Raw genomic sequence first — 104,673 nt, 5'->3', positions numbered from 1 at the left:
GTGACCTGTCCCTTTTGTGCTCATGGTGCCTTTAACTTATGCTACGTATAGGTGCACCCACCTCGCTGGCACCAACATTGGAGACAGCCTGCTGACCCTGCTGTCTTGGTGGCTTTGGTGACCTTGATGGTCATCCTCTGGCCAGGATGCCACGGTCACTGGTGGAGAGGTTAAGGAGCTGCTGCCATCATCCAGAGCGCCCAGAGAGGAGACCGCAGAGACGAGAGGCAGCTCATGCGCCAATGTGTGATCACTCTGGACCTCCCTGCAGTCCCTTCCTCCTCATCCATCTCCCACACTGACACTGACCGCCTGAGGCCATTGCCTGTGTGAGGGCTTGCAGGTCCAAGCGCAACTCCAGGAACCCCTGAATCTGTCCCTGGAGCTGCGTCTCCATGAGAGTCGGCACTCTCTCAATGGAGGAGGCAGTGCACTCACCCGTGATGGTCAACGCAGTGCTCACGCTCGGCATGGACTCCTCCATCACGGAGACCATGGCACGTATACCCTCATAGATCTCCACCAGATCCTCCCGCGCATCTCGCTGGGCATCCAGCATCTACCACCTAATGGATGACTACCGAGGCCCATCACCAGCCTTCGATTGAGCATCATCCTGGTCCCCAGCAGTCCTCCAACTTCCGGTGCCTGGGCACTCTCTGCCTCCATCTGCACCCCAACCGAGTGTGAAGTGCCCTCACCAACATGCACTGAGATACTAGCCAACATACTAATGCCCACTGCGGTGTTAGTATCTGCGCTGGTGCCTGCTTCAGAAAGCGGGTGTGACAAAGGTGACAGTGATGCCCAGTGGTCTTCTGGTGTCAGGGGCCTGCAAATGGAACACCTGCTGGTGAACCTAAAAGGGGGAAGAAGTATATGTCATTAGCTAAAATCATCACTGTCACTGCGCATGCCAGGTACCCTGGTGAGACAATGGAGATCTGCATCATGGTGCCATCATCTTCCAATAATCAATTTGGACTCTAGGTTCGAGGCTCACATCAATTAGGAGACTGCACTAGAATGGTTGCACAATCCAAAAGTCTGTATGCACTGCGCTCTTACCTTCTTCTGGCACCCCCGCCTCTCCAAGCCCGATTCCACGGGGCGCGTGCCAGCTCTCCAACTCCAGGGTATCTTGCTCGAACCGGGAGACCATCAGCAGGTTGGGCAGACCGCTCTGCTTGGTTATGGCTCATCTTCTCCTGAAAGGACGGAGGAGCATTGATTAGTCTCTACCTGTAGCGCCATTGCAACCTGGCCAACCCCACCTGAGGAACACTTTGCAGGGCACATCCAAGTTGTGGGCCTTGAGCTGCAAGGCATTCAGTCCAAGCAGCCAGGGGTCACCTCCTTGGCCAGCTCTGGCGTCATTGACGGTTGGCAGGGACGGCCACACCGTAACACTTCTGCACACTGGCCCATGCATACACGGTGCTCACCCTTCCTGAGCGCAACAGGTCATTGAACTGCTTCCAGCACTGCACCCATCTGCGTTGCACCACGTCATGGCTGCTCATCTGCGCTGCCACACCCTCCCATGCCCTCTTGGTGAGGTGCGGTGGCCTCCTCCTCCCATCTCTGGGGACAAGGGTGTCCCTCCTGGCAGCCACCTCCTCCAGCAGGACTGCGAGGAACTCATCCGAAAAGCGGGGGGACTAAGTACCCACCGAACTGCCCTCCCACCCGACATCTCCAGCCGCACTCAAATGCATTGTCAGAACGGCGCCAGAAGTCCTTCCCTGGCAGCCTTTCTGGGGCTGCCTGGGCCTTGATAATATCGGCTGCTGATTGCGATTGGACCCGGTGGTAAACAGGTCCCCCATCCCCGCTCGTCCCCTCCCAGCCAGTAACGGCTGCGTTTTAAATTGGCCTGCCAGCGTGAAATCGCAACTGGGGCCTAATTGCAGGCTGTGGTCGGTTTTGCGGTCGCTCGTGGGCCCACTGCCATACCCACCCAACGAGGGGAAAATCCAACCATTGGACACTTTCCTGTCCTCCTATACAAAACTGCTATTGATTGAACCATGAAATCTATATCAGGAATATCCTTGATGATTCTCCTGACTGGGCACCATAACTCCAGCAAATGGAAACCACGTTTACACATTTTTCTTGGATTTCTACTGACCTTCCACCAAAAATCCAACGGGTGATCAGGAAAATCCCCAAGGAAGTTTCTCGGGCCTCCATTATTTCTTTCTCTTTTTACCTTGGGACATTGGATGCATTCTATCAGATCACACAACTTTGTCTACTTTTACCTGTTACTTCTCTAATACATTTTATTGCGAACATCTAGTTCATAATTCATATGTTTTAGAATATTACTTCTAGTTTTAGGACTTAAAGTTTTAATTGTAGATAAATGGGGGAATCTGACTGAGAAACTGATAAACAACACTGAAGTAAATGCAATTCAAACAAGCTTGGAGTTAATTACATTTAAACATTCACCTATGTTTATCTCACAAGGTCATGGGTAGAGTTGTGAAAGAAATAAACACAAGGGGATCTTCTGCCTTAGCATAATAGATCCAGAAGGTTTGCCCTTACTTCAATAAAATATTTAAATTATGTATGTGGTTCCCAGATCAAAAGAAGGTAACATTAGGTTGTAAACAAAGGAGTTCCCTTACATGACCAACAATTCTGGGAGAGGGAGTTGTAAAACTCCATGAGCAATATAAATTATTCATATGGGTTGCAGAATCAATGAGTAGCATGTAAGATAAAATGATTTGCTTGCATTTCTGTTTGAGAGCACCCTAGAGCATGCCACATCATCATTGGGACATGATATGGAGGTGAAAGCTACCTTGACAGAAGCATACAGTTTAGTTCAGCTGGGGTTTTATGGGGCCAAAGCAGCTGGAAGACCAGCTCCAGCTTGCAGCTAGTGGAAGAAATCTACAGTGGTCCTTTGTTATTATGTGGTATGTGCCAGGGGAACCAAATCCACAAGGGAAACTTGGCCACGCTATCACAATGGTTTTGCAATTTGTATTTTTCATGAGAAGATTTGTGCACTGAATTCAGAAGTAGTGAGTCCACCAACACCTTTAGAGATTTTAAAAATGACATTAAAATATTTATTAACAAAAGAAAAGAATTTAAACACATACATAAGATTACAGTAACTTAATATTGTAACAAATCCCAAAAATTCCTAATTAACTTGACTCCCAACTACACATCCCTTTTAAGGCAACAGTCCAAAATAGATTTAAAATTTAAATAAGCAATCCCACAAGGTTACCACAGCATCCACTCGGCAGTAGAATTCCAAAGGCTTTTAATACAACTTTAGTTGCTGGAGCAGCACTTCTTCAGAGTGGCTAGAGGTTTTTCCCAGGTCTGTTTCACACCGGGAATTTTTTAAATTTTACATGGCCACACCCCACATAGCCTTCCATCCTTCCTTATACATGTTTCTCTCTCTTTAATGTGTAAAATCCCATTGTTCTACATGTCTTTGGAAATTTACTTTTCCCATAATATAAAAATCTTTTATGTTGTCAGTATGGTCTTTTCCTTTTGGGAAAAATAAATGTATTGCTTTGCCTCATTATCTTGCCAGTTATAAACATTATGCAATCCCTTTGAAAATCAAACACTTATCTAAAAATGCAAATTTCATTCACTTCCTAGCTTATCCATCTCCATTTAAAAAATCTGCTTTACACCTAACTCTTTTAATAATTTCAATCTTGTAGTCTAAGCATTTCTAGCCTAATTAAATCAGTCACACAGACAGAACCATCCACGCTCAAACCCATACACTTATAGCAATGTTATGAAAAATATGATGGTTGTGTGACACCTCCATCCTTATGGAAAAATGAATCGTCGTAATTTTAAAATACAGCTTCATTTTCTCAACCCATCTTACATTACTTACTATACTTATCTATATATACAAACTACGACATTACCGGGTGCATGCATGAACATAACAACATATACAAATCCTTTGCAACAAAAGAGGTCATTTCAGTTCAGTATTCAGATTTTAAATGTCCAATTTCCTTTGAGCCTTAAACTCTTGACAATGCATCCATTAGGTTTTCTCGTCCAGCCACATGTATAATCTGTAAATTAAATGGTTGCAGAAATAAATTCCACCTGAGCAGTCTTGCACTTTGGTCTCGAAATTTGTCCAGAAATTTTAAAGAATTGTGGTCTGTATAAACAGTTGTTTCTGATGAATAGCTTGCTTCATAAACCTCAAAATGCTGCAATGCTAACACCAGACCTAGAATCTCCTTTTCGATGGTTGAATATCTTCTTTGATGTACATTCAGCTTCCGTGAAAAATATCCCACCAGTTTCTCAATCCCAATCTCATCTTCTTGTAACAATACATCACCAATACCTACATCACTTGCATCAATCACCAACTTAAACTTCTTGGCATAATTAGGTACTACCAAAACTGGCGTAGTAGTCAACACAGGTTTTAAACTGTCAAATGCATTCTGACACTCCTGTGTCCATTGAAACATTTTGTTCTTTTTTGGTAGTTCAGTCAATGGAGCAACCGCACTGCTAAAATGTGTTACAAACTTCCAGTAAAATCAACTCATGCCCAGAAATCTCAAAAATCATCATTTTTTGTAGGCACTGGGAAATTCATGTTGGCTTTTACTTTCACATCTCCTGTAGTCACCTTACCACGTCCAATGGTATGGCCTAGCTATGTAACTTGCACTTTTGCAAATTCACTCTTAGCCAAGTTCACCACCAAATTAGTTTCTTGCAGCCGATCAAACAGGTTTTTCAGATGTTATAAGTGCTCCTCCCATGTTTTACTGAAAACTACCGAGTCATCAATATAGACAGCACAATTGCTCATCCCTGCAATTACTTTGTTTGTTAGTCTTTGAAATGTTGCTGGTGCATTCCTTATACCAAATGACATAACCTTAAACTGATATAGTCCATCTGGCATCACAAAAGCCGATATCTCTTTTGCTCTCTCCATTAATGGTACTTGCCAATATCCTTGCAGCAAGCCAATCTTTGTGATAAACTATGATTGTCCCACTTTCTCAATGCAATCTTCCAACTACGGAATAGGATATGACCTTTGTCACTACATTTACTTTTCGATAATCCACACACAGTCTTTGTGTCCCATCCAGTTTTGGTACCAGCACAATAGGCGAACTCCAGTTACTGCAACTAGGCTCAATGATGTCATTTTGAAGCATGAATTTGATTTATTTCTGTACTTGCGATAGCTTTACTGGATTTAATCCAGAAGGATGTTGCCTCATTGAAACTGAATCACCTATATTTACATCATGGGCAGGATTTTACATCCTGCAAGCAAGCGCGTGCCCGACCTGATTGGGTGTAAAATTGTGCACGATGATGTTGGGCAAGTGTCCCAATGTCGTCATGCACTCATGCAATATTTCAGTTGATGGGCATGCGCAAGAATCAGCAGTACACCCGCCAACAATTAAGAGGCCTATTAAGGTCCTTAATCAATTAATTAAAAGCTCTTTTTCACTCCCTGCCCAACCTTATGGTTGGCAGGCGGGCGAATCGGCCAGGCGACCTTTGGATTTTTTAAGAAGCCTCATCCAAGGACGGGGTGAGGTTTCCAACATTAATTTAAAAAAAATAAAAATGTTTTGACATAATTTTTATTACGTTCATATTCATGTGATTGAGTCCTATGTGGGGACATTTTTTTCACATTTTCAAAAATCTTTATTTTGTTTTTACAACTCTTCAGCTTCCTAAGGCAGCTCTCTGCCTTCAGACAGCTTTCAGTGTGCGCTCCCCCACGCATGCACAGGCTTCTGCGCTCGCACACCTCCTGCCCCCATCCCGGCAGCGCTGAGCTTCTCAGCGTGCCTTTCATGCTGGCTGGCCTTTAATTGGCCAGCCAGTGCGAAGTTGTGGTTGAAGGCTGATTGTGGGCAGCGTACCGTTTCCCGGCCGTTCCTGGACCCGTCTGCCATGCTCACCCGAAAATGTTGCCTCATGTGTAGCTAAATTTGTCCTCCCCAGCTTATTCCCACAAATGGCTTTGTGTGACTGCAATAGCTTCTCCAAATCACTTTGACACATGTCTGGAAGGTAACTGAATATTACATTTAAATTTTTAAGTACCCCCTCATTGTTCAATTTGATTAGAGGAATATCAATTTTGGAATCTTTAATTTCTACCTCTTTCTCTTTATCTACCACCGCTAATACCTCCTTTCAGTTATCTTGCTTGTCAAAGTGCCTGTTAAGCACATTTACATGACACACCATCTGTTTCTTTCTTCTGTCTGGAGTATTTATTAAATAATTTACTTCACTCAGTTTCTTCTCAATCCTGTAAGGTCCACTGAACCTGGCCTTTAATGGTTCACCCAGTCCTGGTAACAAAACTAACACTTTTTCCCCAGCAACAAAATTACAAGCTCTGGCCCTCTTATCTGCCTTGGCCTTCATCACCTGTTGGGATCTTTACCAATTTAACTGAACTAAACACTTCCACTTCATTCTCTTCAACCTTCTCTTCCTGTATCCCTTAAAAATTTAATATCTTTGTCTGCTCCACCATGTACACATAGAAAGACTTCCCCTTCACATGTAATATCTTAAACATTTCTGCAATGTGCCCTTCAGCACTCCCTTGGGTAAATTGTGAACATATTCCCACTTCTTTACCTATCACTGATGCTTCCTGCACACAAACCACTGGTTTTCCTGATTCTGGATCTCAGAACCCACAGTACTCTCACTTCCAGAACTTTTCTGCATTCCAATTACTGCAATGGGTTTTCCCTGTAGCCCCCAATACATTGACTTTGTGTGCCCCACTTTATTACAATGAAAACACCTCAGTTTCTGAGTGTCACTTCTATCCCCAGCACCTTTCTTTTTGGTCTGAATAGAAACTTCCTGAAAGCTTCCAACTGCTCCTTCTCTTAGACTAATTACCTTCCTTTCACCTTCCCACTTCTGACCCTCCTCTGATTTAAAAGGGTGATGAAGATGTTTAGATCTACCAACTAACTCATAATCATCAGCTATCTCTGCTGCTTGCTTTGTCATCTTAACCTTCTGTTCCTCCACGAGTTCTCACTACTGAGGAATTGAATCTTTAAATTATCCCAAAAGAATTACTCCTCTAAGAGCTGCATATGTTGTCTCTACCTTTAATGCCCATATCCACTGGTCAAAATTACATTGTTTTACTCCCTCAAACTTAATATAAGTCTGATCGGACTGTTTCCTCATATTCCTAAATTTCTGCCTGTGTGCCTTAGTAACCAATTCATAGGCACTCAAAATAGCATTTTTTACTGCCTCATAATCGACCAATATCTCTTCTGACAGCAATGCATATACTTCATGAGCTCTAACTACCAACCTAGACTGTAAAAGCAATGTCCAGATTTCTAGTGGCCATTTCATCTGCTTAGATATCTTCTGAAATGAAATAAAGCGTGCCTTTACATCCCTTTCCTCAAACTTCGGAAGAGCCTGCACAAAGTTAAACATTTCCCCATTGGGTTGTAAATTGAAAGTGGTCATTTCCACACCAGAACCTTCCTCGACATCTGAGATCTCATATAAATTCCAACTTTTTGAGCTGATATTCCCTTTCCCTTTCCTTTTCTCTTCCCTCCATTACTATTTTCTCCCTCCAAAGATCAAGTTTTCTCATTTCCATTTCCCTTTGAAATGCTCTATCTTTTTTCTGTTCCTTTTCTTTCACCTCCAACTCAAGATTTTCCCATTTGCAACTGAATCTTAGCCAATTCAACTGACTCACTAGCTTCAGGTATCCATTCAATTTCAAATGTTGTGCTATTACTTCAATTATGTCTGCTTTCTTTGCCCCTATGGTTAAACCTAACTGCAACTGATCCACCAATTCTGTTAACCTAAGTTACTTTTTGAAAGCCAACCGGAGTTATATCATCCATTACCAGAGAAGCCTTAGCTATGGATAAAACCATATTTGCAGCCTCACCATTTTACAATCCCTCCCACCAACTCCTGAGTCCAATGTTCTTCTCGTTAAGCCTTAAGATTCACCAACTTCATGCCAATCAAGGAATTCTAAAAATCTCGCAAAGAGCCCCCAATTTTGCTATGATGTGGCAGGTGTTATGTGCCAGGTGGACTAAATCCACAAGGGAAACTTAGCCATGCTATCAAAATGGTTTTGCAATTTGTCTTTATTATGAGAAGATTTCTGCAATGAATTCAGAAGCAATGAGTCCATTAGGGATTTTAAAAATGACATTAAACCATTTATTAACAAAAGAAAAAAAATTAAACACATACATAAGATTACGATTACTTAATGTTATAACAAATCCCAAAATTCCTAATTAACCTGACTCCCAAACGCACATCCCCTTTAAGGCAACAGTCCAAAATAGATTTTAAATTTAAATAAGCAATCCAGCAAGGTTAGCACAGCACCCACTCGACAGTGGAATTCCAAAGGCTTTTAGCACAACTTTAGTTACAGGAGCAGCACTTCTTTAGAGTGGCTAGAAGCTTTTCCCAGGTCTGTTTCACACCGGGAATTTTAAAAATTTTACATGGCCACACTCCACATAGCCTTCCATCCTTCCTTATATATGTTTCTCTTTCTTTGATGTGTAAAATCCCATTGTTCTGCATGTCTTTGGAAATTTGCTTTTCCCATAATATAAAAATCTTTCATGTTATCAATGTGGCCTTTTCCTATTGAGAAAAATAAACGTATTGCTTTGCCTCACTTATCTTACCAGTTGTAAACATTACGCAATCCCTTCGAAAATCAAATAACCTCTTCACTAACCTAAAAATGCAAATTTCATTCACACCCTCTCTGTGGGACACTCAGACTTGCTTATCCATCTCTTTTTCAAAAGTCTGCTTTACACCTAACTCTTTTAATAATTTCAATCTTGTAGTCCAAGTGTCTCTAGTCAAATTAAATCAGTCACACAGGCCAAGCCATCCACACTCACACCCATAAGACTACAGTAATATTATGAAAAATATGATAGTTTCATGGCACCTCACAGAGCCTTGTGGCAGAAAGCAGTCAGCTTAAATATTTAACCTAGAAAAAGTTATACAAAAGCTGTGGGAGAAGATTGGGAAAAATAGTCTATGTATGCCCAAAGCCAGGACAAGGAGCTGAAGAGTCCATAGCTGTGAGGTCTTTATAGAAGACTGGAGGATCACTTAGCCAAAAACTAATGGAAGGATCTCCACATCATTGGTACCTTGAGGAATAGCTGGAACACTAAGAAGAATTGAAGTAAATTTTGGAGGGCTGTGCCATACCTTTTGCGTTGGTCCCAGGGGGAGTGAATGAACCTTCAAGATTTCTTAAGATAAGTAAATCATTGGGAGAGGGAGTAAAAAGTAGAACTGAGTTTCTAGCATAAGTCTGTAAAAGCTTTAGAATTAAGTTAATAGTGCTTGCTTTGTTTAATTTCTCTTTATATATACAATAAGTTTATTTTTGTTAAAAACATGAAATCTTGTGTTGTAGTTCAGTTAATTGCTGGTTGTTCGGATTTCTTCTTTAAAGGTTAATAGTCTCTAACATAATTGTAACAGTTCATTTATTATATCTCTCATCTTGCTTTTAACCAATTCTTAACCAATTCTCTTCAATATCCTTCTCTTTCGTGAACAGTCTTTTTAAATACTTGTTAAGGTTCTCTGCCAATTTCTGATCCTTTACTAACTCGCAATCATCACCTTTCAGAATTCGCACCTCTCTTTTCTTTGTACTGAGATATTTGTAGAATACTGCAATGCACTGGTGCTTCTGGTGTTGGTACTGTTGCTCCTCCTGTTCCTCATCAGAGTCAAAGATAGAGCTACATAGGGCAGGATTTTGAGGTCATCAGGTGGGTTCAGTGGGCAGATCCGAGAGCAGCTGGGAAAGCGTCCGCCGCCCGCAATTGGCCCCTGACCGCGATTTCATGCTGGCAGGCCAATTGAGGCCCACCCAGCATGAAATGTGGTTCGTTACTGGTCGAGAAGGGCCGAGCGAGGGAGGGTGCCTGTCGTCCTCCGGGTCCAATGGTGACCCAGCAGCCGGTTTAAAAATGGCCCAGGCAGCCCCTGAAAGGCTGCCACGGAAGAATATCTGTTGTGCGTTAGCAAACTCAAATGATGGAGTCAAGTACCCCTGATGCTGGAGGACCACCGGCTTCACTTGCACCTGCGTCACACTTGCTCTCTAACGCAGGCACCAGCGCAGATACCGGCACCTCGGTGGGCATTAGATCGGCAACTAGAATGTTGATGTACATTGGTGAAGGGCACTTCACACTCGTTTGAGGTGCCAGCAGAGGCAGGGAGTGCCCAGGGTGCCGGCAGTTGGAGGACTGATGGGGACCAGGACGATGCTCAGTTGAAGGCAGATGATGAGCCTCTGGAGGTATCCATTAGGTGGCAGATGCTGGATGTCCAGCAAGATCTGCAGGACAATCTGGTGGAGATCCATGAGGGTATGCGTGCCATGTTCTCCACTGTGGAGAAGTCCATGCGGAGCGTGAGGACTGCGTTGACCCTCATGGCCGAGCGCACTGCCTCCTCCATGGAGAGAGTGGCAACTCTCATGGAGAGGCAGCTCCAGGAACAGAATTAGGGGTTCCTGGGATTGCGCTCAGATCTGCAAGCCCTCACACAAGCACTGCCCTCAGGTGCTCTGTGTCAGTGTGGGAGATGGATGAGGCATCCAGTAGCCCAGCTAGGTCCCTGTTGATCGATGGTGAGCAAGGAGGTCCAGAGCAACCTCATGTTGGCGCTTGAACTGCTTGTCATCTCTGTGGGCTCCTCTCAAGGCACTCTGGGTGATGGCAGCTGCTCCTCTGCCAGTGATTGTGGCATCTGACGAAGCTGCGATGACTGGGGAGATGCCAGCTGTGGCACTGGCCACTCTCTCCCAGGCAGGGTCAGCACAGGCTCCACTGGCCAGAGGACGACCACCAAGATCACCAAGGCCAACAAGATAGCAGGGTCAGCAGGCTGTCTCCAATGCCTGTGCCAGCGAGGGGGGGGGCACCAAGAGGTAGCACTCGGAAACGTAAGCTAAAGGCACCATGAGCACAAGAGGGACAATTCACGGGTAACTTTCTGTTCATTTATGTTTGGTTTATCTTTACTGGTCTGTGAATGAAACCAGAGAAGGTTATGTAAATTTTTTTGGATTGTCAAAAGGAGATAAATTTTGTTTTCGTCGCCATGGCCTGAATATGCTTCACCTTTTTATTTTATTGGTGCAGGGCACACCAGTATGTAATGCTGGACGTGAGTGGCTCTAAACTTTATTGCACAGGCACTGAGTGGACTTTGGATTCAAATGAAAGGGTCATTTCAAACATTCGGGATGGAGGCTGCAGCCCTGGCATGTGGCTGAAGCAGATCTTTGGTAACCTAGCTGAAGGTGAGTTGGATCAAGGTGTCCCTGCTGTCCCTGCAAATTACTGAGGTCTGCCTCTACACCCTCAGCGTTCTCCTCACTGTGCTCCCCTTCTGGCTCACTACTGGACTCATCATCTGCGGCCTGTGCAGCTGCATCAACGTGCTCTTCCTTCAGTGGGTCCCCCCTTGACAGTGCCAGATTGTGGAGAGCGCAGCATGCAACCACTATCTGTGACACCCGCTCTGGGGGATTACTGTAGTGCACCCCCTGAATGGTCCAATCAACAGAAGTGTATCTTGAGAAGACCTATAGTCCTCTCTACCACTGCCCTTGTGGAGACGTGATTCATAACGCTTCTCTCCCTCTATTCTTGGGTGGCAGAGAGGCGTCATGAACCACCTCTTCAACGGATAGCCCTTGTCACCCAGCAGCCATCCATCCATCGGGCTGGAGCACTGAAGAGCCTCGGCACCTGGGACTGTCTCAGGATATAAGCATCATGGGAGCTGCCAGCATATCTTGCACAGACTTGCAGAGCCTGCATCCTGTGATCACACACTATCTGCACATTCATGGAGTGGAAGCCCTTCCTGTTGACGAAGGCACCGGGCTCATCTGCTGGCGCCTTGATAGCCACATGTGTGCAGTCTATTGCTCCCTGGACGTGGGGGAACCCAGCAAATGCTGCTAAGCCTCTGGCTCAATCAGCCTGGCTGGCCTCACCCATATGGTAAAGAATAATGGTCAGTACCCACCTGAACAGAGCTTCTGTCGCCAGCTTGACAAAACTATAGACAGCTGATTGGGGGACTGCACACAGTTCCCCCACTGATCCCTGGAAAGAGCCGGAGGCATAGAAGCTGAGGGCCACTGTGACCAGAATGAGTAATAATGGTAAAAAGTCAAAGCTTTAGGCTCTTTATCTGAATGCACACAACATTTGTAACAATATAGATGAGTTGACGGCACAAATAGAAATAAATGGATAGACTTGATAGCTATTACAGAGACGTGGTTGCAGGGTGACCAAGATTGGGAACTCAATATTCAAGGGTACTTGACGTTCCGGAAAAATAGGCAAAAAGGAAAAGGAAGTGGGGTAGCTTTGTTAATAAAGGAAGGTATCAGTGCGGTGATGAGTAGTGATATAGGTGCAATAGATCGTGATGTGGAATCAGTTTAGGTGAAAGTAAGGAATAGCAAGTGGAAGAAATCACGGGTAGGAGTCGCCTATAGGCCCCCAAAAAGTTGCCTCACTGTAGGACAAAGTATAAATCGGGAAATAATGGAGGTGTGTAAGAAGGGTGCTACAATTGTCATGGGTGATTTTAATCTGCATATTGACTGGACAAATCAGATTGGCAGGGGTAACATGGAAGACGAATTTGTAGAGTGCATCAGGGATTGTTTCTTAGAGCAATACATTTCAGAACCTACCTGGGAACAGGCTATTTTGGATCTAGTAATGTGTAATGAGGTAGTATTAATAAGAGATCTCGTAGTTAAGAATCATCTAGGAGCCAGCGATCACAACATGGTAGAATTTCAAAATCAGTTTGAGGGCGAGTAACTCAGATCTCAAACCAATGTTCTCAGCTTAAATAAGGGCAATTACAGAAGTATGAAGAAAGAGTTGTCTAAAGTGGGCTGGGAAAATAGACAAAGGGGAAGGTCAGTGGATGAGCAGTGGCAGACATTTAAGCAGATATTTAATGACGTTCAGCAAAAATTTATCCCGGTCAAGAAGAAGGACTCAATGAGAAGGATGAACCAGCCATGGTTAACAAACATGGTCAAAGAGAGTATCCAATCAAAAACTAAGGCATACAAAATGGCGAAAACTAGTGGTAGGCCAGAGGATTGGGATTTTTTTTTAGGAACCAGCAGTGGATAACTAAAAAGCTAATTAAGTGGGAGAAAATTGATTATGAAAGTAAATTGGCAAGAAATATAAAAACAAACAGCAAGAGCTTCTACGGGTATATAAAAAGGAGAGTAGCTAAAGTGAGCATGGGACCCTTGGAGGATGCGACTGGAGAATTGTTAATGGGGAACAGGGAAATGGCAGATAATTTAAATCAATATTTTGTATCGGTCTTCACAGTGGAGGACACTATAAACATTCCAAAGATATCAGATAAGTAAGGAGCTAATGGGAGGAAATATCTTGTAATAGTCTCTATCACAAGAAACAAAGTATTTGAGAAACTAATGGGACTAAAGGCAGACAAGTTGCCAGGACCTAATGGCCTGCATCCAAGGAGTTTAAAGGAAGTGGCTGCAGAGAAAGTGGAGGCATTGGTTGAAATATTCCAGAACTCACTGGATTCTGGGAGGGTCCCAGCAGATTGGAAAACTGCTAAGGTGACACCACAGTTCAAGAAGCGAGGAAGAAAAAAAAAGCAGGAAACTATAGGCCAGTCAGCCTAACATCTGTCATTGGGGAAATGCTTGAGTCCATTATTAAGGAAGAAATAGCAGGACATTTAGAAAAGCTTAATGGAATCAGAGTCCACATGGTTTTGTGAAAGGGAAATCATGTTTGACAAATTTGCTAGAGCTCTTTGAGGATGTAACAAGCAGAGTTGATAAAGGGGAACCAGTAGATGTAATGTATTTAGATTTCCAGAAGGCATTCTATAAGATGCCACATAAAAGGTTATTGCACAAGATAAGAGCTCATGGTATTGGGGGTAATGTATTTGCACTGGATTGAGGATTGGTTCACACACAGAAGACAGAGAGTCAGGATTAATGGGTCTTTTTCAGGTTGGAAAGATGTAACTAGTGGAGGACCACAAGAATCAGTCCTAGGACCTCAATTATTTAATAACTATATTAATGACTTGGAGGAGGGGGCAGAGTGTAATGTATCCAAATTTGCTGACAATACAAAAATAGATGGGAGGGCATGTTGTGATGGGGACATAAGGAATCTGCAGGGGATAAAGACAGGTTGAGTGAGTGGGCAAAAACTTGGCAGATGGAGTTAAATGTAGGAAAGTGTGAGGTCACACACTTTGGTAGGAGGAATCAAGAGGCAGACTATTATTTAAATGGAGAGACTACAAAAAAGTGCAGCACAGAAGGATCTGAGTATTCTTGTGCATGAATGCAAATGGAATTTTGGCCTGTATTGCTGGGGGGTTGGAGTTTAAAAATAGGGAAGTCTTATTACAACTGTACAGGCCGCACCTGGAGTACTGTGTATAGCTTTGGCTAGATCACTGAAAGTATTTAAAGGGGAGGTAGATAGATTCAGGGAGTTGAGGGCTATGAGGAGCTAGAATGAAAGAGGAGTTGAGGCCTGGGGCAGATCAACCGTAATCTTATTGAATGGCGGGGCAGGCTTGAGGGGCCAAATGGCCTACTCCTGCTCCTATTTCTTATATTCTTATGTTCAGAGCCACTGGCATGGGGTGTCCGTCCACACAGTCGGAACTGATCTCAGGCCCAATCATCTGACAAATGGAGATCACGTTCTCCCTTGAGAGGCGGCGCCTCCTTCGGCATTGCACCTCAGACATATTGATGTAGCTGCATCGCCATCTGTAAACCCTGGCAGCAAGATAATGGCATCTTCTGTGGCTCCTACCGACTTGGACTTCCTGCTGGCCCTGTGCCCCGAGTGCCTGCACCTCTCCTTCCACAGCTGATAAAGGGGAACCCCTGGAAGCTGCATTGGGACTCCTGGCGTCCTCTCCCTTCTGCCCCTCTCTTCCACCTTAGAGGAGGTGCCTCCAGCGGAGACCACAACCCCCATTACCAAGGTAAGGGAGGGCTGTCTGATACCTGGAAGGGTCCACACGGTCTGAATCCACTGGGGGCCTTTGAGACACTAATGAGTTCTAAAATGAAGCCTGGAAATGCTAAGAATGAAGCCCCAAACAGAAATGAAGCTGCAAAATACCAATAATTCACCAGCAGCAAACTATGTACCAAACATCCCACTACTGACACTGGCAATGCTGCTCACCCCTTTTACCTCACCCGTGGATGAGACTTTTGAAAATGTCGGCTGTCCGTTTTGCCTGTGCGGCGAGTGTGAAATCACACAGGCAACGAAAAATCAGCAACAATTGGCTTTTAAATGGACCTAAGTGGCCTCCTAATTAATTGCGCGTGCAGCTCTGGCACCCGCTCGCGCCCGCTGTCTGAAATATCTCACGAGTGCACGATGACTTCAGGACACTCACCCAACGTCACTGCGCGCTATTTTATGCCCGATTGGGTCAGGCATGCGCCAGCCTGCGGGACGTAAAATTCTGCCCATAAGCTTCTCCCAGGCTGCAGTAATGGCTGTTGGCAGAAAGGTTTGGATCAAGGTGAGTAAATTCCAAGGTGAAGTGAAATGACTTTCAAAAGATTGGAAATTGCCAATAAAACAGTGAAAGCACACTCTCAGAAGTCCCATGAGCACATTGGCAGGGAAGCAGCAGTGCGGCTTCATTCTTGAAAGGCTTTTCAGCATGTCAATTGCACTGAGCAATTTCACCTCACTGTGCTCTTCCCTGGTTAGCCCCAACAAGTTTCAGACGGCTTGGGGGAACCTGTATGCTGGCTGTTAAAGCCAGAATGCTGGGTTAAAGTCAGAATTAATTGATTCTTTACTTAGTTAAATTACAGACCCGCCACCTCCATGGAGGTTTCCTGCATCCTGGATTGTACCCAGTAAAAGCTCAAAGTGTGTGGGATCATGTTGAGTTAAGTGGCATTTTTTGGGGATTTAACATCCCCGCCCTGGCATCTGAACATGCACAGCACCTGACCACTGCCCTGCACCTCCTCCTGCCCCACCAGCCCCCTTGCCAGTTAACAACATTCTACCCAATTAGGTCAGAACAAGTTGCATGGCTGAGTGAAAAGCCCATAGTGCAGGGTTACCACTGCAAAATTGCCCATCACAAAAAAAGAGTGCTCCTTGATATTCTTCCACTTAAATTTAGTTCTCTATTAAATAGAATTTTTAAAAATATGATTCTGAGTTACAACATCAGACAAATGTAATTTATATCCCTTTTAAATCAGCATGATTGGCAAAGGCAAATATGCCTTAGTACACTTATTATCAGATACACAAAGCTGCACCATCATCATGGAACAAAACACAGGGATATATAAATGTGAACTCTGTATCACATATCATGATGTAAATAGAATTTAATCCCATATGGCTTCCATAAAAGACTCTGTTCAATTGGAGCTAACCAGAGCCAAATTCTGGACAGTTTCCTGCTCTGAATTCATACCTACTAAGAACTAGCTTGATATTTCCCAGACTGTTTTTATCATCAAATGTTGGTCTCTGACATTCAACAATGGGATGCTACATTTAAGTTACACATCCACCATAAAAGAATGTTACGCATTCATTGGTCTTACTATTAAAACTTATAAGTAAATCTACACCTATTTCTTCATAACAAATATCTCACTGTGAATTTAGATACAGGGAGTAATTGTACAGGTTCATGCTGCTGATAGGGAGCCTTACCCAATAAAAGCACAATTTTTGATATACACTGACCATAATTATTTCACCATTCATTTTAATAATCAAGGTGTAGGCTGGGCCAAAATTTCCAACTTGCAAGGCTCCAATCAGTGTGCACATACAATTATTTCCATTATTTTTATGCTAATGCAGTGCCAACAACTATAGTAGAATTAATTTTATAAGAGGAAAGTGATGAAGCATGCTGTATATCTACTGCTTGACACACTGTAGAAGTACTGCCATCAGTTGAAATACAATTTCAGTCACTAAGAAAGCCTTCAGAGAAACAAACACTGAACCACACCTTTCTGCTCAGAACAAATAGCTCTGGGATTATTTTTCCGTTTGTATCAAATACACTAACAGAAACTCCATTACAATTACCATATTGTAATCTGTAAACTAAAAAAGATTGTACCCAGTTAGGGAGACTTTCTCAGTGTATAAATTGCTCTGCAAAATCCTTGGACATGGAAGGGCATGGAAAGAGTGATTCACAATAATGCCACCACATCACTGTTTGGCACAGTTTTTATAATTGTGCAATAGTGTAAAATGGGCTAGAGTGAGTCACAGCTTTTTTTATATCTCTCATTCAATGGAAATAAAAATTGGAACAGATGTAAAACAGACTGCAACTCATTATCACCTGTTTTGGACCATTGCACAAAATCGAGATTTATCCCTTTATGCCTTCCTCAGATTTTAAAGAACTTTACAACAATATTGCATCCGCTACAGTGTAAATTTGCCATATTTGCTTTTGGTTTAATAACTGAATTGAAGTATTTGAATTGGTTGTTATAAGAAATAAAGCAATTTGGAAATGTCCCAATTCAGCTACTAGATCTATGTAAAACAGATTTTATAAAAGCCAATGTACTATTCTCAAGCAGATCCACAAATTGTTTTCTTCTAAAATAATAAAAGTACTTCCCGGTCAATGAATTACTTTTGAAGCATAGTAACTGTTGTTATGTAGAAAAGTATGCCAGCCAATTTGCACAGCAAGGTCCCACACACAGAAAATTAGATATATGACCTGACAATCTGTTTTGGTAGTGTTGGTTGACTCATTCATCTGGAGTAGACTGGTTCTCACTTTAATGCTTTACCTGGTAGGTGACAATTCCGGCAATGCAGCATGCCCTTAGTGTTCTGGCAGCAGCTTACTTCTCATTCCCCGTTCATTCATTCTGCTACTTGCTGCCTTTCTTTCAGCCAATGTACTCTGCTCTCTTCTCAGCATCTACACCTTGATACTTTCCTCTTTGCCTTTGAAAGCCTCCTAAAGATATTCTGAGACTGACATCAGAAACTTCACATGGCTGTGATGTATCTTGAAGATCCTTCTTTTCAGCTGAATACCAATGAAATCTGTATTCTATAACTGTAAAGCCATTGGCAGCATTCTCCTCAGTCTCCAGTGGGAAAGCAGTACATTGTTAACTCACTTTTCCTTCTCTGGCTCCATCAAACTCTGCGAATCATCTGATGCCACATTCTCACTAAAACTATCTAAATTGCACCCCATGTACTCCCAGGTGACAGTATCTGAACTGTTGCTAGGGAGTGACAAAGCAAGTGACTTCAGAGTTGGGGTAGAGAAACAACAGGACAGAATCATTCTCCAGGAACTTCTCTGTTGTCTGATTCTAATTATCCTCTTCTTCTTCATCATCATTCTCACTATGATCATTATAGAGGAGAAATTTCTGCCGTCTGACTCATCAACATTATCATTATCTTCCTCCTCTTCATCACCCTTTAGCTCTTGTCGCTCTGATGCTTCTGTAGAAAAATACAGCATTGTATACTATTGAGTGTTACCCCATTGGGATTAGGGAGATAGAGAATGGTGTGGAAGTTTCTGGCTGCCTACCTAGTTAGAAGGATATCACAGCAACTGTCCAGGTCCCGCTAACCCACTGCCTGCCCTGTTCCATCTTCAACTGCTAGATAGAATGCCTCTTCAGTATCGCTATTTTCTGCCTCTACCTCCTAGTTGGTGAACTTTCTAATATAGGGGATTGTCCTTCCAATGTCTTGCCTTTCACAACCATTATACATCTAGATTTTCCTGTAATGGGTCTGAGTATATTAAAGTTTCAAGTGACCTCAGACAGCTAAGGTTATAGATCTGTTGATATCGCACTGCTAAAATGAAGGAAGGGGTTTTAGATTCTGCAAGAAATGGCTATTTGAGAAGATCTTAACGTATATTGCAATATTTGGAGCTAGTGGCTAACCACAGAGTAGTGTGAAGGGTGTTTGTAACAAATATTAACTTCAGAAGGTGAACAATGCTAATATGAATGGTGTCCATGCAAGAAAGGGAATGAAGGCCTTGTGTTACCTTGCCTATCCTCAACGGGTCATTATTGTTTTCAAACACTGGTCTGCAATCCCAAGGATGTGAGTCTGGCAAAACGTCCATTGCTTACCTACCTGGCCCCCAACCTAATGTTGCAATCTTTATCTTTCCAGCCTCTTTTAAGAGTTGCTATACTATTCACTTCCCATCCCACCCCTCCCCCTCACCACACAGGAGTCCCATATTATGTAGGAGCTGCTACTATCGAAATGCCAGAGATAATTAAATTTCCTGACACGTCATTCTTTAGCAACACTGGCAAAATTGGCCCTGTGGACTTTGACAGTTCTTCTTTCTTTTCTTTGCATTGCATAATTCAGATTGTAATGTAATTCAAATTTTTGGCTAAATACATAATTTCAAATTATCAGGAGTAGATATACCCTCCACTTTTGTACAATCTTTTGGTGAAAAATATAATAGTCAAAGATTTACCATATATTCGGAACACTGCACGATACTTGTATGCTGAAGGACTGAAAACTGTTTTGTTTGATATGGGTGGTCAGATTGGATTAATGTGCCTGTATCCAGGTGGGGTACAGTCAGTTACATCTAGAACTCTGCAAAGTTGACCATCGAGATGCACCTGTTTTTGTTTGTCTTACCATTTTGTTCTGCTCATTCTGGAAGGTGAATAGGCTGCTAACTCTCTAGGTTAGTGCATCAATCATCTCCTTTAGATGGGAACATGTTACTGTAATCCACAGGCAGGATGAGGTTTCCAAAAGCAAATACAAATAAAATAAAAACGTTATTTTTTAAATTAAAAACATGTCCCTGCTCATTTGACAGAATCACATGAGGGGACATGGTATCATGTGCTTGCTACCTCTGACAATAAGGAAGAAGGCTGCAGAGGGATGACCAGAATATTAACTGAGGCATCGTGGAGAAGGAAGCAGTACCAAGGTGGGGTGGGAGTGTGGGGGGAGGAGCAGAATAGAAAGGCTGAAGTTATTGGGGATTTGGTTATTAAGGGTACAGGGGATATCCTCTGCAGTTACGAAGGAAAATGCAGAAAGGCATGTTGCCTACCCAGTGACCAGGTATGGGATATTTTGAACCAGCTGGAAAGTTAGAAGGGGAGGGGGGCAAACCAGTTGTTGTGCTCCATGTCAGAACCAATGAAGTAGGAAAGAACAGGGGGAGATCTTCCCAGAGAGTATCAGGAGCTAAAACCTAAATTAGAAAGGATGAAGAGGTTGTTTACCTCCAAAATTACTACCCAAAGCACATGCTAATTAGCATAGCAAGAGACAGATCTGGAATGTCACTGCATGGCTGTAGGAGTGGTGTCAGAAAGGGGGAGGGTGGTGGTCCATTTCATGGTACACTGGCAGCATTACTAGGATAGAAAAAATCTGCAATGGACTGTTCCTGATTCAGCCTGGGATCAAAGTTTTAGCACAAAGCATTAATAGGGCTTTAGAAAGGACTTTAAGTAAAGGTGGGACAGGGTGCGGTGGCGGGATTGGAGTAATGGAATATCATCAAATTTGATATTAGGTTTGAGGGGGAGGGGGAAAGTCATAAACTAAGGTTTTAAACTTAAGTAGGATAAACTTTAAAGGTCTGAGAAATAAATTGACCAGAGTAAACAAGGCTGAACTGTTAATGGGCAAATCTACAGATTAACAGTGGGAAGTATTCTAAGAAATATTTGGCATCATTCAAACCTAGTATTTACCCTTAAAAGGAAAAAAAAGCCTTGTGTAATTGAACAATGTGGGAAACAAATGAGGTCAGAGAGAGTATCAAACTTTAAAAAAAGCTTACTAAAATTAAATAAAGTGGAAATCCATTGGACAAGGAGAGCTTAGAAAAATACAAAAAATAATAAGTGCAGAAAGGAAATATGAAAAAAAGCTTGCAAGGAATATCAATGCTGATGAACAGCTTTATAAATATAGTAAGAGAAAGGAAACAGAGTGCATCTGTCCATTAAAGACAGATGCAGGTGAGACTATAATGAACAATGGGGAATGATAGACTTGTTAACTGAATGCTTTCTATCCACCTTAACAGAACAATAAGAGGATAAAATATCTGCAGTACAAGGGAACCTAAAACTAAGTCAAAGGTAGGAGATTATTGCATTTAAAATATTTTTTGAAAATGCTAATGGAGAAAAAATGGGAGTTAAGATAGGCAAATTTCCAGATGGTTTTCACCCCAGGGAATAAAAGAAGTAGGTGAAGAAATTAAATATGTATTGGTCATAATTTTCCAAAGCACTCTAGATTTGTGGATTGGAAAATTATAAATGTCACTCCAATATTCCAAATAGAGAGGGAGGGGGAAAAAGAAGAAAGTAAAAAAGAACTTACATTGATGTAGACCCTCTCATGATGTCAGGATGTCCCAAAGTGTTTTACAACCAATAAAATAGCTTTTTAAGTGTTGTTACTGTTGTAATGTAGGAAACATGGCAGCTAATATGCACACAGTAAATTCCCACAAACAACAATGGTGGCTGAGGGATAAATTTGGGCCATTTACTGGGGTGGTGTTTAAAATATTAAAAATGTTTGATAGGGTAGATATTGAGTCCCTCAGTTGGGGAAATCAAGACAAGGGGCCGTGATCTTAAAATTAGAGCTAGGCCGTTTCTGCGAGAAATCAAGAAACATCTTCCTATGTAAAGGATCATAAACATTTGTAATTCTGTGCCCAAAGGCTGTGGTTGCAATTGAAAATTGGAGCTTTCAAGACTGAAATAGATTTTTATTAGTTGTAGATATCAAGGAATATGGAGCAAAAGCAGGTAAATGGAGTTGAGGTACAGATCAGCCATGATCTATTAGAATAAGAGGATGGAATGTCTGACCTATTCCTGGTCCTGTGTTCCTAAGCCTGTGGACTGCCTCAGCCTTAAAGGCAGCAGCCACATTGACAAGTAAAATAGAAGCCTCTTGGAAGAACCAGAATAATTTTACAGGGCAATTTTACAGGGCAACATGCTAACCTTGAATTATGGTATCCTGTAGTAATTATAATTTTGGGAAACATAGGACTGTAGCTTTAAGAATAATCCTGTGTTGTATGATCACATGATCTATGTGAACCAATGGGTTAGCAGCGCGGGGAACCTCTATAGGAGAGAATTCTTCTCTAGTTGTGGAGTTTGATGCACATGTGTAGTTGCTGCTGCTGTCTTGTAAATAAAGTTAAATGTTTCCACTAACAAAAGTTATCTGAAGATCAACTCTATAACACATTTAAATACATTTTTTGCCTACCATGAACTCTGATTTGTATGTTAGTGGTGTTCACATTTATTTAGTGTCTACAAAGCAAGGAAAATCGAGAGTCTTCAAGGTACAGTCAAAGAACACTTACTATATACTAATCATCATCACCTACATTTGAAACAGGCATTAGTACAAGGGTTGGGGGAGGAGGCAGGTTTCAACAGCAGTGGGGGTGAAGTATGGATGAAGGCAGGCAATATGATGCAGAAGTAAAACAGGTGACCTTGGTGGTGAATTAATTCTGATTTGAAGCTCGACTTAGGTTAGAAGAGCACAATAGGTTCGTACACCATTGGAATTAGCATTAGCATTAACAAGCAGATGGGAGGAAGATGGAATCAGAGACTAAGGTGCAGAGAGTCTGGCACGATCCAACCAGGGTGGCTTCCATCTTGTAAATGTTTAGCTAGGGGAAGATTTGGCTCATTCACAACTTCGGTGTAGTTAGGCAGCAGAGCAACAAGCATTGAGTCAAGGGCAGTAGTGGGTTTTGTCAGCATGTATACAGTTCACATCCTTTGTGAAATACTTGTATGCTTGTTGTCTCCATAAGGTATTTGGTTAGGGAGGTGGTGCTGTCCTACAGGAAGCTCCATACAGGAGATCAGAAGCACATGCATGTCTTCATGGACAAAAAGACTTTTCCAAACTTGATGCTTAGCCATTTTGTACACATTTTGTACCCTACACAGCTGGTTTATTAAATTTTTAGGCCTAATTCCATGGAGTTGCTCATGCTTTGTCATCATTAGTTCACCAAAACGCGGTATCCGCTGCACTTCTAGTGAAGTAATATTGACAAGGTAGGCGCAGCTTTGAGTAATTTCATGGCCATCATCATTATAACAATGATGTGGTTCATTAGCTATTTAAGAAGTGTTTAAGGATCATTATTATATGTATCATGTCTTTTTTTTGTTACAGTTGATGAGCTTGCATTCAACAAAATGATGTTTCAAGAATAACTTTTTCCTTTTTGCTGCCACACTCAAATTATGAATCAAATACCACAAACTATTTTCCTTCTGCTTATTATGCAACAGCACCACCCAGTGACCACAGTATCGGCTAAAGCTGGAACATGTTGCGGCCGATATCCAGGTCAACAGATGTTAGGCAGTAAATGAACAATATGCCGGGAATTTCCTCATAGGCTCCTGCTCTGCTGCTGTAACTTCACTGGTTTGCAGTGGAAACCACACTTACATACATGAATGGAGCTTCCACCTCACTCCCAGGTCGCTGAAATGATGAAGGAGTGGAAATATCTTGGGGGAAATTCATGATGAAATAAATGACTCTCTCATTTGCCATTTAAACAGTAAATTATTATCCCTTAGTAATTTACAACAGCTTTCATTTATATAGTATGAATAATATAGAAAATGTTTCAGGGACCCAGAAGCGGAAAAAAATGGACATCAAGCCAAGGAAGACGTTTGGAAGGGGTGACGAAAAGCTGGTCACTGAGTGGATTTTAAGAGAGGTAGAGGAATTTAGTGAGGGAATACCAGAACATGACGCCCAGAGGGCTGAAAGCATTGTCACTAGTAATTGGCAAGTGGTTGGGAGAAAACAAAAGGCTGGCATCATGAGGACAGATATTTAGTGGGGATTGTTATGCTGAAAACAGTTATATAGATATGGAGGGTAGAGCCATGGAAGGATTTACACACAAGGATGAAAATTTTGAATATGAGTCATTGGGAAACTGGGAAGCAGTGTAAGTCAGCAAGACCAGAGATGATGGGTGAACATGACTTGGTGCCAGTTAGGATACTGGCAACTGAGCTTTGGATGAGCTCAAGTTTATGGAGTGTGGAGGATAGAAAGCTGACCAAGTGAAGTTTGGTTTAGTGGAATCTGGAGGTGACAAAGACATGGGGCAGAATCCGACGTGTAAAATGATGCGGGATGACGTCGGGCGGAACCCCCGACATCATCCCGCCCCATTTAAATTTTCAGGAAGGCGGGGGCGCAACAAAATCAGCTGTGCGCCCGCCGACCTGTCAATGGCCAATTGAGGCCATTGACAGGATCATTGAAACAATTAAAGGACCTGCCCGTCCAACCCTAAGGTTGGCAGGCAGGCCAGGAGCCCCAGCGGCAAATAGAGAAAACATGAAACCTCATCCACCGGTGGGATGAGGTTTCATGCAGGGTGTTAAAAGTTTTAATAAAATTAATCTGTAAATTATGAACATGTCCCATCTCATGTGACATTGTCACATGAGGGGGACATGTTAAGGAATTTTTTTTTCTCTATTTTTAATATTGATCAAAGTGGAAGAGATCTCCCTGAGGCAGCACTTAGCCTCAGAGAGATGTGCGCTCTTTCGTGCGCATGCGCGAAAGAGCGCACTCTCGCTTTTAGGGAATCCCCCTGCCTGCACAGGAAGTGCATAGCACTTCCCACCAGACATCACGCTTGGCGGGCCTTAATTGGCCTGCCCACGTAAAATGGCAGTGGGGCCCACTTCGCTGGCGGGGATCAGCTCCCCGCCCGCCGGAGATTGGGTCAGGCCCGCCCGCCTGACAGGCAGAAAATTCTGCCCATGGATAAAGATTTTAACAGCAAATAGATAGATAATTGGCTTATTGAAGAATCATCTTGGCGGCAGGTGCCAAATTGTGATGACGATACAAATAAAACAAGTAATCACAATTCATAACATAGATATAGACAATCATTAAAAAAAAAATTAAGAAGTATGAAATAATAAAAGGATTGCACAATTATGATCATAACAACATACAAGTAATTACAATGCATTGCAAAATGCAGGTCACCTTAATTTACAGAATAGAAATGAAGGACGGAATCATGACAGGTGGGAGCGGAAAATCCAGAGTGAGGGCAAAAGTTGAATTTCTGCTGGCAGGAAAACAAGCAGAATCTTTTCCTCAGCAATTTCATGGCAGCCTAATGGCAGGTTGACTTTCCCGCTGTCCCATGTCAGGAACCCCATTTGCATGCATTAATATATCATGAAAGCTCATTAAAAATGCAACTCGCCCTAATCATGTTCTCCCTCCTAATTACGTGGCATGCCAGCAGGAAATTAGACTGGTCTGATTTACGACTGGATATAAAGTGGCATGCTCCTACCCCCCTTCACTTTACTCATGACTTCAAGATGCGTACACCATTCTAAGCCTACCTGCAATAGCGCTGCTGCCATCTCTCACTTCTTCCCCAACTCATCACCGCTGCCAGAGCTGCTCTCTCAGGTGAGGTTGGTGGGGGGTTGGCAGGGAGGGCTGCTGGCACTGAGTGCTGCACTCTACCAGCAGAGTCCAGCATGGGGATGGAGGGGGTTTGGGAAGCGAATGGGGTGGAACAGGCAGAGAGATGCGGGTGAAGGGAACAGGGGAGGGCATGGGGGTATGGAGGCAGAGGGATGACTGGAAATGGGTAGGGGTTAAGGAAACAAGGGAGGGATGGGGGATGAGGGATGACAGGCAGAGGGATGATGGGGGAGCTGGAGCCTGACATAGAAGGAGTGGCCGCAAATTTGGGAAAAGGATGGGTGGGGATTAGTAGGTCACGAGAGGGAGGGAATGTAGGCTCAAGACTCGGGGTAGAGGGGGTTAATGTTGCTCAAGAGGGAAGAGGTGCATGCAGACACATGACTAGGGTGGGGGGGGTGGTGGAGTGGGTTAGTCCTGAAGGAAGCCGGGGGATGAATGTCAGACATAGTCCTGGGGCTGAGACTAAATGGTTGGGGTGAGAGATTAAAGGCAGTCCTGGGGCTTTGTGGGCCATGCTACAAGGCTATGCATGGCATGCATCTCATGGTCCAGTCCAGGCAGGGGCAAGGCCTGTCTGCTCAATGGAGGTGAAGACCATGCTGTGCAGGGCGTGGTTAGTGCCTCACGCACGGGTCCGGAGGGAGTGGCTGGTTCAGTACTGGGCTGACGATGGAATAGTCATGGTCAGGGGAGACATCTGCAGCCTGTAAATGGGGAAAAAGTAATAAGGGGAGGGGTAAAATAGTGGCAGGGATGAGATGACACACTTATGTGGCCATTAATTGGGCCTCAATGGGCCCAAGGGCAGGCAGGCCATCCAACGCCTCTACCTCTCCCTGTAAAATGGGAGACAGGTCGGGGTGGGCTAGTAGGCGGTGGGCAAGCTACATGCTGCATTTTACGAGTACATCCCACCTCAAATCCACCAGCAGGGGACCATAAGATTCTGCCCATAAACTCCAGGAACAGCACCTCATCTTTTGATTCAGCAATTTACAGCTCTCTTGTCTCAACATTCAGTTCAACAATATAAATCAGAAGCACTGTTTCCATTTTATTGGGCATTGTTGGTATTGATTCTGTTATTACCATTTACACCTGTGTAGGCCCATATTTTGTTTCTTTACTTCAACACCCTCATTTATCTTGCACCATCATTTATTTTATGTTTAACATATCCTAGCTTTGACTCTATCATAGGCCTTCCCGTTTGTTCTTTCCTCCTTGTTGTGATATCACTTTAAGAGAATATGCAATGATGCACACGTATCATCGAAGAACCTGAATGTGAAGCAGCATGTGACTGACAGTCAGTCAGTGCAGTTGTTGCTGTGAGTAATGGTGGTTGCTGAATCCCTAGAGTAGACCAGTTTGTTGAGTTATCCTGTCGTCTTCAAATAAATCCAACCTACTTATAGATTATCAATCCTGTGTGTATGATTGGTGAGTGCATAAAGAAGCCAGAAATGCAACAATCTTCTCTCCCCACCCTTTGCTGCCCCTATACTTGCTTGAAACCTGTTACACCTCTAACTTATTCCAATTTCGATCAAAGGTCATCAACCTGAAATGGTAACTCTGTTTCTCCCTCCACAGATGCTGCCTGATCCAGCTGAATATTTCCAACATTTTGTGTTTTTATTTCATGTTTCTAGTATTTAGCTTTTGAATCATAAGAAGGAGTTTGGATTCCCCACTGGAGAACGATATTCATAAAATTAGCCCTTCAATCCACATAGAATTCAATAGAATATACAGAACAGAAACAGGCCATTCAGCCCAACCCTCCATACTGGCACTAATGCTCCACTTGATAATGCCTCTCATCTTTCCTCATCTAACTGTATCAACATAACCCTCAATTCTCTTTTCCCTCCTATGCTTATCTGACTTCCGTTACGCACATCTATACTGTTTGCCTCAACTACTCTGTTTGGTAGCAAGTTTTATGCTTTCTACACTCTCTTGGTAAAGAAATTACCTCTAGGGAAGAATTTTCGGGTTGGCGAGCAGGAGCCCGCCGACGCGTAAAATGATGCGTGGTGACGTCGGGCGGCGCCATGACGTCACCACGCGTCATTTAGATTTTCAGTTCGGCAGGTGTGCAGCTGTCAAAGGCCTATTAAGGCCATTTATATAGTCATTAAAACAATTAACAGGGCTGCCGTCCAACCTTAAGGTTGATGGGTAGGCAAAGAACCCAGGCAGCCTTTGCATTTTTCATGGAACCTCATCCATGGGCGGGATGAGGTTTCATGAAGGTTTCATTAATTAAATAGGAAGAAGTAGGTGAAATGGTAATTAGATAATGATGGGGAAGTTTAGAAACATAGATGTCAAGGGGGTCATTTGTATTTTTAAATAAAGCATTCAAAAGAATGGGTGAAGTCTTGCACCTAGCTAAAGGGCGCCAAGCAATATGTTTTTTTTCAGCTTACTAATAAAATTGGTGTAATCAAAAGATGTTATTGTTAGAAGAGGTTAAATAAAAAAACCTGGTAATACAATGGGAAATTTACATTCAAAGGAAAAGCTAAGTATAAACAGAAAGGAGATTTTGTGTGTAAGGCAGAGGCATTTAAGATCTAACCAGCCTGTATGCCTGCAACTGTGTCCGCAAAGAACCTCATTTTGAATTTATAAGGTCAAATGTGCTTTGCCTGGGGTCTTTTTAAATCTATGAGTTTTACTGTTACCTTAATGGGGGTGTAACTGAGAGTCAGATTAATTTGGGGATTTTTGTAGTTATTATAGTAGTAATTTTGTAGACATATGTATGTGCTTACAATTTTTCTTGTATTAATAAACGTTTTATAAAAAACCTCTTGAGACTCGGTGAGCTTATTACTACTGAATTTAAAACCTGCATCTCAAAACATACAAATTGCAAAAGTGGGTTATGACAATTGTTTCAAGTTTCCCTCTGGGATTTGAGCAACTCAGCCTTTACCACCGGCTGTGTCATAATACCCTGCCAAAAAAATCTCGGTAACACAAAGAGGCAATAGTGGGTTATGTCAGCTATTACATGAAGACCTGTAGTTAAAATTATCTGTCATGGGTAGCTTTACCTGCGACTGTGGAAATGTTGATTGCAACTTTTTTCTTCATGCAACCAGCTCATTTCAAGCACTTACAGAGGATATGTGCAATATAACCCAGGGTGTCATCTGGATATGAATTCATCAAGTCATTGAAACATTTTTTTGGGGAGCTGGGAAATTCATCCAGTTTGGCAGGCAGCGAGCACCAATGTAATAAGGCCTCGAGTTTTATTGTAAGACAGTTTAAATCTGACATAAAATATGGTTTTGCAATATATTACATTAATTGCATGTGAGCAAGGCCAGGCACATTATGTGTCTTTGAGTAGTAGACATACAGAGATACAAACAATGTTAGCCCCGGCTTCCCTGGATAGTAATGTAAACTTAGAGCCTGACTGTCACTACAAATTATTAAAGAAAGCTCAAGACCTTTATAGGTGACTTCTCACAAACGCTGTCCTTGTCGATTCATTATGGCATAACAAGTGTTACTGTGAACAAGACATCCAGAAATGAGATATTTCCATCAAAACACCAGATGCAACTTGTTTAACCTTTGGAATGTAACTAATCATCCTGGGCTCCACTGTCCCACTGCCTATAAGAAGACTACCTTGGTGATCTCATTTTACAATGTGATCAGAAAATGAAGGCAACAGGCACAAGACGCACATTCAGCACTTTCAGCAAAAACTAAACAGCAGTATGCCAAATTTTACCCTTATGTATTACACCCTAAAACATCCTGGGAATGAACAAATTTAACTTATTATTTATTGCTACAAACTATCTATGGGTGGATAATTACAGTCCCCCACCGGCAGGTCTGAAGGTTCGCAAAGTGCAGCACATGGTCTGCCTGCTGCCCAACTGTCCTCCTCCCACCTGGAGGCCCTTGGACCGACTGACTCAAATGTGGCCAATTAGTGGCTATCTTAAGTGCCTCATCCCTCCACCACTGCTATTTTATCCATGGCAGGAGGCCCTCACCAAGTGGGTAGCCCTGCAGATTTAGTGGTTTGGGCTGTTGTCAGGTAAGGGGCGGTACCTCCTTTGGGGGTCCCCTGTGTCCATCGGAGGCACAGCCTCACCCCTTTAACTCTCCCCCCGGCATCTCAATCCCGACCCCCAACCCTGTCACTCCCCTCAATGGGAACTTGGATCAAAATCCTGGAACTTCCTTCCTAACAGCACTATGGGTGTACCTACACCACATGGCCTGCAACACTTCAAGAAGGCAGCTCACCAGCACCTTCTTAATGGCAATTAGAAATGGGCAATAAATGCTGGCCTAGCCAGCGATGCCCACACCCCATGAAAGAAAGCCTACCAGCCAGGCCCCACCAATAACCAAGACTTACCTTAAGTCCAGCCTCCATTACCTCCTCTTCTTTGGTGACTGCCTGTAGTCCCAGCAGTGGCTGCTGCTTGAGCCTGGCACTGCTAGATGCTGGCTGCCAGAGCTGCCAACCATCCGACTAGCCAGCAGCTGTCTAAGACAGGACTTCCTCCCCAGATGGGAGTGGAAGTCTCATCCTTACCCAATTAACATCCCGTGAAATGATAAATGGCTGTGGGACAGCCTGTATCGGTGGGGATACCTTCCCTGCCAAATTTTCTGGTGGTGGGCAGGAAACCCAACCATCCGAAAAATCCTACCCTATAAAATAAAAGGAAACAAAATACTTAGGGCAGAATTTTCCCGTCGGCGATTTGGGGGCGGGGCCCACTCGCTGACGGGAAAATTACGCGAGATGATGTTGGGAGGAACCCCCGACATCATCCCAGTCTATTTAAATATTGAGAAAGGTGGGTGGGCAGCGAAATCAGCTGTCCGCCCGCTGACCTGTCAATGGCCAATTAAAACTTGTTAAATGCCCTGCCCGTCCAACCTTAAGGTTGGCGGGCAGGCCAGGAGCCCCAGCGGGCTTCTGATAATACATGAAACCTCAACCACTGGCAGGATGAGGTTTCATGTCCGTTTTTAAAAACTTTAATAAAGTTTATGTGCTTCTTATTAACATATCCCATCTCGTGTGACATTGTCACATGAGGGGGACATGTTAATAATTTTAATATTTTTCTATTTTTAAAGATTTTTATACTGTCAGTAATCTCCCTGAGACAGCACTTAGTCTCAGGGAGATGTGCGCTCTTTCGTGCGCATGCGCGAAAGAGTGCACTTTGATAGTTGGGGAATCCCTCCTCCCCAAGCATAGCGCTTCCTGTCGGGCAGGCCGCTGGGCAGGTCTTAATTGGCCTGCGCACTCAAAATGGCGGCGGGCCCCACTTCGGCGGCAGAGTTCGGCTGCCCGCCCGCCGCCAAGCCAGCGGGGCCCACAAGCCCATCAAGGTAAAAATTCTGGCCTTAGAGATTAAACCAAATCCAAATCCTACATATATAATATATATATATCTATATAACATATATAATAGGGTAATTTACATCAATGAGTGAAATTTATCTTGTGCACTAGCGTAAAAGGTTAGATAATGAATCAACCTTTGGTTTTGTGCCCCACTTGATCTTCTTTACTGGCAACTTAATTGGGTGGAGTGTAAACGGGCAGGGTGTCAATTTACTAGTGCCCATTTTGTACTACCGCCCAAGATGATTTTCACTCCCATTGTGTATCTGAGTTCCCAAATGCAGATTGGAAGAGGAGGCACTGTGAGTATTATGATTGCCTACAGTTACACTTTTTTTATTAGGAAGTTGCTGAATTTAATGATGGTGTGCATCATTCACACCGGATGTTCAGACAGTATGGAGGGAATTTTAATCCCCAAGGATTTAAATTTGACCTTAATCCACCAATTTTTCTAATGAGGCATGTTGGAGGTGGGTGACCAATCCACTTTCAGGGAGGTGGGGGTGGTGAGGTCACTCAATGATCTTTGTGTTCATTGTCTGATCTTGAAAGCCCTGAGAGACAATGGTCAGCATGTCAACCCAAAGTGCCTGAAAATCAATACAAATCTAACTCTCATTGCCACCTTATCTCAAAAAAGTATCTACAACTAATCTTTAAGGAATTAACAACAAAAATAAAAATACCTGGAAAAACTCAGCAGGTCTGGCAGCATCTGCGGAGAGGAACACAGTTAATGTTTCGAGTCCGTATGACTCTTCAACAGAACTGTTCGAAACGTTAACTGTGTTCCTCTCTGCAGATGCTGCCAGATCTGCTGAGTTTTTCCAGGTATTTTTATTTTTGTTTTGGATTTCCAACATCCGCAATTTTTTGCTTTTATCTTTAAGGAATTAAGCCTTCACATGGGATAAAAGCATGCTCGCAAAAGTTTATTTGATGAAAATAAGAAGTTCTTAGTTCTTAAAAGCTGCATTTAGCACCTTGCTATATATAATCTCTTCGAGGACAAACACCAAATAAACAAGCCTGCAACTGTGATTCACAGGAACAATCAATTCAGGTTATAGTTTTCCTGTCTTCAGTTTGTGCACAATCAACAGTGGGAGAAAGTAATGTCTGATTAACTGGTTCTGACAGGCTCGAGTTCCATTTTCCACCTGATTTGACTGCTTGTTGCTGGCAGTGGAAATTTGATTTTTCTTGTGGAATTCTGAAATATTGATTGAAATGATGAGTATCAATATGAACTACTGACAGCAAGGACTGAGAGAAAAGTTTCTTGACCTTGTAAGGAATTAACGAGATAACTCTGCAACCAACAATCCCATCAAGAAGCCCCATTTGCAGGTAGCACAATTTAAAGGGAATTTAGGCTCTTTATTACTAGATTTACCTTTCTGCGGTGAGTTTAATGGGCAATTAATGTGCAAATACAGCAACTTCATGAAGCTTGTGGGGAGGTTAAGGATTAGATGCTTTCACAAAGCCAACAGTGGAGCAGCAAAAATTGTCCAACAACTTGAGGAGATTTGCAATTTGCAGGGCATCTTTTCCTCACCACAAATTGCTGGAATTATTAATGGTGTGCATCATTCACACTTACTTTTTTCAGCAAATTCTGCCCCATTATGTAATGGCAATTGAGTATTGCCTACCATTATCCAGAGTGCACGATTTGGATCAAGGTTGTGAATGTTAAAACCCGAAAGGGAGCACAAAATGTTTTAATTTTAACCCATTCTTCTTCTGTGCTAAAGAATTCATTATATCAGGCTAATTAAAGTCTCAATATGTGGTCTCGTCAGGTTGCTCTGTCTTATCTCAACTCTCTGAGGCCATGCAACAGTGTCCATTATCATTTAAACTGAATACAAAAACAAATTTAAATGACTGGATGAAAGAAAATTAGGAAAATATGACTGCTACTGAATTTTGCAGAGAGTTTATACTATTGTAGAATAAGAGATCCTGACATTAGTAACTTACACTGTTACGGTTTGTTCAGTATTGTTATCTTCTGACTTGATGCCATTTGGAGCATGTGCAAAAAATGGGATTAGAGATTCGATAGCATAAAATTATGCAATGCATGTAATAAAATTCTGAAGGACCCTGATAGACTGGTTAGGAATGATGTATTTCTGTTAGCAAAGAGGTCAATAACCAGGGGCCATAGATTTAAAGCAATTGGTACAAGGATTAGAGAGGAGTGGAGGAGAATTTTTTTCACTCAGAGGAAGGCTTGGAACTCACTGCCTGAAAGGATGATCGAGGCAGAAACACTCATTGCACTTTAAAAAATTCTTGAATATGCATTTAAAATGCCATAGTTTACAAAGACTACGGACCAAGAACTGGAAAGCGGGATTGGACTGGATAGCTCTTTTGCTGCCAGCACAGAAATAGTGGGATGAATGGCCTCCTTCTGTGCTATAAAATTTCTACATTTCTATGTTTTTATAGCAGAGTCAATTTTCCATTGCAGATTTTCAGGTAGATTATGAAAAGATAATAAAACTGAACATACAAAAATATTAAAAATCAATAATAGCTGATCAAACAAAGAAATTCTTTTGCAACAGAAGGCAGTGGGTGAGAGGGAACTAAGGCAACCGTTGAGTGGGAACAGGACTTGAGTTGACAGAATGCATCAGAAAATATTGTAATTTGCCTGATTGGGATCAGCAATTTTCTGATCTTATCTGTTTTGGAATATGTGTAAAAAATGTTTAAAATAACCTTAATGCTTATTCTGCATATAGTTTCACTAATCACAATGGGGTCTTAAACTTCAGTTGTCAGTAATTTTAATGTCTAATTATTTCCAAGCAAAAAATTGCATTTAGGCTGTAGTAGTATTTCAGCTGTGAGTTTAATATGTACTGATAATGAATTGAAAACAGCAATTCAATGTTGTGATGCAAACCATATTGAGATATACATTTGTCTTGGGCAGTAGTATAAATTGGACAATAATGAATCAGCTCTTGTTTTGCACTCCATTCAATTTGCTTTTCTATTCTCTTCAACAGACAAAAATTGGACTGAATGCAAATTGAGCTCCTGATTTGCTATCGTCTGTATTACACTACCGCCCAAGGCAAATTTATGTCCCATTGTCATTAATCTGTTATTTTGAAACTCTATGAGCCTGAATTTGTTGGTGCTGGAAGTGGCAGCAATTTTTTTGTCAGCTTTAAATCAACTTCTCCCTGCATTCCTTATTCCATTGGCAGTGATTACTGTAGGGCAGGGTGCCAAACACACAGCTACTCTGATTGTCAGTTTCCCACAGGGGAAGTTAGGTTAAAATTATCCCCTAGTGTGCAAAGTAATCTGGGAGTTAAATTACAATTCAGTAATCTGACTTGATGTTCCCTCAACAAACAACAGACTGCATTCATTGTCTCCAGATTACATGTAGGACTTTCACTTAGTGCACATGTCACTTCAGAAGATGATTAATATCAGTAATGCCATGGCAGTTTTATAACACATTGGAGTACCCAATCACAGCTAAGTAATCTAGAGAAACAAGCAAAAATTACAAGTTGTTGATGTCAGTTCAAACACCACAGCAGCTTTGAGGCAATTTGTGAAAAACTTAAACAAGTCCAAATCTAGCCTTTAAAAAAAATTAATGCATCATCGCGATAGCCTTCATTAGAATTGCACAAGCACCTTTCCTCTCGAGCTGTGTCTTGTTTCTAATATTGTTGAAGCTATTGTTATTGACAGATTATATCAAAAGGTGAAGAATTCTTAGACCCATAAAACTCATCGAAGCGTCGGGTGTGTTTGGCAGCATGAGCAGACAATATAGCGAGAAGGCCAAAAATCAGTTTCACGTCATTCTGAAACCAGTTTGCAATCATCCGCTCTGCCCGTAATGACAGGCCTCAATTCCCACCATCGGGCGCCGGGAACCTCATTGTAATATATCTGCCTATCATTATAAGCCCAGCCCGCCGGATCATCCCCCCCACACTGAATCATCCGAGCATGTTGGTATAATTGCACGCTGAAATGTTTCACAACAGCATATGTAAGGCGAGGTGCACTTTGAGGGGAAGTCAGAGGTGAGTGCACAGTAATATTGTGCAGTGCTCACGAGAGTCACCTGCTGGACTTTAAGGTTGAGGCACCGCGCATTCAGGTGAGGGCACAGGCAAGTCGCATTTTCCCAGCTGGCTGACAGTGCGGTGCCGGGGCAAAGGCTGCACTGCGGTTGATGGGACTTGGGGTGGGGCAAGGGCTGCACTGCAGTCGATGGGACTTGGGGCAGGGCAAAGGCTGCATTGCAGTTGATGGGATTGGGGCGGGGCAAAGGCTGCACTGCGGTTGATGGGAATTGTTGGGGGCAAAGGCTGCACTGCGGTTGATGCGACTTGTGGGGAGGCAAAGGCTGCACTGCGGTTGATGGGAATTGTTGGGGGCAAAGGCTGCACTGCGGTTGATGCAACTTGTTGAGGGCAAAGGCTGCACTGCGGTTGATGGGAGTTGTTGGGGGCAAAGGCTGCACTGCGGTTGATGGGACTTGGGGCGGGGCAAAGGCTGCACTGTGGTTCATGGGACTTGGGGCGGGGCAAAGGCTGCACTGCGGTTGATGCGACTTGGGGCGGGGCAAAGGCTGCACTGTGGTTGATGGGACTTGGGGCGAGGCAAAGGCTGCACTGTGGTTGATGGGACTTGGGGCGGGGCAAAGGCTGCACTGCAGTTGATGCAACTTGTGGTGGGGCAAAGGCTGCACTGCGGTTGATGGGACTTGGGGCGGGGCAAAGGCTGCACTGCGGTTGATGGGACTTGGGGCGGGGCAAAGGCTGCACTGCAGTTGATGGGACTTGGGGCGGGGCAAAGGCTGCACTGTGGTTGATGGGACTTGGGGCGGGGCAAAGGCTGCACTACGGTTGATGGGACTTGGGGCGGGGCAAAGGCTGCACTGCAGTTGATGGGACTTGGGGCGGGGCAAAGGCTGCACTGCGGTTGATGCGACTTGTGGTGGGGCAAAGGCTGCACTGCGGTGGATGCGGCTTGGGAGGGCAGGGCAAGGGCTGCACTGTGGTGGACACGACTTGCAGGGGGCAAGGGCTGCACTGCAGTGGATGAGACTTGGGGGGGACAAAGGCTGCACTGTGGTTGAGGTGACTTGTGGGGGGACAAGGAGTGCACTAAGGTTGAAGGTAGTGCACAAGCATGTGCAGGGGTGCAGCCTTGCAGTGCGGGTTAGGAGAATGCCTGTGCCTGAGCTGAGAGCACAGCATGCAGTCCAGTGGGCAAAGCTGTCACCAATCGGTCAGGTGGAGTGGGGCGGAGGAAGGTGGGATTTCGGGCAGCCATGCAGCGCACTAAGCTCTGGCTATCCAAGTGGTGGCCAGCACTCTCCGGGATGCGTTAAGGGGCCTTCAGACTTAACCAAGAGAGGTTCTTAGAACACCCAAGCTAACCCACACGTCTCTCTTTCATCCTGCAGGAGGAGTACATCAAGAGCATGGAACCTGGTGACCTGACTGTATGCCCTGCAGCATACAGAGGGAAGAGATGAAGGATAAGAGAGCGACAGAGACGCCTGGCTGGGCAGAGGGGGGAGCAGCACCCTCAGGATGAAGGGGCAGCTGGGGCTCACACACACACCATAGAAGAGCCACAGCAAGCTGCTGCTGTTTGGCGCTTAGCTAGACTCAGGGTCCATAGACACTGCCTTTCATTCCTGCAGATGGCCGAGAACCAGTGTCACCGAAGACTGCACATGTCCAAGGGACTCGTTGGTCACATCTCTCAGCTGCTGCAGGATTTGGAACCACGGGGACATGGAGGGGGATCCACTGGCCGTGGCTGTGAACGTGACCACGGCGCTCAATTTATATGGCAGTAGCTTCTTTCAGGGCTCCACAGGTGACCTCTGCGGGATATCGCAAGCCTCCGCCCACAAATGCATCCATGAGGTCACAGACTCATGTTTGCGAAGGCACAGAAATTTGTGCATTTCGGCTGGGACCAGGAATGCCAGGATGTAAGAGCGCTGGGATTTGCCCCGATCTCAGATGCAGGGTGCCTTTGACTGCACTCACATGGTGCTAAGATCTCTGTTGCAACAAGTGGTCAACTATGTCAATTGCAAGGACTTCCACTCGCTGAATGTTCAGCTAGTGTGCGACCACCACAAACGCATCCTGCAGGTCTGCGCACGGTTCCCAGGCAGTGTCCACGACTCCTACATTCTCAGTCAGTGTCAGATCCTTGATTCTTTCCTGGGTCCTCAGAGGCTGCAGGGCTAGCTCCTCAAGCACAAGGGCTACCCACAGAGGATGTGGCTGATGACACCTGTACAGTGCCCATATAATGCAGCAGACCAAAGGTATAATGAGGCTCATGCAGCAACTCGCACCTAGGTGCAGCAAACCGTCAGGCTGAAGTTGAGGTTCCGGTGCCTGGACCGGTCTGGTGGAGCCCTGAAATATAGTCCAAGAGGGTGCCATGCATCGTTGTCGCCTGCTGCACCCCTGACAACCTGGCGCTGTAATGGAGAGAAGAGCTGGCTGAGGAGGAGATAGAGGAACTGGATATCTCCTCCAAAGAGGAAGACGTCGAAGGGGATGAGGGTGAGGAGGTTCTCAAAGGTAACGGTGCCGGCGATGACAGCCAGACGAGGCAGATGGGCTCAGGAGGCCCTCATAGCTGCTAGATTTGTGGAGGTTGATGATGACATGCAGTGAGGAGACACCATATATCCTTGCATTGCATGTGTGTATGTTTGACTCCAGTCTGACTGATGGCACCACACATACCCTCTGTGATAAGGCAAGGTCCACAAAAGGACATACAACGCAGAGAGTTCTGAGGAAGAGGATGAAGATAATGATGAACCTGAACTAATTATACTGGTCATAAGGAGTTTTAGTCCAGTGATGAATGTATCAGTCAGGGACTTCGTGAACTGTACAGTACTATTTAGTACCTGCACTTCCACAGTATGTGAGGCTGATTGGCTAACATGTTATCTTGATTCGCTAAGTAGTGACGATCGACACAAAGTTAAGGAATATAAAAGTACTACTTCCTTTACATTTGCTGATAACAACACATTGATGTTACTAAAGAGAGCTCTATTAGCATGTTGTTAAGGAGGGATTCAGCGATGGAAATGCCATTGAATATCAAAAGGGGATGATTAGATCAACATCAGCAAAGTGAAGGAAGGAGTTGTCAACAGTACTGTCAAGCGGCATTTACTCGACAATAACCTGCTCACTGAAACTCAGATTGGAAGCCAGGCCACTTAGCTTCTAACCTCAATACAGCCTTGGTCCAAACAGGATCAAAAGAGCTGAACTCATGAGGGAGGCAAGAGTGATTGCCCTTGATATCAAGGCAGCATTTGACCGAGTGTGGCATCAAGGAGCCCAAGTCAATGGGAATCAGGGGCAAATCTCTCCACTGATTGGAGTCATACCTAGCACAAAGGAAGATGGTTATGGTTGTTGGAGGTCAATCTTCTTAGTCCCAGTACATCTCTGCAGAAGTTCCTCAGGGTAGAGCCGTAGGCCCAACCAACTTCAGTGGTTTCATCAATAACCTGCCTCCCATCATAAGGTCAGAAGTGGGGATGTTCACTGATGATTGCACAATGTTCAGCCCCATTCTCAAATTCTGAAGCAGTCTGTGTCCACGTGCATCAAGACCTGGACAACATTCAGGCTTGGGCAGATAAGCGGCAAGTAACATTTGTGCCACACATGCGGCAGACAATAACCACCTCCAACAAGAGAGAATCCCCCTTGACATTCAGTGGCATTACTATCGCTGAATCCCCCATTATCAACATCCTGGGGTTACCATTGACAGAAACTATATTGGACCAGCCATATAAATACAGTGGCTACAAGAGCAGGTCAGAGGCTGGGAATTCTGCAGTGAGCAACCCACCTCCTGATTCCCTAAAGCCTGTCCACCAACTATAAGGCAAAAGTTAGAAATGTGTTGGAATACTCTCCGCTTGCCTGAATGAATGCAGCTCCAACAATACACAAGATGAGGACTCTTGGAGTGGGGGATAATAGAGAATTGCTTAATGGACAGGATGAAAAGATAGGGATAAATGGCAATTTTAAAGTTGGTAGACAATAGCTAGTGAAGTGCTACAAGGATTAGCCATGGGGCCTCACCCATTGACAATCTATTGATTTAGATGAAGAGACCAAGATGTGTCTAAGTTTGCAATGATACAAAGCTAAATGAGAATGTAAGCTTGAGAAGGAGACAAAGAGGCTTCAAAGAGATGTGGACAAGTTAAGTGAGTAGACAAGAAGATGTCAGATGGAGTATAATGTGGGTAAGTGTGAGGTTATCCACTTTGGTAGTAAGAACAGAAAAGCAAAATATTTTTAAAAGGCTTGAAACTGTTCAGAGAGACTTGGGTGTACTCGTACAATAAACACAGAAAGTTAGCATGCTGGGACAATAAGCAATTACTAAGGCAAATGGCATGTTGGCCATGACAGGTTATTAGAGTACAGGAATAAGGAAGTCTTATTCAAGGCTGAGTTGAATCGATTTTTAATCAGTAAGGGAATCAAGGGTTATGGAGAAAAGGCAGGAAAGTGGAGTTGAGGATTATCAAATCAGCCGTGATCTCATTGAATGGCGGAGCAGAGTCGATGGGCCAGATGGCCTACTTCTGCTCCTAGTTCTCATGGTCTTATAGTCTTGCTACAATTGTATGGGGCTTTGGTCAGACCACATCTGGAACACTGTGCGGCCAACCTTTGAGCTGGTGACCGGATTAATATAGGATTGTCAATCTTTCAGAATTGGCTTGGAATCTCCAGGAATTGAAAATCAATCTCCAGGGCACTGCTGTGTGCAGCCCTGGAGAAACATCACAGGGGCATTAATAAAGATTGTTTCTTTTGTCATTTACTTTCAACATTTCTCTTAACCAGATATAAAATGTTGAAAATGGAGGGGAAAAGGCTGTTTGGCTGACATTCAAGCATCATCCAATTGGATAATGAATCTTTTTGCTTTCTAGTTGGTGTAGGAAGATCGTATGTACAAGGATGGATGTGCTGACTGGACGAGTAGCTGGAGTGAGGGCAAGTCATGTGATGAACCTCCAGAAATACATTTAATCACAGCTGGCAACACTAAAGTCCTGCTCAGATTACGTGGTGCTTACCAATGATCAGCTGCAAAAATAAAACAAATAGAACTATATTGACTGCATTAAAGATGGAATAAACAGAACGTTACACATGCGTACAAGCCACTTGATACAGGCGGCCGCCATCTTTGATATGGTCACTGGAATAATTCGCAGCCCAGATCACGTGGTACTCACCAACGGTCGGCTATATGAAGGAAAACAAATAGAAGTTAACATTGCTCTCTTTGTCAAACAATATCTAGAACAAATAAGCAAATTAGATGGGGAAAAGTTTGGGGAGAAGTATACTGACCAACCCTTTTGATCTAACGATGTAACCTCCTAAAATTAATCACATCTCTTCCAGATTTTAAAATGACCCTCACCTCAAGCTCACTTCAAAATATAAGTTTTTAACACTAACAATTTCAAGTACATACGTTGGGTGAAGCACAGGGAAATATTAATACCTGTGGGTTTCAGTTAGAATCGGCTTCCCATTGGTACAGCGGCAGCCCAGCCTCATTTACATATGGGCGGAACCCACAATTCCACTGTAGAAATGTTCAGTTCATTATTTTAACAAGACTAAAAGTTAATGTACAAGAAGCAGGATCATAATATGTTGAAGGCGACAGTAACAAACAGATTGCTCAATAACTGGTATGTGGCAAAAATAAATAGTAAGCTACCACAAATGTAAAGGGTTACGTCTCATCGTGCTTTATATATTGTCTGAATTCTCATTTCAGTTGTGCTCGCTTCGGCAGCACATATACTAAAATTGGAACGATACAGAGAAGATTAGCATGGCCCCTGCGCAAGGATGACACGCAAATTCGTGAAGCGTTCCATATTTTGCAACACTGAAACTTCTTTTCTCTGCTAAGTCAGATCAACAATTACATTTTTCCAATTGCCTCAATCAATCCTGCCTATCCCTGGAGCACTTGTGGAAGATCCCCCACAGTGCCTTCTAACATTCCAGGCTTTCTGCCTCCTTTCTTGCCTAGATCAAAGAAAGACCAAGTCACATGACTGGCACTGGGCCTCCGCTGGGGCACATCAAGGCACGCCTCTAGGTCAAAGAAATGGACCCTTGAAAATGGATTTGTTTTCATTTTTCAATTGACAGTTTACAAACAGGGTATGGCTATTTGCATATTGTTCTGGTAGCCTTGCCAGGTACGTCCAACAGGTCGGTGTGATAACCCCAACTCTATTGGCAAAGAGAACGGGTGCTTCATGCTGTCTCCGACGGTGGGAGGAACCGTTGTGTCCCACTGGTCACTCACCTCAAGTCGGGCAGCTTGGAGCTTAGAGTTAGTACCCAACAAGTGGACAGAATCCATTGCACCAGGCAAACAAACAAAACAAATAAAAAGAAAGGAGATGCCAACTCTTCGATTGGCGAGCTGGAATGTCAGGACCACGTGGATGGGAATGACAGGTGACTTTCAGCTGGTCGATAACGCACACAAGAGAGCTGTGATTGTCATGGAACTTGATAGGCTGAACATCGACGGAGCATCCCTACAAGAGACCGGGTTCACTGAGAGTGGATCACTGAAAGAAAAACAGTACCCGTCCATCTGGCAGGGGTAGGGTTCAGAGGAAACGTGTGAGCAAGATGTAGGCTTCGCTGTAAGGAACTCGCTGCTCTCAATGATGGTTCAGAATGTGTTCTCTCCATCTGTCTCTCAACTCAAACAGGGACAGTTAACCTCATCAGTATCTATGCTCCATGAGCTTTGTGCAACTAACACCTTCTTTCAGAACAAAGATGCCATAAGTTGTCCTGGAGACATCCAAGATCAGGGCATTGGCACAAGCTGGATCTGATCATCACCAGGATGTGACTGTCTGAACGGCACTATCAACACACACAGCTACCACAGTGCTAACTCCGATACAGGTCACTCACTGGTGTGCACTAGGGTGAGGATGTAACCCATGAAGCTTTTTCAATCAAAGCAGAAATGCCGTCCTTGTATCAACGTCAGTCATACTGCTTACTGAGATAACAGCCTTCAGTTCCACGGCTCGATTGAACAGGCACTCTCGGCAATCCCACACAGAATGCAGAGGTGAAATAAAACATACTTTGAGACACCATCTATAATACCGCACTCTCAACACATGGGAAGCAAGAGTGAAAAAATGCTGACTGGTTCAAGGCTAACATCACTGTGATGGGACCTATTATTGAAGCCAAGTGGTCCAATCTCATTAAATACAAGAGAGATCCGATTGAGAATATTCTGAATGCACTAAGCTGCTTGAAATATAGTCCATCAAGCTGATAGAAAGTTACAACTCTGCCAGACTGGGTGTCCTTCAACACAGGGAATGTCAAGGCCAGGTATGAAGGATCAAAAAGGCAACAGGTCCATCAGCAAAGAAAACAGTTCCATTGAAAACAAAAGCAGGGAGTTCATCACTGACTGCACTAAACAGTTGGAGAGATGAGTGCTATGCTATCTTGAGTTGTAATCTAGAGAGAACACTATCACCGAGGAAACTTTAGCCTCCAAGAAAGCCTGCCTGTCATGGCAGCGCTGGATATCAAATCCACAGTGCAGGAGCTTAGCAAAGCTGTTGAATCACTTGCTACAAGCATTAGCTCCAGGTGCTGATGCTGTACTGCCTGAACTCATCAACCAGCACTCCTGCTGCATCTGCATGAACTTCTCTCTCTGCTGGTGGGAGGGGGCAGTGCCCCAGGATACATGTGATGCAAAGATTGTGAACCTATATAAGAACAAGGGCGACTGCAGTAATTGCAACAAATATCAAGGTATCTCCTTGCTAAGCATCATGGGAAAACATTTGCCCGTGTTGCCCTTGTCAGTCTGCAGATCCTGGCTGAACACATCTATCCTGAATCCCAGTGTTGTTTCAGAACTGGAAGCTCTACAACTGACACGATCTTCTACGTTTGGCAGCTGCAAGAGAAATGCTGTGAACAAAGGAGACCTTCATCGATCTCACCAAGGCATTCGACCACGTGAGCTGAGGCTCTTTATTTAAGTTGCTGGAGAAAATTGGCTGTCCACCGAAGCCGCTCAATGTGATCCCCTCTTTCCATGACAGATGGTGGGTAAGGTCACTTATGACAGGGCAACATCAGAACCCTTTGAAATCCACAGGGTGTCAAACATGGTTGTGTTCTGACACCGATGCTCTTTGGCATATTCTTCATCTACAGAGGGTATCTACTTGAAGGTGCACCAAATCCTCACGCCTTCTCCTCCCTCCCAGAAACATGATAGGGTCCCCCTTGACCTCACTTATCACCCCACCAGCCTTTGCATTCAAAGGATCATCCTCCGCCATTTCCGCCAACTCCAGCATGATGCCACCACCAAACACATCTTCCCTTCACCCTCCCTGGCAGCATTCCGTAGGGATCGTTCCCTCCGTGACACCCTGGTCCACTCTTCCATCACCCCCTACTCCTCAACCCCCTCCTACGGCACCCCCCCATGCGAACGCAAGATATGCAACACCGGCCCCTTCACTTCCTCTCTCCTCACCGTCCAAGGGCCCAAACACTCCTTTCAAGTGAAGCAGCATTTCACTTGCATTTCCTTCAACTTAGTCTACTGCATTCGTTGCTCCCAATGCGGTTTCCTCTACATTGGAGAGACCAAACGCAGACTGGGTGACCGCTTTGCGGAACACCTTCAGTCTGTCCGCAAGCATCACCCAGACCTCCCTGTCGCTTGCCATTTTAACACTCCACCCTGCTCTCTTGCCCACATGTCCGTCCTTGGCTTGCTGCATTGTTCCAGTGAAGCTCAACGCAAACTGGAGGAACAGCACCTCATCTTCCGACTAGGCACTTTACAGCCTTCCGGACTGAATATTGAGTTCAACAATTTTAGCTCTTAAACTCCCTCCTCCATCCCCACCCCCTTTCCGTTTCTTCCCTCTCCTTTTTGTTTTTTCCAATAATTTATATAGATTTTTCTTTTCCCACCTATTTCCATTATTTTTAATGTATTCCACTGATCATTTATCTATACCTTTTATGCCCTTTTAGTCTTATTTCACCCCACCCCCACTAGAGCTATCTGTACCCTGCTTGTCCTGCTATCCATTCTTAATTAGCACATTATTTTAGATAATATCACCACTTTTCAACACCTTTTTATTCTTTTGTCTGTGACATCTTTTGGTTATCTCCTCCTATCACTGCTTGCTTGTCCCAACAACCACCCACCCCCCTTCTCTCTGCCCACCACCCCCCCACCCCCCCCCCCCACCTTAAACCAGCTTATATTTCACCCCTCTCCTATTTTTACTTAGTTCTGTTGAAGGGTCATGAGGTCTCGAAACGTCAACTGTACTCTTCTCCGCCGATGCTGCCAGACCTGCTGAGTTTTTCCAGGTATTTTTTATTATTTTCTCATCAGAGAGTTGCTCCACGCTGATGATGCTGCACTAGAATTCCACACTGAGGAACACCTGCAGTGGCAAATGGACACACATTATCACACCTATAAAAAGTTTGGTTTGACCAACAGCATCAGAAAGACAAATGTCATTGCCCAGGATGTCGCCATACAATGTGACACTGGAGCTTGTTGATGGCCTTACCTATCTGGACTCCACAATCACCAGCAATCTGTCACTTGACCTGTCACAAAAGCTGCAGCTGTTGTGTCCAAGCTGAGTAAGAGAGTGTGGAACAACAGCAACCTGACCGAGAACACCAAACTGTGAGTCCACCAAGCCTGCATCCTCAGTGCACACCTCTACGGTGGTGAGACCTCGGCTATATATGCTAGGCAGGAAAAAAGGCTGACTGTCGCTGACAGCCATGACCTCTGAAGGCTGACTGTTTGGAAGGGCATTAGAAGAGGCAAGTAGAAACAAAAAGCTCAGCTGGCTGAGAAGAGGGTCCAGAGAAAGCAGAGACCAGCGAATCGTGCATTTTCTCAGCCCACTGTCTTCCTCTGCAGAAAATGTGGCAAAGACTGCCGTGCTAGAGTGGGGCTCCTGAAACACACTGGGTAATTCTTAACACCAAGTTGACCACCGTGGCGCATACCATTGTCTTATGTGACAGAAGGCTGTCATCATAAAGAGCAATGCCAACCTTCTCAGATTTCTACGGAGACTCCAGGAACTAAAGATTAATCTCACAGATACTGATGTGAGCAACCCAGGAACAAAATCAGAGCGGTGACGTGGGAAAGATGGAAGAAGAGGGGAGTAGTGAAATTCTTTGTGCATTTAGAGTTTTAGGCTATTTGTATAAAGGCATCTAAATTTTGTAGAGGTTGTGCACTTTGTTGTAAATACTCTGTCTTCCTGTTATTATGACGGGTCATCGTCGACCTGAAACATTAACTCTGTTTCTCTCCACAGATCTGCCTAACCTGCTGAGTTTTCTGTTTTTATTTCAGATTTCCAGAATCTGCAATATTTTGCTTTTGGATTAAGTGTTACTGTTTGATTTTCTGATGATGAACATTCATTGAAAACCTGAATAGCTAATGCCTGTCCATAAGACACAGAATCAGCTTGGGAAAAAAAAAGTGTAAGTGGGGTAACATTTAGGAGACAGTGAACATTGTATTGTACATATTAGGATGATGATAGAAAAGGACGATAGGCAATCCAGAGTAAGGATAATTAACTGGACGAGAGCTGACTTTGATGGGGCAAGAACAGAACTGGGCCAGATAGGCTGGAAAGAAAGACTGGCGAGAAAAACTGTAGCTGAACAATAGGCTACCTTCAAAAAAGATTTGGTTCAGGCACAGTCAAGGTATATTCCATCGAAAAGGAAAGGTAGGGCAAAAAAATCCAGAGATCCCTGGATGAAAAATGAGATAGAAATTAAGATAAAGAAGAAAAAGTGTGCTTATAACAGGTGCCAGGTCGAAAATACAATTGAGAACCAAGAGGAATACAGAAGGTTCAGAGGGGAGGAGAAAAAGCATATAGAGAAGCAAAGAGGGATTATGAGAAAAGACTGGCAGCCAACATAATGGTAAATCCCAAAGTCTTCTATAGGCATATAAATAGTAAAAGGATGGTAAAAGGAGGAGAAGGGCTGATTAGGGATCTAAAAGGGAATTTACACATGGATGAAGGGGCCATGGCTGAGGTAATAAATGAATAATTTGTATCTGTCTTTACCAAGGAGGTAGATGCTACCCAGGCCCTGGTGACAGACGAGAAAACTCTGTCACGAGAAGGGTTCAAAATTGATAAGGAGGAAGTGTTGAATAGACTGTCAGTACTTAAAGTTGACAAGGCACCGGGACTAGATGAGATGCATCCAAAGATATTGTAGGGCAATATTCCAGAAACAATTATTCGGGAAAGAATCAGTAGTCACATGGAAAAATATGAGTTGATAAGGAAGAGCCAGCATGGATCTCTAAAGGGGAAATCGTGTTTAACTAACACGCTGGAGTTTTTTTGAAGTGGTAACAGAAAAGGTTGATGAGAATAATGCTGTTGATGTGGTGTTCATGGACTTTGAAAAGGCATTTGACACAGTACCACACAACAGTCTTGTGAGAAAAGTTATTGCTCACGGAATAAAAGGAACAGTAGCAACGCGGATACAAAATTGGCTGAAAAATAGGAAACAGAGAGTAACGGCCAATGGATATTTTTCAGGCTGCAGGAAGGTTTGTAGTGGAGTGCTCCAGGGGTCAGTATTGCGACCCTTGCTTTTCCTAAAATATATTAATGATTTAGATCGTGGTGTGGAGGGGACAGTTTCAAAGTTTGCGAATGATATGAAGCTTGGAAGCATTGTTAACTGTGAGGATTACAGTGTGGACCTTCATAAGGATATAGACAAGTTGATGGAGTGAGCAGATAGGTGGCAGATGAAGTTCAATGCGGAGAAGTGTGAGATGATGCATTTGGCAGGAAGAACATGGACAGACAATATAAAATAAGGGGTGAAAATTTGAAGGGGGTGCAGAAGCAGGAAGATCTGGGTGTATATATGCATAGATCATTGAAGGTAATAAGACAGTGGGGAGAACAGTTAATAAAGCATATGGTATCCTGGGATTTATTAATAGGGGCATAGAGTACAACAGCAAGGAGGTTATGCTGAATTTATATAAGACACTCATTAAGCCGCAGCTGGAATATTGTATATAGTTCTGGGCACCACATTATAGGAAGGATATGAACACATTGGAGAGAGTGCAGAAGAAGTTTACAAGAATGGTTCCAAGGATGAGAAACATCAGTTACGAAGATAGATTGGAGAGGCTGGGGCTGTTCTCCTTGGAGAGAAGAAGGCTCAGAGGAGATTTGATAGAGATGTTCAAAATCATGAGGGGGCTGGACAGAGTAGATAGGGATAAGCTGTTCCCGCTTGTAAAAGGATCAAGAATGAGAGGGCACAGAGGTAAAATGATTTGCAAAAGGAGAAAGTGTGACGTGAAAAAAACTTTTTCAGACAACGAGTGGTTTGGGTCTGGAATGCACTGCCTGGAAGGGTGGTGGAGGCAGGTTCAATGGAGGCATTCAAGAGGGCATTAAATGATTATTTGAATAGAAACAATGTGCAGGGGTACAGGGAAAAGGCAGGGCAATGGCATTAGGTCTTAATGCTCATTTGGAGAGCCAGTGCAGACACAATGGGCCGAATGGCCTCCCTCTGCGCTGTTAAAATTCTTATTCTGTTGGATTTATATTTTGCAAACCTCAGGACAATCAGTAAATGCATTAGGTTCATTGACTTCTCATTCAATATCATATCTCACTTGACCAGTGTGGCATGTCCAGATATTCTCTCTCTTATAATTCCAATTACAACATCTCACCTTTTAAAAAATATTCTCATTTTAACAACATAATTTTTCCAAACATTTTGTGACTTCTCTTCCCAAATTATTTGTGCTGGTGACTTATATTGCAGGGATTACCTGTAATTCAAAGCAGCTCCTCTTTTATTAAGCTTTGGAGCCAGGTGGGAAAGAAGAAGGGTCATTCTCGATAAGATTTACCACAGACTAGACACATAGGCAATAACAGGGCAGGGAGTTAGGGGGTAGGTACTCATGCGGAAACCATGATTATGCAGAAACGTGAGTCCTGATCAACAGAAATTCAAATGCATAAACATTGTGAGGAGTTGTTTTCTGGGTAGGCAATATGGCTGACCTTGATACAAGGACGGCACTTCTGCTTTGATTGAAAAAGCTTCATGGGTTACATCCTCACCCTAGTGCACACCAGTGAGTGACCTGTATCGGAGTTAGCACTGTGGTAGCTGTGTGTGTTGATAGTGCTATTCAGAGTCACATTGTGGTGACGATCAAATTCAACTTGTGCCAATGTCCCGATCTTGGATGTCTCCAGGTCACCTTATGGCACGTTTGTTCTACACAGCTTGTGGTAGCGGAAAAGTTGAAATAGTCTCTGTCCTTTCTCATTTATCTTTCCCAGGCCACGATGTCCGAGGCAAGAGGACCATGCCCCATGGTCTGCACCCATTCGTGTGTTGAAATCCCAACAGTGCGTAAAGATGTTCTGAATTAGGGACTCTGCTGATAGCAGTGCCAAGCTCCTCATAGAACTGCCTCTGTAGTGGAGAACAATGTCGGAGCATAGATACTGATGAGGTTAACTGTCCCTGTTTGAGTTGAGAGACAGATGGAGAGAACACATTCTGAACCATCATTGAGAGCAGCGAGTTCCTTACAGCGAAGCCTACATCTTGCTCACACGTTTCCTCTGAACCCTACCCCTGCCAGATGGACGGGTACTGTTTTTCTTTCAGTGATCCACTCTCAGTGAACCCGGTCTCTTGTAGGGATGCTCCGTCGATGTTCAGCCTATCAAGTTCCATGACAATCACAGCTCTCTTGTGTGCGTTATCGACCAGCTGAAAGTCACCTGTCATTCCCATCCACGTGGTCCTGACATTCCAGCTCGCCAATCGAAGAGTTGGCATCTCCTTTCTTTTTATTTGTTTTGTTTGTTTGCCTGGTGCAATGGATTCTGTCCACTTGTTGGGTACTAACTCTAAGCTCCAAGCTGCCCGACTTGAGGTGAGTGACCAGTGGGACACAACGGTTCCTCCCACCGTCGGAGACAGCATGAAGCACCCGTTCTCTTTGCCAATAGAGTTGGGGTTATCACACCGACCTGTTGGACGTACCTGGCAAGGCTACCAGAACAATATGCAAATAGCCATACCCTGTTTGTAAACTGTCAATTGAAAAATGAAAACAAATCCATTTTCAAGGGTCCATTTCTTTGACCTAGAGGCGTGCCTTGATGTGCCCCAGCGGAGGCCCAGTGCCAGTCATGTGACTTGGTCTTTCTTTGATCTAGGCAAGAAAGGAGGCAGAAAGCCTGGAATGTTAGAAGGCACTGTGGGGGATCTTCCACAAGTGCTCCAGGGATAGGCAGGATTGATTGAGGCAATTGGAAAAATGTAATTGTTGATCTGACTTAGCAGAGAAAAGAAGTTTCAGTGTTGCAAAATATGGAACGCTTCACGAATTTGCGTGTCATCCTTGCGCAGGGGCCATGCTAATCTTCTCTGTATCGTTCCAATTTTAGTATATGTGCTGCCGAAGCGAGCACAACTGAAATGAGAATTCAGACAATATATAAAGCACGATGAGACGTAACCCTTTACATTTGTGGTAGCTTACTATTTATTTTTGCCACATACCAGTTATTGAGCAATCTGTTTGTTACTGTCGCCTTCAACATATTATGATCCTGCTTCTTGTACATTAACTTTTAGTCTTGTTAAAATAATGAACTGAACATTTCTACAGTGGAATTGTGGGTTCCGCCCATATGTAAATGAGGCTGGGCTGCCGCTGTACCAATGGGAAGCCGATTCTAACTGAAACCCACAGGTATTAATATTTCCCTGTGCTTCACCCAACGTATGTACTTGAAATTGTTAGTGTTAAAAACTTATATTTTGAAGTGAGCTTGAGGTGAGGGTCATTTTAAAATCTGGAAGAGATGTGATTAATTTTAGGAGGTTACATCGTTAGATCAAAAGGGTTGGTCAGTATACTTCTCCCCAAACTTTTCCCCATCTAATTTGCTTATTTGTTCTAGATATTGTTTGACAAAGAGAGCAATGTTAACTTCTATTTGTTTTCCTTCATATAGCCGACCGTTGGTGAGTACCACGTGATCTGGGCTGCGAATTATTCCAGTGACCATATCAAAGATGGCGGCCGCCTGTATCAAGTGGCTTGTACGCATGTGTAACGTTCTGTTTATTCCATCTTTAATGCAGTCAAGTGACGTCAGGCAGCAAGATGGCGACAGGGCAACAGTGGGTGTTAGTAGAGATGGTTCAGGCCTTTTATGAGGTAAGATAAAGGTGGAAATACTTTGAAAGTTACACAGTTTGTGAACGGCACATAGCTAATAGAGTCAAGTCACATTGTGAAATTAAAAAGTTGAGGTACGTTATGAACTGGCTCCGTACTGAACTGTTGAACTAGTCTTACCAGAAGCAAGTTCTGGAAATGGGCTGTATCTTGTTGATTGATAGTTGAACTGACCAATAGCAAATCAAATCTAACCAGTTACGTTGGTGCGTCAGGAATGATCGTTATGTCAGATTACCAATTGGGAAAGGTCTTGGGTGGGGCGGGTACATGTTTATAATGTCACAATCAGGTAAAATGAAACGAAAAATGTGTCCCACCAAAGCTGGAAATTGAAATTCAATTGATTAGCATTTTCAAATTCCAGATTTGATCTAGTCTCAGTAATGGTGACCTTGAAGCTACAGGTTTGTCCTCAAAACCCATCTGGTTCCCTGTCCTTTAGGGGAGGAAATCTGCCATCCTGACTTGGTCTAGCCCTTATGTAACTTTCAAACGAAAGAAACGTGGTTGACTCTCAACTTCTGTCTGATATGGCTTAACTGACCTTCTCGGGTCAGTTGGGAATGGACAACAGTGTTGGCCTTGCCAGCAGGAGAATGGGGGGGGGGGGGGGAGAGAAACGAGGATTCTTAAGTTGAAATATTTATTACATGTATATTAAACCAATGATCAAATTAGGGACTCAGTTGATTGGTGTTGAATAGCTTGACTATTCAGGGGGAATGTTAGAAAAGATGTTTTCATGCAAAGAGCAGTGGAAATCTTCTTCCCTGTGTCTTCCAAAAAAGAACTGTTAAGACTTCAAATTTTTTTTTACTTGTTCTTGGGGTGTGAATGCCTTTAGCCAGGCCTACATTTGTTGCCAATCTGTAATTACTCCAAAGAAGGTGATGGTGAGCCACCTTCTTGAACTGCTGCAGCTATTGTGATGTATGTACACCACAACATTTATTTTCTGTGGCAGCTTGATACAACTGAGTGGTTTGATAAGCCATTCCAGAGGGCAGTTAAGAATCACAACCACATTGCTATGGATCTAGAATCATGTGTATGCCAGACCAAGTAAGAATACCAGATTTCCTCCCTTGAAGGCCATCAGTAAAATAACCGAGATTAGCGGGTTTATTTTAGGCAAGGTTATTAAGGGTTATAGGACCAGGGTGGGTAACTGGAGTTAAGGTATAGATCAACTGTTGTCCAATTGAATGCAAGATCAGGTTTGAGAAGTTGTGAGGTGTAGTCCTGGTTCCGCAGGGCTTGGTGCTGGGGCCTTTGCTGTTTGTGGTGTACATAAATGACATGGACTTAAATGTAGGGGGTAAGATCAAGAAGTTCGCGGATGACACGAAAATTGGTAGGTTGGTAAATAGTGAGGAGGATAGCCGTAAACTGCAGTAATATATCAATAAACTGGTCAGCTGGGCAGAGCAGTGGCAAATAGAATTCAACCTGGAAAGAAAGAATTCAACCTGGTGTGAGGTAATGCTCTTGGGGAGGGCTAACAAAGCAAGGGATTACTCTATGAATGGTAGGACCCTGGAAAGTACTGAAGATCAGCGGGACCTTGGTGTGCATATCCACAGATCCCTGAAGGTAGCAGGGCAGGTAGATAAGGTGGTTAAGAAGGTATATGGGACACTTGCCTTTATTAGCCAAGGCATAGAATACAAGAGCAAGGAAGATATGCTGGAACTGTATAAAACGCTGGTTAGGCTACAACTGGAGTACTGCTTGTAGTTTTGGTCACCACATTTATAGGAAGGATGTGATTGCACTAAAGAAGGTGCAAAGGAGATTGACCAGGATGCTGCCTGGGCTGGAGGGTCAGAGCTATGAGGAAAGATTGCATAGGCTGGGGTTGTTTTCCTTGGAGCAGTGAAGATTAAGAGCCGACCTGAGACAGGTATTTAAGACTGAGGGGCATAGATAGGGTCGATAAGAAGGCACTTTTTCCATTAGTAGAAAGGTCAAAAACCAGGGACATAGATTTAAGGTAAGAAATAGGAGGCTAAGAGGAGAGTTGCGGAGAAATATTTTCACCCAGAGGATGGTGGGAGTCTGGAACTCACTGCCTCAAAGGGTGGTTGAGTCAGAAACACTCGTAACATTTAAGAAGTATTTAGATATTCACTTGTGTTGCCATAGCCTCCAGGGCTATGGGCCAAGTGCTGGAAAATGGGATTAGTGTAGTCAAATCTTTGTTTACTGGCATAGACACGATGAGTTGAATGGCCTCCTGTGCTGTACACATCCATGAGTCTAGCCCTGTTTCTGTGATCAACAGCAATTGAAACTCTCAGTGACTCATGGACAATCTTAAAGGTATGAAGTGTTGAGCAATTCATGTGCTGTAATTGGCCTTGGTGCTTTTTACTACTACTTAACCCAAATTTAGATCGCTCATCCACAAAATCTGTTCCAATATTAAAATCAACCTCAGCCATCAGTTCTTTTCTGGATACACCTGGATCGATAGACTCATGGTGTTTTCTATACGCATCAGCAAGACAATACTCCTTTTTCTCTCCTGTTCACCGCACCTATTTGCGTATTGACAATTTTTTTCCTTGACAAGAGGCTGCTCATGTTAATTCACTCTTGTGCAGACAATAGTTTTGTGATCTCTGATCATGTCCCCTTAGTCTTAGCAATACGATTCCATGACCAACCTGTTTCTCATCCACCACAACACCTTGATTCTCCTCTTTTTTTCATGGGATGTAGGTGTCACTGGCAAAGCCAGCATTTGTTGCCCATCTCTAATTGCCCCTGAACTGAACATTTCAGAGGGCAGTTAAGAGTCAACCGCATTGCTGTGGGACTGGAATCACGTGGATCAGACCGGGTAAGGACAGCAGATTTCCTTCCCTAAAGGACGAGTGAACCAGATGTGTCTTTACAACCATCAATGATAGTTTCATGGTCACCAGTATTGAGACTAGCTTTTATATTGCAGATTTTATTAACTGAATTTAAATTCCATCAGCTGCCATGGTGGGATTTGAACCTATGCAGCCAGTCCAGTGACATTACCATTATGCCACTGTCTTCCCCTGTAGGACAGCAGACACAACAGTTCTATCCCCATGAGGGTACAACTAAGCTTGTAACCACTGTACATCTATGCTGTCAGTGTTCATTCATCCAATTACTGTTTCATAAATAATTTCAGCAGTTTATAGTCTATGTAACAGGCTAGAGAAGTATTTATTCCACCGCTTTCTGAAACGCCATGGCTTCCCCCTTTTTTGGTTACGTGAAAAGTGCCTCGAGGGCAGTTAGAAGTAGTGATGCTGGCGGAAGGATTATAAAAGTGACAGCATTGTGGGCTTGAATGTGTCTGAACATCACTTGACCAATTCTGAAATAATAACAGTCCTTGGTCAGTGGTGCCCAACTAGAAGAAATTATATATTAAAGTCTAGAAGACAATTGATTTTTTTTGCAGAAGGCACATTGGCTCTGGTCTGAAGTGAGCCACATCAACTAAACCACATGATTGCTATCATACATCAGCAGGCAATCCTTCTCTAATTTAAGGCGTCTTTTCAATATTATTTATACACATTTGACTACTCCTCTCCCTGAGGTTCTTATAACTATGGATGCAGTAAAGGCTTTTGATAGAGTGGAATGGGACTACCGTTTCTTCACTCTTCAAAAATTTGGATTTGGACCCATTTTTATAAAATGGACAAAACTATTGTATTCTTCACTGGTCACTTCAGTACATACAAATAATACCCATCCTAAACTCATTAACCTCCATCGAGCTACCAGACAAGGATGCCCCCTTCCACCCCTACTTTTCGTTATTGCTATTGAGCTCCTGACAATTTCACTGCGGACCTGTGGAGATACACAGGGTGTTATATGGAGTGGAGTCGAGTAGAAACTCTCCCTGAATGCTGATGACCTGCTTCTTTACATCTTTGATCTGGCCTCCTCTCTCCCATGTATTTTCTCTATTCTTGAGCAATTTGGTCATATTTCAGATTTTAAAATTACTTTGCAAAAGAGTGAAATTTTTCCTATTAACTCTATTGCAATGAGTTACCTCCTTTCTTCCCTCCCCTTCAAGGTGTCAGTAAACAGTTTTAAATATTTAGAAATTTTAGTTCCTCGAGCCCTTGGAGACCTTTTAAAGCTCAACTTTGACCCTTTGTTGGAACATATGAAGCAGGATTTAGCACGTTGCTCTAGCTTACCTCTTTTTTCAGTTGGTCATATAAATTCTGTAAAGATGAATATTTTGCCAAAATTTCTATACTTATTTCAGTGCATTTCATTGTTTATTCTTAAGCATTTTTTTTGTTGTTGCAATAGACCAATTAATTTCTTCCTTTATTTGGAATAAGAAAACACCTGGAATTCGTAAAATTTTTCTTCAAAGTCCCAAGCATTTAGGTGCTTTGGCACTGCCAAATTTTCAGTTTTATTATTGGTCTGCTAATATTGGTAATATTTCTTTTTGGCTTCATTCAGACCCGGCTAGTTTAGCGTGGGTGCAATTGGAGGCAGCCTCCTGTCAAACCACGTCTCTGCTTGCCCTGTTGTGCTCCTCCATTTCTTTCTCACCCAGTCACTTTTCTTCAAACCCTATTGTTATACAGTCACTTAAGATTTGGACCCAGTTCAGAACACACTTTGGGCTGCAATCTCTCTCTTTATACAGCCCTATTAATGCAAGCCATTCATTTCCACCTTGATTAGGAGATTCTGCCTTTCAAGTCTGGCACATGAGAGGCATCAAAACCCTTGCTAACGTATACATTGATAATAGTTTTGCTTCTTTTGACTCTCTCTCTTGAAAATAGGATCTGCCCCACACACACTTCTTTCGCTATTTATAAATCAGAGATTTTGAGTGCAAAAAAAACACCCAGTTTCCTTTATTGCCCCTAAATCACTGATAGATATGGCAGAATTAAATCTTTTGTTAGGGGGTTCAGTTCCAAATTGTATTCTCTAATTGTTTTACTACATTGCCTTTGCTTTCTACCTTAAAAACTCTTTGGGAGCAAGATTTTGACTCAGACTTATCAGAAGATAACTGGAAGTCTATTCTCTCTTGTGTACATTCCTCACCTGTATGTGCAGGACATGGGTTGTGTTATGACGCAGCAGTTGGTAAAGGCTGTTATTTAAAATCCCAGAGGGAAACATTAAACAACTGTCATAACCTATTTTTTAAGTAGTCTTTAAGTTTGAGATGCAGCTCTCAATTCAGGAATCAGACCACCAGTTCTCGAGAGGTTTTTATATCAAATTACATGAGACACTTATTAATTTGCACAAGTTAAATATATACACATGGCTACAAATTGCCACGATCGTAACTTTTAACAAATCCCCAAACTAACCTCCACTAAGGCAACAGCAACCCATAGACAATTTAAGCAGACAACAGGCAAATTTTCACCTTACAAATTCAAAGTGAGGCTCCCTTTAATTTGGTTCCCTTGCAGACACAGTGGTAGACTTACAGGCTTTGATGTTACATGCTTCTACTCTGCACACACAAAACTGCTGTCTGTTATACCCAGCACATCTCTTTGAATGTAAATTCTCATTATCTCACCAGCCCCTTTGAACTCCATCTCTCCTAACATAAAACCCCTTTCATAGTACCAATTTTATTAGTAATATAATCATTGCTTGGTCTCTTCTAACTAGGTGCCAGATTTCACTCCCCCTTTTGAATGCTTTATTCAACAAAATGCAAATGAACTCTACCTTACTGTTCACATCTCAAAACTACCATACATCAAAGCACCCAGACTAGCTGGCTTTAATCCAATTAAGACATACCCACAGACTAAACCTCTATTTAAAGAAAAAATTCCAACAATATTAAATACATTGATAACTTCATGACAGGTTACTACAATTTAAAATCTTACATCACATCTATCTATCCAGGCAAAATTATCTAAGATTTATCCAAATTTTGATCTAACCTATGATAACTGTCATACTGCCCCAGCCCCTCTAATTCATATGTGCTGGTCGTAAATTGGCTTTGTTTTGGACAAAAAGTTTTAGATCACTGTCATATTTTCAATAGCAACATTAAATCTGCTTCTATTACAGCACTCTTTTTGGTGTGGAACCAAATGGCACCCCCCTTACAAAAATTCAGACTGATGCACTTGCCTTTTCAACGCTTTTGGCTAGATGTATTATTCTACTAAATTGGAAATAGTCTGCCCCACCTTCTTTTACTAATCGGATATGTCATCTTATGCACAATTTCAAACTTGAGAAAATAAAGTACACTATAAGAGGCTCCACTGATGGATTTTATGTAACTTGGCATACTTTCTTTGATTACTTTGAGGAACTACAGCTCTCTACTTACATACAACCTAATTAGGGTCAGTTATATGAATTATATCAGGTGAAACTATATCTGACCTATGATTGTTGTTCATTTTCTCCTTATTTATTGGGGATGGGGAGAGTTTTTTTTCTCTTTCCTTTTTTCTTCTTCCTCCTACTCCTCTCTTCCTTTCTTTCTCTTCCAAATGTACGTGTATTGAATTATTGCTGTACTGTAAGCTTTTTCTTGTACGGTTACTCATTAAAAGTAAATAAATAAACCACACACTCCAGGGGCTAAAATACACAAGCATCTTCCTCTCCAAAAAACCACACACATTATGGACAGTAAAGGAAAAGGGTACAAAGGTTTCAGTTCCCTCCTGGCCATGCCATAACACCACTAACAGATCAGAATCAAGTTCTGTCGCCATACCTTGTGTAGTTGAGAACGATGATAGATAATTAGGTAATTAACAGGCGGAAGAGACTTCATTACCATTACTATTACTATTTCCATCCTTAACGATTGAACCTAGTATGTTTTCAGCCACAAGTACCAAGCAGATGGTCTGTTTCACCTCATACCATATCGGTGCCAGTGTTCAGCCAATCAGTTTGCACCAATATGACATTAAGAAATGGATGACTGCATCAGACTCTCGGCACTGACACCATCCTGCCTGAAGTGTTGAAGATCACAGCATAATTTATTAGTCATTCATGGGATGTGAGCATTGATGATATTTTTGCCCATCCCTTATTCAGAGGACATTTAAGAGCCAACCACAGAGTCCCATGCAGGCCAGAACAGGTAAGGACAGCAGAATTCCCTAAACCAGGTGGGTTTTTACCACAGTCAGGAATGGTTTCGTGGTCATCATCTGACTTTTAATTCCAGATTTTTATTGAATTCAGATTTCACCATCTGCTATGGTGGGATTTAAACCCAGGTTCTCAGTATTACCCTGGGCCTCTGGAATACTAGTCCAGTGACAATACCACTACGCCACCGCCAGCTAAGCTGTTCTAATGCAGATGCAGTAACAACCCAACAATGTGACAAATAAGCCATGTATGTCCTATTATAAAAAAAAAATCTGTCCAACTGCTGGCTCTCCCCAATCATCAGTAAAGTGATGACGGGAATCATCAATCGTACACCATCAAGTTACATCTGCTCACCAATGACCTGCTCGCCAACACTTAATCTGGGTTGTATCAGAATCACTCAGCTGCAAACCTCATTACAGCCATGATCCAGAAATGGATGCAAGAGTTGAATATGAGGTAAGAGTAATTGCCCTTAACATTAAGGAAGCATTTTACCAATCATAGAAAAATGAAATATAATGGGGGTGTGAGGGCAGAGTCACAGGGAAGTCCTCCAGTGGCTGGGGTGATAAATGACATTTGGGAAGATGGTTATGTTTGGGGTGCCCTGGACCCAGCCATCTTTAGTTTCTTTATCATTGACCTTCCCTCCATTTTGAAGCTGAAGTGTGGATTTTATTGATGATTCTACAGTGTTTAACTACATTCGTAATCTCCAAGAATGAAGCCTGCAGCGGAACATGGATGCCAACTAAGCTTGGGCTGACAATGGCAGGTAGCATTTGCATTATTAAGTGCCAAGCAATGACCAACTCAAATAAAAGGCCCAATCATCTCTTCCTCCAACCTTCAGTACTACTAGCATTGCCCAAACACTCACCATTATAATTGTAGGGCTGACCAATGATTAGAAACTTAGCTAGGCCAACCTTTCCAATGCTGGCTAGAAGAGCAAGAATAGAGCTGGGTTCTCTCCTGACAAGTGCCTCACCTTCCTCTCTTAGCCTCTCCTTTATCTACAAGGCATGAGTCGAGCATATAATTAAATATAGGTATTCACCACTCACCTGAATGGCTGTATCTACAACAACATTCAAGAAGCTCAATAGAATTGAGGACAAAGCAGTTCACTTCAACTATTGTACCACAAGATTCCATATCTGTTTCACCAACCACCAGCGTACTATTATTCTTAATGATGCACTACACCAACTCGACAAACTTACTTCACCAGCTCCTCCCACTGCTGCTGTCTATACTGTCAAGAAAAACGAGAGAAGCAATGTCATGTGACACCATACCCTCCAAGTTGCATGTTACGCAGACTTGGAAATACAGCGCTGAATATACCCTTGTTCCTTCATCATGGGGTCAACATCCTAGAATTTGCTAGCTAACCGCTGTGGAGCAATATGAGCACTAGGGACACAACAGTTGAAGAAAAAGGTCCACCTCCATTTTCTCTGGGTAATTGGAGATGGATAATAAATTTAGCCTTTCTGGAATCCAGTGAACATTTTTTAAAATCCATTAATAAAACAGTATTCACGCTCTCAAACTCCAACACATTCCAGAAGCCAGCATGAATGGCAGCTCAGCTCTTCCACATGATTGTCTTTAAATGTCAGCCTGTTTCTCTTAAGCCATGAGGTTCACTTTGATTTTTTAAACAAGTCTTCCTTCTTTGGATAAAACAGAAATTCCCTAGAGCTCCATGCACATTTTTATTTCCCACCACCAAGTAAGGATCATTGCCCTACAGACATGTTGTAATCAGCAGAACCTCTTCAAAGTATACCAACGCACATTAGGTTCTTCCTTTCTTCTCCCTGTCCAATTCACATTGAGACTGCCAGCAAGGTCCCAACTGGGCTGATCTTCCTGGCCTTTGAACAGCCCATATAACAAGGGATGTACAGACTGGAGCTTAGAAAACTTAGTTTTCGTTTTTCAAAATGTTTGCTACGAGGAATCTTCTTGACTGATTTCTTTCCCCTCCCATCATAAAGGCTCTGACTCCGATTTTGGCAAGTTTACAGATAAAGTCAGAATGGAACAAAAGCTCCAAAACCTGCTTCTAAAGTACATCTTTCAATATATGACCTAGCCTTTCCTTCTGCTATGGCTTTTTATCCACCAGTTGTTTAATACCTTTCCCAACGCTAAACCCCTCGTTTCAGTAAGAAACATACTCAAACATAATTATTGCAATAGTAAATCACAATACATGACCTGTCCTTCTGATTTTATATCCAACTCTTTGATGGAGTTATGGAGTACCCATAGTTTCAGTAATGGCTTGTGTGAGATGTGAAATTCTACACTTTAAAAATAAAGTGGAAATGGAACTTATTTTAAAATTGTAATAATGCCCCAATAAATTTAAAATCCTTTTGTGAACATCATGCCGTACATAGTATATTAACAGTTTACATCATTCACTGAGCTTGAGTGATACTCCAGTAATAAACCATAAGATTTCTGACTATATGGTAAATATTAAACTGTGCACTGTGCATTTTGTTGTTAAATTGCTGGACTGGTCTCATGTTTGCAGTCTAAATCTTTGGCTGAGGTGTAATTTGTAACTTGTCTGTGTATGTTGTGATTTACTTTCATCAATCTCGCCCTCTCAAATCTAATAAAATTATAGTTTTGTAATTTACTCCCTGATGCTCTTTATTCCTTTCATACTGTACTTGTTTTGGTGGAAGTGTGTGATAAAATTGAAAATAAAAAGTGTGGGAAGAATATACTCATTCTACATAATCTCATTTTAGACTAACTACAATGTAAGACATCATTCAACTAATGCATTACTGAAACCAGTTCCTGCATTGCAGCTGAAATAGGCTTCCCTCTCTGCAGTCTTGAACAAACCCATTTATTGCAACTTTTACCCATTTTTATTGAAGTTGCAGGAAATGGCCCCAAGAAATATATATATATATTTCTGTCCAAGATTGCCCTGCATTGCTGAGCTCTTTGTCTTTTCCACGTTCTCCTGGTACAAGGCTGAGTGCACAAGAGTGAACGTTAAGAACTTTTCATTAAAAAGTTCACAAACTATTTACAATGATAAAATCTGTAGTTTGCAAGCTGTTGTCTGCACTGGTTGTCATTTCAAAGCTTGTGGGATTTTTTTTTTTGAGAAAGCCCCTAACTGAAACAAAAACCAAATCTCCAGGTTTCTGGGAGGGGAGTTGTAAATTGGAATTCCTGGCTGTGACATCAGACTTCTGAAAAATCAGCCTGCGGCAGAGGTTGCTAGGGAAATGGAAGATGAAAGGTTAAAATTCAGCCAGTGGTCAGGACAGACACACAACTCTTGAAAGGTTCTGTTTTTCAACAGGCGAAGAACAGTTCAGACAGGCTGTGAAATGGTGTGAATGTGTGAAAAAGCTAAAAAAAAACTGAAAACCAGAGACTGGGTTTCGCAGCAGGGATAGTGAAATAAAGTTACTCCCACCGCTTCAGATTTTACCAGAGCTGACCGTACCAGAGTGTAATTGAGTAGTCTGATGAAGGTGACTCTGGGTAAGTTATGCCATCAAGACTGTCGTGAACAGAGCTAAGGAGGTTCTGCAGAAGCATGGCTTTTGGTGTTAATCATATTCGTGTAATTGACAGAGTAAGATCAGAGGTTACTTAGTGCCTGACTCCTGTGAGTAAAGGGATGGAAATTCTGTGGTTGAGTTTATTGCTATACATGCTGAAGGGACTACTGAGAAATCTGAGAGACCTATCTGTGTTGTATTGGCTATCTAAAGTGTAATTTATAGTTTCTACTTAATACAATTTGCCTGTTAGTTCATGTTTAATTTATATTCATTTTGGTTTGATTGCTACAGTTAAAGTTTAAAAAAGTGAAATTTTATGCATTAGTTTCTTCCATTGGGGTTGTTTGGAAAGTTTGGTTCCTTCTTGTCATTGATCTCCAAGAGGCTCGTAACAACCGGCAGTCATTGTGTCCATTCTACCAGATCGAGGCTGTCACTGCTGTGAACAATGAGATTGAGGAAGCGAGAGGAAAAGCAGGGATTTGCCTTCAACATAAAAAATTACCATGGTTATGTCAGAACCATGCAGTACAATCTGAGCTAACTTTGAACTTTCTTCACACAGTTAAGAGTACAAATAACATTTTATTCAGCTGAACTCCATGTATTAAATGAGTAGTTTGAATGAGGATAAGTGAATTATTGTCTTACAATTCAGGGATCCATTTAGATGTACCTGATGGAAATCAATTGAAAAAGAAACATTACTTTCTTAGTTTGTAGTTCCCCTGAAAGTACCAGATTTAATCACTGGTTTTCCTGAATTTATATAGAGAAACAACAGGGATGCTTTATGTGGTTTTGGCGTCCTAGAGCTAGAGAAGAGGAAACATTTGCTGATACCTTCTCCTAAATGCTATCCAATGACTCATAGTTTGTACAGATGTGTAAATTTTCTCTTATGATTGGATAAGCCTCTCACACTCTTCTCAGTTTGCAAATTTAAAATGACCATCTGGTTGAGGCACAAGAGGCTGCTGGCATATGTGAAATAGCTGCCACCTTGAGAAGCAGTGAAAAGGAAAAAATATATTCCTGAATTTAAAATTTTCGTATCTCATTTTTGTATGTGTGAAATGAAGGGTTCCAGCGTAGTCCAAAATCATGAAAATCTGGGTAATTTTCTCAACATATTCCTAGCCATACTTTTAACGAAATAGAAAATAATTTTGAAAAACCAAAATGTGACACCAAGCCACATGTGATATTAGGTCAAATGACAAAGCTTAATCAAATAGGTTGATTTTAAGGAGGAAAACAAGGTAGAGTGGGAGAGAGGTATATAGAGGGAATTCCAGAGCTTTTTTGGGGCCCAAGGCTCAAGGCCAGAATTAGAGGAGTGCAGATATCTTGGAGGGTTGAGAGGCTGGAGGAGACAGCAAAGAGAGGTGAGGCCATGGGGGGATTTGAAAATGGATGTGAATTTTAAAATTAACATGTTGCTAAATCAGCTTGCTAGGCACTGGTGAAAGGGACTTGTGGCATGTTAAGAGATAGGCAGCAGAATTTTGGGAGACCTCAAGTTTACAGAGAACAGAATGTGGGAGACCAGCCAGGAGTGGATTGGAATTGTCAACTCTAGAGGTAATGAAGCCATGAATGATGGTTTCAGTAGCTGAACCATAAGAGAAACCAAAAATTTGTCTACCTTCACCTTAAATATATTCCATGATGGAGCATCACTCTGGGGTAGAGACTTTCAACCCTTTGAGTGAAGAAATTTCTCCTCATCTCCTAAATGATTGTCGCCTTATTCTGAGACTGTGCCCCTATTTCCTAGATTTCCCAGGCAGGGGCAACAACCTCTGTTTCTACCTTGTCAAGCCCCTTCAGAATTTTGAATGAGGCCATTTCTCATTCTTCTAAACTCCAGAGAAAATGGGTCTGATTTACGGCTAATAACGGAGCAATTAAAATTGGAAATTCTCAAGAGGCCAGAATTAGATAAGTGAAGATATCTTGAAGGGTTGTGGGGCTAGAGAAGATTACAGAGATGGTGTATGGCCAGTCCATGGAGGGACTTGTAGCATGGAGTTTTGGGAAAAACGGGCATCAATTTTTTTTTATTCATTCAGGGGATGTGAGCTTCGCTGACTGGGCCAGCATTTATTGCCCATCCCTAGTTGCCCTTGAGAAGGTGGTGGTGGGCTGCCTTCTTGAACTGCTGCAGTCCATGTGGTGTAGCTACACCCACAGTGCTGTTAGGAAGGGAGTTCTGGGATTTTGACCAGTGACAGTGAAGGAACAGCGATATATTTCCAAGTCAGGATGGTGAGTGACTTGGAGGGGAACTTCCAGGTGGTTGTGTTCCCATCTGTTTGCTGCCCTTGTCTTTCTAAATGGTAATGGTCATGGGTTTGGAAGGTGCTGTCTAAGGATCCTTGGTGAATTCCTGCAATGCATCTTGTGGATGGTACACACTGCTGCTACTGTGCTTCAGTGGTGGAGGGAGTGAATGATTGTGGATGTGATGCCAATCAAGCGGACTGCTTTGCCCTGGGCAGTGTCCACCTTCTTGAGTGTTATAGGAGCTGCACTCATCCGGGCAAGTGGGGAGTATTCCATCACATTTCAGACTTGTACCTTGCAGATGGTGGACAGGCTTTGGGGAGTCAGGAGGTGAGTCACCCATCGCTCTTGTAGCCACAGTATTTACATGGCTAGTCCAGTTCAGTTTCTGGTCAATGGTAAGCCCCAGGATGTTGATAGTGGGAGATTCAGTGATGGTGATGCCATTGACCATCAAGGGGCGACGGTTGGATTCTCTCTTGTTGGCGATGGTCATTGCCTGACACTATGTGGCCTGAATGTTACTTGCCACTTGTCAGCCCAAGCCTGGATATTGTCCAGGTGTTGCTGCATTTGGACATGGACTGCTTCAGTATCTGAGGAGTCATGAATGGTGCTGAACATTGTGCAATCATCAGCGAAAATCCCCACTTCTGAGTTATGGGAGGAAGATCATTGATGGAGCAGCTGAAGATGGACACTACCCTGAGGAACTCCTGCAGTGATGTCCTGGAACTGAGATAACTGACCTCCAACAACCACAACCATCTTCCTTTATGTTAGGTATGATTCCAACCAGCGGAGAGTTTTCCCCCTGATTCCCATTGACTCCAATTTTGCTAGGGCTCTTTGATGCCACACTTGGCCAAATGCTGCCTTGATGTCAAGAGCAGTCACTCTCATCTCACCTCGGGAGTTCATCTCTTTTGTCCATGTTTGAACCAATGCTTTAATGAGGTCAGGAGCTGAGTGGCCCTGGCGGAACCAAAACTGGGCATCTGAGCAGGTTATTGCTAAGGAAATGCCACTTGATAGCACTGTTGATGACCCCTTCCTTTACTGATGATGGAGAGTAGGCTGATGGGGTGGTAATTGGCTGCATTGAATTTGTCTTGCTTTTTGTGTACAGGACATACCTGGGCAATTTTCCACACAGCCGGGTAGTGTTGTAGCTGTACTGGAACAGCTTGGTTATGAGTGCGGCAAGTTCTGGAGCACAAGCCTTCAGTACTATTGCTGGAATATTGTCAGGGCCCAGAGCCTTTGCAGTATCCAGTGCCTTCAGCCATTTCTTGATATCATGTGGAGTGAATCGAATTGGTTGAAGACTGACATCTGTGATGCTGGGGAACACCAGAGGAGGCCGAAATGGATCATCCACTCGGCACTTCTGGCTGAAGATTGTTGCGAATGCTTCAGCCTTATCTTTTGTACTGCTGTGCTGGGCTCCTCCATCATTGAGGATGGGGATACTTGTGGAGCCTCCTCCTCCAGTGAGTTGTTTAATTGTCCACCACCATTCACGACTGGATGTGGTAGGACTGCAGAGCTTAGATTTGAGCCGTTGGCTGTGGGATCACTTAGCTCTGTCTATCATTTGCTGCTTATGCTGTTTGGCATGCAAGTAGCCCTATTTTATAGCTTCACCAGGTTGACACCTCATTTTTAGGTATACCTGGTGCTGCCCCTGGCATGCCCTTCTGCACTCTTCATTGAACCAGGGTTGATCCCCTGGCTTTATGGTAATGGCAGAGTGGGGGATGTGCCAGGCCACGAGGTTACAGGTTGTGCTCGAGTACAATCCTGCTGCTGCTGATGGCCCACAGTGCCTCATGCATGCCCAGTCTTGAGTTGCTAGATTTGTTCGAAATCTATCCTATTTAGCACGGTGGTGGTGCCAATTGAGGGTATCCTCGATTTGAAGGCGGGACTTCGTCTCCACAATGACTGTGCGGTAGTCACTCCTCCGATACTGTCATGGACAGATATATCTGCGGCAGGCAGGTTGGTGGGGATGAGGTCAAGGACATTTTTCTTTCTTGTTGGTTCCCTTGTTACCTGCCACTGACCCAGTCTAGCAGCTATGTCCTTTAGGACTCGATCAGCTCGGTCAGTAGTGGTGCTACCAAGCCACTCTCGGTGATGGACATTGAAGTCCCCCACCCAGAGTACATTCTGTGCCCTTGCCACCTTCAGTGCTTCCTCCAAGTGATGTTGAACGTGGAAGAGTACTGATTCCTCAGCTGAAGGAGGTTGGCACGTGGTAACCAGCAGGAGGTTTCCTTGCCCATGTTTAACCTGATGCCATGAGACTTCATGGGGTCCAGAGTCAATGTTGAGGACTCCCAGGGCAACTCCCTCCCAACTGTATACCACTGTGCCACCACCTCTGCTGGGTCTGTCCTGCCGGTGGGACAGGACCTACCCAGGGATGGTGATGGTGGTGTCTGGGACATTATCTGTAAGTTATGATTCCATGAGGATGACTATGTCAGGCTGTTGCTTGACTAGTCTGTGAGACAGCTCTCCCAATTTGGCACCAGACCCTAGATGTTAATAAGGAGGACTTTGCAGTGTCGACAAGGTTATGGTTGCCATTGTCGTTTCTGGTGCCTCGGTTGATGCCGGGTGGTCTGTCCTGTTTCATTCCTTTTTTGTCTTTGTAGCGGTTTGTTACAACTGAGTGGCTTGTTAGGTCATTTCAGAGGGCATTTAAGAGTCAACCACATTGCTGTGGGTTTGGAGTCACATGTAGGCCAGACCAGGTAAGGACGACACATTTCCTTCCCTAAAGGACATTAGTGAACCAGATGGGTTTTTTTTTCACAACAATCGACAATGGTTTCATGGTCACCATTAGACTTTTAATTCCAGATTTTTATTGAATTCAAATTCCACCATCTGCTGAATGTGGGCCCCTGGGGCTTTACCCTGGGTCTCTGGATTACTAGTCCAGCGACAATACCACTACACCATCGCCTCCTTTACCCTCTCCCAATTTGGGAGGAGCCAACATTTACAAGGCTTGGAGAGAAAAGGGATGTTACAGATGGGATAGTTATAAGAACAGCAGGGCCAAGGGGGTTTTCTTGGGGGGGGGGGGGGTGGTGATGCCATATTTAAAGGAGAGAGGGAAACAGGGTTGCCAGTTTGAGTGTAGCTATTCCAGATTTTTTTCTCTATATATGATGTCAACAATTGACCTTTGACCTACCATTTCCAAACTCGTGCACAATAAAGTCATTTTTTTAATAGTTTAGTGTGGGTGAGGGTTGGAAGGAGAGTACTTATTCCACCAATATCTTTTTTAATGTAAAGTAGAAGGAACAATACAGAAAAGGGGAAGCAGAAGCACACCTGACTTCATTCCATTCAAGTGGTTTTTTTCTCTGCAAATTATCCCTATGGTCCAAACAGTATGGAGCTTCAGTCACTACTCTGTTTGCATTGCATGTGTTAGGGAAGCAGTATCTGGCCAGCTTGGACTCTGTTACTTAAATTGAAAACCCTTTTCTCATTTTTCCTGTCGGGCTTCAGCTAGAGAGGCTAGTTCGTTAAATGTAAAAACCTTGTCACCATTCAGTGTAAAAATATCGAATTGCTTCTGATGTTTAGGTTCCCTCAATTCTCCCTGTTGCATCACAGTATTTTGAAAGATGCGGACAGAGATATGTTGTCTGGTGGGATCAATGAGTATGTTAGAACATTACCTAATTTCAAGATATCACATTCTAAAACTTTATTGCATCCAATGTCTGAAACTTGAAGCCATTCGGATCTAACCGAGGCCTAGGCCAAGTGAAAATCAGGCTTAGGTGTGTCTTGCCCCAATGATCATAACTGGCTGGTAAAATACTAGGAATCCTTATATTCAGTCGTATGGCCATTACTGCTTCTGACTAAAGCTTCCGAGCTTAAAGTTCTCTCCTTCCATAATGAGCAAGTGGTATTCTATGGAATCATACTTTTGATTGAGGAAATAAAAATCAGCCGAGGAAACACTTCTAGGCTGGGTGCACTGGTGGGATTGTGGTTTAGAATTTTCCATAAAATTCCAGGGCGTGGTCTGGTGGTTTCCAGCCAGGAGTAGTTGAAAGTTCAGACAGTTCAGTTGCCCAGCCTTCTCGCTTGCTCCTTTACCCCCTGGTTGGACGATTCCTTTGTTCGTTCTTCTCTCAGGCGGTGGGTCACATGGTCAAGATAAGCTCAGCAAGGGGAGATGCAAAATCAGGGCGAGCTTGAGAGAAAGTTTCATTAGATCACTAACTCCTCCCAGTTCTAGTTCTAGAAGGCCATCAATCTAAAATGTTAAGTTTGTTTCTCTTTGCACAGTTGCTGCCTGACCTGCTGAGTATTTCCAGCATTTTTAATTTTAATTTCGAATTTTTAGCTCCCATTACTTTTTGGTTTTTGTTGCTTTATTCCAATGCAGCCCTGGCTGACCATTCACCCTCCATAAATTTCATCTCATCCAAAACTCTGCTGTCCATATTCTATCCCACACCAAGTCTGACTCATCCATCATCTCTGATCTTGCTGATCTACCGTGACTCTCATTGCCTGAAACCTCAAATTTCAAATTGTCATCCTTATATTCTGTTTCCTTTATGGCCTTATTCTTCACTATCACTGACACCACTTCCAATCTTGCAACCCCTCCGGAACTCTAATTGTTTATGACTGTTGCTTTGTGTTCCCCTGTCCCCACCGACCCTACCTCATTTGTAGTTTTTTCTTACAATTTCCCTTCCTTGTGTTGACATGTTGCAGGTTTAAATAATAATAACTCTTAAATGCAAGTGTATGTGATTTCCTTAAATTTACCTTGACTCTTGGCAGAAACCTGTTCTGCTTTTTGACTTCAGAGCGAACAATGCTGACAGTGAAGTGGTGAGAAAGCAGCAGAAATCAAAAAGGGAAAAGAAGGGGGAACTGAGCAAAATAAATAATAATTGTTCTATAAATGATTCAGGTTCATGTACATCAGTTACAATGCTGTTAACAGTTATATCTGACAAAATAGTCTCAATGAATTTATCATTGACATTGATCATTGCATTCCCTCTTACAAAAGCATTTACTACATGACAGTTGTGAGATATTATTCAACCAAATGCTTTACCAGTGATAATTTTATTGAAGCATTTTAAAAGTGAACTTGGAAGTCACAATGTATACAGTTAAGCTATAATATTCCCAAATAATTTCTCCTGTCTACTTGACTTCTGACTAGCCTGTTCACTGATGGTCATGTGTCTCCTTTTCATAAAGAAATGTGCAGTAACGCACCGAATATCTGGGCTTTGGGACTTATGTATAACGTACACGACAGTGTTTTCATGCCAGATGGGTGAGTGAGCCTCAGCCAATTGATGGGGTTCTTTTACTGCAGAATTGATAGAAATAAATGCTCTCCAGGCTGGTTTTAATAATCTCTTCGTTACTTTTGGAATTCTGCACTTTATTCAGAAATACAACAATTAACCTCTGTGCTTGTTCTAACTCATGATGAAGCACTTACTTAGAGAGGGAGGTTTATCAGACCTCTGAGTTTGCAAATTGACACTTCAGATATTTTGGGTAGATTGCAATGATCAAACTTTGGTTATAATACACTTAAGAGTTATGTGCTGTTCTGGTCACCCTATTATAAAAAAGATAGAAGTATTGGAGAGGATGTAGAGAAGATTTGCAAGGATGATACCAGAAATATGTGGATATGCATACTGGGAAAGGCTTGACAGGCTGAGTTTCTTTTCTCTTCAAAAAAGATGAAGGGGTGATTTCATAAAGGTCTTTAAAATTATGAAAGGTTTTGCTGGAGTGAAGATAGCCTGTTTTCACTTGTGGGGATGAGCATAACTGGAGGTCATCAATATAAGATAGTCACCAAGAAACCCAACAGATAATTTAAAAGAAAGCCCTTTACCCAAAGAGTGGTGAGAACGTGGAACCTGCAACCATAGGAGTGGATAAAATGAATAGTTTTTTTATTCATTGATGGGATGTCGCTGTCTAGGCCAGCATTTATTGCTCAACCATAATTGCCCTTGAGAAGGTAGTGGTGAGCTGCCTCCTTGAACAGCTGCAGTCCATGCGATGTAGGTACACCCACTGTATAGATGTATTTAAGGGGGAAAATAGACAAGCATATGACGGAGAAGGGATTAGAGGGTTACGATGGTAGGTTTAGATGAGAACAGATGGGAGAAGGAGCTGGAGTGGAGCATAAACTCCAGCATGGACTGGTTGGGGCAAATGGCCTGTTTCTCTGCCATATATCCGATGTAATCCTAGGATGAAAATGGCACTGATTTTGTAATGTAAAGCATAAATACTGGATAATAAATTATATTCCATAACTTTTGCCACAGTAAAGATATTCTCTTTTGATATAACGTTGAGCAATATGGCATATAGTTAATTGAGTTTTTTTTGTGCACATTAGGCCCCAGCTTACCATCTAATTCTGGAAGGTATTCTCATTTTGTGGATAGTAAGGTTACTTTTCTCCAAAACTTACAAACTTCAGGAGCGTTCCGACCTGACAGAAAAGGTAATCAGTAGAATTTTTTTAAAAATCTATTGCACATCTTGGTATTGCAATTTCTCATATTTATTCTACATTGTGCCTTTTCTGCCAGGAAAAAGAAGAACTCATTGAGGAATGGCAGCCAGAACCACTTGTCCCGCCAATATCAAAAGACCACCCTGCCCTCAACAGTAACGTTGTCTCGGGGTATGTAATACACTTTGGGGCTATGTTACAATTTTACTATATTCGCTTCTAATTGTGCATATGTTATACAGTGCTCAAAAATTTAACCTGTTTGAAATGGTGTTGTCTTAATTTTTGTTTTTAACAAAATTATATGGATCAGTGGAAAAAGCATTTTTTTGTAATGTTATTTTAAAGCACATTTTTCTTAATGGCTCGCTGACTAAAGGTATTACATGGCATAAAAACAAATGCTGGAAAAATTCAGAACAAGGGTCAGTGCTTTGCGAAAGCAAACATATGCTTTACAAGCCCACTGACCCCCACAGCTGCATCGACCCCCACAGCTCCTCACACCCTGCTTCCTGTAAGCACTCCATCCTGTCCTCCCAGTTCCTCCGCCTCCGTTGCATCTGTTCTGATGATGCTACCTTCCAAAATGGTGCTTCTGACAAGTCTTGCTTTTTCCTTAACTGAGGGATCCCCTCCACTGTGATTGACAGAGCCCTCAACTGTGTCCGACCTATCTCTCGCGCCTTCGCCCTCACCCCTTCCCCTCCCTCCCAGAACCATGATAGGGTCCCCCTTGTCCTCACTTTTCACCCCACCAGCCCGTGTTCAAAAGATCATCCTCTGCCATTTCTGCCAACTCCAGCATGATGCCACCATCAAACACATCTTCCCCATACCACCTGCCCCCCCTCCCCCACCCTCCCCAAACCTCTGTCAGCATTCCGTAGGGACCGTTCCCTCTCTGATATCCTGTTCCGCTCTTCCATCACCCACAGCTCCTCATCCCCTTACCATGGCACCTTTCCATCCAACCGCAGAAGGTGCAACACCTGCCCCTTTACCTCCTCACCAGCCAAGACCCCAAACACTTCTTTCAGGTGAAACAGCGCTTCACTTGCACCTCCTTCAATTTGGTCTACTGCATTCGCTGCTCCCAATTGCCCTTTGGGCAGACTGGGTGACCGCTTTGCGGAACATCTTTGCTCAGTCCGTAAGCATGATCCAAACCTTCCTGTCGCTCTCCATTTCTACATGCCATCTTGCTCTCATGTCCACATGTCCACCCTTGGCCTGCTACAATGTTCCAATGAAGCCCAATGCAAACTCGAGGAACAGCACCCCATCTTTCGGTTAAGCATTTTATAGCCTTCCAACTTAACATTGAGTTCAGCAGTTTCAGACCATAAGCTCTCCCCTCCATCTTTTTTTAATCAATTTTTTTTCTATTTTTATTTGCATTCATTTTCATTTTTTATTTATTTATTTTTTTCCCCAGCCATGTGCCCCCTGCACCCCCACCACAACCCTGTGCCCCCACAGGGCCATCTGTCACTTGTTTCTTATGTTGTGCTTTCACAGTGCACTGACCCTTTCCCTCCAAGTATTATATGGCATTTTGCTGAGCCAAGGAGACTGAGAAAGTCTCAAAAGTAAACCCTGCCTGTGACACTAGCTGATCCCAGCCAGGATTGCGTTAAAAGCACGGCAGCTGGCTTTAACCTCATGGGCTGGGAGCCCTCTAAATCTCAATTAATCTACAGTGCCTTGTTGGTCCAGAATTCTCTCTGATCTCCTGCAGTTAAACTTCTGTAACTTAATTGGACTTTCAGCTGCACTTCCAGCAAAGGATGGCTGGGACACTTGAAGTCTTCTTATGCCTGTAGAACATGGACCCAGCTTGGACTGCTGCCTTCAGAAAAGATTGAGAAGCAAATTGCAATTCATATTAAAAATATTCCTTCCCAGTTTATGGTACTGGTTCACAGTGTTGTGATATGAGACTTTCTCTCCGTGTTTTACACTTGATCGCCTGAATTGCTTGTCATTAACTATTTTGCATTTTGAACCACTTCTCTTGGATTGGAATTTGGTTTCAAATAAACCTAAATTTCTTTTATAATTTTATATATGATGTAAAAGGTTTGTGCCTTTTTTGTCTGAGCTTTATCAATTTCAGTGAATTGTTTCTAACTTTATTTTTTATTATTTTCAGCCCTCCAACTCACAACATAGTGGTTAATGGTAAAGAGTGTATAAACTTTGCGTCCTTTAATTTCCTTGGCTTGCTAGATAATGAAAAAGTAAAGGTGAGTTTAAGTCTGTATTAATCTAAGGAAAATATGCTTTAGAATAAACTTGTGGATTATAAAAGGGCGAGGAAAATTGAAGTGGTAATTCTTAACAAAAACCAATGTCAAAATGAACTCCCATTGTAATGTAAATGGTGAATGGGACTTCAATGAGGGTCAACTAATCTTAATATGAGATTCGAGATTGGGTACGAAAGTGTCTACAGCAAGATGATTACATGCTATGTTTCTCATTACAGTTTTCTGATAATACAAAGTTTTAGTTTGAAAATGGAATCCTATAATTTAAATTTAGATGAGTAAACTTTAAATTATAATTTAAATCAACATTTTTAAAAAGTACATTTTTCTTTCTATAGAATGTAGCTTTGGCTTCACTGAAAAAATATGGTGTTGGTACATGTGGGCCGAGAGGGTTTTATGGAACATTTGGTAAGTTAAAGTTATTTGAAAGCCAATCCAAATTGTATTTTTAAGATACGGATCACATTTTATCTTCTTGCAAATCTGTGTAGTAGTACTTTTAGCAGCTGTCATTACATCATAAGTCTTATTCCAAATTTACTTCACAGATGGAGGTAGTCTGAATAAAATGGTAATACCAGTGCGAGCAGAAGCACAGACTGCTCCTTGTAAAGGGGCTTTCCTTAGTCCCTAGTGCAAGCAATGGCACAGGTTCATCTGACATTGAAAGTGTGGCTACAGATTAGGCCGACTCTCATCTTTCTTGCTTGTGTTGGCAATGCATTTGAGTTTAGCTCTGTTCTGATCTTTGCTTGGTATCAGAAAAGTTCCTGGCTATACTGACTAAAGCATTAAATTAACTTGTGCAATTATCCACTGTTCCCAAATCTATTCACTGTGTAAAGGCAAATTCACCAGCAAGAGTACTAGGATATTTTCTATTGAAAACAGTTCTACAATATAAATAGGCTGTTCATTTATTCTTCGATTATGAATCGTTATTGAATACAAACAGAAAATGCAGGAAGTACTCGGAAGGTCAGGCAGCATTTGTGGAGATAGAAATAGAGGTTGGTGACGTTTCATCAGAATTGGGAAAGGTTAAAAATGTAATAGGATTTAAGCAAGTGAAAGTGGGAGGGTGGGGAAAAAGAACAAAATGGACGGTCTGTGAGGGGTGGAAAACGGGAGAGATTAAATAACAAAAGAGTTGGTGGTGCACGACCAAAGGGACTGATTATGGGAAAATAAACAAAAAATGTCTAGAGAAGGTACAAATAGCAGAATGATGAACAACTATTGTCTGAAAACCAAAACAAGAAAAAAACAGAAACCTGCGAAGAAACAGGGAACAAAATGGGGGTGGAGATTATGGTCTGAAATTGTTGAATTTGGCTGCTGTATTTCCTGCATCACAACAATGGCTATGCTTCAAAAGTACATCTTTGGCTGTAAAACACTGATGTCCTGAGATCATGAAAGGTGCTATATAAATGCAAGTCATTGTTTTTCTTTCTGTGGTCCAACGAATCCTTTTTATCAATTGATATTGGCCCAATCTTCTCTACTCTGCTTTTCTTCAGTGTCACGACCCCCATAGAGACCATTAACTTTTAAAAAGATATTTGAATTCCCAGTGACCGATTTAAAGAACCGCACAAGATTCCACATTTTAAAACTTTTTCAGTAATAAACAAACTAAAATCAACATTGAATGAAGAAGGTATTAGTTGCCTACGAAGTAAACTACAGAACAGGTATTCCTTAGTGTCATGACCATAAAAAGCGTTTCCTCAAAGTGGTCTGTGAACTAAGAGTGTGTGTGTGTTGCTGAAAGATACTTGAGCAAAAGTGTTGAAGTTATTAACTAAAATATAGATAAAGATTAAAATGCAGATTAAGGAAAAAATATACTTAGAGACTGACCTGAAATCTCATCTTTGTGAGATATCATTGCAGGCCTATTACTTGAATTCCTTCTTTCTGAAGTGAAGGGGTTGAAGCTTGAAGGTTGGTTTTGCAGCTATGATATGTTGGGAATTCGAAGAGTTGCAGTTTTCTTTTGTACGTAGACTCAATAGGTGGAGCAGATGCTGGAAGAAAGTAATAGGCTATTGTCCTTTCTGGAAACTGCAGGTAGTGACGATTGCCTTTTTTTTTCTCAGCAGACTAGGGATGGCTTGCTGGATGCCCTACTCTATAACTCCCAGTGGCAGAGAGAAACACAGCTCTCACATGATGTTCATAGTTCAGCTGAGAGCTGTGGGCTGGAACTGACTTCCTGAGGTCTTCTGGATTCTCTGCACACTGTCACACAAAATGCCTTCTTACAGCCGCCTTTATAGAGTTCATAAACACAAAGCTGGCTTCTATGTTAATTTTTAATAAGTAATTGTTTCAAACAAGCAAGGGAGTTAATTATGTTGAGGTTCTTTGAAGTTCCTGTCTCATATTCCCTTAGAAGCCAAAGGGTTTTCTTACCTTTTAGAGTATTCAATGGACATTCCTGGAGGAGTCTTTGCATTTTAATGACTCATTGTAGCCAGCTCTAGAAATGAGTCTAACAATGTTTGAACAAACGCAGAAAGGTGCTAGGTTGCCTGTTTATACTTCCATTTTGGAAAAAAAGGCTTTTAAACTCAATTTAGGTTTGAAAACAGAAATGTACCTTTTAAAATAGTCATCCTTAAAATCTGTAGTATCATAATATCATGTTCATGACACTTAGAAGTTTCTTAACACGACCAATAATCCCAGGGCACATTTATACATTATACCATACTATCTACAGAAATGTAGTCCTGTTTTTAAAGTCTTGAATCCCCCCCAGCATTTCAACAGGCTCTCTTTCCCCTCCTACATCAGGGCAAGTATTCCAGGGCCCTTTAAAAGTCCCTTCACTTAATCTGCTTGAGTATAACCAAATTGATTTCAAGCAGCAAAGCACCCTGATAAAAACAAAAAACTATTGCGGATGCTGGAAATCCAAAACAAAAACAGAATTACCTGGAAAAGCTCAGCAGGTCTAGCAGCATCGGTGGAGAAGAAAAGAGTCGACGTTTCGAGTCCTCACGACCCTTCGACAGAATTGAGTATAGTTAGGAGAGGGGTGAAATATAACAAGGCAGAAGAGACAGGTGGAAATCCTGTCGGAGAACAGAGCACTACTACTTCAAGGAAGGCATTTCTTGAAGAGAAGTGGCAGTCAATTAAACACAGAGATAAAAACAAAAAACTACTGAGTTGACTACTGTCAACTCGCAGACACTTCCTCCTGCCTCTCCCTGGACCATGACCCCACCACTGAACATCAAGCCATTGTTTCCAGGACTGTCACTGACCTCATCTCCTCTGGAGATCTTCCTCCCACAACTTCCAGCCTGATAGTCGCCCAACCTCGGACGGCCCGCTTCTACCTCCTACCCAAAATCCACAAACAGAACTGTCCTGGCAGACCGATCCTGTCAGCCTGTTCCTGCCCCACGGAACTCATTTCTCGTTATCTTGACTTCCTTCTCTCTCCCCTTGTCCAGTCCCTTTCCACCTACATCCGTGATTCCTCTGACACCTTACGTCACATCAACAATTTCCAGTTCCCTGGCCCAACTGCCTCCTCTTCACCATGGACGTCCAATCCCTCTACACCTCCATCCCCCACCAGAATGGTCTGAGGGCCCTTAGCTTCTTCCTTGAACAGAGGCCCGAATAATCCCCATCCACCACTACTCTCCTCCGTCTGGCTGAACTTGTTCTCACACTGAACAATTTCTCCTTTAACTCCTCTCACTTCCTCCAAATAAAAGGTGTGGCTATGGGTACCCGCATGAGCCCCAGCTATGCCTGTCTCTTTATGGGGTATGTGGAACATTCCTTGTTCCAGTCCTACTCCGGCCCCCTCCCACAACTCTTTCTCCGGTATGTCGATGATTACTTCGGTGCTGCTTCATGCTCTCGTCGGGACCTGGAAAAATTTATTAATTTTGCTTCCAATCTCCACCCCTCCATCATTTTCACATGGTCCATCTCTGACACTTCCCTTCCCTTCCTTGACCTCTCTGTCTCAATTTCTGATGATAGACTGTCCACCAATATCCATTACAAGCCTACCGACTCCCACAGCTACCTCGACTACAGCTCCTCACACCCCGCTTCCTGTAAGGACTCCATCCCATTCTCTCAGTTCCTTCGCCTCCGTCGCATCTGTTCTGATGACGCTACCTTCAAAAACAGTTCCTCTGACATGTCCTCCTTCTTCCTTAACCAAGGTTTTCCACCCACGGTCGTTGACAGGGCCCTCAACCGTGTCCGGCCCATCTCCCGCGCATCCGCCCTCACGCCTTCTCCTCCCTCCCAGAAACATGATAGGGTCCCCCTTGTCCTCACTTATCACCCCACCAGCCTCCGCATTCAAAGGATCATCCTCCGCCATTTCCGCCAACTCCAGCATGATGCCACCACCAAACACATCTTCCCTTCACCCCCCCGGTGGCATTCCGTAGGGATCGTTCCCTCCGGGACACCCTGGTCCACTCCTCCATCACCCCCTACTCCTCAACCCCCACCTATGGCACCTCCCCATGCCCACGCAGAAGATGCAACACCTGCCCCTTCACTTCCTCTCTCCTCACCGTCCAAGGGCCCAAACACTCCTTTCAAGTGAAGCAGCATTTTACTTGCATTTCCCCTAACTTAGTCTACTGCAATCGTTGCTCCCAATGAGGTCTCCTCTACATTGGAGAGACCAAACGCAAACTGGGCGACTGCTTTGCAGAACACCTGCGGTCTGTCCGCAAGAAAGACCCAAACCTCCCTGTCGCTTGCCATTTTAACACTCTACCCTGCTCTCTTGCCCACATGTCTGTCCTCGGCTTGCTGCATTGTTCCAGTGAAGCCTAACGCAAACTGGAGGAACAGCACCTCATCTTCCGACTAGGCACTTTACAGCCTTCCGGGCTGAATATTGAATTCAACAACTTTAGATCTTAAACTCCCTCCCCCCATCCCCAACCCGTTTCTTCCCCCTCCCTTTTGTTTTTTTCAATAATTTATATAGATTTTTCTTTTCCCACCTATTTCCATTATTTTAAAATCTACAACTAATACCTTGTCAGTCTTTCCACCCCATCCCCACTAGAGCTGTACCTTGAGTGTCCTGCCATCCATTCTTAATTAGCACATTTTCTTAGATAATATCACCACCTTCAACACCTCTTTGATCCTTTTGTCTGTGACATCTTTTGATTATCTGCTCCTATCACTGCTTGCTTGTCCCTACAACCACCCCCCCCCTTCAACTTCTCTCTCTCTCTCCCCACCCCCCAGCTTATATTTCACCCCTCTCCTAACTATACTCAGTTCTGTTGAAGGGTCGTGAGGACTCGAAACGTCGACTCTTTTCTTCTCCACAGATGCTGCCAGACCTCCTGAGTTTTTCCAGGTAATTCTGTTTTTGTTTAGCAAAGCACCCTACTTGGTGTTTAAATCTCTACAAGGATGATCTCTTCAAACAGGGAATCCTTTCTCACCAGCATTCTGCTCTCCCAGCAATAGCTTCCCTGCATCTTCTTTCTCCAGGATCTTTTGAATCTGACTGACAGAGTCTAAGTCTACACAAAGTAAGGCCAGCTGCGTCTTCCTTAGTGTTCAGGTGTTAACGTGGCATCTGACTTCCAAAAGTCTTGAATTGAGCCCTCTGTGTCCATGGCAACCAGATCACATGGGTTTGTCAACGGATAAAACCAGTTAGCAATCACATGCTGCTTTCCACTGCTGCATTTTACTTTGAAGTAAAGAAGGAAGTTTAAAACATAACCATCTTAGGCTTGCAACCGTAACACTAGAAACTGAGCTAATTGTCCTTTGAGCCTATTGGTGCTATTTGATTCATTGATGACTTATTATTGAGCCGAATCGACAGAGGAGTTACAATCACCATTAGATCGCCACTCCACTCCTGTCTTTTTAACACAGCACTGGAGCGCTCTGTTTCTGCCCCGGGCTTCCGAACCGGGCCTCTTCAGAAATGCGGAGCAGACCTGTTCTTGGAGTCCTTCCTTGTGGGGCAGGATCGTTGGGAGAAGCCAAGTCACACCCCCTTTTTACAGCACTAAGTGTATTTCAGTGAGTTTTCATTCAGTAACATGGTGAAAAGCTGTGGGACAGTTAACTAGCTTTTCACTGTGTTAATGAGTGTGAGAGGGGTGGGTAGGTGGCAGTGTGTGTAGAGTGGTACATGGTAGGATGGGTAGGATGTCAGCTGGGTAGGGTGGTAGGTGCGGGTTGGTGGGGAGTCAGTCAGCGATCGCTGGGGGAGTTGGGGGTTCGGTTGGGTAGTTAGGGAGTTGGGGTGAGGAGTCGGAGGGTCTTGGGGGTTGTGGGAGTGTCAGAGGGTCCGAGATAGGGGATGGAGAGTCAAAAGGGTCGGGTGGGGTCGGAGAGGCAGGGAAGAGTCAGAGGGTCGGGTAAGGAGTTGGGAGCAGTAGTTCAATGGTGGGAGGGGGCAGGTGGTTGCTGGGTGGTCAGTTGTATAGTTACCCAGAAGTCAGACATGGTGTTTTTTCAGTCTTAATATTTCCTGGATAACTATCCAGGTAAGTGAGTCACAACTCTCTGAAGTGTCTGACTGTAACTCATAGTTGGATACTTTTTTCGGAGGGTTCTGGACTCTGTGGGAGCAATTGGTCTACAGAAGTTGAAACTTCCTGGTCGTTCCTGCGGAGTCCTTCACATTGGGACTTCTGAGGGGTCCTCAGCACATCTTCCTGGGTAGCTCCGGGGTATGACCATCCAGAGAACAGAAGATCTGGGCATTCTTGTATAAAAATAGTTCTGATTGATTTTTCTATTTACTTCTAATTTCCTGAACTTTAAAGTGATTACTGTAGCTTTTAGAAGATTCATCTGAGCAATTTGATCAATTCCTTTCACCTAATTATGACAACTTCTATGGCTAACCTTAAAACCTCTGATTTTCCAATGAGAGCAAATCCAGCTTCCTTAATATTTCCTTATAACTTGGATTCCCAAGAGCCATATATCATTTTGGCTAGCTAAAATGCAACTTCCACGGAGCAATCACATTTCATGAATTTTATTTAAATGATAGTTGCATTTTGCCACTTTCTAATCCTTAAATACAACCATTATTTAAAAAACCCTTGCTAATTTCTATTCTCACTTCGTTGAAAAAACGTGAGTGGGTGGTATCTGGAACTCATACTTTTGGTTTAAGAGCATCCAACCTATCATAAACATTCCCATCATTGAGCACCCTGTCTTGCCCCTCCTTAGTCAGTAATGGAAATTTTATCCTTGGGGAAACTCTCTGTTCTTTGTTTAAAAAAAAAGTGCGAAGAAATGTTTTTACTGTAATGTCACCTCTTCTGCATTTGTATTCTTCATGCTTCAATGATCATTTTTACAAATTTGCCTTTTTTTAATATAATTCTTCCAGCTTCCCTCCTTGCCAGGTTATTTGTGCTTTCTTAAATGTTTCCAATTTGTTTTTCTATTGCTCTTCCATCTTTATGTGCATGAAGTTTGATTACAACCCCTGCAACTGTTCCTTGAGTGTTCCCATTTCTCCACTCTAAATTTGCCATGTTTTGAGTTCCAGTAAAATTTCTTTAATTTTTTTTCCAATAATGTCCTTTCTCCATATCCTTATGAACACTTCAAACCAAATGATGATTTTGATCATTGGATTCTAGATGCTCCCTAAATCTAAATGTGTATTCCATATATAGCTCATTTCCTATGCTTCTATCAAGAACAAGCATTTGACTTTTTGGTCATTCAACAAATGGAGTATGAAAGAAGTCCTGCACCAACTCTAAGAACATGTCCCCTCCGGTAGCTTCTCTAGTGCTGATTTCCCACTCAGTATTTGGGTAACTTTAATTTGCTATGAAGCTGCTTTGAACAATGTTTTGTCCTTTTTGTTGACCTCTTGCCTTCAAAAGCATTTCCTGGCTGACTTTTCTCTGTCCAGGAAGTCACCATCATTATCCATTTTTTTTGGTATTGGAAGTATAATCCATGCAAATGAACTGGATTATATGATCAACAACAATAACTTGCATTTATATAGTACCTTTAACATCCCAAGGTGTTTCAAAGGAGCCTTATCAATGAATTTGACATCAAGCCAGCTAAGGAAATGTTAGGGCAGGTGACCAAAATTTTGGTCAAAAAAGTAGGATTAAAGGAGAGTCTTCCAGGAGGAAAGAGAGGAAAAGAGGTTCATAGAGGGAACTCCATAGCTTACAGCCTAGACAGCTGAAGGCATGGTCACTAGTGTTAGAGTGATGAAAATCAGGGATGCGCAGAGATCTCATAGGGCTGGAGGAGGTTAGAGATAGAGTGAGCATAGATAATGAAAGTAGGCATTATGGACTCCCAAAGGCAGACATAAGTTGTACCATAGAGTTCATATTTCAGTTCTCTGGACATTCATTTCACTAAAAGTTTGTACATGCTTTACATTTATAATTTTGAGTGCTTCTAAGATTTTTTTTTATTGTTAGCTTACCCCTGTAGCTTTGTTACCTGGCAAAACTTGGCAGATACAATGATGGCAGTGACATAACAAAAAGCTGATGTGTATGAAATAGTTTAAAATAAGCAACCTGACAAAACTGCACTGTCACACTCAACATACTTCCACTTCCCCACATGACTGCTTGATCCTGGCCTTATCTTGCTTTCTGGTCCTTTTTTTCACCTTGAACTGATGAGCGTGACCTATATTGGATGAATGTTTTCTGTCCCAGTTGATTGTACTAGTCAATCCAAAATCATGTTTCCACCCTTCATGAAGCTCAGGTCCGTATATATGTTGTGGGCTGCTGCTGTGAGGATAAATGCAAAACTGATAAACTGATTTTATAGAAATAAAAAATAATTTTGAAACTTCTATCTCCTTAGTCTGCTTTCTGCATATTCCAAGTTGTTGCTTACTAGTACAATACCATGGTTATGATTCCCAGCAACTGTAGTTTACATCTGACTTTGGATCACCTTCAGACTGAAACATATGTTGACATTTAAGTTCATGCTTACAACATTTTACTTTTTCTGCTTCTGTTTTTGTTCAGATGTTCATTTAGAACTAGAAGATAGAATTGCCAAGTTTATGAGAACAGAAGAGGCTATTATTTACTCATATGGATTTGCTACAATAGCCAGTGCCATTCCGGCATACTCAAAGAGAGGAGATCTGGTGTTTGTGTAAGTCTTTTTCTTGCCTAATGTAAACCTAATTTGTGCGTGTGCCTAAGTTAGCTGCTTTCCCCAATTGGCACAAATGAATAAAATGGAACAATAGCTAATATAGTGTAAAATTACTGAGATTTTATCTATAACTTCTGTGATGAAACTTGAGGGAATTATATCGTGACATTCTGATCTATAAACCTTCTCTGGAGTTTTTCCAATTCCCCAACAGTGACATATTTTGATATCTCTGGCAAGTTTTTTAGTTCGAAAATCACTGTGTTGGATTTTGCGGTGATGCTAGCGGTTCTCACTGTTATCAACATGTAAATCAGGCAGTAGGTTCCAGTGACTGGACATGCCCAGTTAAATGTGGAAATCAAGAGGTTACTGTACTTGATGCCCTGTTTCTCCAAAAGCTGCGTTAGACTGGTATCTCATCCAGAAACGTCAGGGCTGGTCACCTTGACTCGGGGCCTACTTCTCGGCCTTTTGGCTAAGGTCAAGTGTAGTATCTGTTCTTATCAGTTGCTTCTGCATGCGCAGGCTTCAGTACCAAGCATCGAGAACTTAGAGGTGATAGCTGCAACCAGTTGCGCTCCAACCAGGGGGTATGGAACACCGTTAGGGTATGCAGTGAAGGAGGTACACCCATGGACCGTGCCTTCTTCATTAAGGGAATCCTTTTGAAGTTCTGTGGATTTGAAGCTGCAGAGATCTACTATCTGCAAGACTTCCCTAGCGCTGAATACTTTGATGTGATTTTCAAGAATGTTCCTGCCTGGATCAAGTCCCTGAAGGTGTTCGCGGAGAGGAGAGACCACACACAGATGAGAATCCTCATGGTGGAGCCACTCTTTACACTGCCATTGCAACGGGACTGTGTGGTGACTGTGCACCTCTATAACCCCCATGTCCTTGTTGCCGATGTGCTCACCTTCCTCGCCAGGTACACTGACAAGGTCAGGAACTATGCTGAGGTCAAAGGCACCTTTGGGATTTGGACCAGCAAACCCCAGGTCAAGGTCACACTCAAGATGTATGATAAGGAAACAATGCTCCACCCTCCTTCCAGCTTCACTATCGGGGGAAGCCATGGCTACCTTAACTATGCTGGGCAGGCCAAACCTTGTCGCTCATGCAGCAAATCTGGTCATGTGGCGGCCAACTGCAGTGCCGTCCTCTGCAAGAATTGCAAACAGGAAGGACATCAGACAAAGGACTACAAACAGACAAAGTGCTGCAACCTGTGTGGTGAGGCAGGCCACCTCTACAAGACCTGCCCCAAATGCTGCCTCACTTATGCACAGGCGGCCAAAGCCAACAAGGGGCAAGCAGACAAAATGGTCAGTATCACTACTACCAAGGACAGTTGCAAACCTCCACCCACCAAGGCCTCCAGCGAGCACAATGGGACAAAGGAGGAAACAGAGAGAGACAAGACAAAGGGAAGCATTGAGGCAGCCGACGGCCAAGCAACTGCACTGAACTTTCCACTCCTCAGTAGATTGAATCATTGGGGGAGGAACCAGCAGATAATCAACTGGGGGAATGGCAGATGGTGAAGAAAACCAAAAAGAAGGGACCAAGCCACTTCCCAAATGAGTGGCAAGAAGCAACTCCCATCCAACACTGATGATAAGGGCTGCTGCTCTTCGGATGAAGAAAGGCAAGGGCGGCACCAACAGAAGGAGCAGCAAAGCTCTAGGGAGTTGGAGAGGAGACACCCGAGCTCCAGAACATTGGAGACAATGAAGAGACCAGCACACCCCAACTTTGCCCTCAACCTGAAGAGGCTAGCGCATCCCAGCCCCAGGAAGCTGGGAGCAGTGAAGCGCTCAGCACACTCCAGCTCCAGGAAACCGGGAGCAGCAACACCCTAGAGGGGGAATGGATCGGAGAGACTTCTCCAACAGAGAACGATTCAAACCTTGCTCCTTGCACGAACCCCCCGATGCCACTTGAGTGGAACATCTCCAATGGGGCAGTTCAGGACGGTTTCCTCAGCCCATCCAAAGTGAGACAACTTGCAAACATTATGGGTATACAGGAGCAGATCAAAGCACTGGAACTCTCAAAGACAACAGATTTGGTAAGTGACAAAATGCTTTAAAAATGGAGATAAAGATTGTATTCACTAACATGCGTAGCATTAAACCTACTACGTGATGTGTTGCAACCTTGGATTACCTTACCAAGGTCAAAGCTGACCTGTTTCTGCAGGAATGTGCGATACTGCACCTCAGCTCTGACAGGCAATGGTCACGATGGTGGCCCCATGGGCCATTGACCTGATCAGGAGGAAACGACTCACGTTCCTCCGGGTTGGGTATCCTGCTGCGGGGAGGCAACTTCACCATCTCCGAGGTAAAGGAGGTGGTGGGCAGGTGCCTCCTCGTAGCAGTCATATTATCCAAGAATGCTCCATTCCTGTTAATTAACATTTATACCCCGGCTCAAAACAGTGAGCGGCTAGTGGTCGTTCAGCTCCCACTGCTGCTGGTGACTCCCAGGCCAGTCATTCTGGGCAGTGACTTCAACTGCATCTTCGATACAGCTGGACGATCCAGCAGGGCCGACAGCAGACTGGACACCACGTCCAGGCTCCTGATGGAAACAGTAAAGGATGCCAAGCTGCGCGATGTCTTCAGCAACCCTGCAGATGGCAAGAGGGGTAGATACACTTGGTCATAGCCAGAGCCTCCAGCCGTTCCAGGATAGACTTCCTGTTTATGTCCCGTGCGTTCACAGTCAGATCCACCGATGTCAAGCCAGTGTTCTTCTCTGACCACTGCCTCCTACTGGCTGACTGTCACTTACAGGGAGATCAGAGGGTTGGCAGGGGTACATGGAAGCTGAACGTGCAACTGCTGACCCCAAAGGACGTTGAGGAACTCGAGGGGTTGCAAAGGTTGGAGAACCATGAAACCCCTCTTTGAGTCCCTGACACACTGGTGGGAAGCGATCAAGGAGAATATCAAATGTTTTTCACCCTCAAGGGTGTCCAGAAGACTAGGAAGGAATAGAGGGAAATGTCCTGACTCCAGAAAAACACGGAGAACCTGCTCTGGTCGCAGTCGATGGGGGTTGATGTCAAGGAGGAACTACAAGAGGTGAAGAGCCAGCAAGCCTCGCTCTTTGCCTCGGAGGCCTCCAAGATCATCTTCTGGTCCAAAGTCCGTTCCGTGGAGCAGGATGAGACATGCTCACATTTCTTCTTCCAAAAGGTACGCAGAGAGAGCTCTCTGATCAGTAGCCTGAAGGAAGAAGATGGCTCAGTAAAGTCATCACAGTCCGACATTTTGAGGATCAGCAAATCCTTTTATGCCAGATTGTATGACGTGAAGCCTCCCGCTCCTTCCTATCCTCTATCACGGAGGCCTTAGACGACAGTACACAGGAGAGTCTGGACAAACCGCTAACTCCTGACGAAGGCCCTTGAGCCCTTCGAGAAGATTAAAACTCCCGGAAGTGATGTCTTAACGGCTGAGTTGTATCTGGCTCTGTGGGATTGACTCAGCCCAGACGTGCTAGAAGTGTATGAGAGTGTGCTCCTTGCTGGCAGCATGTCAAAATCCATGAGGAAAGGCATCATCACCCTCATCTACAAGTGGAAGGGGGAAATGGAGGAAATTAGAAATTGACGATCTGCCTCACTGTTGAATGTGGACTATAAGATTCTGTCCAAGGTCATCGCCAGTCGGGTCAGGTCTGCTGTGGATTTGGTGATCCACCCTGAGCAGACCTGCGCTGTACCCAGCAGGAAGATCTCTGACAGCCTCGTGCTTCTCAGGGATACGATTGCCTATGTACAGGACAGGGGTGTGGAGACCTCCCTCATCAGCCTGGACTAGGAGAAAGCCTTTGACAAGAGTATCGCACACCTACATGGTGGATGTGCTGTCCAAAATGGGGCTTGGGGATGGAATCTGCAACTGGATCCAACTGCTCTACCCAACATCAGTAGCGTAGTTTCAATTAATGGGTGGGAATCACAAAGCTTTCCAATTAAATCTGGAGTCAGGCAGGGCTGCCCTCTCTCCTTCTATGCTGTTTGTTTGTAGTATAGGACCCTTTGCCGAGTCCATCAGGAAGGATCCAGGCATAAGAGGACTGACGATCCCAGGCTGTGGAGGCACTCAGGTTAAAACCTCCCTGTACGTGAACGATGTCACCATCTTCTGCTTGGATCAGCTGTCGATACGCAGACTGATCAACATCTGTGACCAGTTGGAACTGGCCTCAGGAGCCAAGGTAAGTTGTGGCAAGAGCGAGGCCATGTTCTTTAGGAACTGGGCTGACCCCTATCCTTTGTCCCCTTCACCGTCAGGTCAGGCAGCCTGAAGGTGCTGGGGATATGGTTCGGAGGGACCAGGGCATGCGTTAGAAACTGGAAGGAGTGAGTGGCTATGGTGAAAAGAAAACTGGGCATGTGGGAGCGACGCTCCCTCTCCATTGCGGGTAGGAACCTGGTCATCAAGTGTGAGGCACTTTCGGTGTTGCTGTATGTGGCGCAGGCCTGGCCCATTCCTTGCTCCTGCGCGGTGGTGATCACCTGAGCCATCTTTTGCTTTATCTGGAGGTCGAAAATGGACTCTGTTCGCAGGGGCACAATGTACAAGCCCCTATATAAAGGGGGAAGAAACATGCCCAACATTGCCCTCATCCTGATGGCCACCTTTGTGTGTGGCTGCATCAAGCTGTGCGTAGACCCCCGGTGCGCAAACACCAAGCGTCCCTACGTGCTGAAGTTCTACCTGTGCCCGGTGTTGCGCAGGATGGGTCTGGCCACGCTGCCGCGGAACTCTCCAAGTAGTTGGACTGTGCCACACCTCCTGTCCCTCATGGAAAAATTTATGCAGAGAAACACATTTGACCACAAGTCCTTCAGGTAATGGTCGACATGTAACATCCTAGAGGCCCTGTCGGAAAATGAGATGGTGGATCCTGTCAGATGGTTCCCCAAGCAGACTGTCAGTCATTTGGCAGAATGCCTCATAGCCAAAACTTTCCAACAAGCCCCAAGATGTAGTTTGGCTGGTGATGAGAAGGAGCCTCCCCGTCAAATCCTTCCTACACGCCAGGAGTCACAGCCCCACTGCACGCTGCCCTCGAGGTGGCTGTGGTAGGAAAGAGACCATTGTTCACCACCTTGTGGAATGTACCTTTGCAAAGAACGTTTGGAGAGAGATGCACTGGTTTTTGTCGAGGTTCATCCCGAGCAGTTCTGTGACACAGGACTCTGTGCTCTATGGGCTGTTCCCAGGGACGCACACCTAGTCAAACATCAACTGCAGCTGGAAGATCATCAACTCGGCGAAAGACGCTGTTTGGTCTGCCCGAAACTTGTTGGTTTTCCAGTGCAAGGAATTGTCCCCGACTGAGTGTTGCAAACTGGCACATTCCTACATCCAGGACTACGTACTGAGGGATGCTCTAAAGCTTGGGGCAGCTGCCACAAAGGCACAACGGGGAAAGGTCGCTTTCTAAGACCTTTCTGCCATAGTGCACCGAGGGGCTGCGAATTGTATAGACCCCTCGGTCTGTATGACTCACAAGGAATGTATGCAGTGAATACTAAATGTGTCATAATTGTATTGAAGCACCTCAGTGTGCAACATGACCTATGTAGAAAACTTGAATACCATTGCACTGCCTGACTGTCTGTAATGACCATATTGAAATGTCTGTAATGTTCATTGATTGTATTGAAGCACCTCATGATCTATGTGGAAAAGTTGAATATGATTGCACTTTTTGTGATGTCATTTTGATATGTTCTGTAATGTTTTTTCAGATATTTTATGAATAAAGTATATTTTTCCAAAAAAAAAGAAATACATGGAATGGCATAATTTTGCCATACTTGCTTGACAGATACTAAATTTCAGCAGAAAAAGTTGAGGCTTGTCCATAACCAACTTTTTAACACGTAATATAAATACTGCTTAAAAAGCCTCCCTGGCATTGGAAAATTAACTTTTTGTGGGATCTCATTCCTTCGGATTTTATTTATTGTTGAAGATTTAAAAAATAAAAATGTACTTTTTTTTTCTGTCTCTTTGATCGCTATCTCAATTCAACCTTTATCTCCCTCACTTTGCTTTGACATTGATTGAGTTGTCCAGGTTTAAACTTCCTAGTTTAAACTCTGTACCCCTCATTAACAAATCTTTAACCGATTGTTTAAGGCAATACAAAGTTGCTTGTCCTGTTCTCTCACATCCCAGATTCTCTGTAGAATGTGTTATACTTTTTGGATGTTTGGCTGACTGGAACTTCAAGTGAAGAAATAAGTCCAAGGAAAAGTGCCAGTGTAGCAAATGGTGCTGTTGACCACAAAGTCCAGCATGTTACTTTTATCAAACCCACAAGGCCTGTTTGGAATGGATAAACCTGATTCATAGAGGAAGGAGGACTCTGCCACAGCAGCATGAGCTGTTGCTTATGTAACACAAGTTTGAATTAGACTAGTTTATATCTCAACTGAGTTAACACCAGAATTTATTTTTTACAGGTACTGTCAGACCAAAATTGTGTAAATTGTTTTGTTCAAACTTTTGGTTTTGGGTATATTTTTCTAATCAGGAAATCTCATTGTTTCTACAAAATTAATATATGCTTCACATTTGAAGAATATATGTTCAGGAATGGTGGAATAAGGATCATAACAGGCTTCGTTGAGACCTGTGTGCTTGCGAGTTATATGGCATTGTCCACTCTAAGTGTATTTTTTAATTAATTCACCAAAAATGCCTTTGTTTATGTCCAGATAGACCTCTAACAGCAATGTTTTATTTCTGGTCTCTTCCTATAACAGCTTGTCAATGTAGTTTCAGTATGAGATGGGTACAGTAAAGACATGCCTTTACTTTTAATTTTCCTAACCTCAAGTAATGTATGGGAAAGTGGCAGAATACATCACACGCTATTTAATTTTGTTTGGTAACTCCTCTGTTGAAATATTAAAGGTGATACCTTCAAAATCGTATTTTTATAAACAGCTTTTTGGGATGGGCAACTAGCCTGATAAGACCCTGAAAAAAGCTAGCCTGTGACAGCAAGGTGTGGTAACCATGTGTCTGTGGTGACATGACAACTGAGCCTGATGTTCACCTATGTGAAGTTCCCCAGAGGTTTCTGGAGGGCCATCAGTAGCAGGATTTCCTATTCTTTAAATTAAGGGCACTGAAAAATCTGTAGTTCCCTTGCCATCATCCTGGCCAAGATCAGTTGATTGTGTACAGTTCGAAAATTGAATCATCTTCATCCACCTGACAGACTGGTTATTGCGGTGAGACATTCGGGCTAATGGAGCTATTCTGTCTTTGAGTCTGAATATTATGAGAAATCTGAATCAACATGACAAAGCAAGCCATTAACCCAGAACACTTCAGTGGTCTTATTAACTTGCTTCCTTACTCAGTGACAATCTCTCCAAGCCAATTCTGCCTGATGTCATTGATCATCTTGTTTGAATAAACCATTAAAAACGTGACAAAATTAACTTAATGGTTATTGTGATGAGTTGTTTAGCAGTATGGATCAAGAAAGCGTCAGATTCGATCCACATGGTACATAATTAACTGATCTCAGCAAAGATGACAGGGAACTACAGATTTTTTAGTGCCTTTGATTTAGAGAGTGGGAAATCCTGCTACTAATCACCCTCCTTTGGGAACTATGCATAGCTGAACATCATGTAAGGATAGAGATCAGGCTCAGTTGTCATGCCCCCACAGACACATGGCTACCATACCTTGCTGCTACGGGCTACCTTTTTTCAGGATCTTATCAAATAAAGTTGACAGAAAAAATTGCTCAAATTTGTTACTTTGAAAGGGATATTTGTAGTGAAACTTCCTGCATCATAAGAGGACTTGTATTTAGGTGGTTTAAATTCTTTTACAGGGATGAAGCTGCATGCTTTGCCATTCAAAAAGGTTTGCAAGCTTCACGTAGCAGCATAAAATATTTTAAACACAATGATATGGATGACCTGGAACGGCTACTGAAAGAACAGGAACTTGAGGACCAGAAAGTAAGATGCAGTTAACCTTGTTGTAGCCAAATAAAATAACAAGAGTACTTTGTTTAGAATGTGTTCCATCTTTTAGCTGTAGATATTTTCAAAATGCATTTCAAATTATTTTTTCAAGAATCCTCGCAAAGCACGTGTAACCCGACGATTTCTTTTAGTGGAAGGATTGTACTTGAATACTGGATACATTTGTCCACTCCCAGAACTGGTAAGGGAAGAGAAAAATTATCCACCTGTATTTCCTTCATTTCAAAGAAAGGATAGCTAGTCTGTTAGGGTGGAAATATAGGGAAGAATTTTCCCCCCATGTGGGGGGGGGCGGTGGGAACAAGCACAAATCCAATCAGCGCCCCCAATTGGGTGCGCGCTGCCGTTTTACATGGGTGGACCAATTAAGGCCCGTCCAGCATGACGCACACCCGGAAGCGCTGTGCGCTCCCTGTGTGGGCGGGGGGGATTCCCTGAGTCGGAGCCTGCGCTCTTTCACACGTGCATGCGAAAGAGCGCAGAAACCTCCCTGAGGCATGGAGGTGTCTAAGGGAGATTAGTTTAAGTTGTAGAAAGTTTATTAAAGGTGGAAAAAATTTTAAGGACATGTCCCCTCATGTGAAACTGTCACATGAGCTGGGACATGTCCATTAATTTTTTCAAAATTTTTTATTTAATTAATAAACCCTTCATGAAACCTCATCCCAACCGTGGTTGAGGTTTCATGAAAAATGTGAAGGCTGCCTGGGCTCTTCGCCTGCCCGCCAACCTCAAGGTTGGATAGGCAGCATTCTTAATAACTTCAATTAGTTTAATAATGGCCTTAATAGGCCTTTGACAGTCGAGCGTGCAGCCGATGCGGATGCGCGCCCGCCGAACTGACAGTCTAAATGACGAGCAGTGACGTTGGGAGGCACGCCCAATGTCACCGCACATCATTTTACGCGTTGGCAAGTGGGCCCTGCTCACCGACAGGAAAATTCAGCCTATAGCCACTGTAATGACAGAAACCGGAAGTATTAGTGCATTCTGGTATTCTTAAAACTTTTGAATGTTCTAAAATTAGTTTATACATCTTACTTTGCAGGTAAAACTAAAATATAAATACAAAGTGCGGATATTCTTGGAAGAAAGTTTATCTTTTGGCGTTCTAGGAGAGCATGGGCGAGGTGTAACTGAACATTTTGGTGTGAATGTAAGTTTTTCTTTCTTGCTTCCTGTAGGCAAATAGATTTGTAGAACACTGATTGCATTGCTACAGTAACATTATGGCTATGCTACTGGACTAGTAATCCAAAGGTGTGTACCAATAGTATGACTTCAAATCCACCATGACAGTTTGATAATTTGAATTCAGTTTTTGGAAAAAAACCTGGAAATAAAAAGCAGGTAACAGTTAAAGTGACAGTGAAGCAGTAAGATTGTCCTAAAAAACTAATTGGTTTGCCAAGAAAACCTTCCTCTCTGTCCTATATATCATGTAATCTTACAGCAAAAAAAAGATGCCATTTGGACCATTGTGTGTCTGTGGTAACTGTTTGAAAGAGCTATCCAATTAGTCCCACTCTCCAACTCTGTCCACATATTCCTGAATATATGTGTAAACCTTTTGGCCTCTGCAGCCTATTCTGCCATTCAATTAGACCTTGGCTGATCTGTCACCAAGGGGATACAACCTTAGTTTGTGTAATCTCTCCTCATAGCTTAATCTTTGGAGTCCAGGTGCCATTCCAGTAAATTTATGCAGCATTTCCTCCAAGGCCAAATATATCCTTCCGAAGGTGCGATGCCCAAAGCTGCTCTCAGTACTTCAGAAGTGGTCTAACCAGGGCTTTGTATAGTTGAAGCATGACTTCTACCCTTTGTCTTCTAGTACACTAGAAATAAAGGCCAACCTTTTATGATTTGTTGTACCTGTTCATGACATTTTAATGATCTTTGTACCTAGATCCCCAAGTCTGTTTGGACCTCCACTGTTTCGAACGTGTTTTCATTTAGAAAATATGCTGTTCCATCGTTTTGAGCTCCAAAGTAGATGACCCCACATTTGCTTCTATTGAAGTCCATTTGCCATAGTTTTGCCCATTCACTTTTTCAGTATCTCTTTGTAATTTTATGCTTCCATCCAGGGCCATAGAGAAAAATTATGAGCCCTGGTTCTTCTCCTGTTTCTGGGCCCCTTATTTTCCCCCTTTATCCTTGACAGCTTCTGTCAAGCGCCTTCGCAATGTGCTTTGGGATCCTAAAGAATAGTGCAACACAGAAGGAGACCATTCAGCCATCGAGTCCGTGCCAATTCTTTCGAAGAGAAATCCAGTTGTTCTTACCACATCACCACCCCCCAACCCAACCACCTACTGTTCCCTAATTTTTTTTCCTCCTCGTTTTTATCCAGTTTCTTTTTAAACACTAATTTGAATCTGTATCCACCACAATATCAGTGAGGGAATGCATTCCAACTCCTAATCACTCTTCCTGTAAAAGGTTTTCCTCTTGTCAGCTCTGGTTCTTTTGCCAGTTAACTTAAATGAAGTTAAATCTGGACCATCTGATGATAGATCCTTCAGCCATTGGAAACAATTTCTATTTATTCTATCCAACCCTTCATAATTTTATACACCTCATCAAATCCCCTCTGACTTCTTTGCTGTAAGGAGAACAACTCCAGCTTGTCTAATTCCTCATCCCTCTAGTAAATCTCTTCTGAACCCTCCACAAAGCCTTCACATCCTTTGGACGCCCAGAATTGGGAACCCTAGTTACAGTGGAGCCACACTATTTTATTTGGGTTTGGCAAAATTTCTTGACTTTTGTACTCTCTGCCTCTAATTATAAAACCAATCGAAAGTGCAGGTTTCAGTATGATGCACTTTACAACCTCAACTTTGTCAGACAACTTGGTGATTCATATTATGCAACCTGCACCACTTATTTAGACCTGGCTTTGTTCAACATCCAAAACACTTGAACCTCTCAAGCACAACAAATAGTATCTAATGTACAAATTAGAACATCTTGAACTACAGTGACATATTTGATTGGCACATGACTCCTGGTTTCACTTCCAAGTTTAAAAATTGCAAAACCTTCCTGGAAGGTAGCACCATTCAGTTCACCCGCAATAATGTGCTGGTTCTATTCACATAGTGGACTTTGTTAATAGAATAATTACACTTTGCATTGACTGATAAATATTTTCTCATTTTAAATTGTAACTAACTACGCTGGAGCATATAACAGGAGAGAAAAGTACTGCAGATGCTGGAAACCTGAAACATAAACAGAAAATGCTGGAAATACTCAGCAAGCCAGGCAGTGGAGAGAGAAACATACTCAACGCTTGAGGCCCATGAATTGGTGAATTCTGACAAAAGGTCACTGACCTCAGTTTGTCTCTGCACAGATGCTGCCAGGCATTCTGCGCATTTCCAACACTCCCATTTCTATTGGACCAAAAATAGCCCATTTTGCCAACCTTCAAAATCGATCAGACTTCTTGTGAGCCTCTCATTCCCCTTCAACAGAAAACCCAGCAGCAGCTGCTTGAGATCTGGTTTGGCACAGCATTGACATGAATTTTAAAAAGATATGAAGAAAACATAAACAACTTGCTGAGCAAAAAAAGTCAAATGTCAAGGCAATAAATTAGTCATTTTAAAACATGAGTGATAATTGATCATTTAAAAAATGACCATCAAAACCTGCCAAGCAGCTGAGCTAACTAATAAAACTTTTTTTTTGCCTTGTTGCTTAAGAAGCAGAGCGAGAGAGAGAGATAGACTACCAAGTCCTGGTCGCAAGGGAAGTGGAGGGGAAGATCGAGGAGGACCTCATGCAATTTTCATGTACCCACTTCATCTGCATCATTGCAACATTGGCCCATGCTGTTCCAGAGCTGCATCCTCTTCATCTGAGATGCTTGGGCGTTCTGCACACAGCAAGTGTGTTTTCCAAGGCCCGGAGAGGAGGATGCACTGGCAATGATGCACCTCCCTGATTGATCTCCCTGGAGGCGGCCAGTTGGCATGCTTTGTCCAGAAGCTCCATCGCATTAGGGACAGCGGCCAGCTTTCAGAGCCGTGACATGGATTTAGTGTGGCTTGTAGACATGGCTGTCTGCTGCCTGTGCAGAGAGGCAGCACTGGGAAAGCAAAAGCTGAAAATTGAGCCCCGGACCCAATATTTTGCACCTTGTGCACCCCTCCCTCTCCAGGCCTTGCTTCCATCTACACTGTTTACTTTGCCATCTCTGTGTCATCAGCAAATTTGGATATGTGGCTTTCTATTCTATCTTCTAAGCTGTTAACTAATATGCTAAAAAGTTGTGGCCCCAACACAGAATCATTAAGGAATATGAAACAACTAGAGAAGAGCCAATACTTATCGATGGAAAGCCAATAAACCCTGGTTGCCAGCAACACCCGAACCCTGGGATGTGGGGGTGCATGTTGAAGGTTGTGCTTCTGAGATGTTTAGTACAAATGTAAGATGTTATATAAATATAAAATGCGCAGCAGGTTGTTTTGAATGTTGTATTTTTGGTTTCCTAAGTAACTAATCGTCTCCCATGGTTTTGCACATGCGGAATCAAAACCAGGGTACTTTGCAGGTGAAGCAGGATGTGAAATTTTGTTGGCAATGCCATCGCTTAGTATCAATGCCCTCGGAATGATGCAACCATATGCTGTTTTTAATAGATGCTTCCATCTTGAGGCAAAAACTTGATAATCCTCTTCCTCTCCATTCAAATAATAGATTAATGACATAGACCTTATAAGTGCAAATATGGAGAACTCCTTGGCCTCCATTGGAGGATTTTGCTGTGGAAGATCATTTGTTATCGATCACCAGGTAGGTCTCCTTTTAAGTTTACACATTAAATTGTCTATTTCCCCCCGCACCGCCACCACCACCAGATCTGATCTCACAATCAGATACCCCACCAGCATCACTGTTGAGGTACATACATAATCACTGGTGAATTGGTGAATTAGCAGAAGGTAACTGGCACCTGTGAAAGGAAAACTTCCCAATGGGGATAAAAATTCAGAAACAAAGGAAAGTATGAAGTTTTTAAATTATTTCATTGAATTAAAAGATCACCATTATAGATAGAAACATGTCCCTGCTAGATTTTTAAAAATCAATTATTTTTCCCAAATGAACCTGCTCTGGGAATGATCCTCTATTAAACCAGTTGACTTATAGATTTGTCACTATTTCTCAAACTGATGATTTACATTATATAAAGAACCCCAAATTCTTGCCTTTGTTCATTTTATAATCCCTTGTTTTAATGCAATTGTTTCATCAGTTAATTTGAAAACAGTAAGTTAGTTTACTTGAAATCCTAAACATTATATTCTTGAGGTAAGCTTTCCTAAAGATTCATTTCAATTAATGCATTTTTATATTCTTCCCTTAAGCGGCTTTCTGGACAAGGTTATTGTTTCTCAGCATCTTTACCACCAATGCTTGCTTCTGCTGCCATTGAGGCTCTCAACATTATGGAAGATGATCCAGGTATTGAAATTACTAACTTTGATTTAATATGAGCTAATTTAGTTTCATGTGGCTTTGCTTGTCCGGGCACCAAAGTAATACGTCACAGATCAGCATAATCCCGCCCACGATTACATTTAATTTATAATCCAAAAAGGAAATAGCAACTGTAAACTGATTTTATCTCTACAGAAAGGGTGAAGTCAAACTTAAGAGCCATCGTAGTGCAATGCATATGTGTCCCCAAGTGCTTGATTTCAGCTAGGCAAAGCTTTGGTATTAAATTAACTGTGTTGTCAGCAGTAATTGCTTTCCAAATGCCATGAAAAAAACTTTGGCATTTTTAATATTAAAAAAAATTCTCAATATAGTGACAGACTTGAAGTCAGAATGATTTTTTAAAAATTTGTTCATGGGCTGTGTGTTTATTGCTCATCTCTAATTGCCCTTGAGAAAGTGATAGTGAGTTGATTTCTGTTCATAGGTCTTAAATGCTTTGGAGTAAAAGCAGTATTTATGGCCTAACAATTGCTGAGTGAGTGAATTTTTGTAAGCATTTAACAATTAGGTATGAATCTGCAATTTACATTACATCTGTTAACATAACAAAATACAAATGTTTAAACTGTTTTGCAGATATTTTCAGATTATTAAAACAAAAATGTCAACGAATTCATTATGCATTGCAGGGGTAAGTACTTGTGTGTTAAAGTAGTGTGAAATTGAACTTTGTAACTGTTTAACTACTGGCTAACATATCTAAAGCCTTCAGCGAATCTATTATATAATTATGTTTATTTTTAATTATCGCTTTACCTCAATAATTTGAAACAACATGTTGTTTTCTTATGTGAACATTAAGCCTTTTTTGCATTGTAGATACTGTGATAGACGCAGCACTTGATCATGCCACAAAGGGAGAATTTATATTTCTTAAACTAACCAGTGTGATTTTAAGGACTGACATTTGTAGCTTCGTTTTAAAAAAAACTACAAATGTTAGTTGAGGGAAGAATATTGGCCATGATACCAGAAGAGCTCTGCTCTTTGAGCAATGTCACGGGGACTTCAATATTTACCTGAATAGGCCAACATTGGTTCTGTTCTGGAGTATCGGTCTCGATTAGAAACCCAGGTCCTGATGCATGGGGCTTAAACTCGTAGCCTTCTAACTCCATTACAGGAGTTTGACCAACTGAGCCAAGTGAACTATAATATTGTTCGCCATTTAAAGTTAAATTGAAAAACTAATATGCTTAGCAGCTCTTCTGTTATGACTCTACATCCTTCATAATTTTAGAAGACTATAGAATAGAATTATGCTGAAGTTTCTTTTGATTTTATATTTTTACATTGCAGCATCTCAGGTCTGAAGGTTGTGGGAGAGCCATTTTCTCCAGCCATTCATCTGCAACTGGCAAGGAGCAGAGGATCACGAGAAAATGATGTTAAGCTACTTCAGGAAATTGTTGATTATGTAAGTTTTTTTTTAAAGCAGCAATGTGCAAATGTTTTGAATGGTTAAACACTGAACCTGACACAAAGTGCTCTTGTTAATCTCGGTTGACTATTGTGAAAAAGATTGCACAGCATGCTCTGGTGTATATTTATTTTATACCATTTAAAATTTGTAATAAACATGAAATAGGTTTTCTGTTTTCACCCCCTTCCAAAATTGTAAATCTGTTGACACAGAGTTTAATAGTGAAGGCTGATCGCAGTAAAATGTTTGGGACTGTGAAGTTGACTTGCGCAGTACATGCGACAGATATCTAGGTATGATTGAAAGGCGGTGCTTGAATTCAGATGACCAGAGGGGTAATTAATAATTATCAAAGATTAAATTACTGTTTGAAAATTGTATGTATATATGTATGGTCTTCACAATTCAGAATTAACAATTGACAAAATTGTGTTGTGAATTTGCGCTTGATTTGCACACAAATTTTGGAATCAATTTATATTAATGCATGTGTGGCAAACTTTAATAAAATACTACTTAGAACATAAATCCTATAAGGATGTAGAATGAAGCAGTTGATATTTACACTACATGTTATACTTTTTTAAGCTACTTTGTTTTAATTGTGATATGTTTTAACAGTGCATGAATCGAGGGATTGCATTAACTCAAGCACGCTACTTGGACAAGGAAGAAAAGATTTTGCCTCCACCAAGGTAAATGTTGCTCATTTTTATATAATAATTATAATAGGCTGGATTTTGTGGTCAGTGGTGAAGCAGGAAAGCTGCCCAGACATCCTCTGGTGTGAATGGCAGATTAAATCTGACACCAGATCAAGTGAATCTCTTGTCATGCGGCAGCAGTGGCATCAACAAGCAGATAAGCAATCACATTGAAGTATTTACACAAGACTAAGAAGTTAAAAGCACTTGATTTTCAGATAGCAAATTAAATGATAACGATTGGATAAAGAAAGAAGCAAAAATAGACATCTTTTAAAAAAATAAAATAAAAATATAATTTTTTAATCATAATGGAAAAATTTGACAAACCACAAATATAAAATGGGCTTTTCAGGCTCAATGAAGGCGTTTAGCAGTAATTATGAAGTTTGCATGCCGTTAAAAACCCAATTGCACCTCATTCAAAATGGTGTAACTTTTTCAAGGGTTTTTTAAGTGGCACTAACCACAGAAGATTGGAAACAAAAACAAAAATACCTGGAAAAACTCAGCAGGTCTGGCAGCAACTGTGGAGAGGAGCACAGTTAACGTTTCGAGTCCGCATGACTCTTCAACAGAACTAAGGAAAAATAGAAAAGGGGTGAAATATAAACTGGTTTAATGGGGGCGTTGGGACAAGAAGAGCTGGATAGAGGGCCAGTGATAGGTGGAGATAACCAAAAGATGTCACAGACAAAAGGACAAAGAGGTGTTGAAGGTGGTGATATTATCTAAAGGAATGTGCTCCTCCATGACACCCTGGTCCACTCCTCCATCACCCCCTACACCTCAACCCCCTCCCATGGCACCTTCCCATGCAACCGCAGAAGATGCAACACCTGCCCCTTCACTTCCCCTCTCCCCACCGTCCAAGGGCCCAAACACTCCTTTCAAGTGAAGCAGCATTTCACTTGCACTTCCCTCAACTTAGTCTACTGCATTCGTTGCTCCCAATGCGGTTTCCTCTACATTGGAGAGACCAAACGCAGACTGGATGACCGCTTTGCAGAACACCTTTGGTCTGTCCGCAAGCATGACCCAGACCTCCCTGTCGCTTGCCATTTCAACACTCCACCCTGCTCTCATGCCCACATGTCCGTCCTTGGCTTGCTGCATTGTTCCAGTGAAGCTCAACGCAAACTGGAGGAACAGCACCTCATCTTCCAACTAGGCACTTTACAGCCTTCCGGACTGAATATTGAGTTCAACAATTTTAGATCATGAACTCTCTCCTCCATCCCCACCCCCTTTCCGATTTTCCCCCTCCTTTTTGTTTTTTCCAATAATTTATATAGATTTTTCTTTTCCCACCTATTTCCATTATTTTTTAATGTATTTCCATCCGTTGTTTTATCTCTACCTTTTAGCCTTTTTCGATTCCTTCACCCCACCCCCACTAGGGCTATCTGTACCTTGCTCGTCCTGCTTTCTACCCTTAATTAGCACATTCCTTTAGACAAAATCACCACCTTCAATACCTCTTTGTCCTTTTGTCTGTGACATCTTTTGGTTATCTCCACCTATAACTGGCCCTCTATCCAGCTCTTCTTGTCCCAACCCCCTCCTTAAACCAGCTTATATTTCACCCCTTTTCTATTGTTCCTTAGTTCTGTTGAAGAGTCATGCGGACTCGAAACGTTAACTGTGCTCCTCTCCACAGTTGCTGCCAGACCTGCTGAGTTTTTCCAGGAATTTTTTTTTGTTTTGGATTTCCAGCACCCGCAGTTTTTTGCTTTTACAGAAGATTGGAAGTTCTGGTCAATTCTATATTTCCCTATTAATTGCAATCTGGTTGAACAGTAACCCTCCGAAGAAGCATAGACTTCTATGTTATTCTGTGCATGCATGGCCTCCAAAATTTGCTGTCAGTTTCAGTGCAGTGTTGCCACCACAAAATCCAAGCCATTGTAAAGATGATCCCTATTTTTCTGACTAGTTTTCTCAGCATTGGTTGCCATTAACTTAGGATCCTGCAATTTTTGTCCTTGTTATCTTTCATTCCTGTGCTGGTTTTGTTTCATTTGCAGTAAAGGAAATTTTTTAATTAAAGAACGATCTATGGTAAAACCAATCTATCTCACTCCATCTATTTCAATGTAGAAGCTAAAGGCTATATTTGATCCCGTAAAACCTGTTGTCATTAATGACCTCTTCCAGCACCGACAGTTTTATGGACTTCCTGAGGATTATTTTTCCCATCTGTTTCTCTCAACTCCAGGTATTGAGTCCTTGCTTGGTATAGTTCAAAGGTACAGGAATAGGCCATGTAGCCCCTCTAGCCTTTTCTACCATTCAGTGGTGTCATGGCTGATTTGTAACCTAACTCCACATACTTGCTTCTCTCCATACCCTTCAATACCTTTAGTTAACAAAAATCTATCAGTTTCAGATTTAAAGTTAATAAAACAATCAAGCATCAGTTGCCATCTGCAGATCAGAGTTGCACACTTCTACCCTTTGCTGGAGAAGTATTTTGAACTTCACTCCTGAAAGCCTAAATATTACAGCCAGGCTTATGTTCCCCCCCTTCTCAACTCCCCAATCAGCAGAAATAGTGTCTCCCTATCTGTTTCCCTTTAATATCTTGAAAGCTTCTATCACATCACCCATTAGCTTTCTAAATTCCAGGATTATAACCCTAGCTGTGTAATCTCTCCTCATATTTTAATACTTGGAGTCTAGGTATCATTCTGCTCTGCCTTCAATTCTTCCAAAGTGTGGTGCCCAGAACTGAATACAGTACTCCAGGTTTGGTCTAACCAGTGCTTTGTATAGCTGTGGGATAACTTCTATCTTCTTTCGTCCTAGCCCTCCAAAGATAAAGCTCAGCATTCCATTAGCCATTTTGAATATTTTCTGTATGTGGACAAGTCTGTTTAGACCGCCATTGTTTCTAGCTTTACACCATTTAGAAAGTACTTAATTTAGCCTTCATTGGTCCAAAGCAGATGAGCTCACACTTGCTTACATTGAAATCCATTTGCCATATTTCTGCCCATGAATTAATATCTCTTTGTAATTTTATGCTCCCATCTACAGTTCTTGCAGTAACATCTGCACTTATATCCTTGTTAAACTTTGATACGTCTCTCTCTCTTTCTCTCACATATCCTCTTAAGTTAATAATTTCAGTGAATGATTGAGGCTTCAACACAGATTCCTATGAAAAACCACTAGTTACATCCTGACCATTAGAGTTGTTGCCAATTATCACTACTCTCTTGCCACCTCCTGTTCAGCCAAATTCCCAACCAAGTTGCAATTTGTTTTCAATTCCATGAGCTTCATCTTTAGTTAATGGTTTCTTATGAGTTAAGTCCACATAAATAACATCCATGGACATGCCCTAGTTACTGTAGCTCTCCTATTGTGTGTTACCCAAGGTTTGGGTGAAGACCGTCCCAACTGTACAGCTCCTACTTTCCCCAATACTGGTGCCAGCATCTCATGAATTGATACCCATTTCTCCCACACCAATCTTTGAGCCACTCATTCAACTCCCTAATCTTATTTACCCAACACCAATTTGCTCTTGGCTCAGGTAATAATCCAGAAATTACCTGCTTTAATTTAGCCCTAAACTGCTCATACTTCCTAAGCAGAGCCTCTTTCCTAGTCCTATTTATGTCATTAGTACCTATGTGGACCACGACCACTGGATCCTCCCCCTCCCACTGTAAGTTTCCCTCCAGCCCAGAACAGAGACCCTGAACCCTGGCACTAGGCAGGCAACACAGCCTTCTGGACTCTTACACCCGGCCGCAGAGAACTATCTATCCCCGACTATACCATACTGCCCCTTACTATTACTACATTCCTATTTACTCCCCCTGCTTGAATAGCATCCTGTACGCTGGTGCCATGGCCAGTTTGCTCATCCACCCTGCAGCCCCCACTTTCATCCATACAGGTTACAAACACCTCAAACCTGTTGGACAATTGCAAAGGCTGAGGCTCCTCCGCTACTGGTTTAGTTATTGGTTTCGAATCATATTCGTGGATCTAAGTTTAAGGTTTGGTATCCCAAGCATTTAAATAAAGCAAAAAACTGGAGTATGCAATCCTATTTTATACATAACTAAAAGGAATAGCCTTTAGAACACTTTTGTTACAGATAATTTACAATTGTTTATACTATTAGAATTGACTCCTGTAGACAAGTGAACCCATTGTAATGATAATATAAATAATATAGCTTTTTAATTGGATTCTTAGTGTGCGGGTGGTGGTTACTATAGAATTAACAGAGGAAGAGTTGGACAGGGCAGCAACATTAATCCAGGAAGCATCGAAATGCATCCTTCGCTAGGATTTTGTGATATTTATGATCTTTGTGGACCAGAAATCGCACAGGGACATTATGCCCTAAAGGACTGTACTTGCAGAATGTGTAGAAACAGATCAATATCTGCTGAAAATAAGGATTACCAACTACAGTAAATGAACTCAACCTTTTTTTTACATATTTTGTTAAAATTATGGAAATTGTACTAATGAACTTGAGTACATTTGTGTTGCAAATAAGTGCAAAAAAATGATTGTTTCAAAGTATGGTCAACTAAGGGCCAGAAAACTTTCTATCCTACAGTTTCTTATCCAGAATTTTCTCTTCATTTTGTAATAATAAATGTATTTTTTGCAACATTCATAACAACTGTGTGCCTAAAAGTAATGAGCTGTAGGCAAGTTCCTAAAGGAATTGGTTGGTAAATTCGTATTTAAATGAGAATGTGATGTAAAGGTTTAACTTTGTATAAGGAGCTAAAATGTATTGACTATTTAAGATTACCAACTTTGCTAATTATACTATAAAACTATTTTTCATATCTGCTGTGTGAGAATTTGGCTGTTTTTGTGTTTGCCGCATATTTAGAAAAACAGTTACCCTCATTGACATTGGCGTGGATGTGTTATTCCCTAAGTTATTGATTCTGTTTGATATTAAGATGGAAGTAGCTGAAGAAATATTGCTAATCAACTTAATTTTAGGTTTAAAAATTTCTTATTGTCTATGTGATCAACCCATTTTAAATGTGCTAGTAGCATACTTAATTTTGGTTGGAACTAGAAAGAAAACACAAGGTGGAAGGGCTTGACATGATAGCTGTATGCAATCATGTAACGCTACCTGTTCAACCTTCACTTGTTCACCGTTCTGGAGGAGGAGGATATGGCTAAATCTCTCAGCCAGAGATAATTTTATAGATCAGTTCTGAAGACACTTTTGACTTACCAAATTATTGTAAAACACAGTGGGATCTAGACAAGTACACATGGTCCCATTCAACCTTACAATGTACGGTTCCAATCTTTTATGTAATATAACATTTCTCAGCAAATTAGTTGTGCTCCCATCAGGGTTCTGCTGTGTTACTTTTAAAATATATGATAACCTTGTCATGCAAAAATTTGAACAAATTTACAGATTTGTATTTGACATGACATTACTGAAAGTGACCATCAGCATTCTTTTGTATTGACAAGTGTAGGAAATCCAGAAGTGTGACATTTATGTGCTGTTAAAATTTGTATAGAGATTTGTTAGTTTTCTGGTGAAATTGGTTTCATGTAGATTTTAATAGTTTACAGGATTTACAGCACTAAATGCAAGAACTGTGCAACATTTTTTGAACGTTTATAACTGCAGAGCAATTGCTGAAAAGCTATTATTTAATTATTGCATGAAAGGAGGAAAGGAAATTGTGCTTTAAAAGTGTTCTGCACTCTTGGTGATTGGCGAGGTTATTTTTGTAATCTGTGCTTTTTACTGTTTAATTCAGTGCATTACTTTACCCAGGACTTAAGAACATCAAGTCTTTCCTACCTTTGATTTTTTTTCCCCAAGGGAAGGGGTTTGTCAGTTTACAGATGCATTTGTTATATACCTCTACTTTAGAACTGCACTGTACATGTGCATTGGAAAATTGCACAGCACGTAGTCAGATATGTAACAATATGTGGAATTGCAACTGGTATTTTCATTGGAGTTAAAATGTAGGCACCATTATAATCTTGCAGCTGGCAAGTCAACTGCATAATAAGACCAAAAATCACGAGTAAAAGTGTGTTTTATATATTATCGAAATGTGTACCACAATAAAATTTTATACTGAGTGTCTGCCTGAAGCATTGTCATTTTTAAACTGATCCTAAACTAACTTGTATTAACGGGCTCTTCATGACCCTCTAATCATAGAGAGTATCATTGTTACCATCATAATTCATAGCTTTGCACATTATATTGAAATCTCATCTCGCACTCTCCCTACATTTACTGACTCAGCAGTCAAGACTTAATGCTTTAGCCACCTAACTGTACAGCCAGACACTAGCACACCGACATCCTGCATCAAACATATTGTCTCAACATTTACCTGAGCCCTATGCCACTGTTTCAGGGACAATGAACGATGGTCAACACCATCATCAGAAAATGTTTTCAATTATTGCTATGAATTATAATGTTTCTGTTCTATTTTACAACTGTCATTTTGTTGAAATTCCGGCAAGTAAGGTGCATCCTTCTATTTAAATAGCATAAACACTTGCCTTTGTAAAGCAGAGCGTAAAAATTCCAGTAATGCAGATATGCCACTGTCCTGTGGCAGGGTGGGACTCCATTAGTGATCCTGTCCCAATTACCACATATTAGGATAGGAACCTCAAAGTAATAGGACTACTGCGGTGTCCACTGCACAACTCTGGCGAAATATTGGAGCAGCAAAAGGCCTGTCTGCTAGACCAGGGGAAACAAACAGGCTGTTTTAGCTGGCAATTTGGAGGATGGCAATCTCCTTTTCTGACACTCCCAATTCAAATGGCACTGCATCTCCTTTGGATCAATCATGATTTGAATCCAGTATTGCATTGACATGTACACAGGCTTCCTGCAGACACTGTTAACCCAGCCAAAACGCAACATATTTGACAGGATTTCTGGGGAACTCCAAATCCTGTCATAAGTGCCTCAGAAAGCAAAGTTGGAATGTTGGGATGATGTTATTTGAAGACAATTTAGGCTTCAGCTAGTTTAGCTTTGCAGTAAAGGGAAGCCAAAGCTACAATGCTAATTGGCCAGCAAGGTGGCTTGAAGACTAGGTGTTTCAAGGTTTCCGTCCAAAGATAAAAGTTGTAATTTAGCAGTTAGAAGGGACACCGAGGCTGCAAACCTGATTGGCTAGAAGCATGGTCTTGGGCCTAGGGTGTTCTGAGGACTTCCAGCTAGAGATACAAATTAAGGTTAGATTG

The 104,673-nt window shown here is 42.6% G+C and overlaps 1 protein-coding gene, 1 long non-coding RNA gene, 2 other non-coding genes and 1 pseudogene across 9 annotated transcripts; 3 read left to right on the top strand and 2 right to left on the bottom strand.

The window, feature by feature from the left end:
• Nucleotides 1-40,399: 40,399 nt before the first annotated feature.
• LOC144690506 (uncharacterized) lies at nucleotides 40,400-41,026 on the bottom strand. Its single transcript, XR_013578900.1, has 2 exons — nucleotides 40,816-41,026; nucleotides 40,400-40,550 (listed from the first exon to the last, which is right to left on the bottom strand). It is a non-coding gene; the product is annotated as an uncharacterized LOC144690506 (long non-coding RNA).
• Nucleotides 41,027-41,099: 73 nt separating this feature from the next.
• On the top strand, nucleotides 41,100-41,206 carry LOC144671932 (U6 spliceosomal RNA). Its single transcript, XR_013574043.1, has one exon. It is a non-coding gene; the product is annotated as a U6 spliceosomal RNA (small nuclear RNA).
• An 8,614-nt stretch (nucleotides 41,207-49,820) lies between these two features.
• Nucleotides 49,821-49,927, bottom strand: LOC144671921 (U6 spliceosomal RNA). The gene has a single exon (XR_013574042.1). It is a non-coding gene; the product is annotated as a U6 spliceosomal RNA (small nuclear RNA).
• Nucleotides 49,928-50,092: 165 nt separating this feature from the next.
• sptlc1 (serine palmitoyltransferase, long chain base subunit 1) lies at nucleotides 50,093-103,539 on the top strand. Of its 6 annotated transcripts, none has more exons than XM_078568805.1 (17): nucleotides 50,093-50,211; nucleotides 50,477-50,682; nucleotides 66,377-66,475; nucleotides 70,159-70,266; nucleotides 70,355-70,449; nucleotides 72,434-72,527; nucleotides 72,890-72,962; nucleotides 81,590-81,722; nucleotides 89,619-89,748; nucleotides 89,867-89,956; nucleotides 90,824-90,931; nucleotides 94,492-94,587; nucleotides 95,163-95,259; nucleotides 95,875-95,929; nucleotides 96,598-96,715; nucleotides 97,343-97,416; nucleotides 101,641-103,539. In XM_078568805.1, the coding sequence occupies exons 2-17, from the start codon at nucleotides 50,629-50,631 to the stop codon at nucleotides 101,732-101,734; spliced, it is 1,518 nt and encodes a 505-aa protein (XP_078424931.1). In that variant the 5' UTR covers nucleotides 50,093-50,211; nucleotides 50,477-50,628; the 3' UTR covers nucleotides 101,735-103,539. The 6 variants fall into 6 exon arrangements, with proteins under 6 accessions (XP_078424931.1, XP_078424958.1, XP_078424940.1 ...); XM_078568814.1 differs by having other exon boundaries at nucleotides 50,200-50,257; XM_078568828.1 differs by lacking the exon at nucleotides 50,093-50,211 and adding an exon at nucleotides 50,221-50,241.
• On the top strand, nucleotides 82,184-82,334 carry LOC144671807 (U2 spliceosomal RNA; annotated as a pseudogene).
• Nucleotides 103,540-104,673: the final 1,134 nt, after the last annotated feature.

This window comes from Cetorhinus maximus, chromosome 2, assembly GCF_964194155.1.
Source record: "Cetorhinus maximus chromosome 2, sCetMax3.hap1.1, whole genome shotgun sequence".
Lineage (NCBI taxonomy): Eukaryota > Metazoa > Chordata > Chondrichthyes > Lamniformes > Cetorhinidae > Cetorhinus > Cetorhinus maximus.
Note: the sequence above shows the minus strand (reverse complement) of the source record. Positions and strands in the feature narration are given on the sequence as shown.

Coding starts and splice junctions, on each gene's coding strand:
- sptlc1 (XM_078568805.1), top strand. CDS start 50,629: ATGGCGACAGGGCAACAGTGGGTGTTAGTAGAGATGGTTCAGGCCTTT. Junction 89,749..89,866: donor AGGAACTTGAGGACCAGAAA/GTAAGATGCAGT, acceptor TATTTTTTCAAG/AATCCTCGCAAAGCACGTGT. Junction 94,588..95,162: donor CATTTGTTATCGATCACCAG/GTAGGTCTCCTT, acceptor TCTTCCCTTAAG/CGGCTTTCTGGACAAGGTTA.